The sequence below is a fragment of the Amphiura filiformis genome, chromosome 6 (assembly GCF_039555335.1).
Source record: "Amphiura filiformis chromosome 6, Afil_fr2py, whole genome shotgun sequence".
NCBI lineage: Eukaryota > Metazoa > Echinodermata > Ophiuroidea > Amphilepidida > Amphiuridae > Amphiura > Amphiura filiformis.
Window position 1 is genome coordinate 18702789 of NC_092633.1, and position 104616 is coordinate 18807404.

At 36.2% G+C, this 104616-nt stretch overlaps 6 protein-coding genes across 6 annotated transcripts; 3 read left to right on the plus strand and 3 right to left on the minus strand.

Moving 5' to 3' along the window:
- Positions 1–2433: 2433 nt before the first annotated feature.
- On the minus strand, positions 2434–10599 carry LOC140155094 (methylosome subunit pICln-like). Its single transcript, XM_072177793.1, has 5 exons — positions 10390–10599; positions 7923–8206; positions 6477–6563; positions 5829–5939; positions 2434–5160 (listed from the first exon to the last, which is right to left on the minus strand). The coding sequence occupies exons 1-5, from the start codon at positions 10518–10520 to the stop codon at positions 5105–5107; spliced, it is 669 nt and encodes a 222-aa protein (XP_072033894.1). The 5' UTR covers positions 10521–10599; the 3' UTR covers positions 2434–5104.
- A 3159-nt stretch (positions 10600–13758) lies between these two features.
- Positions 13759–40718, plus strand: LOC140155095 (transmembrane protein 164-like). The gene is made up of 6 exons (XM_072177795.1): positions 13759–14675; positions 16221–16603; positions 19461–19577; positions 20348–20429; positions 23218–23318; positions 30302–40718. Exons 2-6 carry the CDS (start codon positions 16235–16237, stop codon positions 30500–30502), a joined length of 870 nt encoding a protein of 289 aa, XP_072033896.1. The 5' UTR covers positions 13759–14675; positions 16221–16234; the 3' UTR covers positions 30503–40718.
- A 5225-nt stretch (positions 40719–45943) lies between these two features.
- On the plus strand, positions 45944–65486 carry LOC140155096 (peroxisomal N(1)-acetyl-spermine/spermidine oxidase-like). Its single transcript, XM_072177796.1, is given in 7 exon segments — positions 45944–46358; positions 58645–58851; positions 61055–61146; positions 62046–62797; positions 62799–63060; positions 63650–63853; positions 65015–65486. Coding segments are annotated over 6 exon segments (1614 nt in total). The 5' UTR covers positions 45944–46358; positions 58645–58691; the 3' UTR covers positions 65159–65486.
- On the minus strand, positions 48954–56416 carry LOC140154386 (protein unc-93 homolog A-like). Its single transcript, XM_072176952.1, has 5 exons — positions 55829–56416; positions 51755–52158; positions 51008–51275; positions 49764–50087; positions 48954–49708 (listed from the first exon to the last, which is right to left on the minus strand). The coding sequence occupies exons 1-5, from the start codon at positions 56304–56306 to the stop codon at positions 49317–49319; spliced, it is 1866 nt and encodes a 621-aa protein (XP_072033053.1). The 5' UTR covers positions 56307–56416; the 3' UTR covers positions 48954–49316.
- A 10128-nt stretch (positions 65487–75614) lies between the features above and the next one.
- On the plus strand, positions 75615–88629 carry LOC140155097 (uncharacterized). Its single transcript, XM_072177797.1, has 9 exons — positions 75615–75769; positions 78101–78206; positions 78957–79035; positions 79590–79710; positions 80512–80584; positions 81425–81480; positions 81739–81800; positions 82189–82306; positions 84157–88629. The coding sequence occupies exons 1-9, from the start codon at positions 75707–75709 to the stop codon at positions 85081–85083; spliced, it is 1605 nt and encodes a 534-aa protein (XP_072033898.1). The 5' UTR covers positions 75615–75706; the 3' UTR covers positions 85084–88629.
- A 5159-nt stretch (positions 88630–93788) lies between these two features.
- LOC140155098 (ubiquitin-conjugating enzyme E2 G2) lies at positions 93789–102633 on the minus strand. The gene is made up of 5 exons (XM_072177798.1): positions 102470–102633; positions 98172–98253; positions 97076–97194; positions 96317–96457; positions 93789–95343 (listed from the first exon to the last, which is right to left on the minus strand). Exons 1-5 carry the CDS (start codon positions 102510–102512, stop codon positions 95231–95233), a joined length of 498 nt encoding a protein of 165 aa, XP_072033899.1. The 5' UTR covers positions 102513–102633; the 3' UTR covers positions 93789–95230.
- Between the last annotated feature and the right edge of the window lie 1983 nt (positions 102634–104616).

A 104616-nucleotide genomic window follows, 5' to 3' on the forward strand; every position in this document is an offset into this window, starting at 1 on the left:
GGCGAAAAGTATGCGCATTTAGTTGTTAAGTTGCATAATTTATGCGGGCGCTTCTACAAAATGGTTGGAAATCTGAAGAAATCCGCCTTGTGAAGCTGTTTCTGGGGATCCGTAAGAATGCTAAGCCCTATGATGATGAAACGTGGTGGGGGTAGCATGACCAGAGGATCTCGACCTGATTCGATTTTCAGCGCAAAATATGGTAATTACCTACCTAATTTGCATAATTTATGCATAATATGCAAAAACCTTTTTCTCGGAGACTAGGGGTCGCACATTCTTCAAACTTGGTGGGCGGGTGCATCTTGACCCCAGACAGAACAAGTTTGTATTGGTTAGTGGGTGAAGGTCACTCGAGGTCATCCAGGGGTCATCTAAGGTCAAATTACGAGACGCTGTCTTAGCGGCATGAAACTTGGTGGGTACAGTTAACATTTAGAGTCAAATTTTCTGACGGTCATTTTGGGGTCATCCGAGGTCACTTAGGGGTCATCGGAGGTCAAATTACTAAAAACTGTCGTATGAGCATGAAACTTGATGGATACACTTAACATTATGAGCCAAATTTTGGAAGGTCATTTCAGGGTCATCCAAGGTCACCAAGGGGTCATCTGAGGTCAAATTACTAAAACTGTCGTATGGGCATGAAACTTGGTGGGTACAGTCAACATTTAGAGTCAAATTATCGGACGGTCATTTCAGGGTCATCCAAGGTCACCAAGGGGTCACCTGAGGTCAAATTACTAAAAACTTGTATGGGCATGAAACTTGGTGGGTACACTTAACATTTAGAGTCAAATTTTCAGACGGTTATTTTGGGGTCATCTGAGGTCACCAAGGGGTCATCTGAGGTCAAATTACTAAAAGCTGTTGTATGGGCATGAAACTTTGTGGGTACAGTCAACATTTAGAGTCAAATTTTTGGAAGGTCATTTCAGGGTCATCCGAGGTCACCCAGGGGTCATCTGAGGTTAAGTTACTAAAAACTCGCATGGGCATGAAACTTGGTGGGTACAGTCAACATTTCAAGCCAAATTTTTGGAATGTCATTTTGGGGTCATCCAAGGTCACTCAGGGGTCATCTGTGGTCAAATTACTAAAACCTCATGTGGATATGAAACTTATTGATGGATGTATTATGCTCTGCAAATAAGATATAGCTACCAAGTAGCAAGATGTATGATTGCGTGTGATCTGGCACATACAATGTATATGATTTCACCTGTTGCACATTCGACTGCAATTACTTTCACATTCAAAAAAGCACAGAGCCACAGCGCCATTGGTGCTCTTGTTTTATTTTTGAAACGCACTCTACTTTATCAACACTTTTATCTCATTGCACGAACGTGACAGTGAGGCACGTTAAAATAGCCCCTGGCTTAAGGGGGTACTACACCCTTGCCCAATTGTGTAGCTATTTTTGCATTTTTCTCAAAAATTATAGCGCATTGGTGACAAGTAAGATATGTATATAATAGGGGCAAGGACTACAACTACTGCACTGGAAATTCTATTTCAGCACAGACAACAGTTGTGGAGCTACAGTCAAAAATGAGGGAAAACCAATATTTGATCAATAAATCAATAACTACTTGCCTTGAGTTCCTGAATTTTCAGTGAAGTAGTTGTAGTCTTTGCCCCTATAATATACATATCTTACCGGTCACCAATGCCCTATATTTTTTGAGAAAAATGCAAAAATAGACCCAAAATTGGCCAGGGGTGTAGTACCCCCTTAAAAATACCCTTTTTTTCATAAGATCATGAGTCCAGCCCTGTTTTGTAGTTCACTATTATTACTGGTAATTTTAAGAAAGAGTTGATGCTAGAGTAATTCTTGTTTCCTCACTTTTTAATATTCAAGAAGATAATTTACATACTAAATTACAACTACAAATGTTGATGTACATTCTTATGTATTATACACTGATTTCTATTTGCTCAAACTTGAAAGTGAAGAATTAGGACAAGTATGCGGTCTGATGTCTTGCATCATACTTCAATTTGATCACCAGTGCAGGATTCCTTACACAAATTACCATGATTACAAGCACCTGTGGAAAAATGGATATGATTTGACTTTGACCTTGAATGAATGACTGTGGCTAAAGCAGTGTTTATGCACCTCTTTTAAGGCAGGTCGGATGGTAGGATCTATATTTTTCCAATTTTACAAAGCCAATATCATATTTATAACTCTGTATGTCTTGTGGTTATTGAGTTAAGGCAACAATATAACAACAAAAGTTTCTGGTGTTTCCAACCTCCCATGAACTTAGGGTATTGAAAGGATACCCCTTATATCAAGCTGTGGGATCTCCTTTATACCTTTTTTGGGTACGTGTAGATTCCACCCAGGGGGGCACTTAACACAAATGACCATACGTGTATGCTCCCCGTAAAGACCTGGATTTACTGATTTACAGCAGCTCTGAAAGATTCCTATATTTGACCAAAATAGAGCTCTGAAAGCCCTCTGATTTTGATCATTTCTGCTTTAAAAGACCCCAAAATGGCTCATTCCTCAAATTTCTGGGGGTTTTTTTCAGGTGATTTTCAACCAAAAGGCCAAGAAAGACCCTTGATTTTGACTGTTCGCAGCTCGAAAAGTCCCCATTTTTACTGTTTGCAGCCCAGTTCACACCTCTAAGACTCCCAAAGACCCACCATCTCAAAATTCCAGGGGAACATACCCACCAAAAATTTGTGATGTGCCCCCGGGATTCCACACCTTGCCTCTTGAGTGTCATCTTTATTGTTTCGACATTTGAACACAAACACCACTATGTCACACTTCCCCATGACTCACCATAAATAAAATTAAATGAATTTTCATTGAAGTTGTCAATTACATGACTAAATTAAAATATTATTGGAATGTTTCTATTAGAATTTGGCCATGTTGCATGAATACCATTTAAAAACCGAAATTCTAATCCAATTTTTATCTTGGCACATGCATTTTTTTCATCTTTTCTCAGTGAATACATGTCATTGTGTATTCAGTCAAAATAAAACACAAACAGGGAAGCACATTGGTATAGCAATGGATTATGATGAATTTTCTGCACAAAATACTGTATATTAATACCATTAAAAACAAATAAACTCAACCCAGAAAGTATCTAAACGATTATAGATATATCGGGAACTGAAATATATACAGTGGAAACTCATTATAACGAAGTTGTCAGGGACAGAGAAATTATTTCTTTATATCCAAATTTCGTTATATAAGGGTTGTAAAAACAATGCATAACAAAAGAATTTTGTATCTTGGTTCTGGAAAAATACTTCTTTATAACAGGTTTTTTCTTGTATCCGATTTCGTTATAATGAGGTTTTACTGTAGCAAAAACTTATTTAATGTATAGAAAGCGTAGCTTTCTCCTGCTCATTTTGATACCTCTTTTGTTGCTATCATTTTGATACCTCTTTTGTGTGTGTGTGTGGGGGGGCCGGGGGGTGTACATGACAAACACATTTGGCTTGAATAGGAGCTAAGTGCAACTTTCAAAATCCGACTTGAAGCCACTCAAGCGCCCACAACTCGACCAAATTATATCGTAGAGCAACAAAAGAGGTATCAAAATGCGCAGGAGAAAGCTGCGCTTTACATACATTAAATAAGTTTTTGCTATATATTTCAGTTCCCGATATATCTGACCATCTATAATCGTTTCGATACTTTCTTGGTTGAGTTTATAAACAGTGAGTGATGAACAGAAACTGCAGTGTTTGATGCAACAGAGAAACCCATGCATATAATGCTGAAATTTATATGTGACGTGATCTGGTCTATGGAGGCCATAGGAGAAATTTTACTATAATTATTGGCTTATACACACATTAGGCTATCATATACTGCAAACACCATAGGTCTAGCAAATTTGGTTCTATAGTTATGAATCTTTGTGATGCTTATTTTCTTATGTATCTTATTGTTTTTACTCCATATTTGTGCCTTTATCTCAATTTCAAATTTGTCGCCTTTGACCTCCACGGACCAGATTGTGTCACATATTACCTTAAACACCCCTTAAAGCCAATGTGTACAATCTTTTAAAATCAGTTTGATAGATTTGTTTTTGGAATTGAATTCAGCCAAATTCATTGTGTTTTTAGGACAACAGAGCAAGTTTGAATTAAAGTCATAATTATGACTATAAATCCCCTATAGAACACCACAGTATAGCAGCTATGATAATGAGCTTTCTTTCATTTTTACCTCATTAACTTGACTTCAAATGATCAGAACACTTTCCTCACAGTTTTTGCTAATAATATTTTATAATATTCGGTAAAGAATGACCAAATTGAAATTGGTCCAAAGAGTGATATTTTAAGGGCTTGAAGGATTTCTACAAAGACTTCTCTACAATCATGTGCAAAAATGTTGGTATGCATTTGATGTATCCCAGCTCCCCTTCAACAATGTTGAACTTGACTACTTGAGTACTGAATGGAGTGGCAGATGAGTGTGCTATTATGTCTATTCAACATTGCTGGGAGGCAGAGGGAAGAAGAACAAAATCTATAAAAAATATACCATTATTGCCCACTTTGCCCACCAGTTATGTGCGTTTGGGGCTTTACAACAGCAGGCATCCCAACCAATTTTGCACAAGATTTTAGATTTTACCAAATTCTGTTTGACAGAACAAATGGTTACCTTTTTTTATTATCGACACCCACTAAATGAAATATACATTACTACAAAAAAGTTGAACATCCAATGTTCTTCTTGACTGCTTCCGCCACAACCAAGATCTTATGACGGGGTATTATCACTTTAATATAGGTATAAGCTGGTTACAACTGCCTGTATAGAGTGTAAATGGTAAGGTGTTAGTCCTACAGCTTTCGGATATAATCCTTTTAGATTCACTTGTTCAAGGAAATAATTCAATACACTGTTCCTGGCTCAACTTCAGTCTTGTCATTTTAGACTTAGATCACAGAATGTCAGGAAGTCTGGTATAATAAAATATATATACCAGCCAATACAACATGATGATGCATGAATACATCACAGGTTTGGTATCAAAACTAATGAAGTACAAAATATAGGAATGTCTGTTCTAAGCTGATGATAACATCATCAGTGATCTGGCTCCATGTCGGCATCATCAAATTGTCCCGTGTCCATTGGTTCATCTACATACATAAAACAAACAAAGGTAAAAATGAGTGAAGCTTCTAATCATGAAGTTACAGGGTGGAAGAATGCTCTGTTTGCTGTTGATTCAGGGTGGTATATCCAGCATTTTAAAAATTGGGATTGGTCTCATCATTTGAATCAAAACTGCCTGCCGTAAATTTGACACTTAGTTCATTCGTTTTAGGGATCTACTGGTACTATATAGTTTAAATTAGTTCAAATATATGTTGTTTTGGCCTTATAACATTAATGTGATCAACATTTGTGACCATTTAATATTTTTCTTGGTCTTTAATTGTAATTTAGTATCTCCAAGCCTGAAGGGACAGGTGGGCAGGTCCAGCATTCAAAATATCCACCTATCCATGACCATTGGCATGTAAGTTTTAATCGAGCTGGTAACTTTCCTGACAGGCAGTTCAGTAGTAATTTTGACCCCTAACAGTTTGAAGACTATTTATATTAGGGAAGCCACTAAGCCTAAAATAAACTTTCAGGGACACTAAATTGACCCTTCCAACAACACTTTTCTTCTGACTGAGTGGCAAATTTGTGATTTGCAATGCTGATATGTGTTTGCAATTGGAAGTTTTATTTCATAAGCAAACAAGGTAAATTTGGCACAGAAATGTTTTGGTTTTGGTGATCCTAGCAGCCTGCTTACCTTTATTTGGCTCTGTTGTAGAGGAACCATTAATTGATGGTACAATAACAATACCCTGGTTGTTGTCTGTAGGTAGGTTCCCCTCTTCCTCCTCCTCCTCCTCTGCATCATCTGGAGATATATGCAAAGCAATACCAAATCAATTATATAGCAGCTAAACAATGGCAATATTGAAGCTTCTATTTTACATATTTGCTGATCTCACTTTTTGTCACACAAAATGGGTCACTTTGCCGGGTCAGTGCAATCTTAATTCAAATTTTCAGATTTTATTTTAATTAAATGTGATGTGTGTGCTGTAGAAATTAGTTTAGTTTCTTTGAAAATAAGTTTAGTCTGATACAAGTTACTAGTCTCAGGTTTAGTCTATAATTTATGAACTTGGCTAACACTTCAGATGTGCCTCCATTTCCCTCTCCAATGTTGAAACCTGTTGATTTGGTCACCATGCCCCCAGAAACACCCAGCATTGACTTGTGGGTGGAGAAGGGGAAGGATTTTAGTAGTAGGGGGCACAGATTTCACACCAAAGATTCATAAAGTGCAATTTTAGAATGTTCCAACTATACTTTTTGCCAGGATTGTAGGATGCTTCTCTTTTGTGTCTTCCCAACAATTTGTTATTGCTACATATAACTGTTCTCTTACCATACTCTTCACCATCATCACTGTCATCATCTTCAGGATCTGGATGTAACACCTGACAATCTGTCATGGCATCAAACATACTGCCCACTATAATGATAATCAATACACAAACAAAATCAACGTCAAATCTATTACATGATAATGGACAAAATGAACAGGTGATCATTTCAGCATAATTACATACGTGAGACTGTGAGAGTGACATACAAGCATAACCTCAATTCAGTATCGAAGTGACTACGTAACTCCCTTGGTAACCAGATCACGCACCTTTCATAGTGACCAGTGTACCATAGACTTTGTGTGGCAATCGGATTGATCATGGGTCACAGATTTGAAAGCCAAAGCGTGATCCAGTTGGCATAGAGATAATCCGATTACACATAACACTACGATACTGAATATGAAAGCAGAATACCCCACAACCAGAGGTGAGGGCCAATGGGTTAAAGGCCCATTCAGTGATTTGCTCATCCGGACGATCGTAAAAATCATCAAAATTCAGATTTTGGTACCTTTGTTATTGCCATAGATGTACTAACATAGCCTGCGAGTGGTTCAGCCGAAAGCCGTGTATTTAAGACAAAACAAGACATTTTACACGAATCAGTAATTAAGATACTGACAGTATCTAAATTAGCTGCATGTATTTGAATGGGGCTTCAACTTCGTCAGTACTGCTGTCATTTTCTTTGTTTTTTGCCAAATTTGTCATTTCAAAATTATACCAAATGACAATTTGAATGACTTATCCTTCACTTTTAAGCAATTTATAAACAATTTTAATTTTTTTACACTTGCGCTGGGATCACTGAATGGGTCTTTAAATAATGGTCAACTTAAAAACAAAATGTGACCTGCTGACAAAACCAGGAACAAGTTACATTTTAATATAAGCACTAAACAATAAGCTATTGAAATGATACAAAAATGATATATTACTATTATATTTATATAGCATGAATATTTTTCCAAGAGCTATGAATAATTTTACAAATGATACCGTTGATAATTTTTTGCCAATATCCAGGGCCAGATTTACCTGTATGTATGTTATGCAGTGGCGTAACTCCTATGGGCTCAGGGTGTGCAAACCCGCGGGCACCCGAGGATGCCCCCTCAGCTTGGGTGCCCATTGGTTCCAGCTCAGATTTCCCTTATCAGTGGGGCACCCAGCTATGAATGCCCGCGGGCACCCAAAACCACAGTTACGCTACTGATGTTATGTGGCCCAAAATCAAGGATCAGACCCCAAATTTGGGAGGATAAAACCAACTTTAAAAAACTGAAAAAACTGGTTTGGAATGAGTAATATGTTTTGATTGATAACAACTTACATGTGTTATCTTTTTCAGAATTATACTCCCACAAGTTCCCTCTTTTAATAAAAGGATGTCTGAAAATTTATACATTAGCAACTGATTGGGTAACTCACAAAGCACTCACAGTTTTCATTTTTCTCTGCTACAAATCGGATTTCCCTCACTGCACCAAAGGCTTCTTCTTCTTCCTCTGTTCCCTCAGTTTGCTCACCATCTCCTTGTCCTCCACTTTGTCCTTCACTCCCTTGTCTGTCTACTTGCTGTACTTCTCCCATCAATTTCCCATCAATCATGAGGTATAGACATTGATGTGGAAAGGCTGATAGATCTCTGGACACAGCATGAAGGGATATTGCTGGATATGGTATGATGCAACCCTGGCCACTGGCATTCATCCAGGTCACTTGACTGTTAAACAGAGCATTATAAAGAACAAATTTTGTCAATTTAAATTGAGAAAATGCCATTAAAAAGTCTTTATTTATTCCACCATGCAGTACAGATTCATGACATGAAACATGCTTCAAGGCTGTGTTGGGTGATCAGACCATCTAGCCACAAACATATCGATACGTTATCTGTTACCAATAATCATGATAATATTATCATCCCAACACACTCATACATGCATATAATATTATGATGGATACAAGCGGCTACATAGTGGGCGACCAGGCCTTATATTAAGCATGCCTGGACCAGGAGCTAAAATGAGCTCCTGGTCCCAAAGATGGCTCCTGGTCCTATAGTTTGTAGTGTAAAATATTGGATCACCAGGAGCCAAAACTGGGTAACCATGGGGTAAAAAAAGCCTGGGTGCCTGGTTAATATAAGCCTTGTGGGCGACAGGTAACCTGGGTATTTTCTAGTGAACCTAACCCTAACCCTAGTACAAGGAACTTATACGATGTCCTCATTCACAAACTGATACTATCTGTCCATCGTATAAGACTGTTACCGCACAGCAACTGGTTGAAGGAATATTACACAGTCAAGAATAGGCTGCATCATTTTTTTGTTCTGAACCCTCCCAGTCTCCCAAAACATCAAAACATCAAAAGCGTTGCACTTATACTTACTTAAGACTGTCCTTTTTCATATAACGCAGACAAAGTAGGGCCAACTTGCCTAGAAATGGTCAAATTTTGGCAAGAAATATCTCTGTGTAATCCTATGTAAGTCCCATATCACATCGTTATCGGCGATCGAGGTTTTTTTTTCTTCTGAAGTTTGGTTGGTACCCACCAGCGTCATGCATGGGACGTGACACGGCTAAAATAAGCGACCGGGAATCGGGGATCGTTAAACCGTCAACAAATTTCAAAACATAGAAAGCAGTAAACTTATTGGCGAGCGGTCCGAATTTTGAGCCATAAGTTTACGTGGTGAACTAACCCTAACCCTAGGATATAGGTATGCTAGGTGAATTCAAATTTGCCATCAAACTGCATCATTTTACATATCAAATTAAAGCCCTTCAATAAAGAAAGCCAAAACTGAAAACATTTTTGTCATAGCACTTTCCGTAACAAAGTTACATCTTGTCAAAGATTGACTTTCATCAAAAAGATTCTGCTAGCAAAATTCCCCAAAATGGCATTTAGGGGTGTTTCTAGATCTTAGTCTCATGGCGATAGCAGCTTTTTTTAATATGGAACTGCTATCAAAATCCTCTAAAATTCCATGTGCGACTTGATTATCACCATAAAAAATCATATATTTGGGTCAAGTGAAGTATAGAAAACATATTTATGTAGGTTTCCTTCACCGATCTGTCCTCGAAAAAATTCAAATTTCTATGTAAATATCGTTGTGTTTGGGCTAGACTTCGCTTGCCAGTCCTATATCGCCGTACCTATGTATATTGAGGACTGGCTTACGCCATTTTGGATGTCAATGGGAAATACACACTAACGATTTGCGCCGTTAGAAACTTGAAAAAAAATCTTTAAAATTTCATCAATGTATATAAAAGTGGTACCAACCGTATTGTGCTTGCTAATTTAAGACTCGGTTGAAACAAAATTAAGGATCGAAAGCATTTTAGTGTCCAAAAGGCAAAATTATCGTCAAAGTTCTGCGAAATCGGCACCCTTGCGAAGGGTTCAGAATTGAATCGAACGAAAATATCCGATCTTTGCGATCAAAAACACAAAATTACAACTTTAAACATACTATTGGCAAGAGACATTATTACCAAACAATACAGAAAAGAAAAGAAAATTTGACATCATTTTCTCAAAATATTGAAAAAATTTGCTCACTAGACATCGAAAAAGTACGCAATCCAATTCCCGTTCAAACGCGTGGGAAACTGAAAGTGCGATAATCGTGACTAGTTTGGGCCCCGGTCTCGGCGAATTTCGCTGACTAGCAAATGTGTTAACTATAAAGTCTGGTTTGCCTGGGATACCTATAGGATAGTGGTCAACAGAGTACTGCGTGACAACAATAGGTTACCTGTCGACCTGTCGATTGCCCTGTGATGTCATGCCTGTATCAGCCTGTATCATGTATTCGCTCATTCAGACAATATTCAATGAAATCATGACATTCATGCATTGGAATTTTTTTGGATGGGCTTTTTTTACCTTTCTGCAATGTACAACGTTCCTTTCCCAAAATCTTCCCGCTCCACGTAAATATTGACATTGTTTTCTTGTAACCGAATTCCATCTACTGGTGGTGAAACGGATGACAGAAACCCCATCGTACTGCACATACAAACCAAAAACAAATCGCCTATTATACCACACACGTGTGGTGTCGACTGCTAGTTTTTAGCTGTGACCTTAATTTGACCTTAGGTTTTCTCTTGACCCCATTTGACCTACATCTTGTTTCTAGACATTTGATCTTTAAATCATTTTTTTTTTCTTCAAACCATTGCAGTTTATAACAATCAATTTAGTATTCAAGAGAAAGCTAATTCCGTCATTGATTCAATGTATTGTGTCGTTATACCATTTTAGCAAAGTCATGAAAATTGAAAGTGACGTACTTAGTCCTCTTTCTAAAAACAACAACACCATTTTTATCCTGACAGTTGGTGTTGCCGTTCTAAAGTTCGACAAATACTTGGCAAATACTTAATTTCTATTGGTGAATTCCCTTTTCGCTACATAATTTACAGGGGCCAGAAGGAGTGGCAAATTAATATCGGCCTGGCCACAATAAGGGTGAGAGTGGTAATCTTGGTTAAAGTCATAAATGTACGATCTTATAAATTATGAAATTTATTTTTTTTAAACTGATTTAAATAGGCCTAGGGACTTTCTAATTATCTAATTACATCAGCTATTTATAGGCTACATGTAGTTACAAGAACTCATCGCAAACCTGCGACACTGAAAACCATTTACATAAAAGTTTTTACATTATAACCTTATGCTAGGCCTACATAGAACCAGGCTATAAGGGACCTTGGTTCTCCATGGAGTTCATAGGCTTGTAGAAAAAAAAAAGGGGGGGGGGTTATTTTAGCCCATGCAAGAAAATCATCGGGTTCTTTGTAGAACCTTTTAGGAAGTTAAGGAACCCTTCCTTAATAAAGATCTCAGTAGAACAGAAAAAGGGATTGAGAAAATGATTTTCAGAAACAAAAGGAGCTAAAAGGGGTAGGCCTACGCACGTTAACCCTCTTTTAAAGTTTTGTAAAGTACGGTATACTGAATCGTGGACCCCAGGGCTAGTGCGCAGGCCATGATTTTTTTTCAAAAAAAAATGGCTTGCATAATTTTTTGACAAAAGAATGGGCTTTTGGTGCTCAGATTGACAAGCGTAGAAAGCTAGTGCTCCCTGAGCTTTGTTTACACTGTTTTTATTGATAATGATAACATCCGCTTTATTGTGTTGGATGAAAGTGGTGCTTAGTCGGCATGGTCGGGGTTCAGACCCTGGTCGGGGTTGGTCGGTCGCATAAAAATTAATAAAATTAAAAAAACCCTCATTTTGGAGAGCTTTGGAGCAGTGGCGTAACAAGCGGGGGGGGGGGCTGGAGCCCCCCTTTGAACCCTTGCCCCTGTTTGCCCCAAATGAAAAAGTAGGCCTACTTCTCAGAGTTATTAATTAACCTCGGATTATCTGGTCATTTTAACCTAAAAAACACACATTTTATTCCACTTTTTTACCATTGTCACAAGTTTAGCTTCAATATGCCAAAAATGTTCACGCGCTTCACGCGCATTTGTTCCATAAACTTCTTTTGTCACCAAAAGGTGCTGGATTCCTGCCCCATCATTTATTATGTTTGCCCCTTGCCCCCCCCAAATGAAAATGTCTAGTTACGCCACTGCTTTGGAGGTCATAACTTGAATTGGGCCAATGTCAAGTTCATGTCTTCATGTTTCACAGAGAGTTTGTACACATAAAAAATCATTAATTGGCAATTTGTTTCAGGGCTTCGCAGGTGTTTCCTGAAAGATCGGCATTAAATTGGTTGCTGTTCAAAATATAGACCCAGCTAGGCTATTAGTCCTAGAAAGAGAATTTTTCGGGGTTAGGAGTAGGACGTTAGGTGTAATTTTTGCGCAGGCACACCTTTCGAAAATAAAAAGGTTCAACATTTTAAGTCCCGGCACCCCCCCCAAAAAATCCCGCGTACGTGCATGTCCTGTTCTGATTGACATCATGTATACAGCCTATGTGAATTGTGTAGGTCCAGGTGGCAAATTTGAAATTGAGATAAAAAAACTCCAATAAAAGCTACCGGTAATAATAAAAAAATGCCCCTACATAAGAAATTGCGCATCACAAAACTTTTTCTCCCTCACTTTATTTATTGAATGCACTTTTGCACTACCCTTGAGGAGTGTAGAAGTACCGTCATCAAATATTTCTGAACAGGGGGTTCTGGTCTGAACAAATAGGGTGACGTGTCCACATGTTGTAATTGTAAAGAACATTATAATGGTCAAAATACAGTGATAATAAGTTCTACATGAAACATTATTGTCAAATGTCAAAGAAAAATAAAGACATTGCAGAAACTGGCACTAGGCCTAGTTCAAAATTTAGTTAGTCAAGAAAATTGTTAACACAGGCTACATTATACATCTCAACTTAAAGTTTTGAGCCTGGATCTGGATCAAAATAATTTTAGGTCCATTAAGGGAAGGGGTATGAACGTTTGGACAGTATTTATTGTGGGACATTATAGAGCACATCAGACATATCGAATTGCATTCTGAATACGAAGAATTCTGACTGCTAGGCTATATATCAAAAATTTGAAAAATATCAAATTTTAATAATTTGTCATAAAATGTGTATTATATCGTGAATTTCAAAAAATGATAATTATTTGATATCAGAAAGACATGCTTCGTATTCAGAATGCAATTCGATACGTCTGAGGTGCTCTCATGTCCCACAAAAAATCCCGGGCAAAAAATACTGTCGAAACGCCATAAACGCTTATGAATTCTAGATCCCTTAAGTGATTAAGAGGGGGGTTAAAAAGGTTTTGGGTTCATGACTAATTTTTAAACATGATCCCCCCGGGTTCCCGCTAGGTTCAAATATAATAATAACCCCATAGTTTTCAAAATTTGAAAAATAGGGTCCATTATGATGCTGTGCTATAAAGGGACCGTTCACAAACACTTGTGGAGCCTGATGCAAAAAAATTTCATCGCGAAATTTTTTCGCCCCCCCCCCCTTTAGGCCTACAGACCTCAAAATTTGCATATAAACTCAATTTTCCAGGAAAATTTGCGGTCATTTTTTTCAGCCCCCCCCTTAGGACGGTCAAAAAATTTCAGGGCCCCCCTTTTTTCATCAGGCCCCCTTACAAGTGTTTGTGAACGGTCCCTAAAATACCCCCAAAACTCGGTGTAGCGGGAACCCTGAGGCCCCCCAGTATTTCTGAACACCCCTTGAGTATCCCCAGGACAAAATATCTAAATTTAGTAACTGAGTACTCAATACGGTAATTTTATCTTCCGATCAGCACGGGAAAAATCAATTTGTTTTTGTCCATCCAATCAATCGCCGGATCGGTGCTACGAGATACTGTTATCTTTTGTCTGAGTGATCTTTGCAAGTAAAATCTGTTTTTTCAGCAAGCATTTTATACACAGAAAATGCAACGTTGTCGATAATATGCGCGGTAATGTACGTATTTGGCAAGAGCCGGTACCCTGGATGTTGTGAGTGAAAATCATTTTGTATGCATCCTCCTGAATTCCAGGCTCGTTTATTATTTAAGTACGGTAACGTAGACGTATACTGCATTTGATTTGCCGGATGGCCTTTATTTAAAAAGGTCATCAATCATCATACACAAACAACATGCTTTCATATTTCTGAACAGGAAGAATGCTTCAACTTGTTAATCAGAGTCGGTGATATGACGTACTGATAAGAGAAAAATTAGATCCAAAACTGTACGGTGTGGCATTGTTTGGTAAATGACATGCTTGACTTGTTTGTTTACAATTTACTTCTGCAACTGACATGACTGTAAGTTACTGTAAGCTTACCAGATGAATATCATGCATGAACAGATTAAAAGACAATGAAAAATAGAACTCGTAACACATGTGTAGTACCCTAAGTGGTTAATATAGTTTGCTTCCTGCTGTTAGTGTTACTTCAATGTGGAAATTATGTTTTCATGGTTTTACTAAAAGTGGCAAGCAGATTTTAAAGGATCAACGCAACGCAGCTGCAGTCAGCTTCCTCAAACTTAAGTCAACTCTTGCACAAGACAAAGCTCAAGCTTTTGTATAATACTAACTAGTTACACTAGGACCTACACAGCATTTTGTTGCATCACTCTCTCTGTCTCTGGTTGGCTGATCCTGACCTGGGATTTCTGACCTGGATTGGTTTGGACAAGCAGTAAAATTTACAAGAAAAGGTTCAGTCAAAATAGGTAAGTAAAGCATTGATCATGTTTACAAGCATAATAAATTATCTAATGGCCTGTGTGATTGGTCAAGAACTGGGGCATTGTATACAATGTACATTTGTATTATATGTAGCATGACGATTTTGGTGTCAAAAAATCTTAAATTTTAAAGAATTTTGTTTCTTTATTATTATTATTATTTTTTTTTTTTTGTGGGGAATGTACATTAAATTACACTGGGTTTCAGAGAAGAATGGCAGTCCCTGCTTGCTCAGATTGACGCGAGCGCCCTGTTAATGAGCGACATATGCGTAGCTTTATGTTCCCTATGGTGCCGACCAACAGTTTGAGGCACAATCTGCCAATCAGATTACCAATTTACCGTGTCTAGCTATGAATGTCAGATGATTGATTGAACAGCCAATAAGAACCCCACTTCCATGTTTATGCTCTGCACGCTCTCAAAATGTAAACAACTGCCGTTCTTCTCTGCTCAAAACTGTAGGGGTTCTGTCCGGGTTCATTCATATAATTTTCATGATTAAACATTTTGTAATTCTTATTTCATCAAATAATAACAAATATTTAAAACATAATTAATTTTAAAAATGTGATTTTCCCCTTGATCACACATCCGGGCATTAATGTTTTTTATGCCCAGCTCTCGACTAATCATGCACGCTGTTACATAGCGAATGTGTACATGGATCGAATCCATGGGTTCCTACAGTCTGAGGGCCGATGACACACATTCGATGGGTGTAGCGAATGTGTATGAACAGGGTTCATTATATAGAATTGAGGGCATGATCATTACCTTGGGAATAAATAGTCGATCATGCCCGCAAATTTAAATGAACCCCTAATTCAACCAGGTCAGGGATGAGAGATCTATTGCTGAGGAGGACCCCTCTGTGGTTTTTTCTTCTAAATTTTGATATATTTTAGAATGTTCTTTATATAATATTTTAATACCGGTAAAACTTCATACCCTGGAAAAAATTAAGGCTTTTTGTGACAAAATCAAATTTGGTTTTTTTTGCACCCAAAAATATCAGGCTAACTGAAATATTTTAAGGACAAGCATAATCTATGTTGTCCTCATAATTACTACTTTTAATCCTTATTTCAGACACTGTACTTCATTACATATGTACCCTACTGGTATCGGGACCGGTATGTGATGTGGTTTGAAGGCCAGGCTGCTAAAATTTACGATGTAGAAATTTCAATTGAATGAACACAACCTAACATACATTTGTAGCGTGATGATTTTTTGCATACATTACGCGATGTACGCCAACTTGTGCGAATGTGCGTGTGTAAAACTGTAACACGGAAGAGAATCCAACCATGCCAACTCACTTGTAATTGGTTAGTATTGTATCCGAAGTTGCGCATTCTCGTTGTAGTTTAAATACGCGATATACGATAGCGGTTGGATCAAGCTGTTGAAAGCTGTGTTTATTCAATTAAAATTCCTACTGTTGTTGAATTGAGTACATTAAAATTGTGTATGTGAAGACCGAAGCTCTTTAATTAATTTTTGTGAACACATTTTGTTTACAGGACTACGTACGTACATGTACTTCATCCCCAGCATGGAATACTCATGGAAAAGTACTTTTGATTGGGTATGCAGTGGTGTTGATCCCAAATTTGCTGGCAATGGTGGACCTGAGTGTGTTGGTTTCCTCACCCCTGGCCAACGTCTTCTAGAAACTACCATCATACTGGCAATATCCATACTTGAAATAGTTGTGTGTTGGCCCAGATTAAAAGTCCCGGCGCATGTGATCAACGCAGAACATAACCGACAACCAGACAGTCCTGGAAAACGCTTCATGCTGGTGCTATTATCCGTCACATTTGGGGTGGAATTGGGGTATAAATTTGCTACAAAAACTGTCATCTATGTATTGAATCCGTGCCATGTAATATCAGCTGTGCAGGTAAGTGAATTAGTGAAAGTGTTTGAATTTTAAACTGGGAGATTTATTTAAAATAACACAATTAAAATACCATGCTTATAGTTTTCTGTTTTTAAAAGGTCAAATTCCAATTTTTTGAAATCCCTAAAAGTGACAATTTCTAGAAATTTTGTCAACTTTCTAAAAATGTTCCAACAAGATGCAAACAAACAAAATGGCACATACTGCAAGTTTTGCACCCCTTCTGAAAACCTGGCTAGGCTACATGTACGTCACTCGTTATTTTTACAATTTAAAAAGCACTTCAGGCTTAGTATTGGTATTTTACATTGTAGTACAATGTATGTCATTGGGCACATTACATACATGTACGTGCAATAATGGCAAAAAGTATAAACAGACAAATTGAGGACTTCACTGTGGAGCAAATCACAGCAATATTAATGTATTATAATATAAATGCCTTTTAGATGCCAAATTAGTAAAAACTGTCGTATGGGCATGATACTTGGTGGGTACAATCAACATTTACACAATGTAGAACCAATTTTTGGAAGGTCATTTTGGGGTCACCAGGGGTCATCTGAGGTCAAATTAGTAAAAGGCCATGCGTTTTGAGTTGGGCCAGTAAATAAGTGGAGATGTTACATGCGCGCAGCATTTTAGGGTTCATCTTTTTAATTTTCTCAGTTAATATGCAGCCTATGTAGTTAAATTTGGTGTCAAATTAAAGCTTGTGATGAGACCAATACAGTAAACCTTAAAAAAGTTGTAAAAAGTTATTACCATTTGAATAATTTGCATCTAATTAGCATAATGTGCGGGGTGGAGGAGGATCAGGAGGAGGAGGTGTCATATGATGCAAGAGGTCCATTTCTTTTTTCACATTTTTACAATTCACTTTAAACGGCATACTATAACACCATACAATCATATTCCAGGTAATTTAATTTGCTTTGAGAAGCAATTTTGCATATTTTATTTTCTGTTCGGGTTATACATTGAAGTCAATGGGAAAATATGCCTTGAAAGAGGCTGGCACAAAATCATTTTAATTTTATTGAACCCTATGATGTTATATATGTATTTAAAGCTCTGACTGAGAGGAATTCAAATATGGAACTTTTAAATATGTGGGGTGAAGCTAACTTTTTTTTTACTTTGTCAAATTTTACATTTTTTCCCTAAAATATTTGGTATTATCAGTTTCATAACTCCTTAGTGTTACACCCTGTGTCATTTTAAAGTGTATTTCTGGATTCCTTGGTTCATTTGCAGCCAGAAAATGTATGCTTTTATATACATGTATGTTGGGTATAATATGTGAAAGATATTCATATCTAAACGAAAAACATGCAATTTTCCTCTCGCGAAAACACGTAACACATTACCGGCCCAACTCAAAAACGCATGAAACTTGGTGGGTACAGTCAACATTTAGTCTCCTCTTTTAGGCTTGAAGCTTTGTATCAACTTGTGAATTCCACATCACTCCTTTGGTGGAGGCATCACGGTCGACGCTGTGCGTCGAAAACCGCGACATCCGAGAACCGCGGTCCATCTAGTTTTTCAAAAATTTGACATTTTGGCCGCATATCGATTTTTATCTATTTCCACCAAAAGAGTTTGCGACCTCGACACAGATCGATTGAGATGGTCCATTCTCAGCTTATGGAAGGCATTACGCCAAAGTGTACATGTGTGTATGGCTAGTGCAGGCCTTTGAATTTGAACAATAGTGTTAACATCGCCACAGTGCATCCGATGATTAAGTGGAACAATGACTATCATGCCTATTATTGAACTGCGTGTAATGGTTCAATCCAGAGTTCATCGGAAAAGTTTAATGGTACCCAACATTCTACAGATTTTTACAAAAAATATGGCAGGAATTAGGAAACACCCACATTTGTAAGAATTGAGTGTTTATCCTTAAATTTGTCAAGGGAACTTGAAAACTTGTTGGGTCTGCCTATGTGTGTCTCCACACAGAGCGACCGTTTAAAAAAAACAAAAAAAAAACATTTATATATATATCTATATCGCTATACTTTGTTTCAATATCAATTCTAGGGTTAACTTTTCATATTAGCGAATGAACAAAAAAAACCAAATAAACAGTTCAACAATGATTTCTTTTATATACAATGCAGGTATATAAATGGAAAAGCTAAAATTGCAGCGTGTAAACTGTGTGTTATCTTAGTGTATCTGCACACAAGGTCACTTGCACAATCACAATAGGCATTACAAAAGAGTTTGACCATTTCTTTTGTGTTTACCTCTACACAAGCTGTGTGTGCTATTTCTTGTTACTTTTGGGTGTAACACATGTGATCATTAAAATCAGTCTGAAGTCGGTCATACATGTATTCAATTTTCAGTTTCTTATAGGATAGTAATAAGCATTAACAAAGCTGCATTTTGCAAAAAACCCAAAATTGAACAACCTATATTAAGCAATTAAAGCGTTTTTAAAACAACAGGACGTTGATTCAAAGGCCTCAGCACACTTTATTTGGGGTGGAAAATTTGTATGACCCCCCTTCCGCCTTCACAGACACGAAGACAAATTATTCATTGCCGGAACAAAGGCGCGGAGTGCACCAAAGAGAAGAAAGTGAGCGAAAGAAAGATTGTGGCCACATTTGATCAGTTCAAGAATGTGTGCACAAGCAAGCAAAAAATGTTGAGTCACCAGCCCTTAATAATATAACCCTCCTATTTTGGGTGTTAAAAAATTGCCCCCCCCCCCTATTTTTGGTCTGAAAATTCTATGACCCCCCCCCCCCTCCCTATATATATGGGACCCACCCCTTTCCAAATAAAATGATAGCCCCCTTACTTTCTGTTTTGTTTGTATGTGTGTTTATCCTAGATTTATCTACTAGCTGCACCACCTAGTAAAACAACATTGGTAGTGTTCCGCATGCATATGACAGCACTGAGTGGACCACTCCTGGCTATACTACTACCTGTATTAAATACAAGATTGGTAAGATATTTGACATCGTATAAACGTTTTTATCAGAATTAATTGAAAACGATATATTTCAGGGATGCAGCCACGGTGGGCTGTGGCGGGCGGCAGAGCCCAGTACTCAGATTTAGAGCCCACCAATGATAAACAATTTAAGCTAGCACCCAGCACTCAAGTGTCAAAAATTGCAAAAGCACATATCAATAAAATTTCAATCAATTTCACAAACAATTCCTTCAAATACCACCAGGCACTACAAATTTTCTAGCTACAACCCTGATGTAGCATGTTTGTGACTTTATTTTGTATTCTACCTCCATGACCCATTATTCAAAATCGTGCACTGTGATTTGTTGAAACGCGTCGCATGAAATACCTTAAAATACAATAAAGTGGCTAGGGTAACAAACTGTATTTTCTCTTCGCATACTCAACACACAGCAAAGCTAGATGCGGTATAAGCGCTATCACACATTCTACACAAAGCAGTATGCGCTACTAAACAACTTAAAATATTTGGGCAAAAAAGTGATATTTTCTCTTTAATTTTGTGGTAATAGAATAGAAATAAAGGGGCAGCATTATTCTTTGCACCCAAATAATATGTCCTCGGCATTAAAATGTGTAAATAATGTGTTCGGCAGCACCCCTGTGGCTGCTCCTTGCCCATTATTTACATTTTTACCGCACCAGACACATTATTATTTGGGTGTAAAGATGAATGCTTTTCCCTTTAAATTTCTTAATTATATTTTTAATATACATGTTCTTTCATTTCTTTGCAGTTACCATGTGAACCAGAAATGTATTGGGTGCAGCATATTTTAATCTATTTTGTAGTTCCGCCATATTTAATGAGCCTTGGAGGTGAGTTTTGTATAATTACATGTGTCATAATGTGTATGAATTACTGAAACCTCAAAGTAATCCGTTGTTTGCTCAAATTTTTACAGTACCCTTCTCCACTAATTCCCAGGGGACTTTAAACTTTCCAGAACTGTGGAGCTTTTGATTAAGATGAGAGCTGGTGCATGTATGCACATCATGAACACAATACTATGGCATTGGGTCAATGGGATAACTAACAATGGGCTATTCTAGAAATTAATGACACCTACCCTAAAGAAGACATGGGAAAATCAAATTTTCCCATATCTTCTTTTAAGGGTAAACGTCCTTAGCAATTGCGAGCACCAACATGCTATACATGTATATAGGCCTATATACACCCCTACACTTTTGAACATGAAAGTCTGTGATCATTATTTTTAGAATCCAATTAAATATTGATATTCTACAGAACTTTGCAGGTGTGCCTTTCTGGTGTTTTGTTATTGCTTCTACAAAACGTGTATGCAGTGTGTGTTCACAAGTACCATACATGTAGGTTTTACCTTAAGCTATTTAATTAAAGCTTAGTAGGCATACTGTACTCTACCAAATAAAGACCATCTCTCTAAAAGCACCATTTTTTCAACCAAATTGTTTCTTAAATGCTGTAAAAATACCATACAGTACCCTCATTTTCAAACTATCACCAAATTCACAATATCCATTGGGGCTCATATTGAAATTCCCTTACACAGGAAGGTGTGCGCCATCCTGCAGCTTTCCTGTGCTAGCCTTCTTTTGTTAAAATCCTGGGCAGGGTGTATCACTGATGCATATAATCCATCCATTTTATGACCGAGCTTTCCGGAGTCACGCCCTTAGCGAGGGAATCCTGCCTTCTTTCTGTGTGAAAACGTGGTAGGGTATTTCAATATGAGCCCTTGTTATCGACAGTGTTTACAGTATTTGTTCAAATGCCTCCATATTTGTGGAGCATCGCACTAAGCCAGGGATTTTCGGGCGGGCTCGCGGGTACCCGCCCGAGATTACATTACCAGGGCAGGAAATACCCTGCCCGGTGCCCAAATTAAAAAAAAAAAAAAATTGCATGTTTTGTGTTTTTAATATGAAAATTGATAATTTGTATTCATGTCATACGCTATTAATGATATCAAAATGCATTCAAATTCAATGGATTTTGATATCATTAATAGAATATGACATGAAAACAAAGCACAAAACCTAGTGCAATTTTTTTTATTTTTTTAGGTCAACTGTGAATGATCCTAGCATTTAGGTCTAGGTCCAGGGATACTACAAAACCAAAACGGTTACCCGGCTACCCTCCAGAAAAATGCGCCCGAAAATCACACCCCTACAGTACACCACACCACTGCCAGACGGTACTAGCGATGTTTTAATGGGAATTATTGTTGTAAAAGACCTCTAATTAATCCCCCCCGCCTTTACAGATATTTACAGAAAATATGGTATGGTATAATATATGTATGTAAATATATTATTATGGGAATTTGTGGACAGATTTCCTCCAAGATATAGCTCTATTCATCATAATGCTGTGTGTCAGTTTAATCATTATTTCCAAGAAAGGATAATATTCCAACCAGGCAAAACAGGATATACTGAATCAATCAGGATATTCTGAATAAGTTTGGAAAGTGGAAGTACAATGTCTTATGAAACATTCAAGTGCTGATTACTCAAGATGCTTACTATATTTAGGGGCAAAGTGTTGTCTCAGGAATTGTGCATGTAACTTTTAAAATTCATGCATTGATTTTTTTTTTGTTGAGGTTTTGGAAGGCCTTTTTTTAATCATCAGAAAAAACAAATTTGGCCCAAAAATGCAATTAAAATATGTCTATTTCACATAGCCTTTTTCAACTAAAAAGAGGTGTATATCGCTTTGATTTTCCCCATTTTCACATGAGACCAGACTTGATTTTTTCATTATTAAAATGCAAGTGAAGTGTGAGCTCACTGATTATACAATGCCCAGGGATACTGAAGTTTGGTTTTGACAAGGATGTGCCACTGAGAATCTGAAAGTGGACCCATCAATATACCAATTTTTAACGAAATTTCGACCAATCGTTATACCAAAAGTCAAATTTTTTGGCCAAATTTAACACAAGTTGTCTTAGTTTTTACAAATCCCCTCCCCCTTGGAGAAAAAATTGGCCAGAGTTATGTACAATTGAGCTGTTTTTAGACAGTGGTCATTGATATACCAAAATGCCGCAAATGCTACACATGTTTGCAGCACATCCGGACCATATTGTCATTTGAGTACCCCCCCGCCACCACGATACAATGGTTAAATTTTCATGTAAGTGTTTGACATACCAGTATTTAAGTCAAATAAACGCCTGGGGCGTTTATTCAAGGTCAATTTTAGAACGATAATTCCGTTAAAATCATTAGGTAAACTTAAAACTCACGCTAAAATGACGAACTATGAACTAGAAACACTGAATTCTGGTTCCCTTCCGGATTTCTGATCCAGATTCTCGCCAATTATTGACGCTATTATCGACCATGTGAGCAACTTGGTAAGCTTACTTCACAAGATAGCATGGAAATATCACCATTTTTTAAACATCTTGGTTGAAAAAAGTGGTGGGGGCGACTATTTGACGAAATACGGTATTGCAATATTTTCCCATAATATTTGATAATCTTTCATGTAAGTTTGTATCATACCATATTGGACACTTTAGTGTAACAACTGTGGTACATGTTACTTCACAATTCTCATGCTATTTACTAATTTTTTTTTTCTTTGTCCACTTTGTGTATTTAGGGGCCTATAGTACTGAATCAATGGGCAACTTTTGGTGGTGCATCTTTACTACAGGGGTCTTGTTTATCTATCACTTCATACCACTTCAAGGTTTAGGTTTGGTAAGTATGACCATGGTATGACATAGCAAACATGGAGTAGATTTAGAAATCTCAACCTAATTCTTAATTGTAACTCTAACCTATATAATCATATCCTAATCCTAACCTAAAATCTAATCCTCAGGTCTTGGTATTTGTAGTTCAGAGAAGGCACTTGTTTACATCATGAGAGCGTGCAGAGCGTAAACATGGAAGTGGGGTTCTGATTGGCTGAATCAATTGTCTGACAATCATAGCAACAGACCAATAATCTGATTGGCCAATTGTGCGTGAAATCGATGGTCGGCGCAGATTGACGAACACAAAGCTCTGCGTATGTCGGCTCATTAACAGGGCACTCATGTCAATCTGAGCACGGGAATGCCGTTCTTCTCTGAAACCCAGTGTAGTCTATATCCAAATCAGGCATTTGTCATTAAAATTGATATTGAGGTACAGCTACTAAAAGAATAATAATATTCAATTTATTTTATTGTTTTCCATAACATAAGAGAAGCAGCAAATTCAATTCTGGTAGTATTTTTGGCATAATTTAGCTTGCACTAATAGTACAGCTGCTAACAAGCTCTCATGGGGATCATTGTGCACTTTCTATTAGAAGCATGAACGTTTCAACATATGAAATAAAAGGTCCAATGCTGATTTTAAGGAATGGAGCCATTTTGGATTTGATCCCTAGTGACAGCTATAGGGTCATACAAAGTACAGGGGTAAAAAATTGAAAATGCTCTGATCTTGTTGACAAACATACCAAATTACTTGTCTTATCACAAGGATTAAAACAATAAATGGTTTGTGCTGTCTACGACCTATGGTTAAATGGAGTTATACAAAAATCTCATTTTTAGGTAAAATATAACTTTTTTGGTTGTACATGTACAGGGGTAAAATATCAACTTGCTCTGATTTTGAACAAAAAAAATGGCAAATTGTTTATGTTGCTGACCTGAATCAGAAAAAGTTTTGCCTATGCACTGTGTTCACCTACTGATATACAGGGCAAACAAGGTAAGGTGAAATGATATTGGGTGGCCATAGGCCACTATTGATCATTGACAAATCCAAAATTGCTCCATATCTTTAAATCAACATTGGACCTTGTACCTCTTGTGTGGAAATTCTTCTGCTTCTAACAAGAAGTGTACAATGCTTTAGGTTAGCAGCTGTACTACTATAATGGGTAAGAGTGTTACAATTAAAACTGAAAAGAAATCACTCAGCTTGATTGATAATTTCATGCATAATGATAATGATTTTGATGGGGTCTTTTTTCCATTCGCTTTTTTTTCTCTTTTTTTCTTTCAGTAACTTATCAAAATGCCCTAGAATAGCAGAATACCAAACTTTTCAAAGGTGTCATTATTATTTCATATTTTTGTGTGTATATGTATCATAAATGTGTGAGTTGAATAAGCCGTAAAATCATTGCAAATATATTTATATGCATAACTCCATTGACAAATGGAATTCTTGAAGTAGATATTGGGTGCTTCCAGAAATTTTTGGCCCTACCTTAAAGAAGACAGATTTGACATATCTGACCTCATAAATCATAAGACAAATAAAATAAATAAATAAATAAATAAATTTTGGCTTTTATTTGATAAAAAATAGGAAAAAACAACATGATCATAGCCTTAATGTAGCATGCTGGTAAGCAGTGTTGAGATGGTGATGGAGGGATAGTCAATAACCAATATTCAATGATCAATCACCTATCAATATTCAATTGGATTCTAAAAATAATGATCACAGACTCTCATGTTCAAAATGTGTAGGGGGTTGATAGCATGTTGGTGCTAACAGTTGCTAAGGACAATTACTCCTGAAGAAGACATGGGAAAATTTGATTTTCCCATGTCTTCTTTAGGGTAGGTACAGTTAATTTCTGTAATAACCCATTGAACCATAAAAACCCTTCAACCATATGCATATACTTTTATCAAAGATCTAGGATGTGTATATTGTGAGAATCAAAACTTGATGGCCATGTTGAATTGATCAGTTAATGGTATTTAATGAAGGGTGGTTTTTTCAATTGTAATTTGTATTCACCATTTTATTGCTGATTTAATTTTAATCTTCATTTAATTTGAAACCATACTTTTAACTGTGAGGTTAATTAAGGTTAACTGCCACTAACGTGCAAGGAGAAATATTAAGATGGACATACAACAAAACCAATTAATGGTAATGTCTGCACAATACACACACTACAATATACAAGCAGTGGATGAGTATAAACCCATGTACTATTTTATACCCAACTAGGTACCCCAACATAGCAAAACAGCTTCCACCAAGTGATTCAAAGCTAAGGAGGATTACGTAGATTATGTACAATAGAGGACCCCATCTCTAATATGCCTGAGGGTACCAAGGGGATTAATGCTTGGATCTTGGATGTACTTGAGCTAGGACTTATGAGCACAGGCAGCTGTATTATTGCTGTTATCTAAAAATGTTAATTTTATACTCCTGCAAGTGAAATACCACAAGCAAGACATGAAGACAGTAATTGCATGAGTGTATGTGGTTTTTACTAGTGTGTTTTCTTATCAGATGTTTGCTCAAACAGACATCTTTGATGGTCTTTCTATTTCAAGTGTTCATTCTAGTGTTTGTGTAATGTAATGCATAGGATTCATCACTTCTATATGAGTAAGAGTTGCCAAGTGGTAATAGTTGAAATACCTCAAGTTGTTTAGTGGAGCTTGCACAGATTTTTGACCAAAATTTCAAGTTAATATATATGTGGTTATGATGTGTTGTATCTGTTCCATAAATGTGTACATATCAAAAGGATGCACTTGTCGGCTGCTACATGTGTCTCATTTCACATAATAACTGGGAATAAATACCAGACTCATTTCATGTGGGGGTCACTTTATATCATCCCCAAGTCACAGTGGCTTATCAATACAGAGAACATTCCATAACCATGTCACTTGGGGATGATTTGAGGTGACCTCCACTTGAGATGAGTTTGGTATTTATTCCTAGCTATTATGTGAAATGAGGCACATGTAGCAGCCTGACAAGTGCATCGTTTTGATATGGATGTACACAAATGCAGAAATTGGAGAAACTTAAATTAAAGAAATAGTGATCCACCCCGGGGGGGGGCCACATCAAAAAATTTTGGTGGGTATACTCCCCCGGCCTTTCTTGGCGTTTTGGTTGAAAATCGCCTGAAAAAACAAGAAATATGAGGAATGAGCAATTTTTGGGTCTTTTAGAGCTAAAATTATCAAAATCAAGGGTCTTTCGGAGCTTTATTTTGGTCAAATATAGGGGTCTTTGAGCTGCGAAACCCAAAAGGGGGGAGCATACCCGTATAGTCATTTGTGTTGAGTGCCCCCCCTTGGGATCCACCTGCAACCATAATCCTAACTCAAACTCTAATATTTTAGTTATAACCTTAATCCTAATAATTTACTCATAACCTGTCCTACCATTTATAACCATAATCTTAACCTTAAAACCTAAACCTACTATTTATCATCTTTATTATTAATATTATTATTTTAAAATTTTACTTTAGTTTAAGGTTATTTTTTCCAATATATTTGAAAACAAATTATGAGTACAAATGCATGGTCAATTGGTAATTAGTTCTTGTTTGGAGTCAGCTGGTAATTAGTTCTTGTTTGGAGTCAATTGGTAATTAGTTCTTGTTCAGGGGTCAATTAGTAATTCTTGTTTGGAGTCAATTGGTAATTAGTTCTTGTTTGGAGTCAATTGGTAATTAGTTCTTGTTTGGAGTCAATTGGTAATTCTTGTTTGGAGTCAATTGGTAATTAGTTCTTCTTTGGAGTCAATTGGTAATTCTTTGGAGTCAATTGGTAATTAGTTCTTCTTTGGAGTCAATTGGTAATTCTTGTTTGGAGTCAATTGGTAATTCTTGTTTGGAGTCAATTGGTAATTAGTTCTTGTTTGGAGTCAATTGGTAATTCTTGTTTGGAGTCAATTGGTAATTAGTTCTTCTTTGGAGTCAATTGGAAATTCTTGTTTGGGGGTAATTGGTAATGAGTTCTTGTTCAGGGGTCAATTGATAATTAGTTCTTGTTTGGCATCAGTTGGTAATTAGTTCTTGTTTGGAGTCAATTGGTAATTAGTTCTTGTTTGGAGTCAATTGGTAATTCTTGTTTGGAGTGATAAAGAGGGTGCTTTGAAATGAGGTCTCAGGTTGTGAATGTTATGATAGTACTGATCATGTTTCACAAGAGCTATTTTTCATCCACATCGATGCATTTCCAAATGTGTCATAAACAAGTTTTTGTGTAAGGTAATATACCTCTGTGCCCCAAGTGGACAAATTTTGATCTTCACCTCACCCAGGCCTGGAAATAAGTCGGTCTGAACCAGGAGCCAAACATTTGGAAAAGCGGCTCCTGGTCCTGTAATTTTCTAGTGAACCAGGAGCCATTTTTAAAGAGCCAGGAGTCATTTTTCTTAAAGTATCAAAATGCTTATTTTTGTTATTTCTACAGCTTTCGATGCTCACCTGAGACTTTTAGATCCATGTTATTTGTTATTTAACTTATTATATTATTATTATTGTCACAAGTTAACAAATAACAAGTTATACAATGAATGTTATTATATCTGAACAGACCAGTTGAGTCTTATTTTATTATTTTTTTTATTTTTTTGAATTATTTTTTATATTTTATTTTATTTTTTTAAATTATTTTTTATATTTTATTTTATTTTATTTTATTTTATTTTATTTTATTTTTAATTTATATTTTATTTTATTTTATTTTATTTTATTTTATTTTATTTTATTAATTTATTTTATTTTATTTTATTTTATTTTATTCATTTTTTTTTTTTTTTTTTTTATTTTATTCAATTTGGCCTTTTATTTCGTGATTTTAGGAAAATTTTAAATATCTATAGTAAGAATTCCAATTGAATGAACGCAGCTTTCAACTGCTGTACTCGATCCAACCGCGATCGTATATCGCGTATTTCAAACTACAACGCGAGCGCACGACCTTGGATACAATGGTAACCAATCATGAGTGTGTTGGCATGGTTAGATTCGCTTTTCGCGTTACTCACGCTGTCAATCGCTGCACGCTGGCGTACATCTCGCAGTGTACGCAAAAATTCGTCATGCTATTGAAAGCTGCGTTCATTCAATTGGAATTCCCACTATAGAAACAATGTCGCCAAAATTCAAGATGGCCGCCTTCATGTTTAGCGATCGTGGTGATCACCTAACCTGAAAACAAGGCAAAATACTGCCAAAATTATGAGCCCTGAAGGCAAATATCAAGGAAAATTGGTGAAATATTAGGTAAAAGATAAGATTTGGCACTGCATTTTGTTGAAAATACATTGGAAATGGCCAATATTTTGAGCGGAAATGAACTTGCCTGACAAAGTTTTACTGGGCCATTTCCTGAGCACTGATACCGGGCGCAAAATACAGATTTTCTCTGGCGCCTGGGCGTGTAATTTTGGTTGGATCCAGGCGTTAAAACTCAGTAACCGTAGGGTAAAAATCGCTCGGCGCCTGCTTGTTTCCAGGCTTGACCTCACCACTGATCAGTTGTGAATGACAGAGGGCTGCTGTGAAAATTTAAAATTGTTTTGATTGAAATTTTATGAACACCTCTGGCAACCTATGTTAGTATTAAAATACTACAACAACAATAACACACAAAAGATGTATGACACCACAGGGAATTTTCCTCAATATTTATGATTCTGATACCCTCAGGATACTATAGATCATGATCAGGGACTTTGCAATGTACATTTACAGTATGCAACATGGAGAGGTAGATGTGTACATCTTTGTAGAAGAAAATACCCTTGCCACCTTGGTGTACCCCAAAACCTTACCCACATAATATGCATAAACATTCAGCGGACTATGGTTGTTGACAAAGTGTATTTTTTCCTTCAATTATGTTGTGCTGATTGATGTTTTGTTTTAGTATTGGCAGCCTGATATAACATCTTCAATTTCAATACATTGTGCACCTGTACTATATATAGACTTATCTTCTATCTTTGGCACAAAAACTGATAATGATGTCTCCCCATCAGCATGGTGGTAAACTGAACATGCAGTACACACATGCACTGTGCATGCTATGTTTTTGGTTGACTGCACAGACATTTTAAAATATACCCTATTTTAGGCATATTTGATTTTGATAGCAAAAAAGCATTTTGATTTTAAAATGTGAGTCTTACCTTAATTTATCTTGGACGGATATGTTAACAGCAATATTTGATCTATATAGCAATTAATGATTTGCATCCCAGTACATGTATTGTATTAAGGACATTTGATCCATTGTGCATTTGTGCAAGTCACTTACAGAAGCTGATGATGCCCATGTAATTAATTGGTGTGCAATATTTAAAAAGTTTGGTTGAGACTGTATTCTCTGATTTTGTGAGGGAAAAACTCAGTTTACTCTATATTTTATTTGCCCCCACTTTGAGCACAATTTTGAATCTTATTTTGAAAGAAAAAATGCACTTGGCCAAAAGTGGCATTATAATGACAGGGTTTAATGTGCAAACACAAAGTATTGCTTTAAGATGTGTGAGCAGTATTGTGTAATACTATACCACTCTGGTGCATTTATGCTAGGATCCTGTTTGCAGTGCAATTTCAGTGGAGTGATCCTTTGGTGAGGGTTCCATAGAAATGCTCAAAACTTTGAGGTCAAAGGTTATCTAGGGGCCATTTGATGTCATTGTTAACAACAGCAATAATGGGGTTTTCAAAATACAGAATTTAAAAATAGATTGCTTTTTATATATCTAGGGATATGGGTCAAATACAGCAAGTTAGCGGTATTCCAGAATTATTCAAAAACTTTAACTGCTACAGATATCTGAGAAGTGCTCGGAATATGACATCTTGGCCCATAGCTTTAATTATGTACCAACTATCTAACAGATCTGGTTTATTAACCTTTGTATATCTTTGTTTATATCTTTATGTGTAGATAACTCAAGTCAATTTGAACAATGTCATCTGTCCAGCTCCTAGTGACCCATTCTACCACCGTTGGTATCGTCTATTGGCACTGATACACCAACATCTATTGTTACCAGTACATCTAAAAACTTACACATGGATTGTGAAGAAATTATTACCTCAATGTCCAGAAGTATGTAATGGTGATGTGGCAAAGAAGGACACATAGCAGTCAGATTACATGCATTTTTATTTTAGTCTTATATTATAATTCTTGTTATGTATGCAGTATTTGCATAATAGCAGTGTTGCCAGCAAGCCAGCCAGCTACCGCATTATGTTATATTTAATGATGTTCCTGTTCAAAGTCATAAATATTGATTGTAATAACTTACGAAGTAGTTCTGTTATATAGAAATTACTTAATTAGAATGGTTTCTACCTAGATTAGTTTAATTTCTTGAAGGTAGTGATGTCAAAAACTTGATTAAGCCACTCTGTTTCTACAGGATAATAATCTAAATCAAGACAGTACTGTGATCAGTTTGGCATTTTGATTTTGATATGATATCACTGTCTTGAAGAAGTAGTTAAAACCTATGACTACAGTAGGATTGTTCATACTCTTCTCTAATAAACCCACCCCCATTTGCATTAGCTTATCTAGTATAGCAGTAGTATAATATAGTTAGTAGTATACATAATGTATACAACAAGAACAATGTACACATGTACACAGAAAGAGATTGGGAAAGTTAAAATGCATAAAACGGAAATATATATTATAATGTTCATTTACATAATTATATGTATTTGCAGAGTGGAAATGCTCATTCACTTACTACCTCTCATTTGATCATATTACCAGAGATGATCTTTTTAATTAACATTAACCTGGGCCTCATAGAAGAACAAAATATTTACTCGTATTATTAATTACTTATTATTATCCACAGCATGAGGAACTCAGGGTAAACAAGTAATAAAACATACAAATAATCAAAGAAATTAACAGAGACAGACTTGAACATTTTTTTTAATTGAAAATGAAGATCGCACTTTACGAGATAATCTGTTTGCTAACAGATATGGATGCCACAAAAATGCAGGGCATGATGAAGAATGTGCATGCATCAAGCAGTGTGGTCTTTAACCCCCTGGACACTACTGTTCATCTAACAGCATTTCTGATTGGTTGATAACTTGAAATACTCATTTCAATTACCAATTCTGACCGGCTATAAACTATTTATGGTCAAACTTGTATTTGCAGATGATCTTATTAATACCAGCCTTGATTGGTTCAAAATTGGACACAATATTCATTTTGGCCAATCGGCAAGTAGTTCTCATAGGGTTAAGAAATGTCATTGGGGGAGGGAAGCAATTGTCATAAATTAATTTTATAAGAGTTCAGACTTGGAATGGAATCAGGGATGTAGGTATAACAAAACAAGGCCTTGACTCCTAAGAATGTTTAGGAGAGGCATATCAGGGGAGTAATTTCAATTGAGTTGTAAATATTGTAGGTGAGTTACACCTGACTCCCCTGAGTGAGTTTAGGAGAGTAATTACTCTCACTCTACTCAAAAATCAAAGGTTGCTTACCTCCAGACTATTGAGGCTTTTGAAAAGTGGCTAGTGAGAAGCTTGTAGTAATTATAATTTGTATATGCAGCTTATAGAACAAATCACTGAAATCAGATAATATTATATATAGTACCAATACGAGAGATTAATTATTTGTAACAAACAGGTAGCCAATGTGATGAATGAGCATATCCATACCTACTTTCTGGGCAGGCATTTTGATTTGCAAGAGAGCCATGTGTCATTTGGTCAGGCCTTATATTAAGTATGCCTGGACCAGCAGCTAAAGTGAACTCATGGTCCCAAAGATGGCTCCTGGTCTTGTAGTTTGTAGTGTAAGATATTGGACACACCAGGATCCAAAACTGGGCAACATTGGGTAAAAAAAGGTCTGGGTGCCTCATAAGCCTTGCACTTGGTAACAAACCATTTTATGTTCACAAGATAAAGCTATTTGCATTAATAAATGCAAGTTTAAGGATTATGTGTGTATACAAATCTCAGTTTGACTGAATTACATTCCTCTATGACATTGTAATAATGTAACAAACCCACTTGTAATCTTTTCCTACATAAACCTTTGATGAGTGCGTATTTCAAGCGTACATCGCATATTTACTGTGTTGAAACACTTGTCTCTGATTGGCTGCTAAGGTGATCTATTGTTGCCGAGTGGACATTTATGAATGAACTTTAATCCATACGCATTGTTAGCTCCAACTTTGGAACATCACAGTAGTACGCGCTCATCAAAGGTGACAGTTATTTGGTACAAACGTTTGTTCTTCATGACTACATGTATTCTGTTTAATCCTTTGCCAGTATAATTACAAAGAAATGTTAGCACTACTAATATGTGCATTACAAAATGATGTGTGATTCCAGGATCATTTTCATTATTTGAACAGGTTTCTTTGTTTACATTGTGTTCTACTCAATACGGTGACATGTCTGATCAACTTGGGCAAAATGGAAAGTTTTGAATTTGAAATGAAGGCAAAACAATAACTAGAGAAAAAGCATAACTTTAGAAAGCCCTATTTTTATATACATCATAAATTTGAAAGTAACATTTTTAGATAGGAGATGTTTAGCATGACAAAGTTTCTTTATGTGCAATTAAATGCCACATGCACCAAAGCAAAGAGACAAATGAGGGAAGCGAGATGGTGGTAGTCACCAATGATGTATTCCTCTTCCCAATTAGGACTACAACTCAAATGTCTGCAATTATAATTGTCAAGTTTGTTTGGTGTAAGGAGATCAAATCATGTCACAATTATACAGTTCTTAATGTGGGAGAGGAATTGAGGTTTAGGCAGTTAGTATTTAGTAGTAACTGGATGTTGGAGAAACAAGTGGAAAACAATGGTAAAATCATGTACTGGCAAAACTCTTGTAAGATGTTGGTACTCAGCCTCTGGGCTCAAAGTGAAGTTGAATTGAATCTTAAAGCTACAAATGTTAATCTTTGTCCATAACCATTAATGTGTTGTACTTACCAAATCTATTGTTGTTATCAGTTTTAAATGATATATAAAATACTGAAAAATGTTGGTAACTGAACAGTATTAAAATACTGTTCAGTAACCAATATTCTTCAGTAACATTGGTTATTAATGTTTGCCACATTCATTGATGATGATTTGTTCACTGTTTGTTTTGTGTGAATTTACAAACGAACATCATTAAAATCCTGTGGGTTAATGTTGTACTTGGAACCGCTAAAGTAAATTTTCTAGCACTTCCTTGGTCCAGGTATGTGATGGTGATGTTTGATCACATAGAAGAGGTGAGGTCTTCTCCCCTCTGCACGGTAACACACCAATAACCAATGGGTCATCCGTCTTATTGTCATGATTGATAATCAGCCAATGAGCATGATTGTTTAACGCTCATGTACGCTAGATGCACATCATCCCAGACCATGGAAGTACTAAAAATTAACTTTGTGCTGCTCTTACAAGCATAGTCACCCACTACCTCAGGATACATTTGTTATGCATAGTGGCATGCATTTCTTTTTGACAGTATGCTAGATGATAACGGTTGGTGTAGAATCAGCAGAATGAATGGAGCATCTTCCGCTCCCATAATATCTTTCCTATAACAAATTCCCACACAAATTTCCCATTTTGAAGCTAAAATTGTCAAACATAATGTTAAACTGGAACAAATGTGTGTGAAGTACGAGAAAAATTGTAATTTTTAAAGCAAGAATGGTCAAATATGATGCTGATTTGATCTAAAATGTATGCATTTGCATAACATGAGGGGTGAACATGTGTATGGACATCTCCCACGTCATCCAATTTGTCAAATACAGCTCATTTTAAGTAATAAGTATTTCCATTGTGTCATATAAAGAAGTCAATGCAATGTTTACATGATAAATTTGTATTATTGTTTTAATTGCTATTATTATATTTTAAGAGATATCGGGAATGTGTGCAAAATCGTACTTGAAAATTATTTTATTTTTGCTTTTATTGACCAAACTTAATATTTGGTGTGTGTTGATTATTAATAGTGTAACAAACAACTCGTGTATTTTTTTTTTTTTTTTCTAAATTCATTCTTTATTCAATGCAGTAATGACACGTAATGATTCTGAATAATGTTTCAGTTGGCTATAAACCATCCATATCTTTACGCGATTCTCCCAGTGCAAATAGTGACCAAGGCAAAAATACTGCTTAATGGTAATATTGCCCTCTGTTGACAAAATAAATAAAACAATACATACAGTAGGTTTATAGGTGGAATGTCCATTTTCATTTAATTTCCCCCCAAATATTGTTTGGGAATTCTGATACGGTATCCGAATTAAGATACTTATTCATGGCCCAGATGTAATGAGTATAAAATATTTAATACGTGTCAAAATTTTGAGTTCTGCCAAACAGATATTGATATCGGATTCTTTGCCCAGTGACTGACAACATTAGGACAAGGAAATCTGATATTATAAAGTCAATAGGTTTACTTTTCACCTGTTGCATCATTACGACTTTTTCAAAGAAAATACCTGCAGGTAGCTTAAACAATTTAGATTTAATGAAAGGCATTAATTCAAAAGGAAACAAGGAAAACCTCAATACCTAGACTACAAGAGTTTTTTGTTGATTTTTTTATTTAATTTTTGTTCTTTTAATGTATCAATATGTAATACATTGCATGTATTAATTGTTAATACTATATATTGCATATATGCTGTTTTTACCAATGCGCAAATGTAAAACTAAGCTACATCAAACCAAATTTGAACTCTACTATTCCACCCAGTATTTGATGCTGTTGCTGTATATATTCATTCATAAATCCTCATTTGTATATATTGAAGTACCAATCCTTTGTTAAGTTGTGTTTGTGTTAACTTTAAGCACATTCGATATTATTAGTGCATAATTTGTGGTTCCCTAGTCTGAAGGCTCCTTAGTCTGAAGGTTCGCTAGTCCAAACACGTAATTACTATTCACTAGTCCAAATTCTGAAAAAGGTTAGTCCAAATATCAGGTTCTCTAGTCCTTGGGTTCGCTAGTCTGAATAATAAATAAGGTTCTCTAGTCCGAATATAGAATATGGCTCGCTAACCCTAACCTTAACCCTAATCCTTATTCTATATTAACACTAGAGAACCTTCGGATTAGTGAACTAAATTTGGTTTTCGGACTAGCGACCCTTCGGACTAGAGAACCATTGGACTAGCGACCCTTCAGACTAGAGAGAAGTCACATAATTTGTTGCAATGCAACTTTGATAATTAACTTATATAAACCCTTTTCAAATTTATGACCTTACGTTTTTAATGATTCTTAATAAAATTGAATGAATAATTGTGTACACCCTTTTCTGATGGATGATATTATATTATAATTACTTATAGTGCTAATATTTACAAGATGGTCAATTTAATGTAGTGAATTAATCCTTCCAAATTTGTCTGTATTTGGTTAAACAACAAAAGGGAAAGGAATGTGATAGGTGTGTTTATCTCAATTTTGCAAATTATACAAACTGATTTCCCCACCAAATATGGAAGTGCAATCTCAGAAACCTTGCATGTATGCTATATGAAATCTTTTATTTGTCTCTGTCACCTTTCTCCAAAGATGATATTTTAAAATTCAAAATAAATGGGAGTGTTTGAATGCTTTTCATACAAAGATGCAAGTCACTATTCAATCATTGATTATTTTTTTTCTGCTATTTTGAGCATTGACAAAAAGACTAAAAGTGCAAATAGTCCATTTTCCATTGCACGCTGCCATGGCAACACTATAAACATGCACATATAGTTTCGGTGACCACTTTACTATAGATGTGGTGTTGCTTCAAAAATATAGTTTAGACCAGCCCCTAGCCTTCGTTTTTAAATACAATCCCCTTAAATACTACATAGAATAGAGAGGGAAAAGAACTTCAGTTCCAATTGAGTCTCGCTAATATAAACGTTGTGGATACATGTGGAACTTGAGTTAAATACAGACTAATAAAATTGATCTGGTTTAATTGGTGCAAAATTTACAGTAAGCCAGAATGTTTACAGTAAGCCAGAGCAGGCATTGGACAACGTACTAAATTTTAGTTCGCAGTGGACTCTTTTATCATTAATACCGTATAATACCGTTCGCCTAATGGCGCTATGGGCATAACTGGAATTTTGGACACAAACTAAAAGTCCTCCCGTAAAATCCCACCAGAAAATAAGGGCAGGTACCCTTAATTCTTGTTGGGATTTTTAGAGGAGGGAGCTCTCTATTTGTACATGAGGTTTACCCCAAGGCAAAGGGGCCCAGGTGCGCCATTAGGCGAACAATTACAGTAGTTTATTTAATGCTCCGTATTATTCTTTAAACTTTTTTACTTCTACTTTCTTTCCCATCTTCTCACAGCAATATTTATTGTAATGTAAACTTGGAAAGTATAGTTCTTGCTCTGAATGTGTATTTAAGTATTCCATTTGTAAACCAAGACAAACGTTATGCGTGAGAATGTATGTTGTCAGCTCACTGGCATTACATTTAAATGGACGTTTTCATGATCAAGAACATTGCCAGTACATGTACCATAACAAAAATGTGTATAAGATGTTATGTGTTCGCTTGTGTCTACTACAAAATAATAACGGTAAAACTCGCTCAGTGGGTTAATTCTATTGTGTATTTTTGAAGACTGGTTTTAAATCAATTGTCATGAACTGGATTTATGATGAATTGGCTTTAAATAATTCTTTATATTGTTACATGTGTACTGTGTTATTTACAGATGTAAAATATTCCTATCATAGATGGTATATTTGTATCATATAGAAAAATATAGCAATATAATTTTCTATATATGTATAGTTTAAAAGGGAAAACTGAAAAATGTATATTCATTTTTTTCTTTTTATAGAAAACCTTCATGTTGCAATTTGGTAATGTGTAGTTTGTGTAGAGTATACTAGTATCTGAATTTCACTGTGCATGTGTTGTGTGGGTGTGGATATGATTATTGATAAGAAATGAGCATTCAGTTTACATTAAAAATCTATATAATATGGATTTATAACACATAGATTGTCATCCAGCAAATAGATCTCATTTGGATTTATAACGCACAAATTTTCATCAAAATTTGGATCTCAAGGCTCTGTTGTGGAGCGTTGTTTAACAAACAACACTTCTACAGCACAGCAAGGAGAACCTGATATTAAGAGAATGCAGGGTTATGGGAAGAAGGTCATTGATCACTAACCACTAACCATGCTCATCTCAATTACTCATTTACAACATTACAGTAATCAAACCCAGGTCATAGATCCGAGTGCACCTGTGTTCCCATATTTTATTTATGGTTTATCCATCACAAATCTATAATGATCGGCAAAAAACATTATAGAGAAAGCACATTGTAGTATTAATACCAGGCTACCAGCCAGATTTGATCAAATGTTAATATTCCAATTCATTTGGCATTTTGAAAAATATCTTTTTTTTTTTTTTTGTTAAATTCTAATTTAAGAGCCATGCAACAAATGTACCTGGTGTTATCTTGTAGAAACTTTTGTCAAACTGATAGCATTTCTCTTCACAGCTCGCTTTGAATAGATGTGTTTCAGAAACTTTCCATTATATAGGTGCAGTAATTTTATGGGGGGGAGCTTCGAAATAACCCAATTTTCCAAGAGAAAAGACCAAACAGGACCTCACAGTTTCATAAATCTCAATACATTATCAAAATGTACAATCATATAGACTGTTTTGTGATATATGCGAGAGAAAGCATATTGCCAACTATTGAACAAGTCTGTGAAATTGGACCCAGAGACCCTTGTTCTCCTTGGACACTGAGTAGAGCCTTTTTGTATTTCCACTAAATCACACATTTGAAAATCAAAAACAGATTTTATTAATTTATTCAGAATTTTATTTTATTTCTTTGTAGTCTTCACCAAAGATTCTACCCAGATATGCTACTCTTTATTATTTGAAACATTTATAATTTTAACCTACAGTTGAAGCCATGTAATAATAGTTTAGTTATATGTTTATTTTTATTTTTTTGTTATGTTTGTAATTGCTTGGCATCTCATTTTTAATAGTAAAACAAGATGCACTTCAAATAAGTACTACTGTGTACTATACCCACTGCCAAAATTGAATTACTTTGTCCACCATCTGTGATGGTTTGTGTTTTGTGTGTTTGTTTTTGTAAGAATATTATAAAATGTAACTCTACTTGTAACTCTAAATCGAACTCTAAAATGCAACTCTAAATTAAACTCTAAATTGTAACTTGAACTCAAACTCATGCATTTACTCGGGAAGACACTCCCACAGGGAGTGTGAATTTCAATTCGGTTTACCTGAATGGGTGATTAAGGCCAATGACAGTTTTGTTAGTTTGTTACATTCACAGAATACAATCATACAGGTATTGTGCTTGAAAAATGCTTTATATCAAGAGAACAAAGTAATGTAAAAAAATATTTGTTTATAATGGAATGTGACTGTTATGTAACAGTAAAGCTGATATTAATGTGCAAAAAGAGGAACTTTTTTTGAATGAAGTCAATGTTATACATATATGAGTTTTTTGTGTAATTCTTATTCTTCATCTACTCAGTGCAGTGTGTCTAATGTGATATGATAACTCAAAATTAGTCTGAAGTCGCATGTATTCAATTTTCAGATTCTGATATGTGACATGATCAAGGGGAATGAGTCACCTGTTGACCCTGGTCAAAAATGAGGTTTACACATGTTTCTAAAAATAACATTTAGAGCTTTCAAAAATTGATATATCAATTGCTGAAAACAATATAAAACAAAAGAATTTCAACACTTTCTTCGCAAATATCTCAAAATTAATATTAGCAACATCTGACCCATTCCCTTTGATCATGTCACATATGATTGTAAACAGCATTTGCAAAGCTGCATTTTGCAGAAAATCCCATTGAATTTGAACAACCAGTACAAAAGATGTGAGCAGTTTCCAAATCAGTAGGCTGTGTCTCAAAATCAATTTCCCAACTTCTGACTGATTTTGCTTGATCACATCACATATGGTCATTTGAGGAAATAGATCACCACACACCTGCACCAGCAGCCTGGGGATAGAGGTAACAAAATGTCCTTGTTAACGCTGGAAGTATTTCTTGCTACACTGTCTTGTTTTATGTTCCATCAGCATGTTTTATAAAATGTGCTCCATATCATGTATACCAATGCAAGTAAGACTTAATTTCCATCGGATAAATTTGACTTGCTCCAAAATTGTTGCAGGGAGAATTGACTGATCAAATTTGAAAAGAATGATGCACCATTTCTGACAAAAAAAGACAACTCATCCAAATCCTTTTATCTAATACCAACTGGGAGTCATTTTTTAATGACTCTATGTTAGATGACTCGGCTTTTACAGTGCATTCATTTATACTTTTGTCATTGTTGTATGCAATGTTGTCACATTGTTGTTTCTAAACTCCAAGGACTTGAAAGTTGTGCACAACAAAATATAAGATATTGTCGTCTTTTTAAAACTTTTTTATTTGTTGGCAAACATGTTTCGTGTTCTTTTTTAAAGTATATATTGTAGCCAAAGCCCTTTATACAATGGTATAGAATAGATAGTGTTTTCAACCTTTTCCTCTATTGACTACATATTGATGTTTAACTTCTTTAATACTTGACTCGGTTTAGGTATTATATGAAGGTGGGTTTTTTTTTATTACTGCAAAATTTTATCTTTCTTTAGTTTTGATAAATTATGTATTATTTTTGATTAGGATATTATATAGTTTATACAAACATTGAAGGAAACTGTATTCGTCTTACATTGTGCTGCATGGAAGAGACACAGAGAAACATTCTGTTCCTTATATTGATTGGGCAGTGGTTGAAATCTGATGTCCTCTGTTTTCCAAAAATCATTTGAAATATACTGTTTAGTTGTGCTATGTTGCCTACTATTGTAGGCAATAAGTTACAGGAAAGCTACAGTGTAATTGAAGTATTATGACAGTATCAGTGGTATAATTAGGTTTACATGAATGAGGGTAGCAAGGGGGTAAAGGTAATGTAATAAGGGAATAATTGGAACCTGCCGCATTGGACACCTGTCGGCTCATCAGGAAGCTTATACCACTGCACATTATCGTGCAAGTTCTATAATGTTCAACCGAAATTGGAATAAAGCTCGCTGTTGGAATGCATGCCTGGCTGTCTTTATATAAATGGTTTACAGTATTGTAGATGTATCATGTTTATGGTATGGAATATGTCAAGTTTATTTGTATTGAGTCAATTGCTGAAATTCAAAATTTTGACAATATGAAGAAAAGATGCAATAAAAAAACTTACATAATAGATTTTCTCATGACTTTGCTTCTTGTGTTCATTTTGTTATCATATTTCATTAAAACCATTTAATATGAGAGTATTTAGTTTCACCGACCCTCCTCGCTCACATTCTTTGCCTGGATGATGGGTCAAAAGAGTGTGAAATAGCAAATGCTGTCAGGTAGAGTATTTTGTTTTTAGCAGGTCTGGGCCCTTGAAATATTTTCCTGTAGACAATGTGGGGGGACCACAGAATTAAAGACAGAGAATCAGGACTCGACCGCCATCTTGATACAGGCATGGAGCAAAAATTGGGGGTATTCGGTTTCCTTCGGAATGCACTCGAGGCATTCGTTGTCATGCTAGCGCGAAATGGATGAAGGGCGCATTTGAGAGACGCACTTGATGCGACCTGCACTTGCGAGTACCAAGGCGCTTCAGATGAGGCGCAGAATTGTTTTCGTTCGGCTCCGCGCACCGTCGGCAAGGACCCGAATACCCCCAATTTTCTCCCCATAGCTGACGGCGCGATTGTATGTGGCGGTATAGGGAGTCCCGGTTCTCCTTCTCTAATTCTGTGGGGGGGACCTATTCTGTGGGTGGCCTGACGGTGACCGTCCAGATTTACTTTTTTGAGAATTTTTTATTCATTTTAATTTCCATTATGCATGTAAAATCAGCTGTTTGGGGGCAAAAAGTAGATTTATTTTGACTGAAAAGAAATGTTTGCAAAGGGAGGGGAAAAAATGACAAAACAATTTCAATTTATTTACATTTTGGAGATTTTTAAGTAATTTGCTAAAAAAAAATAAATGCCTGACCAACCAAATTTTAAAATGGCACAAAATTTGTTAAACCCGCAAATTAAAACCCACGAAATGATTCCTCTACAAGTAGTTTTTCTCATGTGTTTTGTTGCTTGGGTAACAGCTAGGCAATTTTTTCTTTGTGTAAAATGTTGTTGAGCATAACTGACAATTTGAGACCTTTTTATCAAAATCTGGGCATTTTTTAATTTTTGACCATGGAGCCAAACATTTGACCTGTCTGTCTATAACTCAAGGTCAACCATACATCCCCCTTCTCGGCTTGCCAAAAATTGCTTCAAAACATCTCCCCTCCCCTTGTAATCCATAAGCCTCTATCATTTATTAGCAAAAAAGGTTTTTTAGCACATCAAAAGGGAGGGGGGAAAGATTTTTGGCATGGCCAAAGCGAGGGGGAGGGGGAAAGTAATTTTATCAGACCATCTTTTAAGATGGTCTGATAAAATTACTTTGTAGAGCTTTATAGTTGCAAAAGCCCTTATACATCAACCACTGGGTGAAATTAAGTTATTGGCATGACATTATAGTGTGGGTAAAAATACACATTTTGGTGGTTGTTTGAGCTTCATACCAGCTTGAAGCTTCCCTTCCAGAGATATCGCCATATCGTATATTTCCCGTTTGGGAAATCTTCAAGTAGGGAATTTTTGGAATTCTGAACTTAAAATGAATATATTCATTCATTCATCTTTATTTCATTCAAATATAAAATATAACAGCACAACAATTAAACACATACATTGAATGAGGAGGTTCTCGGAAGGCCGGATAGCCTGTAATAAGAACCCCCTGTCCTAACAACAACAAAAAGTTTCAAGATAACAACAACAACAAAATATACCGCAAAATGTCAATACACAACCCACCCCCACCCCTCTTTTACCCTAACAAAAACCAAAAAAGCCTGTTTTTTGATCAAAAATAAGAAAAAAAATTTACCGTGATAAATTCAGTACTACATTAACTATATTACAGATAATACGATACACAATTAAATTACTTTAAGCCGTACAAAGAAATTAGATAAAAAAACTAAATATAATTAAGAATAATATTATCTTTCACTTTGGTTTTGAAATGCTTGATCGTCTTTATAGTCTTTATATGTTTCTCAAGTGATTTTAAGGTTTTATGAGCGAAATTCGTTTTAGATTTAGGAACCTGGTAATCTTCATTATTTCTCGTGTGGTACTTGTGCAGAGTACTCTGCCTTACAAAATACTTTTGAAATGCTTCTGGAAGTTGATTTGTAAAATGTTTATACATAAAAGTACTTAATTCAAGATCATAGGTATCGTAGACATTAAGTACTTTATAGTTCTGAAACAGAGGAGCGGAATGACTTAGGTAATGACTATTTGATACAATTCGAAGTGCCCTCTTTTGCAGCTTGAAAAGTTTATCTAAGTATGTTTTACAAGTGCTGCCCCATGCTATAATACCGTAATTAACATAAGGAAGTATCAGTGTACAATATAATGAATATAGAATATGCTCAGGTACGAAATGTTTAATTTTGTTAATGATTCCTATACCCTTAGACATGTTTTTTGCAATGTTATCGATATGATTTTTCCATGTCAGGTTCTCGTCAATTGTTACTCCAAGAAATTTTGTATTTTTAACTCTTTCCAAATTCGTGTTATCCAATACAATGTTAACACTATCATTATGAATACATGTTTTACGACTTGTACCGAGTAGCATGTAATTTGTCTTGCTTGCATTTACAGACAGCTTATTTGCTTTAAACCAATTATTGACCTCTTCTAGTTCCTTGTTAATGAGATCAAATTCAGATATAATATCTGGGTGTGAATAGGTAATAGTAGTGTCGTCTGCAAACAAAACAAATTCTAGAACAGAGGTAGTATTTACAATATCATTAACATACAGTATGAATAGTAATGGGCCTAAAATCGACCCCTGAGGTACACCACATGAAATGCTCATGTGAGCTGGATTTACATGAATTGTAATATACATATTGTTTCCTATTGTACAAATAATCTGTAAACCAATTTATACATTTCCCCTGAACCCATAATACCATACTCTAACTTGTATAACAAAATGCTGTGATCAATTATTGTGTCGAAGGCTTTAGACAAATCTAAAAATATTCCTGCTGTAGTTTCATTATTTTCAACTGAAGTACTGATTTTATCAACTAATTCCAAAATTGCCATATACGTAGAATGATTAGACCTAAAACCAAATTGTTTTTCATTTAAAATATTGTATTTATTAATGTAATTCATGCATCTGTTGAACACTAGTCTTTCAAGAATCTATATAGAATAGTTTTGTTTTAATTTTTTGATGTATAATAGTAGCTAATAGTAGCCTTGAATGTCCTTTTACCTATTAATAGGGATGCCCACTGTCAATACAGTTTCCACTAGAAAGATTTTTCATTTACTGTGTGCGTGCACTCACACACGTATTGTCTATGGAGAAACTGATCGATACAAGAAATCCCAGGCCTGTTAAATGGCGTACATACTTGTTTTGATCCAAATGTAGGCCTATATCAGGGTGTTTCAAGAAATTCCTGATTCCACCGGAAAACATTAACCAAACTTTTTCCTGTTTGGTCAGTAAATAGAGAGGACCTTCCTTCATGAAGAGATCAACTTTTTTAATGAAAAATTTAATGAGATGAGAACTACAACAGGTTGAAGTGACACCATTCCGTGCATCAGGTGTTCAAACGCAATTATCTCCGAATTTGGAGTGAATCAGACAAGCAAACTTACATACTCATAAAATTTAACTATTTTTGAAGACAAAATGTGTAGGATGTTAAGAAATTTAAGAATGTTTAAGCCTACCGCGGCCCATCTCAAATCATGCACTTCCGGTTCCCCATGCACTTCTCACTGCCATGTCTATTTCATATGCTATCCATCATGGCTTCCATGCACACACAGTGTATTGCTCAATGTAGTAAAGATAACCTTTGAGTTGGAGCAAATTTCTCAAAATTGGTAGTGATTCATGTTACCAAACTTATGCCATGATGAAATATAATAGTTTTTGAAGATAAAATGTGCTGACCTTAAAAGATTGAACAATGTTTAAGACTACCGCTTTTCATTTGAAATAATGCACTTATTGTTCATCTCCTCTATGGAGATATTTTCCATGGCGGCCATCTATGATCATGCTTGAGATTTCACCAAACAAACCATGGGTTTTGAGGTCTTATATTTTTTGTTGTATGTCAACAAAATCGATTAAATTTTCAGGATGATCTTATTTTCATGTTGTTATAAGCAAATATAATGTTCCAGATAAGCTAGTTAATAAATACATTAAGAAAAAGTACCTTAAAGTTGCACTTTCTGTTAGTATTCCTTTTTGGACTTTAACTTTTTAACATGTTCTAGCAGCCCTATATAAAACCGTGACACTCGAAAGGCCATATCTCTGGAATGAAACGTCCGATTAAGATTATTTAAACGCCAAAATGTTTCTTTCATCAATTCCCAGCCAATAAGTTAGGTCTGAATCAATTTAAAAGTACTTCAATTTTTAGTGGACATGCCTACTATTAAACCCAAAAGGAACTGTTTTTGGGTCACTTGTTTGAAAAAATCATTCTAATTAACAAAAGTAGTCTAGCGGAAATACTAAAAAAATGCCATTTTTGCTGAATTTAATTAAAAATTCATATTAAATTAAAAAATTAAAATGAGATATTTCAATTTTTCTTTTTGATTTTGAAAACAAAGCAGTGCAACAAAATGAACTCGAATTTGATTGCAAAGGTGGTTTCTAGAAAAGGGGTAAATTTATTTTGATGCAAAAGCCAGCTTACATCCACGAAAGGTGCGATATAACAGAAATAACAAAATAAGCGACCATTCACAAACACTTGTTTAGGGGGACCTGATGCAAAAAAATCGTGAAAATTTTCGCCCCCCCCCTTTTTTTCAGGTCTCAAAAATTTCAGGCCCCCTCTTTGATATGAAATTTATGGGTCAACCCCATAGAAAAGCATAGGCCTATAAACTCAATTTCCCACAGAAATTTTTGGTCATTTTTTCAGGGCCTACCCTTAGGAGGTTCAAAACTTTTAAGCCCCTCCCCCCTTTTTTTTTTTTTTTTTTTTTCTATTAACAAGTGTTTGTGCATGGTCCCCGGGCATGGTCCCCTAACCCGGGGTCCCTAAATAGACTCAAGGCTTGAAAATTGTACCAAACCTATTCTTTTAGTTTCTATTCATCAACACTTTTATATTCAAAACCAAGCTGTTTTTCTCAAAAAGTCAAAAAGTGGAAAGCCCCTTTACTGCCCAACCCTAGTGGTTGTGCGTGGCGCTTGCGTGGGCGCCACGGTATGTATTATCGCCCAGGTGATGATTTACTTCCTGTGTTGGTGACACATTAATTATGTCGCAATCGGTATTGCAAACAAAGCAGGACACAGCCGGTGCATGGGTGTATTGACCTGATAATAATTATTATCATTCACGTAACCACCAGGAGGAGATATCAGAGAAACGGATTAAGGCTTCGGAAGGAAATTTTGTCGGGAAGGCGAGAAATCAGGTTTAAAATGATCACAAGAACTATAAGATTTTAGGCCGTAAATCGGTCTGTTGTTGAACCATCTGTTTTATCATAAGCTTACTGATAGCTGTATCTTGTGTGAAGAAAATATACCGGTGCTGAAGTTGTTTCACGTGAAAACTTGCACCAAGAGACAACGAGGACATTCGCATTGATAAGAGAGAGAAACATATCATCTGTTTTTGAGGGAGGCAAGGTGACAAGCAGTGAGCAGCGCAACTGCAAGTGCCTGCAAAAGTGCCAGCTGTATTACATATTAAAAGGTATGTATTATTTCTGTTTTTGATAAATAAAAATATGTTTTTAATCATGATGGAATGCATTCCGTCCAACTTTCCAAACTAATCAATGTTTATTAGAATTAAACTTAAAGCAATAAATAGACATGTTTTTGGGGCGCCTGCCACGGCACTTTGTCTTTGGCAGCTTCTAAATTCGGTCTTATATTACTAGATTTACTTCGCAACTGTTTTGCATAAAAAGTATGCCCAGATTAGAAATAAAAACACAACTTGCTTGGTTTTTATTTTATTATTGTTTACTATAAATATACACACCAAATAAACTGATGGCGCTGTGCAGCTTTGGCTGTTGGTGCCAGCGAGGGGAGACAGGCGCTTGGTGTGCTTTCATGGTTTCGTTTTGCGGATTGGGAGATGTTAGTATAACTTAATAATATTATTGGGTTGTTTAGTATAAATGTATTTTTTTATGAACATTGTCAGTGCAATAATACATTGCTGTTTAAGGGGGTGCTACACCCCTGTGGTAAATTTGTGACTATTTCTGCATTTTTCTCAAAAACTAATAACACACTGGTAACAAAAGTTTATGTATATTATTGGGGCAAGGAATCCAATTACTACACTAAAATTTTATTGACACAAGACAAGCGGTTCAGTATACCGTATATGATGGGAAACGAGGTACATTCTAGCGGTACCTCTTTTCTTATCATAAATAACAAACCACTTGTCTTGGGTTACTGAAATTCCAGTGTAGTAATTGGATTCCTTGCCCCTATAATATACATAACTTTTAATTGTTACATAGGCTATTCTTAGTCAGTGGGAGTGGTCTAGTTCGTAGACACATACTCTGATTGGACAATCGCATGATTTCGGGTGCCGTCTATCAGGCCGTAGAAGACCCCACATCATCATGAGTGTTGATAACACGTAACACGCTTGTAGAGGTGCGCGTATGTATTGCGTCGTATGCGTAGACTAGTGCGGAATACTCGCACGCGCTAGCAGTACGCGCAACAGAATATGTGTATAAGTTGTAAACAAGTTTCGTTCATTTTATTATAAGGGGAGTTTTTTATAACGGTGACTTAGTTTTTGTTTTAAAAATTAGTTTACAGTTATTAAAATTTAATATTTAACTGACTAAGAATGAGAATAAACGATAGGAATTTTTGTTTTTACTCGTAGAGGATAGTAAAAACAAAAACTCCTATCGTTTATTCTCTAACTATCAATCATAACAGTCTTACCTGCTTAACAAAATTCAACAATATTCAATATCCAATGCAATATCCTCACTACAATAAATACAAAAGTCCCCCACCCCACATGATCACAAATTGACACGGAAGCTTCGTACCATTCATTTCAATACAATTTGATTCAATCCAAAACAGTCCCTCTTCCTTCAAAAAAAAATCATTCTAATGCCAAATCTAAACACCATGGAATTCGCCACATGACAACCAAGCTCACATCGGGTCACAATTGTAGAATTTCTGAACTTAGGGACTGATCGTTATTTGCGGCAATGGGCATTTTGGAAAAAATACCGACAAAAAAAATCGCGTTCCCCCCTCGTGTCTGCTCAAAACTTTCCGATTCCCCCCTTGTTTTCCCAAATTTCTCCATTTCAAACTTAACACTCCCCCCTTTTGCTTCAATAAAAAAATGTCGTTCCCCCTCAAGACCCCAAAAATTTTGGGCTCCCCCTCAAAATGCCCATTCCCCCCCGTCAGTAAATTACGATCGCTCCCTCATAGGAACATTTTGGGAGAGGAAGAAAATTCTCACCCACCTGTAAGGCAAGCCCAAGGCTTACACCCTTGCCAGTCGCATTCACCCAGCCAACAGCGCCGCTCGGCCATATCAACCTCTTGACTGGACAAAAGAAGCACATGGAAGCACTTAACACAGCTTTTTAACCCCTATTCATGCTGCGTGAATCACTCTATTGCATCATCCTTCTGATACCTCTCTGTTTGTAAACAGGCAAGGATGACAAAATTGTCATCCTCGCCGAAGTAAGGGGTTGTCCACTAGGGCTTCACTTGGGATATTATTCGCAGAGTGTTCGTCATACTCATAAAGATGGTTCTGGAGATGGTACTCAGGTACACAAGTAATAAACCAAAACAAAGAAAATTGAATCAATGTAGTTCCAGTGTATTCCCTTTATTAGTACCTCATGTATGTACTTGTGAGAAAATTGTCATTACACCATTTAAGGGTCTGTTTTAGTGTCTTAAACCATTTAGGGAGTAAAATTTCTAATATCTTTAGTAAATGCCAATAAGGGGTGAAACTTGCATTTACATTTCAATGTTGCATTTCAAGAGCGCCACCCACCCCGATCAATGTTTTGACATGTAATTGGCCAATCAGATTTATATCAGTCTGTTGTTATGATTGTCAGATGATTGACTAAGCCAATCGGAACCCAATTTCTGTGTTTACACTGTGCACACTCTCAAAATGTAAACAACTGTCATTCTGTAGCAGCTCGAGAGCACTACATGTAGATATCTGAAATTGAAATTACAGGTTTACATTTACAATCTGACATTTTCTTGCTTACTGCAATCTAAATGAAGTCCCATTTTGCACACAATTTGTGAAGTTGAATATTATTAAGTCACATCTGTAGCACCACCAGCTGGGGAGATCAGCTGCTCATAGTAAGAGAGGATCTTGAACAAGACTTTAACTGATATAAAATGAAACCCACTTAGGGACCGTTCACAAACACTAGTTAGGGGGGGCCTGATGCAAAAAGGGGGGCCTTAAAATATTTGACCCTGCAAAGAGGGGCCCTGAAAAAATGACCATGCTTTTCTATGGGGTTGACCCATAATTTTCATGTCAAAAAGGGGGGCCTGAAATTTTTGAGGTCTGTAAAGAAAAATTTTCACGATGAAATTTTTTTTGCATCAGGCCCCCCTAACAAGTGTTTGTGAATGGTCCCTTATTTTCTTATGTCCTGGTACTTGACTCTGCTTGAAATAAATCAGTCTTTGCATCGTCTTTGTTGAGAGAGGTCATTTTGTGTTCTTGTGTACATGTAAGAGGTTGAAGTAAATCCTTCACTTCATCAAAACTTGCCAATTTAGTTTCTTTTTCGCAATTCTCTTGTTTTTTAGTCTGTTTGATATCATATTCCAGTACATAGTATGTAACCATGGCTAGCACTAAAATTGAAGTTATTATAATCAGCTGATAAAATGTGCATAAGAAGATACTGAGTAGAAATCCTAATGAGTACATGTAGGCGATATAAGTAAAGAAGAGAAGACCCCCATATGCTCCTTCTTTATTGTCTGGAAAGAGGATGCCAATTAATGCTGGATAAATAAAATAAGAAAAGACTCATAATTATTGACATTCTTATCTCATTCATTCGATTATTTAATCAGTCTCTATAACGATCGTCTTTGTTCAGTTTGTTGAGAGAGGCCATTTTGTGTTCTTGTGTAAGAGGTTGAAGTAAATCCTTCACTTCATCAAAGCTTGTCAATTTAGTTTCTTTTTCGCATTTCTCTTGTTTTTGAGTCTGTTTGATATCATATTCCAGTACATAGTATGTAACCATGGCTAGCACTAGAATTGAAGTTAATATAATCAGCTGATGAAATGTGCATAAGAAAATATTGAGTAGAAATCCTAGTGAGTAGGCGATGTAATGAAAGAATAGATGAGCCCCGTATGCGCCTTCTTTATTGTCTGGAAAGAGGATGCCAATTAATGCTGGATAAATAAAATAAGAAAATATATTCATAATTATTGACATTCTTAAAATCACATTCATTTATTTCTTTCCATTAATTGCTCACTGATATAATCATAGAATTCTATCTATGCATGCATATATGCCTCTAAGGGTTTTTTGGACGAAAGAGACAAAAAGTAGTCGCCCTCCACAAAACATTACAGTACATGTAGATTGGTCTTATCTACATGTATAATAATACTGGTAGTCTGTATGTCCGCCCTTATTCTCGGAACTGACAGGTCGCATGGCCCTCAAACTTGGAGGGTCGGTTCGACTTGGTCCGAGCCTGAGCAAGTTTGCATTTGTTAGTGGATTACCCCGGGTACTCCATCATGGGTTCTTTTCTCTTACTCCCCATAGGTTTCCATGGCCAGTCTCTCTTTTTAAAACAAGCAACTAACATATATGCTTGGTGGGTGGGTGCAACTAAAACAACAGTAGTGTGGGTGGGTGTAACTAAAACAACGACTACCGAAATGAGACAACAAATGTTAAGGTTCGTGACATTTGGTGGGAATGGAGCGATATTTATGTGGAGGGACACTGCCTTTTGTTTCTTTGGTCCAAAAAAAACCTTGTTCAGAGGTTTGTAGATGGAATTTTATGGTAATCAAAACCTATTCTAACTTGAACTTCCATCTCAGTCTATTGCAAAATTATGGTAGAATTTCACTAAAGTATTATTGTATATCACTGTTTGCAATCCATTACAACCTATAGAATATATTCATTCTTTTTGTTTGTATAATAAAAGAATAATTAAGCAGGGTCTTAATTATGGGGTGGGAGGCACATCAATCCACAGGAATATGCTGGCACACTCATACATCATGAGTCATATTTTGAGAGCAGATATAAACACTTTTTTCTAGATCTTGTTTTTATTTTCCCTTACCAATTATCTGTGATTGCCTTAAAGTTGCTCCTGCCCCTAGTCCAACTACCATCACATATATATCCCAGTTATGAGCTTGATGTGGTTGCCATAGCAACATCCAGATGAGAAACACTATCTGACTCAGAAAGCCCACTGAGAAGACAGCCATCCTCCCAGTGTACTTAACAGCTGTGCCAGAGACTACCGCACCAACAGCACCCCCAATACCACCAGTTGCCATGACAAATCCAATGTTTTCGAGACCTCTTGTGCAACTTATGAATGACTGGGATGGGAAAATATAATGGATAGAAATGTTATTGTATGTAAAATGTCAGAATGACACTCAGTACACACACAGGACCAATACACATAACTTGCTTGATGCAATATTTGTCAAATCTTACAATGTACATATGATGATACTGATGATAGCAGGGGCGGATCCAGGTTTTTGAAAGGGGGTCCCAATCATGAAATTTTTTCTAGCTCACTTAGCTTGGCCAAATTTGACAGCAAATAAAACTCTATTGGCCATTCTGGTGGGAGTCCTTTGAGTCAGAAATTGAACATGGGGGTCAAAATCGGCAATACAATTTTGACCCCCCCTCGTTTTTAGATGAGGGCTGGATCCGCCCCCTGGAGGATAGAATCATAATACATTATATGTGCAAACAACCAGTTGCATTAGGTGTCATGATTCCCTTGGCATAAACATGATTATTGCATAACTTTTATAGGATGACAAATTATCTTTGAACTAACCTTCGTAAATGTTCCAAAATAGAAACTTAGTTCAAGTCCATTCAGTATGTTGATTGGTGTCAACAGAGCAAAGTGACAAGTTTTCATCACTTTTAAAACTGCCAGAAGTAAGCTTTGAACATTTAATGTTTTAGATGGCGTATTGTCACTAAACGATGACAGTGTATCTATTAAAGAAACCGACAACAGTATTCCACAGACACAGCATCCAAGAAGAACCGCAAATAAGATGTTTGTAAAAGTTTGATCAACATTAATGTTGTGTCCAGTAGCATTGCTATAAATGTCAGTGTCATGGTTACAACTCAATGGGGCACCACCACAGTGATCCAGTGATTGGTTAACATGGTTGCCTGCCGGTCTCAAATTTCCCCGTAAAGAACAAAGGATCGATATAAGGTTACCTGGAATGACAAAGCAAATTGGGTATGCAAGTGAAATATCTTCCATGAATTTAAAATTTTTAAGAAGTTAACTTCGGATAAAAACATAATATTATGGGTGATTTCAACATTGATTTACTTAAAGTAGACAGCGACAGACCTACTCATTGTTACCTTGAACTTCTTTACTCCTGTTCATTAATACCTACTATTTATAAACCAACAAGAATCACATAATCAACTGCTACAATTATTGATAACTAGCGGGATACCCGCGCTTCGCGCGGGTCCCCGCTAGATGAGTAAATGGGAGCGATCACTAAAACAGGAGGAATTACTGAAAAGGTAGAATCATTGAAAAGGTAAATTTTATTTTTCTAAACCTGTTCCTTCTTGCATTTCCATTTAGATTCTTTCTTTCTTTCTTTTCAGTTTCTTCTACATGGGTCTAGTTTGTTCCCATTAAAAAATTGCTATTTAGCTTGGGATTTTCCGTTTCCATGTTATTTATTTATTTAGGCCTAACCGCATTCCCATTATTTTCTAAATCTGTCCTTTCTTACGTTTCCCTTTTAGCTTCTTTTTTATGCTGCTTAGCTTGTGATTTCCGTTATTTATGTTAATATATTTAATTCTGTTTTCATTATTTTGGCTTCATTTTTCTTATATTTTCTGATTAGTTTTTAATTTTAGCTTTTTTTTCTTACGTTTCCTGATTAGTTTCTTTCTTTCCTTCTTTATTTTGCTCCGTTTCATTTAGTAACCTGTATAATACCCGTATCTTTTTGTCTTTTTCTTTCTTTTCTTTTTTATTCATTTTATTCTTTCTTTCTTTTCAGTTTCTTCTACATAAATCTATTTTGTTCCAATAGATATATGCTGCTTAGCTTGTGATTTTCCGTTCCCATGTTATTTATTTATTGAACCCGTTCATATGCATTATTTTATAAATCTACCCTTACTTAGATTTGTCCTTTTAGCTTTAGGTTTTTTTTCTATTATTTTGTTCCCATTTTCATATTTCCTGCTTATAAGTTATAGCTTGTGATTTCCGTTTGTATTTAATTCTGTTCTCATTATTTTAGCTTCCTTTTTTCATGAATTATTTATTTATTTATTTATTCTTTCATTTTTTAGGTTCCTTCCTGCCTCCCGTATCCTTACGATTTTTATCATTTTGGTAATCTCTTAACCAAACCCATTACCCCTTTTTGTCCTACTTTCTTTTCTTTTCTGGTACGGAAAGTTGGCCTATGCATATGCGTCTTCCTTTTATTTATATAGATTTATTTATTTATTTACTCTAATCCACAACCCTGTACCCATAACCCATCCATAGTAGGCCTACCTTTTCAGTTTTGTCCTACTTTCTTTTCTTTTCTATTTCTCTGGCACGGAAAGTTGGCCTATGCATATGCGACCGCGTGCGTCGAAGTCACATCCTTGTACGCCAACGCACTAACACCAACAGCTGCCAGTTAGTTACGGTGCACGCGCTACCACTGAGTTTTGACAATAAAAAGGCCCGGGAAAAAAAATTCCGGTTTTAACCCATGGACGAAAGAGAAACAGACCGCGTACCATCAGTCAAAGTCCCGTGTATTGTATGGTACCAGTTCTCGCGATATTCATGAGGGCCGATTGTTCGATCGTGCTGTGTCAAACAATCACGCCAGCCAGCGCTATGCGTGCCTTCGCCAGATATCGCCGATAGAGCGTATGCGTGCTTCGCGATTACGCGATAGACCATGAAAATACGCGGTAATTGCGTAGCAGTCTCGCATGTCGCATTTCATGGAACAATCGGCCCTCATTATCGGATGAGGCGGAGACTTTGACTGGTGGTACGCGCTCTGTCTTATCTTACTCCTCTGTGTTTTAACCATATTTGTTGACCGTTTTCAACCAAATAAAGTGCAATGCATTTCCCGTATATATTCCTCAATCTCCGGACGATTCATAGGCCTAGAATAAATAATGAAATTGTACACTGACTGTCTGCACCCCGAGTCTCCACGCAGGCACTACCACCACTCTAGACTACCAGACCACTGTTTCCTACGTTACCATAGTGATGACGCAAAGACCTGATTCACGCGTCGTAGCCTTAATTTCTTGGCTGCCAACCTTGATGCAGTGGCGGTAAATGGGGCGCGTAGATCTGCGTGAGGGACGAAAAGCTCGTAAGATCATTATTAAATTATGCGCTGTTGTGCATCTAGATAGCCTGAATCATTTCTTGGCCACCTCGCAGTTGGCAGAAAAAGGGGCAATGTTGCTCTGCGTATGGTTTTTCAATGGAAATATTATTACGCGGTTCACACTGTCCTTATTACCCACAATGCCACTGCGATCGATTTTGCATAGCAACACCACAGTGTTTTATGTTATTCTCTTAGTTACCACCAATTTTTTTTTTTTTTTTCCTCAGATGGTTTAATGGCAATATGTACCCGATCAATGTACCAATAAATCAGAGCTGAAAGTGAAATCATCTCTGAGTCTATTCGCGCACAAGATTTAGCGACTTCCTTTTATTTATATAGATATCCTTACAAATAGTGACAATATTATCAAATCAACAATTATGATAACTGTCACTTAATTTTTTTTTAAGTGACCACTTTCCAACTACTTTATTGACCAACCTCGAAGTAGAAAATCAAACGTTATATATAAAAGAAATCATAATAGTAAGAATATTGCTCAATTTAAAACAAAATGACTCTTGTCTCTAAATATAATTAATCTTTTTTTTTTTTTTTTTCCCGTCCCTTGTCTTGTCTTTTGGTTATGTTTTGTAAAGTTGCTTTGTTTTGCTAATTTCTCGAATATGAAAGTGACGTACCTGTGCCCACCAGCGTATAAAACTAGGGGTCTATCGGTGTAGAAATTTTCAGAAAAAAAGGGTGTCTTTCGGTGTTGGCAACATCAAAAATGGGGTGATTTTGTATGTGAGCGCCCAAAATTTCACATCATTGACAATTAAAAATAGTTTTTTACCCAATTTGACAGTACAAAATAGACAAAACTTGTTCATTTTGCTAAAAATGTGTGCGTAGTGCATTGAATTTTCAATTTTGAGGACTAATTGTTCAAAAAAGGGGTCATTGAGTGTAGGCTGCATGCTGAAAAAACAAGGTCATTGGGTGTAGGATTTTGGGTGTAGGTCTTTTCATGAGCACATGACGTATGTATGGGAGTGCCCCGAACAGTTCAGTGGTCATATTCTGTTCCTTCAAGCATATCCATGACCAGTCACTTCCTTTAAAAATATTGCTGTCATGTACCTCATCTTAAAGGAGTATTTCGTGATCCTAGCATCCTCTAATTTATGACATTTTTCAGATATTCACGAAAAAAGCTTATTCCCAAAATTTCAGTTGATTCCGATTTTGCATTTACGAGTTATGCATGATTATGTGTATTACATTGCCCCCATAGACAATGTGTTGTAAATTCAAATTTCACGATATCTTTGCTGAACGAATTAATCTGCAAGATTATTTTGGTACATAAATATTATGTAGCCAGAGGTTGCCAGTGATATAAAAATCTCAACTTTTTTTGAGAAAAGTGGGGGGATGATGCTGTGTATCACAAAATACCCTTTTAAGTTTGGGCTTGTAGCAACCTGAGCATTAAAGTCACTGGATTGGAAGAAAGAAAAATAAAAAATTTTTTACCATACCTGGAATTGCGCTGAACTTCTCAAACCAATAATAAATCCCGGTAAAACGACTAACCAAATCACCAGCTTGTTCCCCTGTCGTAGAAGCCAAATGCATGGCAGTTGTGGTTATATGTGTGGCTTCGGCCACCCAAAGTGGTGCGACAAAAACTCCCAGCAGAGTCGAAACCGGCAATAAAATGTAGGATTCTGGATAAAAATTACATGCAATGTAAATGCACAAACACAACATACCAAAAACCATCGTCCATTTTGTTCCAATTTTAGCAATAATAATGGGTGCAAATAGCATGGCAAAAGCATGGCATATATTATACATACTGAGAGAGGCTGTTCCTCTGGCGTCCATGTGGATACTGCTTTGAAGACTGACTACTGTGATAAATGAGCCATAGGATAAGAATAAACCTCCACAAACACCAAGAAGATTTTTCCAATGTCTCTCCATCATGCATGAGAAATAATCCACATATACCATAAAGTGTAACTATGTTCAATCTCTGTAAAACAGCTTTATTATTAAACAATGGATGTTGAAGCAGCAGTACTTCTCTGATCTTTCAGGACTATTATGATGCTGCTGCTGTGCCAAAGTGATCTTTCTTGAACTAAATATAAGCTAATATAGTACATTGCATTATCTAACAGCACACATCATTGTTTGGGACCGGGGTTTACATGGTTTAGGAGCCTGGCACAATGATCTATACTGTATAGCAGGAATTTTTGCAGGGGGTTAATTTTCACAATCAATCCACACTAGGCAGCCGCTAATTTTGAACCCCGCAAAAATATTTATTACACTTATAGCACATGTACTTAATGTGAATATATGTGAAAACACAAATTAAATACCCACTTTACTGTTACTAAAATCACTAAAAAAGCATGCAAAAATATCTCGCTACATTAATTTATTGTATCTACAGAGTAACCCAAACATTGACCTTCATGATACACTGTACAAATGTTCAATATCTTTTATTCCAAAAGACCCCAGTATGCATGCCATGCCGCGCACCTTTGAACCCCGTAGTAGATCAACATGAGACCAATGTGCATTGTAAATTTGTAATAGCATGTGAACTCTCAAAGTTAGTTTGCTTTTTATAATGTTATGTTATGTGTCTCAACGTTCTGTATGGGCAACCTGTCTACAAAAATGGTGCTTTCAAAAATAAGTTCTATACCAAACTACCATGGATACAGCTTGTTGTAGATGGAATGATTATTCCTGGTGATGATATACATCTCAAGTTTGGTTTTGGTAGGGGTGTGCTGCTGAGAATTTGAAAATGGACCCATCAGTATACCAATTTTGTAAGTAACTTGGACTCATTGATATACCAATTGAAGTCAAAAATTTTGGCCAAATTGAACCCAAATTGCCTTTTATGTTCACAAATTTTCCGCAAAATTTGGGGGGACATTTTGGAAATTCTAGATTGTGGCAAAATTGGGCTATTTTCCAAAAAATAGAGACAATTTTAAAAAACGAACCACCCATCCATATACCAAAATTGGCTTAGAAAAGGGGTCATCTGCCATTTCACTGAAGATGATGCTACAGGGATGTTTAATAGCCATGTACAGCCTACATGTATTACTTGTTTGAAATTGATGTAGACCGAAGCGTCAACATTGTACTGAACTGAAAAATTATGCAGCTACCCTGTAGCCAATGCAGTAGACAATGTGTATCAACGAGATTCAAGGACTACAAGAGTCCCTACACCTGGAATTTGTGCAGCAGAACTCACTAACTGATGAAGCCAAACTGTTGCTTATACGTTTCTTTCACAAATAAAATTACTTTACTACAATTTTTTAGTGAAAACAAAGTTGCATTTATGTATTTTGTTACATTTCAAAACAATGGAAAATCATTTTGCAAATCTATCTGGTTTTGTTTTCAAGGCTTCCAATAAAGGGAAGGTAAATACACATCTAAACAATGGTTGCTCCATTTACATGCTGTAACCAAAACATTTGTTTAATGGACAGTTGTTTAATTATTGAAAACAGAAACTTAAATATTGTTATGCTATCTAGCCAAAACCTTGGTATAAAAGATGGACACTTCTTAATTCAAACAGAAAATGTTTATAGTACTTCTCTAAAAACATGAAGTCACAAAGGAAAGACTTCATCCCATCCTGTTGAACTCTTATTGGATATTATGTTTTATAGACTGGAAACAGGGAGAGACTTATAACCTTGTGAAGTAGCCAGTACAATATGTTTGTTACTGAAACAATTCATCAATTTGTATGATCTTATCTTGTGTGATCTTATCTTGTATAGTTATACAAGCTTCATTTATTCATATCTCACAAACTTGTTTTACATCCACTGAATGAGCGCTGCACCCCCCAATTTGGAAAATTATACAAAAAGTCCCAAAATTTCAGAATTTGCAAGCGTAGCGAGCAAAAAAAAATAAGGCTTTTTACGCTTTTTTGAAAAAAAAAGTCAAATTTTGTCCACTTTACACAAAATTGCCCCCCCCCCCCTTGGAAAAAGATCCACTTTTTCAAAATCAGCACCCCAAATGAAATCCTGCGTGCGGGCCTGGTTGAAACTTCTTAGAATACCACTAATCAGTGTATACCATTTATTACCATGATTAATATTGGATATTCATTCAACCTTTAGTATGTGCATGCATCAACTAATATAATCTTGCTGTGTAAAAGAGGATTATAACACCAAGGTATCAATTAGAATTATACTATTGCCATTTCATTCTTAATAAATAAAATAACTGGGTTTTTTTCTAATCAATTTTTTGCGATATTTCACTTCACTTCTTACAGCAACGAGAACAACCAACTCTGGTGAAGCAATCCTGTAGTCATTCACTATGGCATCATCATCATTGAAACCTCAAGTGATTGTGGTTGGAGCTGGTATGGCTGGGTTATCTGCCGCAGCTCAACTGGCTGACTCAGGACTATTTGATATCACTGTACTTGAGGCTATGGATAGACCTGGTGGACGGATACACAGTACATGGCAAATGGGTAAGTGTTTTCACCATGGCAATTGGCATCTTCTATATGCTGTAGAAGTGATGTAAGGCTACTGTGGAAATTTTGTCTTGAAACTTAGTCCAAATGTTTCTGACATGTTTTCATGTAAGACTACAACACACTGGCACTAGAAATGTTTTTTCGGGGATATGGGGGCAAAGTGAATTTCAGGGGGCAAAATCAACCAATTTTGCACAAAATTGCAGAAAAAGTGGACATTTTTGTAATTTGGGTTTTTTTGCCTCAACAAGTTGGGGCACCCCTCCCCCTCCCAGTGAGTAAATATTTTTGAGCAGAAGATGAATCTTTACATATAAATAATTTATGGACAGTGAATTAAGGTGAGGAGGGTAGGTTCAAGACTCCATTTGACACCTGCATTTGGAAAAAACATGTTCATGTATGTTTTATTTCGGCTGTATTTCAAAACCTATAACATCGAACTTGTTTTGATTTATCACTACAAAAACAATAGTGCCCCATTTATCATCCATAGCCTGTATGGCTAATTGTTTGGGTTCTACCAAATGTCAAGTATCAAGATAATTAAGCTGTAATCAGATTTGCTATCTTCAGAAGCCGTCAGAATATTGGCACAGTGATTATATTCTATGGTTTCAAAGGGGTCTTTGGCTTCAAGCTTATGTTGTTCATATAGGACAGGCCCTAATATTTGGGGTCAAACTCCTACTCAAATCTTTTGATGTTATCAGAGATCATTGTATTTGTACACAGGTAGGCCTGCACGAATGTGTTACAGTACACAAACACACATAACAATGGCTATACATGTCAACATCCCTTTTTTGAAACTCCTAACTTGAAACAAATAGTATATTGTTCAATTATCTTGGATGTTAATACCAGGGATATTTTATGAAACTAGAATTGTGTGGTGCCATGCAGTTTGAGGGGCTATATGGGTAGTGGTGCTTGAGCCCAATTGTGGCAAATGTTGTAAACAATTTGCTCCCAGATGACCTTTGACCACATGTGAATGAGCACTACTAAAATTTGACCCCTGGATGACCTTTCTGTTCAAATGCCTTCCACTTGATTTTTAACATGTTCCCTCCCAATTCAACATTGATGAAACCAATTCTGACATTGGGCTCTCCAGTCTAACCATTGGTTGAGGCGAATGGAGGAGGGGAGGGGATGGGAAAGGGAAAGGTTTGTTCTTCTCATCAAACATAGTAATACTAAAGGTTCTTTATCATTGTTTTTAATCTAAAAAATTACATGTATTCAAATTTACACTTGTAAAGTGAGACAATTTACACTGTAGAGCAAGTGTTGCCAACCTGGTTAATATCGGGGTCGTAGCAAGATAATCTATCTGATATGTGCAGCCCTCAAAATAAGATCCAAGAAGGGCAAGGATGATTTTACAAGGCAAGTAGTAAATTGCCTTTAATTTGGAAGGGCACCAAGTAAAATAAAACATGAAAAGGTGACATACAAATTGAGTCCCGAGAATAAATTTATTTATATAATTTATACAATTTATTTATGTATAATTTATAAAATTTTATTTACTTTTGTTCTTTAAAATATACATAAGTATTGGCCATAAATTAATATACTTAGCGATAGAGACCAATCAGTAAACAAGTGTTTTAGCCACATCCAGTTTAGTTACACTACTTCGTGTCAATCAATATCAGGATTAGGTGTTTTATTGTACAACATTCATAGTATTTATATGGAACAATATGATCAAATCAATTCAAATGATTAAATTCAATTCACACCAAATATGATTCATTTCCTCAAGTGCTAGTTTTGATTTGCACCCTATTAGGTGTTTTATTGTGCTTAAATTCATAGTAGTTATAGTACTTATGTGGAACAATATGCTCAAATCAATTGTTGTATGCTCAATTCAATTCAGGCCAAATATGATTCATTTCATTTTGCTAAAAGTTTTCATTTGCACCCAGTCAGATGATAATGAACCAAAAACCAATTAAGTTTTTAGCATAACCACATCCATTTTAGTTACACTACTTCCAAAAACCAATGCATTAATTGTTGTAGTAGTTGTTGTATTGTTCATGCTTTTGTTGTTACTGTAGTATTATGTATATTGTTCCTTTGAATGCTGTGTGTTAATTGTTATATCTGCTATATATCCAGTATCAGCAATCGGTTTTAATCATTCTTTTCTCTTGCAATTTTGTTTTCAATTCAGGAAACACTGTGTTAGAACTGGGAGCCAATTGGATCCATGGTACAGAAGGGAATCCTATTTATGAATTGGCAGCTAAACATAACCTATTAGAGGTATGTATGTTACATTATGCACAAGCTGTTTCATATATGTTCCTTAATATTTGTGGCAATTGAAACTGTAACACTTTACTCTATTCAGTTTTTAATTCTCATTATCATCAATACATCAGGCACCAACATGGCTAAGACTGTGTATTTAATACCAGTGTTGGCTTAGCTTGCATGGGGAAGAGGTAGATGAAACTGCATGTTTGATAAAACATTGACATAAAACATAACATAACCCATAGTTTTAAGAAATGTGCATAATATGTACCAAAAAAATACAATGCTATACCAAAATGGAACCTCTGAAAGGCAACTTGTTTAAGATGGGCTTTTTTATATTCAGTCAGTGGATATATTATGCTGTAGAGCAATAAATCAAAATGGTTTTCTCCTTTTTGGCCAAATATCTTAAAAGTTCTCATCACCAATCCCGATTAACAATCTAATTAGTATTTCCTACAGTTCACAATATGTTTCTCTCCTGGCCAAGCAAACATGACGGTATCAAGTTTATATCTACTGTTGTTGTAATTTAGTTCTCGGACACAATGAACAATTTGAAAGCCATCCACAAGTATTCCACATGCATATGACATTGTAAACTAGTCAAACTATGCACGACTTGGGGGAGGGGGGAATTAACCAATCACATTACACAATATTCTTAATAGGCAGCCAGTCGATTAAGGTCAAAGCTTCTGCTATGTTTATTTCCAGCAAAGATAAACAAGTTTTTGTACAAGGCAAACAAGCAAAACTTGCCATAATTAGCATTTCTGTATCTCATCTTAGGAAGCAACATTTATTCCATAAGAAGGAGCTCCCTGGTTTCCCAGATCTTATAATTGGTCTTATTCCCTATTCTAACCTTTTTATCAAATACTTTGATTTACTTCATGCAGGAAGATTGTGGTAGTGAAAGTAGTAGTGGTAGTAGCAGTGAGAGTAGCAGTGAGGACAGCACAGCAGAATGGTTTCAATCTGATGACGGGGAAGATCTGTTCTTCATGGAAGATGGCACCTTACTGAACAAGGATATCGCCAAAGATGCTATTTGCTTGTACAGCTCTCTTCTGATTGAAATGCAACATCTGCACGACGCAAGTGATGGAGCTATCAAATATGAAAATGTAAGCGTAGGTGAGTTCTTGGAGCAACTACTCGACCAGAAGATGACCACGATGAAGCTGGATGATAAAACCAAGAGAATCTACCGGTTAATGTTTCATTGGTGCATGCGACAGGAATGTGTTGATAATGGATGTCAGAGTATGAAGGATGTGTCGCTGATGCGGTTCAATGATTACACAGCCTTGCCAGGGGATTACTACTGCACTCTGGGTGACAAAGGGTACCAAGGTGTGCTTGACGTCTTGCTGAAGAAGATACCAGCTGGATCTGTGAAGTACAACGCTGCTGTAACCAAAATTGATTGGAGTGCTGAGTCTGATAAAAGTGACCACACAGCTGGGCATAGAAAGCCAATCCATGTCAAATGTGAGAATGGGGACCTGTTTTCAGCTGATCACATCATTATAACAGCTTCAGTTGGTTTCCTGAAACAAAACAAAAGCCATCTGTTCTTCCCAGCTCTTCCAGATGATAAGCAAAGAACTCTCAACGTTCTTCAGTTTGGCACCATCAACAAGATATTCTTCGTTACAGAAACCCTTCTGGAAGAAGATGTTTAAGAAGGTAGATCTTGATGGGATTCAGTTGCTTTGGAATGAAGATTATGCCAATGCAGATCCTAACCAGGCGACAGTGGTCACATCTGAGGGCGAGATTGAGAAGTACTTCTTGAAGAAGATTGTTGGATTTGATACTGTAGAGAAGCATCCTAACATGCTGGTTGGCTGGATATCAGGTGCAGAGGCTGAGTACATGGAAATGCTTGATGATGACAAGATTGGCAAGGTATGTGGGCAAAAAGGATGACAAATTTAACAAATATTGCCAAAAGAGGCCTATAAATCTTAAAGGAGGAGGCAGCATTGGACGTAAGACATTTTTATGAGTAATATTATCAGCTTGCACTACTTTATTTTGGTTAAATTTGCATACTTCACTGTATAAGTCTATGGCATAAAATTGCTACACATTTCCCAAATTGTGTAGCAAAGTGCTCAAAGTTGAATAGCATTTTGCTCCGCAATACCGGCTATGGCTAACGCTGGAAGGAGGGCACAAAATGTTCCATAGCTGCTGTCTTCTTGGAGTAAAAATGATCCGAACTTTTCCTAAGCTTGATTTGAATTGAATATACAACCATAGAGAGTGTTGAATAGTTTCATCTCAAAACGTGATAAGCGCCAAATATATGAAAATTGAGATAACACTGTCAAACAATTGTAGAGAGATGGCGCGATTACAAAAATAAATCGCAATGGATTTATCACATTTCGCGTTGAAACTCTTCAATTTATATTATTGAGTCCCAAATTAGTTTGAAAGAATACTTATTTCATACTTAATAAATCATCTTTTTTTTTGCATATTTATGTAGATCTCCACTGAAGTTCTTCGTAAATTCATGAACAATCCAAGAATTCCAGAGCCAGTTGAAGTCTTCTTCACACGTTGGTACAGTAACCCATATATATGTGGTGCATATGGAGCTTTTGTTCAACCAGGCACTTCTGGGAATGAGTTTGATGTCATGATGGAGCCGGTTTATGGGCCAAACACTAGTGAAACCAAAGATAACAAGGTAAAAGATTCAATGTTTTGAATAAAAAGAATTCTTGTGTACATTAGATTGATTCAAAATATGTACATGTATTGTTCTGAAGGCTAACTGTATTAACCATACTCGGCAAGAAAGTATACAAACAATTTACTTGTATTATATAGTTAAATTAAATTATTGTTACAACACATTTTTGTTCATATTCAGCTGTTTTTAAAAACTGCTGTATCCACACAAAATCCACATCATCTGTAAGCAAGATGGCAATATTATAACAAAAATCTCAAGCTGATAGCAATCGATAGGCAAAAGTTGTGCTGGGAAGGAAAAAGGCTCAAATTTGCGATCTCATGTGATGAATTCTATAGCTTTTGAGCCCTTTTCATTCCCAGCATGCATCATGTTTGCCCATCAATCTCGATCAGCAATATACCTTATTTGGCTTCCTCAAGACATGACGTCTGCTTTGTCAGAGTTACTATGCGTGTGTAGGGGTGTACATATGTGTGTATAAACATGCCAGCTCTTTGCATCAACACACAAAATTTAATGCAACATGCATTAGGGTACACACTGACAGCACACTCTCTCGAAGTAGCCAACTGAACTACACCAGGCACAAAAAGAAACTCGTCAGTTATATTCATCCTTGCTGTTCAATAACTTGATAATTTTGGATTATTCTGAAATATGCATTTTGTTAATTGGACTTTTGCCTTCTCATTTGACACCCTGTGGGTAGATCGGAAGAGCGTCGTGTAGAGAAGGCGTGTAGATCTCGGAGGTCGAAGTATCATTAAAAAAAATAAACGATTTTCAATGGGAACGCATTGTTGTATTGCACACAAGCACCACGGGCCAATCAATAAAGCACACAGTGTAACAGGCACAATTGAATCTTTAAAATTGCAACTTTTCATTTTGGGGTTTGAGAGTTTGAGGCGCATATCTTGGTCAATTCTTGCTCAATGTTCACGAACAGGGTGTCAAATGAGAAAGAAAAGTCCAATTAACAAAATGTATATTTCAGAATAATCCAAAATTATCAAGTTATTGAACAGCAAGGATGAATATAACTGACGAGTTTCTTTTTGTGCCTGGTGTATAGTCAAAGCTGTCAGGACCACTAAAAGTAACCCTTTGTTATAAGTTCTTAAGTCTCCTCTCCCATTATAATTTCAGACACCACTGCTGATGTTTGCCGGTGAAGCCTTCCATAAAGAATACCACTCTACCACCCATGGTGCCATGGCAACAGGATACAGCCAAGCTGATAAGCTTATCAAGTTGTACAAGAATTCTACAAAAACTAAAGATGTTGTTTAAATTTTATTTCTTTACAAATGGACCAATTAAAACATTTAAAGAGAGATGACAGATTTTGTTTGCTTGGAAATATAAGTGTTTGCAGCTCTGTTCATCCAAAAGTGTCAGTATAGAGTACCTGATGAAATGAAATGAAATGAAGAATTCTGTACATATCATGATCATTGTAAACACAATTGACCTTTTTGGTAAATCCCATAATTCCTTGCGGTTAGACCCCAGATATCATCAATTGACATCACGCCGATGCGCACATCATTTAGCGAACATCGCTACTGCACATCGCAAGTCGGCATGACATCAAATGACGAGATCTGGGGTCTAATGCTAAGGAATTATGGATTTACAAAAGGTCAATTGCTTAGAGAATGAATTGACATGCATCCATGATAGTAAGCAAGGATATGTGTGTCTGCATTCTCTCAGGTTAAATGTTGTTGAGAAGTATTTGGGTTGGTACAAATTAAAACACAAGTTGCCTTAGATCTCAAGTAAACAATTATGCTTTTACTTTAACCACTTTGATGTTTAAGCTAACCCTAGCTGAGAGAGTTGAATAAAAAATAGGGGTGGGTTTAAGAAATGGGCTAGTATATACAAGTTCTTTAACAGGAGAGATGATTGGAGTGATCATACCCAATCCCAGCATAACTTATTGTTAGGACATACCGGATCTGGTGACCAACCTTAAAATTAAAATTGAAATTGAATTTGCATGGCAAATGAATCACTTTGCTCAATCAGGTTACATATATGCAAACTTCATTTGATGCTAACTCTGCATGAATGATTTGGCTTGGGCAAAATGTTTTACAGAAATCGTTGGGTTATATAAAGGGTATAAAATGTTATAATAACATTCTAATAATCTAAAATCATTTTTGAAAACTAGATGCAAACATTTTAACACAATATTATTAAAGAGTTGACAAATTATTCAGCAAATATTTGCCAAAAAATATTTTACAATAACATTTTAACATCCTTTTAAAAATGTTGTTGTAGTGTGTTTTCATATAAAACGTTTTGAATAAAACCATATAACATTTTAAGATCATTTTTGTGTTTGCTGGGATGATGCTGATGAAAATATCAGCAAACATAAAATATGCTTGAGAATTGATAAATAATTTTGTCTAGACAAATGCAAAACAAAGTGCCAATGTGCTTATGCCATCTTGTATTCTGTCATTAATATATGCGATAATATTAATAACATGCTACTTTGATAATAAGATGTAGTTCCCCTTTAGATACAGAAGCCTTTGAATCAGAAGAAAGGATTTTAATCAGACCCTTAAGCAGGATTTATTGGGGGTGGATTTTGAAAAAGTGGACTATTTTTTTCAAAATGTTGACCTTTTTTGACCAATAAGAAATAAAAACCAATTTTTTTTTGCTCACTACGGTCGCAAATGGGACTTTTTGGATCAAAAGGGGGACATTTTGGGGATGGGGGGTAATCGCCCCCTCCCCTTGTTACGGGCCTGATTTTAATCCATAATGTGAGGATGAGTAGTGAAAATCTTCAGTAAGGTTTAACTTTATAATATTTTTGCAGTACACCTCTGATGATTGCGTACTGCTGTCAGTGCTGTGATGTTGCAAAGTCAGAGCTAACAACGCATACGGTGCGAAGTTCAGAGCCAAGTGTGTTCCAACGCAGTAAATATGCGATATACGCTTAAAATACACTCTCATCAAAGGTTTACTGCAAAATATTATAATGTCATTGCTATCCTCAATACTCATATGAGAAGACTTTTGCATGATGAGAAGAAAAATGATCACTAAACCGAAATTGACCCAAAATATTTTGTGTGTGAATTACTATTGTCTGAGTTGAGGTTTAGTAGGGGCACACAACTTTGGAAGTGACAGAGATGTGCGGACACTAATTCAAAACTAGGGGTCTTTCGTTGAGAGATTTTACAAAAAAAGAGGGTCATTGGGTAAGAAGGTGTATCGTAGAAGCATTCTGTCTGATGTAATTAGACCTAACATGTGATAACCAAAGCCAACATGCCGTCCTTTTAAACAATGGTAGCAGTATGCGTCATAGGCCTGCATGTAGTTGCTGCTGCTTTGTTTCCTTGTATGGTTTTGTAACATGTCTGTTTTGTCATTTCTGTATTGTTAACTTATGATTACTTTAGTAGCTCAAGTTTGATATTTGGCATACATGTCAAATTTATGTATAGTGTAACGTGTGAAACATTGATGACTCTATATTCTATTTTGATGTAATGTAATATCAGTCAGTATTTAATTGTTTTGCTTCATTTGCAAATGTATGTAGGCCTACATCAATGCAGCGAAAACTACTTACAATGAACAGTAGCTGATTTTATACTGTAAAAATGACCCATATCTAAGCAAAAAACAATTGTTATTATTATAGTTATTATTATTATCATTATTTGCATGTATGCTTATAGCACCTCTTCCTTGGACCGAGGCATATACAATAAAAATGCATGTAAAATGTAATGAATACCAAAGAAATTAATATATAGACCACTTGACATGTGACATCATTGCCCACCAGTATCTTGCCAATTATGGCAATTCCCATTGTTCTTCGCCCTGCAGTGTGCGTACGCATCGTAATTTGCTCAGGGCCTTGCATTTTAAATCGCCCACCACATTTCATATAGTACAAGAAAGCCATTGAACAGTGTAGTGGTTCGTTCGTTTGAGCATATCGAAAGACGAGTCCATCGCTTTTGTTGATCAACAATGATGTCAAGTGGTCTATACACATATTAATTAAAAAGCATATAAATAGCATAAAATGCACAAGAAATTAAATAACTCCTGGGATAACTCCTCAACAAACAAACAAAAAGTCAGGTGTGAAAAACACTATTTTTTGCACTGAATTTTCATGCTAATTCAAACACACTAATTATACAGTTAGTGAAATTATGGTTTACATTTAGTTGAGGGTAACAATGTTGTTTGTCATTACAGAAATCTACAACACTAACTTAATTAATCCATATACTGAGCAGACGAATAATAAATCTTATGTGCTTTATTCTACAATTTTGTTTATATTATAATGTTACCGAGTACTGTATGCCATTTTTGTGAAGCTTTTATTTTCGTGTATAGAGGTTATATATTTTGAATTTAACAGCGGGAGAATATGAAATTTTGTCATATAATAACATTGGTAGCACATGAATTTTGCGAAAGTATCAACACGTACAAAAAGTGTAGGAAATCGCAAAGATTTCTGTACGCAAATATAACCAATTCCACAGTAGTTCTTACTAATATTTTAACATTATGTATTATATGATGGACAAGTAACAGAAACCTGCAATGTAATCAAAAACCAAAGCTTATATTTTATTTATATATTTGTTATGCAGCAGTTGATTTGCTTAAAAGCTACATATTATGTAGTTATAATATAAGTTATTTAATGTATCAGTCAGTGCCAGCATTATGTTTGTAAGCCGATGAATCTAGAATTTCAATTTGACCTAACAAATCATTACGGACCAAAATATGCATAATATGGGAGTTAAGTCCAAAATGAATCCCTTGAAACCCCTGAAAATTGTTCTTTATTAGGCCAACAAAAAAAAAGGTTTGTCTCAAAGCTTGCAGCGCATTTGTAAAATCGCGAGATTTGAAAAAAAAAAAAGAAATGCAGAATTTTTTTTTTTGTGAAAATTTGGTGAAAATCAATTTTTTTTTCGCAAAAATACCATGAAAATACCAAGTCGGGAATAAAAAAAAAAATTGCATTTTGCATTTGTTTTCAAACCACTCGTGAGCTTTGAGACATATTTACGGGATGATACGTCACATGCAAGGCCTCTATAATGTTCTTTGTTTGCCACCACCTGTACAAGCCAGTACTTAGTATTATCCTTTGTGAATGGCATCATTGTGCCCCCATTCACAAAGGATACAGACATACTTAGTGGCTTTAACAGGTGAGTGAACACCAACGCAGTAGCCAGGGCGTTTTGAGTGACTGACTCCTTGTGACTGATTTCGTAGTAGCAGGTCACATAATCAATATAATATGCATTTTCAATATTGATGGCTTTCTCCGTAGCAAATATTACAGTATGGCTTTAATGTATTTTCATTGTTGACATTTTTACCAAACTATTATGATCTATTCCAGCTCCCGTGACACCTCATTAATTTCCCTGGACCTTTGGATACATTGTATAGGTATTAGCATTTTGTTTTCAAAAATCAATATAATAGTGATGTACTTAGTGCTAGTTGTTGTACCCCTCCAGTGAACATTGGCCTAATCCTACCCAGGCCAATATGTATGAGGTGTCACTGGAATTGGAACAGATAATGGTACAGTCCAACAAGTTTCTACTTATTCACAGACGTTTAGACAACTGCCATTATTTGTCTTTTTCAAAACTATTGTTGAGGTGTTCATCTATTAGATAGCTGATCTTGACTATTGCTTTTACAGATGACCACTTCAACAGTAGTATCAAAAAATGGCAGTCAGTGCTAGTGGCAAAAGCATTAATATTGGGGGGGGGGGGGTACTGGGACATTTGCGTGCTAAAAATTGTGAATTTTAGGTTATTTTAGCCCAAAATGAAGTTGAATTTTGCTATTTGATGGGCCATTCCACGCATGGTACACTCAAGTTTACCATATTTTGGCCCAAAACACTGTGTTCTTCAGGCTAAAAGGAAGTTGTAAAAGGCAATTATTGCTTTATTTTTACCCTTTTTTTTTTTTTTTTTTAGGGGGGACTTCCCCCCTGGAAAAATTAAAGGGGGCTTCCACCACCTATAATGGCAGTTATAAAAACAATGGAAAGTAAGTGGAAACTGCTCTGACCAGTTTAATGCAAATTTCAACAAAGAATGGTGTCATTAACAGATTAATATCTTTAATAAGGTAATGTATTTTTGATATTTGCTGTTTGATACTTAATATTGCTAATGTTGTTAATTGATAATTCATGCTTCCATTTCATGTTTCATAGAACAAAGTACATCCAATTGACCATCAGTGCTCTTGTTATGAAAATCAAGTCAATTGACCTTTTCGGTAAGTCCCATAATTCCTAGACCCCAGATGTAGTCATATGGATGTCATACCGACTTTCAATGTGCAGTAGTGATGTTCGCTTAATGGTGTCTGCATCTGCATGACGTTAAATGATGACATCTCGGGTCTAACCGTAAGGAATTATGGGATTTACCGAAAAGGTCCAATTGTTTTAGTGATATACTTGTACAAATGACATAAATAATTGGTGCTAAATATTGCTGAATTATGCGTAACAAGATGTCTGATATTTTTCATGGTTAGTGCTGTTAATTGTACTGAGCATTTACTCCCATGTATAGATGTTTTTTTAATAATCACTTAAAAAATACTGACATGAGACTGCAGCTTTAAGTACACTAGGATGCCAAGTGACAAATGGCTAGAATACAACCAATTTTTATATATACATGTGATCAAAGGTACTCAATTCTACTTATGACCAATGTATAAAAGACTGAATTAAACAGACTAGTTTGCATCTGAATGTTTGTTTACACACAAGCTTAAATTCATTCTGCATTGTCCACAAGCTGTCACATTCTCTTATATTATTGACCATTGTTTTCACTAACATGTGTATTTCAAATTATGATTAATTTTGTTGTCTATTATGCAAGACGAAAAAATGGTAAACAATATTTGTATGACAAATGGCTAAGTAATAATAACTTGATGCTTATTACATCACCTAATTTATTCTCTTTTTTGAGAAAATTGAGTGGACAATGCTGAAACAAAACACATTGCTGTGTTTATGTATGCTCATTACAAAAACTTCATCCATTCAATTTCTAAATAGACACTAAAATATGGCCATACATCAAATGTGTGTAGCATGTCATTAAAGTCGACACAAGTTGGACAACAAAAATATTTTTGACCAAAAGGTAATCAGTAACAGCACTAGTTATTTGTCAACAGTATCTTAAATTATGATAAGTGCTGTATTGATAGGGTATAACATTTTAAGTTGAATTTATACTGCAAAGAGCAGTGGCGGATTTAGAGGCGACGCCTGCCGCCCCTCTATTTATGTGCAGATCGGCGCCTGACTCTGTGTATTTTTGCAGAGTGGCGCCTGACTTTGTGTGGGCGCCGAGCCGCGGCGGCGGTGGCTCGGCGCCCCCTCTATTGAAAATTCCTGGATCCGCCCCTGAAGAGTGACTGATTGTTAATCAATCAATTTGCCAAATAGCAAAAATTGCTCTACCTCATTAGTAACAAAGGGTTTTCCAGATGAAATCCACATACCCCCAATATATATATGGAAGACATGACTTTAATCTCCCAGTAGATTTTAAATGGAGTCGCCATTCCGGTAACCCCATTTGAAATTCACACTCCCTGTGTAGACAATTTAAGGTCATGTATTCCATAGAGGTATATGGATTTCAAATGAAATAGCCCAAATCAACTGAATACTAGTATGTATCAATTATAAACAAGCATCCAGTTTGTAAATCTTTTCTATACTTGAGGATAGAGCCCATATCCCTAATAACAATTAGGATTTGGGGCAGCACTGTGATGAAATTGGGTGTGGAAAATGTTGACCCATGGGTAGTCCCACCTGTTTACGGTTGGCTACACTTAATAAGTATGTGAGGCCTTGAACCAGCAACAGCGATGAAAGTACATAAGTATTGTATTGTTTCAGTATGTATTTCATACTTCCAAACAGTAATGGTAAAGTTGGGTAAAACAAATGATTCCTTCCACAAAGTCATAAAATTGATGCTCTCCACCATGTGGAAAATTGTGTGCAGCCAATTCATTGAAGTGGCAATGGCTTTTATAAGTAGACTACGCAAATGTATAAACAAAAGATGTAACACTGCCAAAGAAAGATGCTCAAATGTGAAGCCAATAATTTATATAAGTGTAACAATATCCAGTATGGTCTTTGCAATGGAGACAGTACCCTATCCTTTATTTGGGGCTAAATTAGTGTCAACTTAAAAATGTGTGTGTGCTTCGCACACAGTTGTTGCAATAACACAGGCCCAAAATTATGCCTTCTGGGAAATTTATCTTTGCCCCCTCTGACACTGATATATAAAATACTTGGACCCCCAGAAGGATTTTTGCAAAGACCACACTGGCAATATCTGAATAGCTGCTGCTGGTGGTGGTATAAATATGGCATTTCATTGTATAACTGCAATATCTGTATGAAGGTTTTGTCATACTAAATCCAAAGCTAAAATGACCAATTTATTCAAGGCTTTATTAAAACTAATATATTTGATAGCCAAATAGTAAAATAAAATAACTATTTTGTAAACGGCAAAATGTGTTTTTGATTATATTTTATATATTGAGTCGATTGTCACTAATTACTTTTGACTTCTACTCATTTAAAGTCTTGTCTATTCCATTAGTTAATCAAATGCTTTTTTCTCCCATGCTTCTTGGTTTTCTGTCTTTTCTCCCATTCTTTTTAGGGTTTCAATATTTTCTCTTATATTTTCTAAGGGTTTCCAATCTTTTCTCCCATTTTTTCTTGGTTTCCAATCTTTTTTTCTCACCTGAACTATATTAAGTGAAGACTTAGTGGTCACTATGGTGTGTGGTGGTGGGTGGGGGGGGGGCCTCGGGTGTGTGTTTCGTTCTGTATATGCACTAACAGCTTGTAAACAAGAACTGTAAAGGCTAATAATGAAACTGGGTGGGGGTAGCACTAAGTCTTGTTCAGTGCATGGGGGACTGTGACAGGCTCTCTCTGATATTACAAAATCCACCAGTTCTTGTTCAGTGCGTGAGGGACCAGTGGCATAGCATAAAGAACGCAGGGGCATGTGCCCCCCCCCAAGCGATCTGAAATTTTTGAAATCTGAAAATTGCCGAAAAACTGCTTGTGCTGCCCCAATCAAACCCGTCCCCCCCAATCAGATCCGGTGCCCCCCAATGTGATGACCCATGCTACGCCACTCTAGGGGACTGTGACAGGCCCTTTTCCCGCTCAAAGGCTGCTTAGCTGATGATGTATATCATAAATTCCCCCTGGGTGCTCGGTAATGTTACACTGGTCCCAGGGGTGTGCCAGGGTCACGGAGCCAGGGGGCTTCAATTTCGAAGGTTTTCTACCCCACCCTGCGTCCATGGATTGATGATGACTGGAGGAAAAACCCTTCACCCAATAATAGCCATAGAGGCTCACGTGTGAATTATAATGTTCATCCTTAACATACTACAATTTGAAGTAAAAGATGTCACGGAAAGCTGTTGTCGAGCTGTTTTTCGAAGAGAGTCTTCCAAAATTTCATAACAGTCGGACAAATTGTGCTCAACAGCTGACTCGAGATAGCTCCAACTTCGAGCGAGCACCATCGTGTGATCGGTTTGATCAATTTTCGCCATAGAAGCTGTAAAAGAACTTCAATTCTTTCCCTATATGGTCATCTAAAAATGATTAAAATGCAATTTTGGGAAGATTGTTGTCGAGCCCTCCCAAATATGGAGTTCTGACTGCCCGATAGGGAGCTAAAAAATGGAAAAACTTTTTCCAAACCGTGTTAAGTCTAAAGCGACATGTTTCTCATTTACTTGTGTGATACGATCACAATACATGGGACAAGTTTGACATGAGTTGTACCATCAACATGGCTGGATAACAATATGCAGACTTTTGTTCTCATTTCGGAAACAAAGGCCACGCTCAGTATTGTAAATGTGCGTTTGCTTTGTAATGGTGCATCCAACTGAAATTATAATACCTATTTCATCACAGCACATTGCGATATCGCACAGGAAATCAGAAACATATGTTTATGGATTTAACCAGGGATATGAGACACATCCCTGATTTAACATAGTTGAGCTGTTTTGAATGAGGTTTGTCTTGGTGTAATGGGGTTTAAGTCCTGCAAAGGTCGTGGTGAATTCTGCTGTAGACATGACTGCATAATGAATGTAATGGGCCCAGCATCAAGTCTGTCTTTTCCCCCCCCCCCCTTTTGACGTGCCAAAAAGAACCAGAATTGAAAACCATAAATTGTCTTATCATATAATGCGAGCGCAGAGAGCAGGAAATTTTGCATATTTGAACGTGTTCTTAACGTTTTCCTACACCTTTTAAGGGCGTAATATAGAAGCGGTGCCCAAAATATCTGTGCCAAAAATCGCTTGCCCCCCCCTTTCGACCTGCCAAAATCACTTGACCCCCCTTTCAACCTGCCAAAAATGCTTGCCCCCTTTTTGGCCTGCCAAAAAATCTTTGCCCCCCTATAATTCACCACCCCGGGGGTACACATAATTATTGCACCACCCCTAACATAGGCCCTAATTATTACCGTAAAATGGGGTAACTTTGGGCACTTTTGAGAGTTTTTAAACCACTGCTTCCAAACAAAACCAATTATGTTTCCAATTATCTCTTTTTTATGACATTAGGGTTCCCTTCTACACCTTGAAGTTGAAAAAAAAAATTTTAATAATTTGTAAGGGTGCCCTAGGGGTTAAAAATAACCCGACCAAAGTTACCTCGCGTTTGGGGTAACTTTGGTCAGAGTATTACATTCCATGAAGAAAAAAAAATCAAAAAAATTGATCTTCGCTGTATATGGGCAAGTTGTTGTTTTTTGTGACATTTGACCCCTTGCAAAATTAATCAAGCACACATCCTTGTTTACAAATATCGATTTTTAATTCTGCTGAAAAAAATGTAAAAAAATGCTCATTTTTGGTCAAAAATCCTGACTATTATTTCTTCCAAATATATTTCTTAACAAATTGACACCAAGTATGACTAAAAACAATATTGCTGTACGAAAATATGACAATTTGAAAAAATATATTTGACCGACCAAAGTTACCCTGCTGACCGAAGTTACCCCATTTTACGGTAGTTATTATTGGCAGGCCCGAAGTGATTTTCGCAGGCTATTGGGCCTGCCAAAAGGCACGCCTCAGCATTTCAAATCAGTTGGTGTAACCAAGAAGGGGAGCACCCCCCCCGGTGGGAAGTCTTACCCCGGATGCTAGCCGCCCTGATATTTAAGATTTTAGGCCCTTTTTTCCCCCTTGAAAATTGCCTTGCCCCCCTTCTGAAAAAGTGCTGGCTATTTGCGGCCCCATCCTCGACCTCCCCCCCCCCCCTTTTTTTTTCTTCATCAAAAGGGGGGTTGTGTTGGGATAAATGTTTTTCACTTATCACATTGTCCCTTTTTAATTTCGAGCCAAACAATTGAGGCAAAATGAAGACAATTGCTTCGGTTGCGTAGCTTCATACGGGCACTGACGGGGGAGGCGCCAGACCAGGCGTATTTTGAAGGTATCCGCCATCCATAGACCAGTGAGAGGCTAGTGAGGCTTACAGGACTTTCCTTTTTTAAGGGAATTTTATTATAACTTCTGGATCGCCCAGGATTTTACCGGAAGTATTTCAACAGAAAAACAACTGATGAGTGATTGACCCGTTCCCTACGCAGTGCCGAATTGAGTTGTGTTTGCCAGCGGTGTGGAGGAGCATAGCGATAAACCGCAGCAAAAATGGATTTTATTCAAGAAATATATAAATTAGATGGAAGTTATGATGATCTTGACAATATGGAGGTATGTATTGGACAATTTTCTGTTCATTTTGACTGTGAGATTGACGTAATTTCTGATCACAACTTGTTTAAGCTTTCATTTCATGCATCATTGGCACTGCTGTATTTCGCACAATTTTGCAAAAAATGGCGCGAGAATTGCGCAATGGATGAATAATAATAAACAAAGACATGAAAGATGCATCATGATTGCAAGATTGGTCACTTGAAATCTTGATCCACCAAGTATATAGTCATTTTGTTTGATGTAAATTGCAAAACAGTCAGTGCCAAATAATCAGTAGACTGCTGGACCAAATCGGTAGACAGCGCTGGGGCTACCAGTACCGGGGCCGGGACCAGTGCATCAGTGTATTCTGTATACCAAGTCCAAGTAAAACAAATAATATGTATATCGTCCCGCCCTCATCGATTTTTGGAGATTTACAAATATTTTTGTTATTTTTCCTATTTGCTCCCTTACTTTATTTCAAAATTGTTGTGATGAAAAGACATGCTAGTACATTTATGTTTATAAAGTATTGCAAACACTTTCTTCAAGCTAGGCCTAGGTAGGGCTTTGGTAGTCGGTGTTATGCACTTTCAGTTTCCCATGCGTTTGAATGGGAATTATTTTGTCTACTCGCCACAAGTTTAGGTACACCCATCGAATGTGTGTCATCAGCCCTCAGATCGGCCCTCAGGAACCCATGGATTCGATCCGTGTAAAGTTTAGGGAGCACATTTCTTCAATATTTTGACAAGTTGACATCAAATGTTCTATTCTAATTTCTATATTGTTTGGCAATAAGGCCAATGGAACTTGATTATTATAGTTTCCGATTGGATGTTTGAAAGAAAGGACGAGGTCGCTATTTCATTATTCATTATTCGGTCTCTTTTCATTATCCATTATGTCAACAAAATCCATGATTTTATGAACAGCTTTCTCCAAATTTAGATACCCCACCAGTACCAGTACCAAAGACCATCTCAAAACAGGTATTAAATCATCTTTACAGACATTTTGCAACAGATTGAGAAAAGATTTTAATTTGTTTTTATTAAAATGAAAAGAAATTGGCAATTTTTGTAATCACTAGAAACATGATGAGGTATTATCCTTAAATTTCCATTATTTACATACTACATCCTCTACCCTACAACTAAGAAAAACTGCTCATTATGATCAGCAGGGGATGTCAGCCATTTTGAAAGTATCAATTTTGATTATTTCCATCTCAATTTTCAGATAATTGACTTTTTAATGAAAATAATGAAAGTTTTGGTCAAATTGAAAAGGTGATGCGGGCGGTCAATAGGAAACTAACAACCGAGTTCCATTAGCCTAATGTCTTTTGCCAATAGTACGTCCAAAGTTGTAATTTTGTGTTTTTGATCGCAAAGATCGGATATTTTTATTCCCGATTCCAATTCTGCACTCTTTGCAAGGGTGGAGAATTCGGCAGAACTCTGACGATAATTTTGCCTTTTTGGACACTAAAATGCATTCAATCCTTAATTTTGTTTCAACCGAGTCTTAATTTAGCAAGCACAATAAGGTGGGTACCAATTTTATATATACCTTTGATGAAATTTTGAAGAAATTTTTCGAATATCTGACCTGCGCAAACCGTTTAGTCACTTTAGTGTGTATTTTCCATAGACAGACAAAATGGCATGAGCCAGTCCTTACCTGTACGGTATGTATTGTAGGACTGGCGAGCGAGTCTAGGCTTTGGGGAAATAACAAAAATATCAGTGGGCCTCCCTGATTTGATGATGTGTTGACAAACACTTACCGGTAATTTGCAATCGCAATTTTACACAGAAATGAATGGTAAAAAAATAACACAAAAATTAACAAATATAATAAGGAACTCCCTCACCGATATTTTTGAAAAAGTCCGGACGATATGTTATTTTTGTTACTTGGCCTAATTGAACTAGTCAAAATGGAGCAATACTTGGTCATTATACCAGGCGCAAAATACAGATTTTTTTCTGGCGCCTGGGCTTGCAATTCTGGTTTGATCCAGGCGTTAAAACTCGGTAACCATAGGGTTAAAATCATTTGGCGCCTGCTTGTTTCCAGGCTTGCTTTGACCAATCTAAAGGGGGGGGGGGTCAAGTTATGACTGAAATAATATAGTATTGCTTTTAATTAGTTAAATTTTCAAATCACATAAAATTTATTTATTGATTTTTATTGAATATTGAGTGGCCAATATATTGATTTTTTTTAAATCCTGACATCGACGGTCTTAAATACATGTATACTGTTGATGTAAACCACCTATTGTATCCTCTCCCAAGATCATACCTGCTAACTTTGAAATTATTTTTGCTGTAGTGTTCCCCAGTACATAAAGATCTGACGTACCGTATGAAGAAAACTTTATATGCTGGAGACAAAACCGAAACAGATGATGCTGATGGCATACCTATTCCATTAAATGGTAAGTTCTTTATGAGTCACACTGTAGATCATTTCTGGTTCACTTGTTTTGGTTTGCTTGCATGTTTTGGTTTGTCTAGGTACACATACAAAACATGGGGATTTTGGCTGTTGGAGAATAGTCTGTATTAGTCTATGGATTTTTAAAAACATTTATTGGGAGGTGTGCTTAAACTGGTATTTTATAAGATTCCACCTGTATGGTTGCTAGCTAAGGCCACTAACAGTCAATTTTGAGTTTCCCGTCACATAATTTCTGAAAACAAGTGAGGTAACTTTTTCATTATGCATTATTCATTATTTTTCTGCCTTTCATTATATGATCAACATGAACACGCATGTAAAATGTGTTGTTATTTACCGCTCACTCACTTGAAGATGGATGTTTAGCCCAAATGAAATTCAAAAGTATATTAAAAAGAGTCTGCAAGGTTGACAGCAAAATGTATGTTTTGATTTTGATTTTTCCACAAAAAATAAATGGGTTTCATCATTTTTTTTGCAAACATAACCAGTTTTTATCGGTATTTTTTGGAAAATCACAATAATGAATTCAAGTGAGGGTCAGAAAATGAAGTGAGGGCGGGTGACGGGAAACTCAAAATCGACTTTGATTGGCCTAATATTAGGGAAATATATTATGTACCGGTACTTGTTACTACTCTATTTGTACTTGTTTTCATCAAGAAACAGCCAGAATGGAGATCCCATTATCCTTTACCACCTATTATCTTTCACTATTGTTTCCTAGACATTGTAGTTGAACTTTTCCAATCATCTGATACACCAAGGATAAACCTGGCCCAGAGACATGTCGGAAATATCACTAAGTAAGTAGCATTATAAAATATGTCTGTAGTTACGGGAAGCCTTTTGCTTTTCCTCATCTTGAGGTGTCTTCATGAACTTATTTTGCATAATTAGCTCAGATTAGATTGTGTCCAAATGTTGTGACAATTATGCAGATGCTTTTGATTGAAATTGCCAGCCCATGAAATATACATCTAGAAGAATATATTCCAAATGTTTTTTGTGAGCACATGGTCAAATTAATTGAAACAATGTACATGTACATGGTTACAAATGTTTTACCTATAATTTGGTTCACCTCAAGTTCGGTAGTGACGTCAATGCCTAATTTTCACGGTTGCGCCGCAAGCGTACCGACAAACAGCCCGTGTACACTCAGGGCGTTTAATTCTACACGTGTGAGTCCCCCGTGTCCCTATGAAGCTATGCAACCGAAGCAATTGTCTTCATTTTGCCTCGTTCGAAATTATTTTCCAGTGTTTTACCACACCACACAAAAAACAGCACCTTGTTGAAATATGGGGCTTCTTTTGATGTACAGTATTGATGTTTTAACTTTGTCTAACTTTTGCAGGCGTGCACGTGTTACTCAGTGTTCAACTTTCCTTGGGATGTTATATGCCAGACGACTGAAACGCCAAAATCCAGAGTTCATGACACAAGTTACTTCAGCTGAACTTTTTCTTGTATCTATGGTAAGTGTACAAATGTAGGTGTGGATATCAGCTTGCAAGCTCTTGTTTATGAAATTAATTTGTAAAAGAAAAAAAAAAAGAATGTTGACTATGAAGTAGCCAAAAACATGCATAAATGTCACATCTGATCTAGAGGGAATTAAGAATGTGCTCAGCTATGTGTAGCAAGAGAGAGAAGACGACAATGACATAAAGAACACAGAGAGTGTTTTTACAGCATCACAGATTCTGGATAGTTGTTCAACAAAATTAAAGCTGTACATGTAAACTTGATATGCAATCGGTCTGAATGGAATCTATTTAGACTTGTAGACGTTGTCAATTCATGAATGCATTGGTTGAGCTAAAATAGTTCTCTTTATTCCATTCTAATAAACCTGAGCAATACAGGTTATTATGAAGAAAAATGTGATGTGATAGCGGTTATATTTATGCCCTGGGTTTGGGGATGCTACATGTACAATACAGTACATGTGTATGTAACAGCTAACAGTGATGAAAATTGTGGGTAGAGAAATCCTTATTAGAGGGGTTTAAAATAGGATCCATACTACTTTGGTAAATAAATTGTTACCTTATTGCTGGTGGGTTTTACCACAGCAAACAAATTCAACCAACATCTGTTTACAAGAGGTAATAGATATTAAGTCTTGTGCAATTTACATTCTAGAAAAACCTGCAACTTCTTCCTTTGGGTATGACAAAGCATTGCAAATGCTTAAGAGTATTCAAGGAATTGAAATGTGTTGGTAATTTTCATAATTTCGTGACATCAAAATCTTGATATGTTGTTGTTTACAGATGCTGGCTACCAAATTCTTGTATGACGAAGGTGAAGATGAGGAATTCTTCAATGATGAGTGGGCACATGTTGGTAAGTTTTTGTGATCAAATAACACTTGGGCCTCATCAGTAGAACATATCAAATGTTTAACAACAGGGAAGTGCATATTTAACTGTAAAAGAAATTGTACCATACAAGCACCATATTCCTCACATATAAATTAGTGGCCTTGATAATTTAGGGAGTCATAACATGGACAAGCTCATTGTTTAAGATATTGCACAAAACATGGTGATATTTTGTATAATTTCTATTCTTGATCAGGATATGACAATATATGTCCGGATCACATGGTTAAATCAATGCAGTGCATACAAACAAAACACTTTCCATTGAAAACAGTGCTGCAATTTAGTATTACATAATGTATTAGAATTAGGAATTGAAGCATGAAAGGCACAGCTGTTATAATATTACTCATCAAGGGATTGAATTGAGATTTTTAACCTAATTACCAACTAAAAGTGCATTGAAATGGGAAACTCTAACAGTGGCATAGCCAGGTTTTGTTAATGTACCAACGGAAATATATTTTGCAGACATAAGTTGTGAATTGTTGACCCCACTTTTTTTGCTCGGTGCGCTCAAGAATTAAAAAAGTGGGGTGCACCCCACTGGCTACGCCACTGCACTCTAACACAGATTTCAAATTCCAGAAGGCCCTAATTATAGAAGGGATTTTAATGAGGACCACTACGGTACCAACAAAACAATAGTGAATACACAGGTGAAATGGGAAATGTTTCTCAAGAAGGAGGAAAACCCTAAGAAATCAAAAACAAAACAATCTGATTGATATTACTTGGGTATATTGAAGATAAAAGGTGGAGACTTAATTATAGTGTGGTGTGTTTTTTTGTAATGTCACAGGTAAATTGGATGTGAAAAGAGTACATGAATTGGAACGGAACTTTCTACAGGCCTTGGTAAGTCAACTTCCTATAACAAACAGAAAACACCAGCATGTCATGTATGTAAGAATAACAGTTAGGATGGAGGGAAATTGATTGTAAGATTCAACCAAAGGCAACACATTAAACATTCATATCCGGAAAACAAGTTTCAGCAAAATGAGCCTTTTGTTAGTTCACAATTTTGTCAAAATAATTCCTACAAAGTTGTTATCTTATTCATTGAATTCATTTGAATACATGAACAATTTGTTTGTTTCATTCTATTTTTAGGACTGGAATTTGTTTGTTGACCCTCTGGAATTCTTTGAGTTTTTACAGTCTGTAGAGACCAGGTAAGGAATGATCCGATCCACACATGTTTAAGTAATCCATTTACATACAGGAATGCGAATTCAAACTGTTAAGGTGGCATCACTGATGTACCACTTTTTGGCTTCTACCTTTAAAAGCATGTAAGCTACATTGATACCGATGCCACCAATATAACGAGAAGATTTGCCCCTTCATTTTGCATACCACTTTGTCCAATTTTTTTCTCTTTTGTTCACAAAATGAAAAAAAAAAAATGCAGTGGGTGTAGTACCCCCTTAACATTAAAAAACAGTCACCAGGATGAATTAATGATTACGAGGAACATGCATTTTGTGCAAAATTGAATAGCTCTATGTTGTTTTGTTTATTGTCATTTCAATTATGTGCGTTTCTTTTCTCATTATCTAGGATTGCACTTAATCAAGGAAGTAAGCGAGGCTGGTACTCCTATACAGATATGTTTGTGTTGATGAATACACCAGAATGGTACCAGGCATGCTTAAATGTCATTGAACAGTCAGTTAAGGTAAATTTACACACTGATTGATTTATTGATTAATTAAGGAATTTATTAATCGATTGATTGGTTGGTGGTTTGATTGATTGACCACCCCAGGGCCGTAACAAGGTCGAAAAATGTGGGCGGACCATCACAAATATGGGTGACCATATTACAAATCTATGCATATTGAAATAAACATACAAAGAAAAACAAAACAAATTTCTCAAAAAGTGGGGCGGCCATGGCATCCCTGGCCGCCTTGCTACGCTTGCTACGGCCCTGGACCACCCAATATTTGTCAAACAAATAAGCTTCAATATCAATCCAGTCCATCCAATTTTATATCAAGGATTGGATTTATATACTACAGGGTGTATCAAAATGATTGGTACCGGGCTATGTGACACTTTCAAAAATATATCAAAAATATAAAATTGATAATTAATGTAATTTTTGTACTATAAATAGAAAGGGGCATATGTTAACTTATTGATCTAATAATCTGAAGATGATAGGTCGATGCATCTGGGAGCTATTGTCATTTAAACGAGGATCGACGTAATCATGGTTTGACTTAAATGAATGGGTTGCTTAAACTATTTATTGCATACATGCAGCTCTTCAATATCTCACCTCAGTCTACATAACATTGCGTTACACATGATTTTAGAAAGATAGTTCCTGAGGTCCCTGCCTTACACGACTCTGGCAATGTGAGGTGAAGCCCTATCTTGAATGAACTTAACACCTGGGATGGAACCATGCTGTAACTGCCCATATCAAATTTGAAACATTGCAACTTATAGCATGTTTGCATAGGATCTTCTCTGCACTTCTCTATAGCTTCGTGTCAACCAGTAATTGTTTGCTATGAAAGTACCCTGAAGTGTGGAATACTGTGGAGCCATTCCAATAACTCTTATCAGGTCTAACCTAACATATAGCCATTCTGCCACACCATCTACTTAGTAATCTCAATGCATCTTATACTACAATTTAAATTACCGCCCTGGAAGGTGTTGATACACAAACTTCTTTCACCCCACCTAAATTATTCAAGTCAATAATATTACTCTCAACCAATAAATATTGATTAGAACATTTAAATATATTATGAATGAAGAAATATGCAAGGAAAAATTAAACATTTCCATGATTTTCAACATATCATTCTCACAAGATATTTGTTGTAAAATATAGCTTTGAAAATGGTGCGCTACTGATCCAGCGTTACAATGAAAAGTGTAAAAACACCTACTTTCCTTTAGAATCATGTAACTTCTGAACATAATGCGCTATCTTTATGATCTAAAATTCTTAGAGAAGATAAAAGTACTATAATTACAAATATGTAAACAATTAACCCCAAACTGGCACAAAAAATAGTGAAAAAAAATCGGCAAAAATAGGAAGTCGTCGGTACCAATCATTTTGATACACCCTGTATGTATACATGTGTCAATGGGTTATGTGTTATTGTTGTCAAATAATATTTTTTCAGGAAATCAACACCCAATCCCAATTCTTGGTGTTTTGGGTTGTTTTTTTAAAGATAAGCTGCAAAACTTTTATTTGTGATTAATTTTATCTTTTCTGTGCAAAATGTGGAATTTCATTGTACATGTAGATAACTGCACAACAATATTGGGAGAAATAGCCACACCTGAGAACCATGATTCTGCATTTAATCCTTCCAGATTTTTCATCTACATGTACACAAACTTGAGTACATGTCAATTCAAACAAATTTCATTGAATTGTTCTCTTGATGATGGGAACGCTATAATATTATGTAAACCCAGCTTAATCCCCATAAATACTTCAAGCTTTGTAAGATTTTGTCTACATTAGTTCCCTGTACTCTTCTTTTTCAGATTGTGTGTGTATGTGCTATGGTGTACAGCCTTTGTGCAGCTACGATGCTATGGTCTGGAGTGATGTTACATCATGCGCAAGTGCCTCATAGACCTTGTCATGGACGTCTTCCACTCCCGTTTGCTCTTCAACACACCAAGACAACCCGACCATGGCAACCCAACCCAGTACTGGACCATCTTCTCTTCACCTTCCTCCTCCACTTACCTGTGAACTCTGACCCCTTGGGACTGACCTACGACCATTCCCTAACTTGGTGCTCTTCCTTACCGACAATGGCTGACAAATACAACGATGAAATTGGACATGCTAAAACTACCTCGCAAGATGCAAGTATTAAAACCATGGAAACAGGGTGTTATTATGACCACAATTCTTCTCAAGTGGATCCACAGGGTACCGGTGAAAATATCCAAAACAAATTTGAAAGGGCAGAGGTCATTGAATCATCTGATGAATCTAAAAATATGGCCAATGAAAATATCCAAAACAAAGTTGAACGATCAGAGGGCGTTGAATCATCTGATGAATCTAAAAGAATGGCATCCAAGGCAAACCACATCCAAGAAGCTTTGCTTATTTTCTACCATGCTTTAGTATCAGCTTTGTGGGAAGTTGGTGAAGTAGTAAAAGAAGTGAATTCTGATGGTTTTATGGACATGGACACGGACAACACTGTTGTTACAAATGTTATGCTGCCAAGAAAACCAAAGAAGTCTTGTGCGTACCACAGGAACCTGAAAATGAAGTCTTCCCAATCTAAGATGAACTGTACATCAAACACCTTGGCTTATCAAGCGGATATTAAAAGTCTTCCACAAGAAATGCCTGATGCTGTTGAAAGTAAAGATGGTAATGATGCGACTGACACTAGATATTGGGACATTTATGGTATTTACCTGTCAGAAGATCCAGACTTTAAATAGACAGGACAAGAACATTATGATGTGTTTTCAAATTCAACCATGATGTAGGCCTATATCATTGGTATTTATGTTGGACATATAATTGTCCAGTGAGGTTCAACATAAATTATAGAGGAGTTAACAAACTCCTTGGTGGAATCAAGACTAGGTCTTACTGATATATTTGTGAAAAAAAGCACAGCAATGCATTAATCTCAAAGTGACTCATTTGTAAAAAGCATAAAAATAATCGCGGCGGCAAATTGCCAGCATTACTGATTCATGCTTACTTATTTACTTAAAATCATATATTTCATTATCCTTTCATTTTATTTTATATTGAAACTAAATATTTCTATAGCTTATAATTATTATGTAGTAAAATAGTTATGTTCAATTCAGATTCCTCGACCCATCTTATGGCAAACCTGGATGAGAAAATTCATGCATTTTGTAGAACTTTATTCTACATTGACAAGACTGACTGAAGTGATTACCGGTATATGCCATATTTCATGCCATCCAAATTATCCGTTAAGTCAATGCAAGTACATGTAGATGAGGCTGATGACTTGTTGGAAATTAGGAAATGCAAGAAATTAAATTTATTGTCAGTTTCGTCAAGAAAAAAAATAGGACATCTTAAAGGATATAGCAAATTAAAGTATGCTTCAAGACAGGGCCGTAGCTACATGTAGGTTGAAAAATGTGGGGTGGCCATCTAAATGTAGGGGCGGCCAAAATACAATGCGCCAAACTTGGAATAAAGCTATAAAGAGAAACAAAAAAATTCTCGAAAGGGGGGGGGGCAGCCATCTCCACCCTGCTTGCTACGGCCCTTCTTGTGTAAAAAAGTTCAACATCCGCCTCATCTGCTCATATTAACTGACATTTTATCAATAATTCGGATTATTGTAAAATTTGTATTTTGTTTATAGTTTCATTTTGTACAATGAATCTTTGTTTTGTATAATATATCTTGTTTTATCTTATTTATTGTAGTGTTTGAGTTACAAAGCGGACTGATAAGGCCAAACAATAGAATACTTATGTCTCAAAACCCATGGCAGTTTCACAAACGAATGCATTTTTTGTGGGTTTTTTTTTAGTTTTCAAAACTTAAGTTCGAATTAAGATGTCATGTTCGAGTGTTCAGAAGTACACAGTATAAAATTGTGGTTAATTTACACAATTGAAGTACAAATATCAATTGTTTTATACCTAAACAATGCGAGTATCGAATCAAGTAACTTTTCTTCCAAATTTGTTTCAGAATTTCAATTTCAAAAAAATGTTTAAAAAAAGGAAATAAAACATTTGCCGTTTCAGCTGACATGGACGTTCTGAGAAAAACTAACGCATAAGTACATAAGTATTTTTTGGTTTGGCCTAAATATGTACATTGTATTGATCCTTTTAAAAGTTGCACTAAGGAGTTCTAATTTGCTTACATGATGAGCAGCTACAGAAAGAATTGCAAGTCGGAAAGCTACAGCCAGGTATGTCTCTGTTAGAGCTCTTATATATCGAGGGTTGAGAGCCAAAAAGCCTTAACTCACAGTCACCTGCTCCAACTAAATGAGCATAAAGTCTCCAGGCCACTCCAGAAGATACAGTCCATTAATCATGACAAAATTCAATAGAAAACAAGACATTGTGGAGGAAAATATTGATTTTTGAAGACCAAAACAAGGAGCCAACTTTATGATCTTTTTGTGAGAGCTGGTCATAGTGAGTTGGGGCTTTTTGGTCTTGAACCCACGATATGATGGAACAGCTTCAGATAGGCTGGCTGGATTTGCAATAAATCGTGTCCAAACTGGTTGTAAGTCTCCTTACAAAACAAGGGGTTAAAGAACTTTGACAGTTACTATAGTACATTGCTGTAAACCTTTAACTAGAGCGTATGTTACTATTTATATTACATCGCATATCCACTGTGTTAAACTCACTTGATTGGCTGCTGATGTGATCTGCATTGTTATAGCGCATAGTAACACTGGCATGCATCAAGAGTATTGGGAGTATGCTTAGTTTGTGAAAGAAATTTGGCAAAATATTTTACATAGATTTGGGGGATTCAAATGCATAGCAGTTTTGTGAAAAAGTCAGGTCTGTTTTAATTTGTCAATGGACAAAGGTTTCAAGTTACGAGAGAATTAAACCAGATTCTTGCAAGCAAATTAAACATGGCGCTTATTAGAAACATACATTTCAGAGAATCAAATTGATTCTTTCATATCCATTTTACATGAATCATTAAGAGAATTGATTACCTGAATTTACCAAATTTGAGCCCATGAAACTGATGGTCATTAAAACAGCTGGATAGATGTGATACAGACAATCAACATCCATTCAAGTTGTGTACATGTAGTTGGTGGTATGGACAAGATTCTAGATGTATGATGATTTATCATCATGAAATTGATGTGAAACCCAAGTTCTTCTATATACACTAAGCCAAAAAAGAAATTTATAATCTTTCACAAGGTCTTATCTTAAAACCTTGTTCATCAAAATGAACCAAAATTACACACATGATTACTTCAATACTCTAAACACATGTCAGCAACCAAGCAGTTGTCCAACTGACACAACAGCAAAATGCACTGACATGGATTAGCTTCCTATACCAGATTCACAGTCCAATATTTGACACTCAGCACAAGAAATCTGTGAGAATGTGAACAAGGTCCTTGCACAGATGATAATTCCCAAAGAGTAAGTGGAATAGTGTGGAACAAGATCTGTTTCTTAAAGAAAGAGCGTCAAAGCAGAAAACAGCACTGTTTTGTGAATTATCATCTGTTCAACGATTCTCACAGATTTCTTGTGCGGGGTGCCAATTACTGGGCTGTGAATGTGGTCCAGGAAGCTGTTTGTTCCATATCAGTGCATTTTGCTGTTGTGTCAGTTGGACAACTGCTTGGTTACTGACATGTGTTTAGAGTAGAGTATTGATGCAATCCTGTGTGTAATTTTGATGGACAGAAATTTAAGATATGACCTTGTGAAAAGTTTCTTTTTTGGCTTAGTGTACTTTGTTCCGCTTATAAATGGAAAGACTTGTAATAGTGGATTGATAATAGAATGTTGCATGGTGTGCAGGCAGGTTGGGTGTAGCACCTGCTCTATAATCAGCTTGTATTTTAAGCATACATCATGTATTTACTGCGTTGGACGCACTTGTCTCTGATTGCCTGCTGAGGCGATCTGCTGTTGCCGAATGGAAATTGATGAATGAACTGTGCGCCGTACACGTTGTTATTAGCAACATCACGGTAGTCGCACTCGTCAAAGGTTTACTGGAAAATAGTATAGTTGCACTCTGCGGAAAGTTGCAAACAAAGTATAGTCAGTGGGTAGGATATATATGGTAATAATAAAGTGGATTAATATAGAATGGTGTAAACACAGGTGGGGGTAGCAATTGCACTACTTATGCTTTTGGTATTGCATGAGACTGGTGCGCATAGGTGAGTTTAATCATTTATGTGAGATAAGTTGGGACCTTATTGACACGCTCAGTAACAAAAACCAAATAATTTTTGCCATTTTATAAGTTGAAAAGTATAGTCAGTGGTGGGTAGGATATCTGTTAAAATACAGTAGTGGAAAGAATATTTGATGAGTTATTTTTTTAATTTGTTACTTGATTATAGTAATATTTATATTTATTTATGACTAATTTTGTATTTCCCTTCTAACTTTACATTATTTTGGAAACATTTGCATACCATTTTGCAAGGAGGAAACTATTGTAATTATGTACAATGTCAATGCACTTTAGAAGTTCTACAAGAAAACTTTGTATCTTTTAGCAATAACATTCATTTGCATGACTATACCATTTGTCACCCTGATGTGGCAATGATGTCAGTGTGTATATCTTTGGGTGTAACTTCAAATTGATAGTGTTCTCTCTAAAAATGCTAGCATACACATGCATACGCTTAAAGACGTTGCATAGATTTGCACACAAAACAACTGACTCAATGTTGACATCACTGCCACATCATGGTTAAAAATGGTATGCCTTAATTTTATGAGCATTTACAAGCATAATTTGTAATTTCCAAGAACTGTGGTTCTGATAATTGACAAATAAATTAGTTCAATAATAATCTCATTTGTCTTATTTTGTTTAATACTATCAGTGTGTCATATTGTTGAGAGCCAGAAATCCGTAACTCAGTTAAGGCTTTCTGCTGGTTCTCAACCCTCGATATGTACAATGCCTCTCATGTAGGTTAATGAACGTTGATGTTAAGTTTCCTGTCACATCTTTTATAGCAAGTTATGAGGTGACTCTTTTATTATTCATTACTTGACTTCATTATTGATGCAAGACCATGTCAAAAAAATACAGAAATGTTGCAACAAATTGAGAAGAGATTTGAGTTTGTTTTTATATCGAATCACCAGAAACATGAGGGAATTCTTGTTTGACATTTCGATTGTTTTCATCTCAATTGTCAGATAATTGATTTTATATCGTTATGAAATCAGCAAAAATCTGTATTCGTCTTTTGTTAGATTCATGTTATCTATGAATTATTTTTGAATCGGCTGACGAGGGATCAACGCTTAAGATAATAGAGGGTAGTATATCAATTTTAATGGTGATTGGCATGATGGGTAAGCAAAAGAGGGTGGCATACATGGTTAACTAACAGTGCAGCGCAGTACGGTTGGCGATGATCACTGTTAAAAAAATAATATGCTGCCCTCTATAACTAAAGCGTTGGTCCCTTGTTCACTAATTCAGAAATAATTCACATGTATCATGAATTTACCAAAAGATTCCGCTGTCTGCCAAAGTCAACAATATAAAAATAAAGAAGTTTTGTCCAAAAAGTGATGCGGGCGGGTGACAGGAAACTTGGAATCAGCTTTCATATTGCATTTATTTGCATTTGTAGTAGTCCCAGGAAGAAAAAAATAAATAAAAAACAATGCATTTGAAAATTTTACCCCAGGGGGCTCATAATTATTGCACAGCCCCTCACCAAAATATTTTATCTTACCATTTTTAAAGGTGGGTGTCCTGTATTGATAGTCTCATTACCCACTTTACCCCATCAAAATTGAGATTTGGGCAGCTGAAGAAATCTTCTTTTTTTTTCAAAAGTTTTTTCCAAACAGCCAGCTGACCAAGTTCCATCTATGCCATAATATAAGAAAGAATCATGGGACTGAGAGAAACATACACTCTGGGACACAACTGCCATTCCAAGTTTTTTATTTATTTATATTTTCCATTATAACAATACATCAAATATCATCAGTTTACAATATTAAACAAAAGTAAATAAATTATACTTTGTATTTCTATTACCTACACCTTCCCTTATCCAAAATTGCATCACATGAATGTCCTGTAGTTGAAATAACTAGCCCAGACTGCGTCAGGAATGCAATAAATTCTACACAGAGCATTATGAGAAGTTGCACGTATAATTTGTCGGCAATATGTGCTGTCACTTACGCTGTGGATACGAGTACGCGCTTTCTTAATGTAAACAGCTGTGGACATTTATACACGTAACTTGAAACCTATGAACCGTTGGAATAGTGTGCATTCAACACAGGTTGGTAGGCAAGTAATAAATAATTGCTAATCTAAACATTAAAATTAACCAAATTAAATCAAAGAGGTCTAGAGATTTCAACCATGTCATAAACTCAAAAAGGAAATTACAGTTTGACACTGTGTTCTATGGAAAATAACATCGAGTTGTAGCAGTATGGTCTTTATTTGGGATGTCAACCCCACAAATAAGCAAAAAATTGCCCCAACCCCCTTAAAGAAACTGCAACCCCAAATTCAAGGAAATTTGCCTTTGTTTTTCTTTTTCAATTTTTGACCCCTCAATGAGGATGCATAAGTATGATTAAAAAGATATGACCATTATTGTAACAGTGTTCGACTTCCCTCACACCAATGCTTACCAGTAGGGCATTGTAATAATATAGCAGTTCTCAAAACTCACTGTAAGAGATAGCACAATGCATTTTATGGATGAAGAGGACAAGTAAGACTAAGAAATCAGCAGGCCAGTGGCGTAGATTTCTTTTTGACATTGGGGAGATGAGGTCGGAAAAATTCTTGAAGTATAGTGAATCCAACCCCTTTTGGTAACAAAATAAGTTTATGACACAATAATGCTAAGCGCTAAAAAGCGCCTAAAATTTTGAACTAAACTGATGGAATATGGTGCAGAAGTGAAATAAATTCGCATAGCGTGCACAAATTGCACTTTTGAGGCTAAAATGGCCAAATTTGAGGTTAATTTGGTCAGAAACCCACACATAGGCATCAACATTGGGGGATGATTGTATGGACCACCCCCTGGCAAAATATTGGGAGTAATATATCCCTCCAGGATCTACGCCTATGAAACAGGCCATGGACTAAATTCTCATATAAGTATTGTTAAGATATATCTTACACAGTCTGTATCTTTGTGTTGAGTGACCTTGGTCACAGGTACAGTGCCACATTGAGCCTGTTTATAGTGAGCCAGCTTATAAGTACTGCAAAATCAATTGTTATTGCAGTATATTCTTTCCGTATACAGCCACCATAAACACAATAAATGTAGTACATGGAATGAGATACACATCATCTAGACATCTACAATATAACTTATGATATTGTACAAAAATTAGGCCCAGGATATGATCTCTTTACGGGATGTGCAATAATTTAATATGAGCCTGGGGGGTTAAATTTTCAAATGGCGTGCCAAATATTGCTTGCCTCCCACCTTGTTTCTGTGGTGTTTTCCATTATTTAAAAGGTGTCCCGTCAATGTGTGCCAAATATTGCTTGCCCCCACCCCCTGCTCAGCAATTTTACCCTCCCCCAGGGCTCATAATTATTGCACAGCCTCTTACAAAAAAGATATAGGTACTTCACTCCAGGAGCTTCAAGAGGTAACATGGACACCACTGGCTTACCATGGTTTGTAAAGCACCTGTGCTACAATGTCAATCGCTATTAAACTAAAAAGTAAGATTCCTTGTACATATATGCGTAGTCCTTGTGTATGCAGTATGCTTGCGAAGTCAAGCATGAACCATCTGTGTTCAAAATGATACACACAAGACCCTAAGCATTACAGACATTTTTTTTTTTTTATTTGGCATTTTAGTTTTAATATCTTATTCCTTCAATTACTGTTATTGTAACTTCAATATATGGTTATAAACCCACCTTGGGTTCTTTGTACATTTGTTATTATAAAATGCTTTAGAACAAGATGCACCCATAAACTAAAGTTTCAAAAACTTGAGTTCTTCATGCAAGGAGTATGGGTGTCTATTCAAGTGCCAGATTAAACAAGCAGTATGATTGCAGGGGCGGATCCAGGACTTTTCACAGGGGGGGGGCGATGAGCCACTGCCTCGTGGCACCCACACAAAGTCAGGGGCCACTCTACAAAAATTAAGGGGGTGTGGCGCCACTCTGCAAAAATTAGGGTGGCGGGCACCAGGTATGCCCCCCCTTAAATCTGCCTCTGGATAGATTGCAAATAGGATTCCCTTATTGTTGGGCACCCAAAGTGATGATAGCCAATTACCGCATGTCAACACTACTCTCACAACAAAATTCCATTTCTGACACATGGCATCATGTATGGTGATGCAGGATTGTTTGCAGCTTTACTTGACATGCACCAATTAATGTGTATCCTTACTGCATACCAGATACGCATTTCACTAACACTTATACGATATCATATGTTAACTCATCGCAAGTCCAAACTCATCATTATGTCAGAGTTACGATGGGTTTGGATTTGTGATGATGCAACATCAATGTTAGTGCAATGCATACCAGGGATAGCTTTTGTCACAGTGATGAGAGAATCAATCTTGTAGATGCACCTGAAATTCTAACAGGAAATAATATGTTTTTGAATACATTGTACACTGCAAGTCTATAAAGTGTGATCAAATCAATGAAAATGAGTTGGATAGTGATCACAAACATGCATTCTAAATTTGCTGAAAGTGACATTAAAATTGTTTGTTTCTGATCTGTAAAAACAATAATACTGCTCAATAAATTTGCTTTAAGGTGGCTGTATCGGCTACGGTGTCGTGCTCAGAATTCCTTGAAAATGATATAGGATGTGTGTATTGATGAGAAAACCTTACTTGCCAAGTTTTAATTTTTTTTTTTTTTTCAACAAAGCGTTTTTGAGTTACGCAATTTTTTGACATCTCAAAATCCCATTGAATTACTACAGGGAAGGGCTTTTGGCACTTTGCCAATTTCTCAAAATAGCAACATTTTTGGAAACAAAGATTTTATTAAAACTGATTTTTCTCTCCTTTATAGCAGTTGTATATAAAAGTTTTAAGTTTCATTTTGCTGACAATATATCACAGAATAATACAAACCAAGTTTATTTTCTGACTTCGTGTTACTTAAGTATATATTTAACAGGAATGTTGGTACTTTTTTATGATTTTTGATTTTTTCTAGAAACACTAAATTACCTAAATTCTAGGATTTTTTTAGCCAACAGGGGAGGGTGCTATGGTTACCAAACTTTCAGGGATGGTAAATAAGATTAATATCTAAATTCTCTCGTCAGCTTTTTCCAATTAAGTGTTTCTATTTTAAGCTACAGTGTTTTGAACATTCCTAAAATTAAAAATGGAAAAAATTATTTTTTTTTTTTTTAAACACTTTATCCAAAAAAACTGACGAGAGAATTTAGATATTAAGCTTATTTACTATCCCTGAAAGTTTGGTAACCATAGCTCCTTCCTAAGTGGGCAAAAAAAATCAAAAACTGTCAAAATTAAGGGAATTTTCAAAAAATAAAGAAAAACATAAGAATTGTTACAATTCTTATAAGACTCTTAAAATAGGTGGGGAAAATACTTTTCTTTGTTATGTTAAAGATTTAAATGAATAGACCTGATTGATCAGACACAGGAGCTATTTTTCTGCAAGGGTGTTGTATCCGAGGCAGCTACCTTAAAAGTTTCTTATTTCAGAGTCTAGAGTTGATCAGCGACAGATTATGATCAACCAAGACTCTGAAAAAGGTAATTTTTAAGCAAATGTCAAAATGACAAGAGTCCAATATCAGTCTACACGCTGCTAAGGCCACCTTAGTTAAATCCCGAGTCTCAAAGCTTGAAAGTTATTGAAAACCTAATGCGGAATCGTTTTTTTTTTTTTTTTTTTTATGGTTATTTTTTATGTGTCAGTACCGGCTTTGGGACAAGCATTTTGGGCAGGATGTATCCAATGTCTGTTGCAAATGTTGGAATTGTAGACAAGTAAAAGTCACTGCTATAAAATAATTCTTCTCTGTGTTCAAAAACTTCAAAACTTGTTGGAAAACTTGAAATCAAATAAGAATTTGAGTTTCATTTTCACCTTTTAGTTACAAAAAAGATATAAAAAATGAATTTCTTGATTTTCAAAGAGGACTACGCGCATGATTTTACTAACACATGCGCCAGCTTTGAGACTCAGTTAAGATGGCCTAAGCTCAATAGTTTTGTAAATAATAAAAAGAAAAACAGATATCTTTTTGGTCCTATCTCATAATTAATTACCAACCACTTCTTGTGCATTTTCCTTGATCTAGTCACACATGATATAATTAAGTTCAAAATATCTTTAATATGATACAATATTGAAAAATTTCTAATTACAAACACATGTCTTGTATAATAGCGGAACCGCAGACTACTTCAGACTATTGACCAACTGTGTTTTGTATGCTGTGAATTCTCGTATATTCATGAGGGCCGATATTTGATTGTACCTGTCTAACAAAGCACCCCAGCGAAAGACTGTAAAAATATGCGGTATGTGCATAGTAATTTCGTCTCTTGCCCCTTCGTGGAATGATTGACTGTGATTATTAAACATGTGATGCTGGGACTCTACCTGGTGGTGAATAGTCTGCATTAGTCTGTTAGCGGGATACTTAGGCGGCATTAATTTGCTCTCTTTTGAACAGTGTGCAGGGCTTTTTTGTAGTTTCAAACAGCTTCATTTCTGCTATAAAGCATGTCAAAACGGTCTGTTATCCATCCAAAACACCATATACCATGCCATTGCAATGTCCACTGCATAAATTTCTACTAAATAGTCTTTTCCATTTTGGGTAATCAGACTAGTCCACTGTCACAAACTCAATGATTTCCTCACAAGAATTTGAGCACGTTTATTGAACTGTTCTCTGTCGTCCCTCCACATTTTGGATGCGTCTACATTAGCTCCACTTTCATCATTGGGTTCTGTGGGTGAAAACAAGAAAGTTACTGATCAATGCAATTTAGTCTTGTTCACAAGACAGAGGTATTTTGAGAGTTCTGTTTTCTGTGGTCGAAGGGCACTTTTAGAATGATATGTATGTTCAGATGAAAAAACAAAAATATTAATTTCCCGATTCCCGATAGGAAAATATAACTCGTTAAATTATAAAGCACATAATTGAAGAGCTTTGTTTCAAAACCCCTTACATCCACTTGAGCAATTTTGAGAACACGTCAAAATATCATAAAAAAAAACTGATATAAGGGGTTTTCAACAAAAGCAGTTTATGGCGGGATGCTCATCCTACCCAAGCATCCCGCCAAAAACTGCTTTTGTTGAAAACCCCCATATATCAGTACTTTTTTTGATGTTTTCTCAAAATTGCTCAAGTGGATGTAAGGGGTTTTAAAACAAAGCTCTTTATATACTACATTTGATCATACTTTTGAAAATTTACCTTGGCATTTTTGAAAGGAGGGTGACAATTTAAAACCCATATAATAAAGGGCACAACTCCACATTAAACAGACAAAATAGCCCATGGGGTTTATTTCACTTTACCTTGTTATGATATAATGACACACGAAATCTTCTTGTAATCAAGGAGGCCCAATCTGCCATCAAAGTGATGATGTAACAGGATTAATTTCCATAGCAATAGATGAATAAATTTTTTGAATAGATCACCCTGCACTATAAATTCACGTGGTACTTATGCATTGAACCACAGATGTAAAATACTAATCACTTGCAACTGCAATAATTATTAGAATCTTTGAAAAGACAGTATTGTATTCAATCTATGATTGCAGACATACACAGGTGATGAGTGCAACCTGCTTGTAGTGCATGGCGATCTATTCAAAAATTGTATTCATCTATTGCTATGGTAGTTAATCAGTTTATTACATAACCTTGATGGTGAATTAATTGCCTCTAATAACCCACATTTACCTGCTAACATACTAACTACTGAGAGTAATATCTTCTCTACACTCTGTACAGGACTCCATCTTTCAGCACTACTCTCATATCCCATAGGATCATCACCAGGTGCATGAAGAATTGAGATACAAACACGACCATCTGCATAAACTGAAAAAGCCACAAAATGACATATGGTTAGACTACACACCCAAATTGGTAAAATACACACCCAGTTTTTGCCCACATGGCCTGTACTTTGTACACAAAGCTTAAATTTACACACCCATTTTTTTAAATTTACACACCAAACCTTCAAAGCCTGCCTAAGACCCAGGACTAAAGTCATGTATCCAAGAAATATTGGAACTAATAAGCACTATTTCTGGATAACCACACACCTTTGATTTAATACCCAGGTGTGGCCCAGTTTTGTCCCTGAATTGCCCCCAATTGCAGTATAGCCATAGCCACCCACATATACTGTATAAAATCAAGACTAAATCATTGTTAAACTTGTGTGGAATCTGACAAAATGAGTTCCTGTTTTGCCAAAGGCATCCAATTTAAAAGAAATCCAATAAGTTTACAAACGTAACAAAATCAACAAATTAATTATGCAAGTATAGTTCTAGATGTAGCAAATTACAGTTGTCTATTTCTACATCATATTCATGATTTATACATCATGTATTGTATGTAGGCTATAGATCATTTTATATGTATTAATTTGCATAGAAAGTATCACACCAATAAATAGCCTCAGTTTCTTTGCACTGTACAACTTACTATTTGGATGAAACATATCACACTTAAATTTCATTTTGGGTGGATTTAATGGATAATCTGGGGGAAAGATCAGCTCTGCTGGGAATACACCGCCTTCAAAACAGGTACCTTCTGGACCCCTGCAAATAGAGATCAAAGTAAAAACAGGTAATTAGTTGAAAAGAGAGCAATTAGCCAATTAAGTAATTTTTGATTAAATTTATTTAAACTACCGGTACTTTTAAAAAAGGATGATAGCCTACTGTAACATATTGTTAGGACGAAATGGTTGGCAGAATTACCATGAATGTTCCATACATTATGAAAGCTTCAGGGAAATCCCAAAATAATTGATAAGCAAAACTAGTTTTATTGTGTAGGAGATGGGCCGAGCCTGGAGGGTACTTTTCTGACCGCCAGTATCCAGTATCTATGCTGGGTCTTAAAAAGTGAGACAGCACTAGTCTCAAGACTCCCAGGTTATCAGAAGTCTCTTCTAGTTCCGCTAGCAATATCATCATTTTAAAATCTTCCAAGTCTCCAAAGGGATATCAGATTTTTTGATTCCATGGCAACGTATCTCATTTTTTGGATATTTTATAAAAAATTGAACAAAATTTGACTTTTTGACTTTCAAACATCATTTCTGTACATGTACAATAATTGTCGTATTTGTGCACTTGGTCTTATAGGGGGACTTTCCCCAAAACTCCTGGTGGAAACTAGTCTTCTTAGGGGTATGTTTTTATAGAACTTAAAACTAGTCTCAGTAGAGGTTATCTCCAGGAACCCGGATCTAGCATAGCTACCCAGAAAATCCCCGGCCAGGGGTTATAACTGTTGATGTCACTCCTTCTATGCTCTTAAACACATTTGGCCCACTTCCAGTTACATTACAGATGGAGAGAGGGTGAGTCAGCTATGAAACAAAACTAGTTATAAATATTTATCAGATGTCATGAATTTTTTGGGGGTTATAAAATTTTATAAAAAATCTAGAGTTATAGAATCAGTCCATTATTTTCTATTACGGTACCATCTATATTCTACATGTATGTATTTTTAGAATTTAGCTCTCCAATATATTCTGATATTAATTACAAATTATGTAACTCACATTATGAGAGCTTCCCATTCAAAGAAGTTTTCTTCCTTTATCGGTCCAGCAACAATACCTTCTGGAGGGTTTAACGTCAGTTCTGTCAACAATATTATGTATAAAACATGGCAGTTAGTTCATACACAGAGTTGCTAAAGTTAGCTTGGCTTATAATAAGGCGAACAGTATTTGGCTATTGTTACTGCGCGCATCAATAAAGTTCCAACTCATATTCACGTTAATTCATATGTACGTGTGCGTCAGCAAAAAAGAGGTAATCAGCTGAAAAGAGGAACTCTCACACCGCTGTGGACAACAAGATGCAAAATCGCCCTGGCACTGCTTGATTATGAGAAGGCATTTGATAGTGTCACATAGCGACCTTCTGAAGAATATCCACCACACACCGACATCGCCTGGCTAATAATTATTTGGTGCAGCAGTGACATTAAAATGAATACACGGGATCGATACACGTGAATTGCTATGCACGATTTTGATATCAGACGAAAATCTTCGGATACTGAGTTAGAAAATGATCAATATCTCCCGTAAATGAATTTTTCTCAAGAAACCAGATGTGGTCTCATACACTTGAAAATACGTGTTGAACAGATATTATAGTCGTTAGCGTGCGCTTTGAAAATTGGCCGTGCGCTTTGAACTCAAAATTTGACCAAGACTCTCAATTTTATATTATGTTGGCACTGTATGCCAATGGACTACATTGCGCAGCAGGCTATAGCGGCACTCACTCAAGTGGAGAGAGTATAACCATTGACCGCAATGTCGTATACAAGCTTGCTCACAGAGTGAGAAATCAATTACCCGTCTATGTCAGTAGCCTTAGTCAGGTCACTTCTAATAATATGCATCTCATAAGGTCCGAATAAAATGGTCATGGGTGGCTGTGGATTCAACCTACCATGGCGATTTCTACTATGAAGATATCGGGGCGATGTCACTGTGCACCATTATGAAAAAATGTCAGTATGATAACAGTCATTATGTTTTCAGGGTTATGGAGTTAAGGGGGTACTACACCCCTGGCCAATTTTGTGCCTATTTTTGCATTTTTCTCAAAAATTATAGCGCATTGGTGACAGGTAAGATATGTATATTATAGGGCAAGGACTACAACTACTGCACTGAAAATTCAGCGACTCAAGGCAAGTAGTTATTGATTTATTGATCAAATATTGGTTTTCCCTCATTTTTGACTGTAACTCCACAGCTGTTGTCCGTGCTGAAATAAAATTTCCAGTGCAGTAGTTGTAGTCCTTGCCCCTATAATATACATATCTTACTTGTCACCAATGCACTATAATTTTTGAGAAAAATGCAAAAATAGGCACAAAATTGGCCAGGGGTGTAGTACCCCCTTAAGAAAACCTAATAATGATAATAAATATTGGATGGCTTATTTCGCATGCATGATACGGTTGATACCATAACATATCGGATTCGTCATACAAATATCAAACTCGCCGTTGGCTTGTCCGATATTTTTATGACTCATCCGATACCATAAACGTTCGCCTAATGGCGCTTTTGGATTCTTAGAAATGTGGAAGCGCCATCCTTGTAAAATCTCAACAGCATTAAGGATACGTGTATGTTAAATTGAGCAACCTGGACATAATGCCTCAGAAAAAAATATCGTGACATGACCCAATACTTTAGGTCACTAGGTTAGTTGCTAGAGCAGCAAATGTTTTGGGGTTTCTTCAGGTATTCTTTCTCAAAGTGCCATTGGACTTAATTTGTAAATCGATTCATACATTATACCCAACTCATTTTGGTAAATCTTTTATAACATTGTAATTTCTTCATATTTTTTTTTAATATTCTTCAGTTCAAAATTACACCCTTCTATTGTCTGACCCGTTAGCTCAGTCGGTGAATGGTACTTGTTCGAATCTTGATTTCTGCCCCCACTTTTATGTGAAGAAGGGTCAAGAAATGTTTTTGGATTTTGTCCCCATTTTACCAACGAATATTGTGAATTTTTTTTAATTTAATTTTAATTTTCTTATTTTTTTAAGATAAATAGGCACTGCGAACAAACGGCAACAAAAACCGCTGACAAAATTTGCTCCACCTGCTACCTATCAATGCGTGATATATTCCACTACATTTAACAGTTAAATGACCTTTGAAAAATAGAACGGCCTCAATGTTTCAAATTGTGTAACTGCATTACTTTATTCATTTATGCATTATAAATGATCAGCTATTTTTTCTTTTCTTAAAAGGATCGATCCCAAGTAGATCAGACCATTGATCATATCAGACCACGAAGTAGTTACGTAACTCCGTGATGGTATCGGAACCAAGCACTGTTTGTATGGCGATCATTGCGATCACGCTATTTTGGTATGCCTTTTTTGTGTACTGATTGTTTCGATCGTGGTTCATTACTTAAGCGCGTGATCCCGTTGACATAGTAACATTACGTAACTTCGATACCGGGCTTCGATACTGAATAGTTGTTGAGTGCACATAATATGGAAAGCCATTGGGGTATTGTGTGCATTCCAAAGCGCCTTATAACATGTTCTCATTGTGTTGTGGAATCCTAGCCAGTATTTAATGATAGCTATAGAGGCCTTTATTTATCGATTGGCTCCAAACAAAGGATTTGAACCGGTTTCTTCCCGTAATCATGGCGCAGTGCAGTCCATTCAATCAAATGTTGTCATCAACCTATTTGATCGTAGTGCATTTTGTTATGTGTGTGAGACGAACTGTCGCGGTAGATGCAATCATGCTTTTGTTGAATGCATTTGAGTAGTCCGCCATATTTACGGGATGATAAGTCATATGCACAGCCTCTATTCAGTTGGTCGTTGTATGATTTTGTTCGTTCACTCATTCAAATTTTATTTATATCATTTGAAGACTGAGCCTATTATGATACATCCTCCGTGGAACAGTTTCAAACAAATATAGCTAGGGATTATTGGGGCAGAGGTTATCTTTTGAATCCTCTTAGAGGGCTATCATTTTTTTTCAGAAGGGGGGTCCCAAATTTACAAAAAGTCTGCGCCAATAAAATTGCGCACCCCTATTTCGGCAACAAAAATGTTATGATCCCAAACCCCAAAATTGTATTGAAATCAGTCTTTTTGAATAAAATAACACACTTTCTGTGGTCATCGTGTGACTCCCTATATTTTGGTCATAAAACATTTTATGACCCCCACATATTATTCTTTCCAAGACTTTATGACCTCGTATATTTGGGACCCCCCCATTTCGAATAAAATGATATACCGTACTCTTATGACCACTGATGCATAGGCAAGGACACTCATGCGAATTGAAAGACTTGTCGCACGCGACAGTTCGCTCTCACACATATAAGAAATACAATCAAATAGGTTCATTACAACATTTGATTGAATGGATTGAGTTACTCTAAAATGAAACGATAAAAACAAAGAATCATGAAAAAAGACACATACAAGATAAAATAATAAAATTATATAAACAATGTTAAAGATAAAATCAAGAAAATAGAGAATAAAATTTCCTCAAACCAGAAAAAAACATTGACAGACATTATAATCTGTCAGAAAATACTGCATGAGATTCGAACCATCAATCTTCTCCACAAGTTCTCTTTATCCTCGCACTATAGTCTAATGCTCTGCTCACTGGGCTACAACGTATCAGGTGAATGATTACCGCATTATCATGAACAAGTTTGTTCGATCTTGTTCATAATTATATGTGTCGATAGGTTGCATCCTTTAACTACACATACCCTTAATGATCAGTGATAATAGTCGGCTTTTACAGGGATGGCGCTCTCTCATTTCCATGAACTCCATAGCGCCATTAGGCGAACGTTTACGGTATGTTATGGTATCAGATCGTGCTCAGCCATCCAATATTATATCAATGTCTGTAATGACGAAACTAAGTTGGAGGTGGACAACTATAGTGGGAATTCCAATTGAATGAACGCAGCTTTCAATAGCGTGACGAATCATTGCGTACACTACGCGATGTACGCCAGCGTGTGCAACTGTGCGTGAGTAACGCAGAAGTGAATCCAACCATGGCAACGCACTCGTGATTGGTTAGCATTGTATCCAAGGTCGTGCGTTCGTGTTGTAATTTGAAATACGGGATATACGATCGCGGTTGGATCGAGTACAGCTGCTGAAAGCTGCGTTCATTCAATTGGAATTCCTACTATAACATAACAACCATGCAACAGTCACCCATATTCAAGTCAAGTTGATTTAAATTACAGTGCATGTGCATGATCTGCATGAGTGACAGTACAATACGTCGGTCAAACTCACGTTTATATTCAGCCATCAGGCGTTTTAGTGCAGCTCCAGCCATGCTTTTTCTGTAGTTTTCTTTCACCTAAAACACATAATCTTATGATGTTATTGAACAGACCAGCAGCTTGCCTTACAGACACGGTCACTTTCCGGCGTGTTTATGTTTTGTTTTTTGACAAGTAATCATTTGCTGCCAGTTTTGCCAGAAAATACGCCCAGTCAACGCCCAGATATAATTAGCGCACAGACAGGTATGGCAAGCCAAATGGCTCCAAACTGCGGGGTTGTTTTTTAGAGAGTTTTCACTGAAAATAAGAGAGGTTCTATTGCAAGCTCAACTCCTTACGTTATCATGGTTATGATATTGGACGAGACGTAGCGTCCAATATTTTAAAACTCATAGCTCGACCAATAAATATGGGCTCAATTCAATTGATCCATTTTTGTCTCGCCTGAATGTTCAGGGAGAGACTTAGTAATCACTATGGTGTGTGTGTGTCCGTGTGTGTGTGTGTGTGTGTGTGCGGGGGTGCGTGTGCGCCTGAAAATGCTCACTTCCGGGGACATTTTCGTGTGTTTAATCACACAACCGGGGACATCTGCCAACCGGGGACGTCCCCGGTTGTAGAGACTATACCACCTGCATCCCGTGGCTAAAAAGCTTTAAAATGCAATAAAAAAACCGGGGACACTACACAGGTGTGGGGTCATGACCCCAAATGGTCAATTATTCCATCAAAATTTTTTTTGAAATCGGCCATTTTGTCCCCGGTGTATCGATAAAAACACACAATGTATGTGAGTGTCCCCGCTTTATACACAAGTCGGGAAGGTGTGTGCGTGTGTGCGTGTGTGCGTTCGGAAAAAGCTTGTGAACGCGTTATCTTGAGAACCGTAAGTGCTATGATGATGAAACTTTATAGGGGGTAGCATGACCAAAGGGTGTCGACCTGATTAGATTTTGAGCGCAAAATATGGTAATTAAGTACCTAATTTGCATAATTTATGCGTAATAAGCAAAATACCTTGTGAACAGATTATCTGGAGATCCGTATGGGGTACAGTGACGTAACTTGGTGGGGAGTAGCGTGGCCAGATGTTCTCGACCTGATTAGATTTTCAGCGCAAAATATGCTAATTAAGTACCTAATTTGCATAATTTATGCGTATTTGATGCGTATCAAGCAAAAAAAACCTTGTGAACAGCTTATCTGGAGATCCGTATGGGGTACAGTGACGTAACTTGGTGGGGAGTAGCGTGGCCAGATGTTCTCGACCTGATTAGATTTTCAGCGCAAAATATGCTCATTAAGTACCTAATTTGCATAATTTATGCGTATTTGATGCGTATCAAGCAAAAACCCTTGTGAACAGCTTATCTGGAGATCCGTATGGGGTACAGTGACGTAACTTGGTGAGGAGTAGCGGGGCCAGAGGTTCTCGACCTGATTAGATTTTGAGCATAAAATATGGTAATTAAGTACCTAATTTGCATAATATATGCGTAATAAGCAAAATACCTTGTGAACAGATTATCTGGAGATCCGTATGGGGTACAGTGACGTAACTTGGTGGGGAGTTGCGTGGCCAGAGGTACTCGACCTGATTAGATTTTCATGAGGTCAAAGGTCACATACAAGGTCAAAGGTCAACTGAGGTCACCAAATCTTTTAATAATTAATTTTCAACTGTGCATCACATATCCCAATAACAGCTTGATCGGTCATGTAATTAAGGAAATATGACGACTTTAAGATAGTCGCTTTCTTTGTAAAGTATAGCAAAGTAGCACTTTCAATGAGTGATAACTCGTTAAGGAAGCATCTTTCTGTTTTGATTTATTTGATGAAATTGTTCTTTGGTATTGCCAAATTTGATTTTTCAGCGCAACATACTTTATCCAATTTCGTGAGGTCAAAGGTCACATACAAGGTCAAAGGTCAACTGAGGTCACCAAATCTTTTAATAATTAATTTTCAACTGTGCATCACATATCCCAATAACAGCTTGATCGGTCATGTAATTAAGGAAATATGACGACTTTAAGATAGTCGCTTTCCATGTAAAGTATAGCAAAGTAGCACTTTCAATGAGTGATAACTCGTTAAGGAAGCATCTTTCTGTTTTGATTTATTACTTTGATGAAATAGTTCTTTGGTTTT

What these genes read in the sequence shown, in the direction of transcription:
- LOC140155094 (XM_072177793.1), bottom strand. Translation starts at nt 10,520, where the DNA reads ATGTGCAGTACGATGGGGTTTCTGTCATCCGTTTCACCACCAGTAGAT. An exon ending in ACGTTGTACATTGCAGAAAG is followed by an intron (nt 8,207 to 10,389) that starts GTAAAAAAAGCC and finishes TCTGTTTAACAG; the next exon opens with TCAAGTGACCTGGATGAATG. An exon ending in TACAACAGAGCCAAATAAAG is followed by an intron (nt 5,161 to 5,828) that starts GTAAGCAGGCTG and finishes TTATGTATGTAG; the next exon opens with ATGAACCAATGGACACGGGA.
- LOC140155095 (XM_072177795.1), top strand. Translation starts at nt 16,235, where the DNA reads ATGTACTTCATCCCCAGCATGGAATACTCATGGAAAAGTACTTTTGAT. An exon ending in ATATTTAATGAGCCTTGGAG is followed by an intron (nt 20,430 to 23,217) that starts GTGAGTTTTGTA and finishes TTGTGTATTTAG; the next exon opens with GGGCCTATAGTACTGAATCA. An exon ending in CACTTCAAGGTTTAGGTTTG is followed by an intron (nt 23,319 to 30,301) that starts GTAAGTATGACC and finishes CTTTATGTGTAG; the next exon opens with ATAACTCAAGTCAATTTGAA.
- LOC140154386 (XM_072176952.1), bottom strand. Translation starts at nt 56,306, where the DNA reads ATGGTATATGTGGATTATTTCTCATGCATGATGGAGAGACATTGGAAA. An exon ending in GAAGTTCAGCGCAATTCCAG is followed by an intron (nt 52,159 to 55,828) that starts GTATGGTAAAAA and finishes TTGTCATTCCAG; the next exon opens with GTAACCTTATATCGATCCTT. An exon ending in AAGGCAATCACAGATAATTG is followed by an intron (nt 50,088 to 51,007) that starts GTAAGGGAAAAT and finishes TTATTTATCCAG; the next exon opens with CATTAATTGGCATCCTCTTT.
- LOC140155097 (XM_072177797.1), top strand. Translation starts at nt 75,707, where the DNA reads ATGGATTTTATTCAAGAAATATATAAATTAGATGGAAGTTATGATGAT. An exon ending in CATGTCGGAAATATCACTAA is followed by an intron (nt 79,036 to 79,589) that starts GTAAGTAGCATT and finishes TAACTTTTGCAG; the next exon opens with GCGTGCACGTGTTACTCAGT. An exon ending in TGATGAGTGGGCACATGTTG is followed by an intron (nt 80,585 to 81,424) that starts GTAAGTTTTTGT and finishes GTAATGTCACAG; the next exon opens with GTAAATTGGATGTGAAAAGA.
- LOC140155098 (XM_072177798.1), bottom strand. Translation starts at nt 102,512, where the DNA reads ATGGCTGGAGCTGCACTAAAACGCCTGATGGCTGAATATAAAC. An exon ending in GAATGGGAAGCTCTCATAAT is followed by an intron (nt 97,195 to 98,171) that starts GTGAGTTACATA and finishes CTCTATTTGCAG; the next exon opens with GGGTCCAGAAGGTACCTGTT. An exon ending in AGTAGTTAGTATGTTAGCAG is followed by an intron (nt 95,344 to 96,316) that starts GTAAATGTGGGT and finishes TTTCACCCACAG; the next exon opens with AACCCAATGATGAAAGTGGA.